This window comes from Carcharodon carcharias, chromosome 14 (assembly GCF_017639515.1).
Source record: "Carcharodon carcharias isolate sCarCar2 chromosome 14, sCarCar2.pri, whole genome shotgun sequence".
Lineage (NCBI taxonomy): Eukaryota > Metazoa > Chordata > Chondrichthyes > Lamniformes > Lamnidae > Carcharodon > Carcharodon carcharias.
The window spans coordinates 139,095,051-139,239,229 of NC_054480.1; the positions used below are offsets into that span (position 1 = coordinate 139,095,051).

Sequence of the window (144,179 nt, forward strand, 5' to 3'; positions counted from 1 at the left end):
CTGCCATCACCTCGTCACTTCATCACGCCAGGCGACATATTTAAAGTTCAGCCGCACGCACACATCTCAGTGCTTCTAGGCCCCGATTGCTGCAGGGAAGATGTCCAGGAAAGGTAAAAAGACTGTAGCCCCCAGGTTTAACGACGCATCACTGGAATTCCTTTTGGTTGCCGTGGAGACCCGCTGCAATGTCCTCTTTCCCCACCCTGGCTGTAGGATGGGCAGCGGCGTGACCAACCAGGCTTGGGAGGTGGTGGCAGTGGTGGTCGGCGCCAACACCCTTCAAAAGGGGACAGCCACCCAGTGCCGCAAGAGGATGAATGATCTATTCCGTTCCACCAGGGTGAGTCACTCTTTTCATCACTCTCAACTCACACTCGCAAACCCATCACACGTTCACGGGGATCTCGCTCACTGCCAGTTCAAGGGGCATGATCATTCATTCTCTCACACACACCTTCATTGTCCTCATCCTGTTCATGGGACCACTCACCACCCACATGTAAGATCATAAGACCGTAAGATGTAGGAACAGAAGCAGGCCCATCGAGTCTGCTCTGCTATTCAGCGAGATCGTGGCTGATAATCTTCAGCTCCACTTTCCTGCCTTTTCTCCGTAACCCTTGATTCCCTTACTGATTAAAAATCTGTCTATCTCAGCCTTGAATATGCTTAATGACCCAGCCTCCACAGCCCTCTGTGGTAAAGAATTCCACAGATTCACTACCCTCTGAGAGAAGAAATCCTCCTCCTATCTGTCTTAAATGGGCAACCCCTTACTCTGAGATTATGGCCTCTGGTCCTGGACTCTTCCACAAGGGGAAACAACCTCTCAGCATCTACCCTGTCAAGCCCCCTAAGGATCGTACATATTTCAATAAGGTCGCCCCTCATTCTTCTAAACTCTAATGAGTACAGGCCCAATCAATTCAACCTCCTCATAAGAAAATCCCTCCATACCTGGGATCAACCTAGTGAACCTTCTCTGGACTGCCTCCAATGCCAGTATATCTTTCCCTAGATAAGGGGACCAAAACTGTTCACAGTATTCTAGGTGTGGTCTAACTAGTGCCTTGTATACTTTGCATAGTTTTATCAAGAATTCCCTATTTTTATACTCCATTCCCTTTGCAGTAAAGGCCAACATTCCATTTTCCTTCCCCATTATCTGCTAGCTTTTTGGGATTCATGCACGAGGACCCCCAAATCCCTCTGTGCCTTAGCTTTCTGCAGTCTTTCTCCATTTAAATAATATACAATTCCTTTATTCTTCCCACCAAAGTGCATAACCTCACATTTTCCCACATTATATTCCATCTGCCAAGTTTTTGCCCACTCACTTAACCTGCCTATATTCCTCACAGAACCTTAACGGTACAGAAGGAGGCCATTCGGCAAATCATGTCTGCACCGGCTCTCCAAATGAGCATTATGACCTAGTGCTATTGCCTTGCCTTTTCCTCGTATCCTTGCACATTGTTTCTATTCAAATAGTCATCTAACATCCTCTTGAATGGCTCTATTGAACCTGCCTCCACCACATTTCCAGGCAGTGCATTTCAGACCTGAACCACTCGTGTGAAAAAGTTTTTTCTCACATCACGCTTGCTTCATTTGCAAACCACTTTAAATCTGTGGGCCTCTCGTTCTCGATCCTTTTACAAGTGGGAACAGCTTCTCCCTATCTTCTCTGTCCAGTCCCCTCATGATTTTGAACATCTCTATCAAACCTCCTCTCAGCCTTCTTCTCTCCAAGGAGAACAGTCCCAACCTCTCCAATCTATCCTCATAGCTGAAATTTCTCATCCCTCTGTAGACTTTTTGTGTCATCCTCACAGCTTGACTTCCCACCTATTTTTGTGTCATCCACAAACTTGCCGATAGTACATTCACTTCCCTCATCCAAGTCATTAATTTATATTATAAATAATTGTGGCCCCAGCACTGGTCCCTGTGGCACTCCACTAGTTACAAGTTGCCATCCTGAAAATGCCCCCCTTATCCCAACTCCCTGTCTTCTATTAGTTAGTCAATCCTCTAACTATGCTAATATACTACCCCCAAAACATGGGCTCTTATGCGTTCTTAAGCCTTATGTGCAGTATTTTATCGAACGCCTTTTGGAAATCCAAATATATTACATCTACTGGTTCCCCTTTATCTATCTTGCCTGTTACCTCCTCAAATAATTCTAATAAATTTGTCAGGCATGATTTTGACTTCATGAAGCCATGCTGACTCTGCTTGATTATATTATGCATTTCCAAATGCTCTATTACATCCTTTATAATAGATTCTAACATTTTCCCAATGATGGGTGTTAAGCTAACTGGCCTATAGTTACCTGTTTTTTGTCTCCCTCCTTTTTTGAATAAGGGTATTACATTGGCAGTTTTCCAATCCTCTGGGACTTTTCCAGGATCTAAGGATTCTTGGAAGATTACTACCAGTGCATCCACTATCTCTGTACCTACTTCCTTTAATATCCTACGATGCAACCCATCAGGTCCAGGGGATTTATTGGCCTTTAACCCCATTAGTTTCCCCAGTACTTTTTCTCTAGTGATAGTTATTGCACTTATTTCGTCTCGCCCTTTTGTCCCTTGATTATTTATTATTTTTGGAATGCTATTAGTGCCTTCTACCATGAAGACTGATACAAAATATTTATTCAACTCCTCTGCCATTTCCTCATTTCCCATTATTATTTCCCCAGCCTCATTCTGTAAGGGGCCAATGTTCACTTTGGCCTCTCCCATTTTATAAATTTAAAGAAGCTCTTACTGCCCATTTTTATATTACTTCCTAGTTTACCCTCAAAGTTTATTTTCTCCCTCTTTATTTTTTTTTGGTCATCTTTTATTGGTTTTTAAAACTTTCCCAATTCTCTGGCTTACCACAAATCTTTGCCATGTTGTTTGTTTTTTCTTTCAATTTGATATTACCCTTAACTTCCTTGGCTAACCATGGTTGGTTTATTCTCTTCCTAGAATCCTTCTTCCTCACCAGGATATATCTTTGCTGTGAGTCATGAGCTATTTCCTTAAGTGTTTGCATCGTTCATCAACCACCATTTCTTGTAAACTCCTTTCCCAGTCCACCCCAGCCAACTCTGCCCTCATTCCTTTGGAATTACCCTTATTTAAGTTTGACACTGCTGATTCCAATCCAAGTTTCCCATTCTCAACTGAATGTGAAATTTTACCATGTTATGGTCGTTGCTTCCTAGGGGATCTCTACTCTGAGATTATTTATTAAACCTGCCTCATTACACATTACCAGATCCAAAATAACCTGATCCCTGGTTGGATCCACAACACATTGTTCCGGGAAACTATCCCGAACACACTCTATGAATTCTTGCTCGTGGCTACCTCTGCCAATTTGATTTTCTCAATCTACACGAAGGTTAAAGTCACCCATGATTAATGTGCTGCCTTTTTTACATGCCCTCATTATTTTCTGATTTATTCTCTGTCCTACAGTATAGCCACTGTTAAGGAGCCTATAGACTAATCCCACCAGTGTCTTCTTCCCCTTGTTAATTCCTTACTCCACCCATATGGATTCCACATCTTCTGATCCAAAATCCTTTCTTGCTATGGTACTTATTCCATCTTGTACAAACACAGCTACCCCACCACCCTTTCCTTCTTGCCTGTCCTTTCGAAAAGTCACATACCCCTGAAAATTTAGTTCCCGGCTTTGATCTCCTTGTAACCACGTCTCCGTAATGACTATAAGATCATGCTTATTAACCTCTATTTGTGCCAATAATTCACTTATTTTGTTCCAAATACTACATGCATTTAAGAGCCATTCATTTTGCCTTTTTACCATTTTTCCCCCTTTGACCTTATTTGCTGCTTTTTTTTATATTTGGACACTCTGTCCCTTCCTGTCACACTCTGAGTATCTACCTAAATAACTGCCCTGCAATGCTGCCATATCCTTCTGCTTTGTAAGCCTATGTATCCCTTCTCCAGAACCTTTCCCTCCTCTATTTAGTTCAAAGCTCTTTCTGCAGCTGTAGTTATTTGATTTGCCAGGACACTGGTCCCAGCACAATTCAAGAGAAGCCTGCGCCACTGGAACAATTCCTTTCTACCCCAGTACTGGAGCCAGTGCCCCCTAAACTGAAGCCCATTCCTCCCACACCAATCTTTGAGCCACGCATTTAACTCCTAGACTTTTCCTTGACACACATGTCAGGCGTACTTATCGTCTGGCCTGGCAGGCATCCTGCTTACACTCTCTCCATTTCCATTCATGCAGGACAAGCTGGCACACAACAACAGGGAGAAGTCGCAGACTGCTGGAGGAATGCCTGAAATCAAGGTCCTCACGGACTTTGAAAACGGAGCCATCCAGCTGGCTGGTGAAAATCTGGGCCGTTCCTGTGCTGATGGTGAGGTTGGCGCTGCTCTACCAAGTGAGGGTCCAGCTGTGTAACATCCATCAGACAACTATGCTGTGAGTGATGTGTCCTCTTTCACAGGCCACTGCCATACACTAATTATCTTCCCTTTCTTTCGCAGGCACATCTGGAAAACAGCTGACGGAGTGCACTGGGGCTCCAGTCAAGCCCTGAAGAAACCTCTGAAGAGTAATCTGAATGCATCCTCCTTGAAGTCCTGTCACAGAGCTCACCCACACCCTTCGCCAGCGCAGAGACACACACCTCGGTGGGACCTATCTTTAGAATAGCCTCAGGGTCACAATCTGGTGAGCATATTTGTCTCATCCACAGCAGGCGGAGGCAGAGACTTCCCTGGTTTTCTGGTCCTCAGGGCTGCTGGAGGCCAGAAATTTGCTGAGTCTGAGTCAGATGAGGAGCCTCTGGACTTGGTCATGTCGCAGTTGCTGGAGCTGCAAAGGTAAGCTCGGGAACATCAGGAAGGGATGTCCGCTGCACTCCTCAGATTGCAAGGCACGATGGAGGAGTCCGTCCACCTTCAGTCTGAGGTGACAGCACCGACATTGCAACACACTGAGGTCAACACTGGCAGGATGGCAGTTGCCATGGAGACCTTGGTCCAGGACTTCGCTTCTGCACTGCTCAACTCCATTCCTGATGCCATAGCTGACCTCTTACAGTGTACACGTGAGAGGGGCATGGGGCAGCTTGATCTCACTCCAGCTACTCCTTCTCTGGGAGGGTGGTGGAGGTGGGTTGCCTCACATCCTTTAAAAAGTACCTGAATGAGCCCTTGGCACGTCATAACATTCAAAGCTATGGGCCAAGTGCTGGTAAATGGGATTAGGTAGGTAGGTCAGGTGTTTCTCACGTGTCGGTGCAGACTCGATGGACTGAAGGGCCTCTTCTGCACTGTGTGATTCTGTGATTCTGATTCTCCTCCAGGAGTCAGCCTGAGGCCCTTGGGCACCCACAGGGAAGTGGATCTGCAGGTGCGCACTCCGGGCCCATCCATCCAGGTGACTCCGAGAGTATCCGGCCCATCCGACTGCCCTCTTCCTGTGGCCCCCAGCTCCACAGGCTGAGGAGGGGGCCACTGCCACACAGCAGGACGCCAAAAGCAGGCTAGGGCCCTCCAGGTCTCGGCCCTCCAGATGATGCCTGCCAAAGTCATCACCGGCAGGGCATTGCAGTCAGCAGGCTGCCTCCACCTCCACTGTGGATGTCCGGGGAACATGAAGACGTAGCGGCAGGGTTAGAAAAGTTAAGGGGAATTAGTTGCTCAGCCTGGGCCGGGTGTTAATCACTTGTATATACCGTTCACTATGGTCAATAAGCTCTCAAAAATGTCTCCCTGCCTAAAACTCCTTGTTCTGATGAGCAGTGTTTGTGTCACTTGCATGTGAAACCTTTCTGCACAAGATCAAAGCAGGTGTCTCAGTCCAGGGCCTCTGCCCTGTGCTTTGTGCAGCCGTCAGGCCTAAGTAATGGTTCGTTCTCACACTCCCTGGAAACATTACTGATGCCTGCACCTCAATGGTGCTGGTCATTGCTGCCAGAATGTAGTGGGCAGGCGTCACAGAGTTCTCTCATTCTCTCTGTCTGCTTCCAGCACCTTTAAGGAGGGGCTGACCCCCATCTCTTCAGCATCTGTGACCACTGACCCTGTGCCCCAGCTCCTGAAGGGCTCAGCTGCTGAAAGCGACCAAAGGATCCGATGCTTCTAAAGTTTCATGGCTGAGTCTCTATGGTATGACCCTGAGCACAGAGCGCAAGTGAGCTGTCCTCGGTCAGACAGGAGTCAGATGTTCTCAAACACTATTTGAAGATCTATGGAGTGTCCTCACTGCATATTGTCAGCATCCTCCTGCAATCGAGCGACCATTAGGGCCTCCACTGTATCTCCATGACAGGAGCATTCTCACTGAGGGTATGCACATTGCCATAAGCCAGACTGGAGCCAAACGTTCACAGATGCAATATGAGGATCTATGGGGTTGCCTCACTGCATGTCGTCATCATCCTCCACAAATCTGGCAGCTATGAGGGTCTCCGGAGCATGCCTGCCTCTTCTGGGCCCATGCAAGGGCCTCATCACTCTCACCGCTGCCTTCAAGGACCTCCTCACCCCCTTCCCCATCAGCATCCTACTCATTCGAGGAGACCTCCAGCTCCTCCATCTCCTCCTCAGCCAGCTCGTCTTCCAGTTGCAGTGCCAGATTGTAAAGTGTGCAGCAGATGTGGACCCTCTGTGGACTGTATTGCAGGGCTCCACCAGACCGGTCCAGGCACCGGAACCTCATTTTCAGCATCACGATGCTCTGCTCCACCAAGGTGCGAGTTGCAGCATGAGCCTCATTTTACCTTCGCCCTGCTGCAGTCTGAGGCCACCACACGGGTGTGTCATCAGTCACGTTCTATGCGGGTAGCCCTTGTCCCCAAGGACACATCCCTGCAGCTTCTGTGGACCCTGGAAGACTTCAGGGACCTGTGACCGACTGAGAATATAGGAGTCGTGCGCACTCCCTGGAAACCATGTCCAGACTCGCAGGATGTTTGTGGCAGTCGCACACCAGCTGCACATTCACCGAATGGCATCCCTTGCAGTTGACTTGTTGACCGTGTGTTGTGAGGGAGATCTGAGCAGCACGTGAGTGTAGTCAATGGCACCCTGCATCTGTGGGAAATCTGAGATCTAGGCAAATCGAATCCCTCTTGCATCCTGAAAAAACTCAGCTGATCTGACAGCATCTGCGGAGAGGAACACAGTTAACGTTTCGAGTCCGAATGACTCTTCAACAGAACTAAGGAAAAATAGAAGGGAGGTGAAATATAAGCTGGTTTGGGGAGGGTGGGGGGGTTGGTGGTGGTGGGACAAGTAGAGCTGGATAGAGGGCCAGTGATATGTGGAGATAGCCAAAAGGTGTCATAGACAAAAGGACAAAGAGGTGTTGGCGGTGGTGATATTAGCTAAGAAATGTACTAATGGGACATCTTTGTTCTAGATTGCCAGCATCTGCAGTATTTTGCTTTTACCCTCTTGCATCCTGGCTGTCCTGGTCCCAGGCAAAATGCACAAAGTTGTGTTGCCCTCACAAAGGTGGCAAACAAGACCTCATAGATGCATTTGTGGGGGGAGGCTTGTGCTATCCCACAGAGGTCACCTGTGGAGCCCTGAAAGGAGCCACTGGAGTAAACATTGAGTGCTGTGGTCAATTTCTCGGCCACTGGCAGTGGATGCCCTCCATGTCCCCGTGGTGCCAACTCCTGCAGTAGCTGGCAGATGTGACCGACCAGTTCCCTGGACATCCACAGCCTTCAGTGACACTGGTTCTCAGTCATCTGCAGAAATGAAAAGCGGCGTCTATAGACCCTGGGTCTAGCTAGGTGCTGACCAGCAATGGCTCACTGCGGCTCTTTGGCGGCATTTGGAAGAGCCCCAGCTGCCCCTTCTTCCAGAGGGTGCTGCTCCTCCCTCTGCCCCAGTCCCTCTCTTCTCAGTCATGTTCGTTTCTGTAAGCCATGAGGCATACAATTAGTTCACCAGGCTGCATGATCCTGACATACTCCTCCTGCAGGATGAAAGAGAAAAACGTGTAGGTTAGCATGGGTGTACTAAGAACCTGTCTTGGTTAAGTCTGAAGGCCCCTTAATGCATCCCAGAGAGTGCTGACCACAAAGATTAGTGTTCTGCATTGCTGCCCGAAACCCTATCCACCTCAGCCTCACTCCACCTGATCGACTGGTGGCAGCTTTGCCCACTGGACTGCAGGCTGTGCTCTCAGCTCAGGCACAGGCATTCTCCTAACCCACGGTGCAAGGCTGCACTGTTAGCCCGAAGCATGGGGGAGACTTGTCCAAACTGGTATGATGACATTGCTAGGAGCTGTAAGCACCTCCGCCAGTGACTGCTCCACAGTCAGCTTTAGCAAGGAGTTTGTACAATGTGCCCAGTCATCCAAAAGTTCCACAGTCCACTAAAGCTCTCATTAGTTTGCAGTCTGTGTCCAAGGGGTGAAAAGCTCTGGAGCACTTGGTGGCACTTTGATGCCTCTGCGTTGCTTGAGTGGGCGGACAAACGCCAATCGTATCAATGTGGCTGCGCCTGAACTCTCTCAGCTGCAGAGGAATGGTCACTTTATACAAGGTTTCCTAACGCATGGCTGCTTCCCCCGCCCATCCTCCCACCTTGCACGTGCTTGTGCGCTACCTCCAACCACAGGGTAGCCCTTGCCCTCCCCCACCCAGTGCTCCTCAGCCTTGAAGTCCAGCAGGCGATCTGGGCGAGCACGCTACAACGTTACTGTGCACTCACTCCCGAGTTCCCCTCAAAGTGCAGCCCGCCAAGTGCACACCTTTTATATGTTGTTGCAAAACACGACGGCGTGTAATCACGCTGACATGGGCGGATGATCCAGTAAGGGTGATGATTCCGGCGGGCTGGGCTTATAATGAAACGCTGACGTATCACAATGAGGTTCCCGATGTCCGTTGGCGGTAAGTGAGGCCCTGCCATCGGTGGGCAGAGCGGACAATCACAAACTGGTTTCAGGTTGGTGTGAAACCAGCTTTTGGCCTTCTCGCCATATTGTCCACTCTGAAATGCCCGATTCCAGAGGACACAGAGGCTTCCATCTGTAATCTTTTATGATTCAGATGATCAAAAATATAGTTTGCTTTGCTTTTAACTATTCTGGGCTCAAAATTATTCAACTGAAAAGAACCAGTTGTGATTTTCTATAAAATGTCAGACTGTTGAATTGTAAATTTGCATCTTCAAAAATATGGGGGATCAGGAATTTTTAAAGCACTTGGCAAAAATTATCTGTATTTCGGTCTCCTTCACCAGTTTCCAACCTTTTTTTAATCCTATCTAGCTTTCTGCTCATGACATCTTAATCAGGCCATATCATCCTCATAAAAGAAGAGTCTAAATAGGACAGAGAAGCAAAGGGACCTGGGGGTACACAAATCTCTGAAAGAAGTGACATAAGTTAATAAGGCTTTAGAAAAAGCAAGGAAGCGCTGGGATTCATTTCTAGAGAAATACAATTGAAAATCAGAACAGTTATGTTCAGCGTGTATGGAATCTTGGTTAGACCACAACTGTAACACTGTCCTGGTCTCCATGTTATAAAAACAATATGAGGATTCTGAAGAAGGTATACAAAATGATTTACAAGGATAGCAACTAACTAAGAAGTTATGGCTATCAGAAAACATTGCCCCAGCCAGAAGTCCATTGGCTTGCAGCGGGACCAGGAGATCACAGCGGCGGACGGGTCTGGAAAATCCCACCACTCTTCTCTATCAAAGAGAAAGCTCTAATTGGTCTTTAAGATTATGATATAGGGAAGACCTTTCCACTAGCTGGGGAGACAGGGTCTGGGAGCTATCAAAACATTAGGATATTCAGGAGAAATCTCTTTACCCAGAGACTATCTAGAATGTGGGACTTTCTACCAGAATGAGAACTTGAGGCAACTCAATGTCTTTAAGGAGAAGCTGGATAAACACATGAGGAAGAAAGAAATGGAAAGGTATATTGATGGAATTAGGTGAAAAAGGTTGGGAGGAGGCTCGTGTGGGGCATAAACACTGGCATGGATCTATTGGGCCAAATGGCTCATTTATGTGTTGCAAATAACATGCAAGGATAGGGAGATGTGATGCTACAGCCAACAGATAATTCCATATAGCTTAAAGATACGATCAAGCACCACTCCTCAGCTAAACAGAGTATCTAATTTCTAGCCTATGAATTTCTTTCTTGCTCAAAGATAGTCCTGACAAGATTGGCAAAACTCTGCTCCATTCCCACTCCCCAGAGAGTGGAGTTGGCAATCAAGATTGTGATTTAAACACAGGTTTCACAGTCAGGAATCCAATATTTCAGCCTTGTAAATATTGGGCCACCCAGCCTCTTTTGTAAATTATAGAACATGTGTACTTTACTCGTTGATTGTTGACGTTATTTTTAGAACTAGTCTCACCTTTTTAAGCCTGTTAGCAACATGTAAAGCCATTTGCTTCAGCCACCACAAAGAACTCTGCCTTTCCAGACAAATACCTCACTATGTTGGGCATAGCCAATGGTAATGGATGGAAACTATTTCAGATCTCCTCAAAATCAAAAACTTTACACAATCAATCTGATATATAGTATGTTAGCTGCCCTGATTTTCATCGCTGTTGCAAAACCATCTGACTGAAACAGTCTCATGCAATGTAGAGGAAGCACTACTAATACTTTCCATGACACATACAGATAGCATTATCCAACATGTGCACTAGCTTAGAAATCCCCATTGCCGAGCTTAGTAATTGATGCATTCTAATGATATTCCTCTGTCCTCTTTTCTAATGAAGGCATGAAGCAGCTTAGAATAAACAGGTTAATATCACCAACAGTCATTTCTGGTCTATTTCTTACAAATAATTGGTTATTCAATTCATGCCCTGAAAATCTTTCAAAGTTATTTTTTTTATAAAAAAGCTGTGTGAATATAATCTGAAATGCAAATATAAACAAATATACTGCATTAAACCAGTCTACTTAATGAATTGTGTTCAATCATTAAAACAAAATGCTTAACAAATTTATCATTTCGCCCTTAACATTTTAAGTAATACAAGAAAAAATGTATCTTTAACTTAGACTTATTTAAAACAAATCATAAGATGTATTTTTGTCTATGTATAGCATACATTCATAATGAACTCTTGGTAGCTATTTCAGCACAGAGCTAAAGGGGTTATAAGTGTTTGTGAGTTCAGTCACCAGAAAACTATATCTTTCAGCAATAATAAGCTAATCTAATCTATTTAAAGTAAGCAATATTTACCAATCTCTTTAAAACATCAAGCTATTGATCTTGCGTGATGATATAGCTTTAAAGGCCAGTGCCTAATTTCCAGAATGTATGTTTCCACCTACCCTCCATTTCTACTAAGTTTAGGATTAAATCCAATGATATTGGATTGCCTTAAAATCATCAGTAAATGAGGGTTTCATTCCCTTTCAATGAGAAACTATCCTCACCTCACTATGAAAATGGCCATGATAAGGCAGAGTTAGCATTTTCATACATCCCAAGGTGCACCAGGACTTTCACAAGAGGATAGTCCCCAGTCAGCCTATTAACGTTTACCTCTGGCCGTCAAGTATTAATGATCTGGTGTCTTCACCTTCACCATTTTTATCCTTGTCCTTTGGCTTCTCTTTAATCAAGACAGGACAACTGAGAATTTTGCCTAAGTGTTAGCCAGAGAGCCCAGTTTGGAAGCATTATCTGCCAAAATATGAGAAAGTAATTCACAAATAAATAACTTTGGGCTGTTCATTAGCTGAGGATTTTTGTGTAATTCACTTAAAAGATTTTTCCTTAAAACATTTTCTGAGTGGCATATAATGGACTAGTATAGTATTATGTATTAGGGTATTATATCATCAAAACCAACCTTTTATGTATGTGTTTTTAACAATTATATCACACAAAATAAAAGCATTCAGCGAACTTTAAAAAATTTAACTGATAATATTTTGCCATCTTCAGCTACAGTTCATCTTCTTTTTGCATTTCAGATCTATACTCTCGTTGTCCCTGAGCTCTTGTACATTCTCAGCTTCCTTCACTCCATTATTGTTGGCCATGCTTTCAAGTGCTAAAACACTAAATCCTGGAATTCTCTCCATAAACTTCTCAGTACCTCTATCTTTCTCTCCTCCTTTAGGTTGCTACTTAAAACCTACCACTTTGACCAAGATTTTAATCATCTGTCTTAGTATCTGCTATGTGTTTCAGTGTTATGTTTGTCTGATAATGCACCCGTGCTTTGAATGTCTCACTATGTTAAAGGTGCTATATAAATGTACTTGGTGTTGATCTCTCTGGGGTAGGGTTTCCACAGGAGATCCCCAATCTCCCACTTTTAGCTCTGAAGAAGAGTCATACGGGCTCGAAACTTTAACTCTGTCTTTCTGTCCACAGATGCTGTTAGACCTGCTGAGTTTTTCCAGCATTTTCTGTTTTTTGTTTAAGTGTAAATTGTTGTTTTCCCCTTATGCTGGTATTCTTGCGAAATGTCCTCATGAGTGCAAGACCAAAAACTTCAACACGTCTCTACTTTCGGCCATACTCAAGGCTGTCTTCACTCAGGCCAAAGAAAGAGATGGAAAAGAAGTAACAGGCAAACAAGGAGGAAAAGGAAATCCAACATACAAGCATAAATCGCCAGGTAACAGACGGAACAGCCCATCACCGGACACCAATTCGATGACATCTTAACATCTGAGGTGGAGGTGGTGCTACATGGTGTGCTGGGAAAGAGGGAAGTCCTGTTTGCTCTGTCATCAATGTATAAGCATAAACATTAACAAACACAAACAGCCCCGTAGGTCAGCATTGCAGCACAACTGGAAGGAGAGGGATGCAAGCTTGAGGTTGAAGCTGATTATTTCCTTCTGCCAACTGCAGGTCACAATTCTGCATCTGATTACTCTAACCCTGCGTAGACATTTCCCACGTTGGTACTTTGGCCAATACTTTTCCAATCACTAAAACAGATTATCTGGTCATTATCTTGTTGCTGTATGTTGGACCTTGTTATGTGCAATTTAGCTGCCATGTTTTCCACATTATAACAGTGCTTACATTTCAGTAGTGCTTCACCATGTTTTGGGATGTCCTGAGGTCACTAAAGCTGCTATATAAGTTATTTTCTTTAATTTGAACTTTGAATGTTATGATCACTATTTCTTGATTTATCCCATTTTTCAACTGGGGTGGGGGAGGGGGGAATGGTGATCTCCATTTTGGACTTTGACCTTCATCTAAACTTCTCAATTAATTTTTTAAAAATCCCAACAACATTTAGCAGTTACTAGGTTTAAAGTGGAACCGGATCCAGTCTCTGACTGTCATCATCCCCAGTTGAGCATTGGGAATGCATGTTCATACCCCATAGAGTTAATTCCTTCTAAATCTGTAAGATGTACAAAAATTATTTTTCCACTAGTAAAGGAAATGTTGGCACAAGCTCAAGGATGATACTTCAACAAATTATCTAGATCAAAGAGACACTGTAGCATTTATGTAGTAATGACGCACAAAAGCTTGTTCTCCAGCTGATAAGCAATCGTATCCAACTCATACACCCACCTGTGTTGTCTGGATTAACCTGGTGCCAGTCAAAACGTCCATCTCTTAATCAGTCAAGATACCAATGCTAATTCTCTGTCCTGAAGCATTTTCAGCTCTCTTAATGCTTTTAATTTTCAAGAAGAAGAAAAAATTGTTGGGACAGGGGTCGGCAACCTTAAAAACAAGAAGAGCCATTTTTAAAATTTAGTCAAAAAGGCAGTACCTAAGGAGTTGTAATGCTGAGAGACATTTCAACAACATTTTAAAGGATTTTATAAACAAGTTGTTAATTGAATGATACTTTTCACAAGTACAATTGTAATTCAAGTTTAAAAAAATGAAACAAGCCATTTAAGTATCATCAAAATGGGTTTGGTCAGTCAAGGTTGGGAGCAGCACATGGATCCTGAATGAACTGTGTGTGGCCCTGGGGATTCAGGTTATTGACATCTGGGCTTGCCACCTGTTCAATGGTGTTCAGAGATTACAAACAGAATGGTCCAAAATTGATAGTCAACCATTGTACTGACTAACAGCCTAATATGAAGTAAGCTTTCTGGGGGAAGGCAATGGCATACTGGTATTATTACTAGACTAGTAATCCAAAGGCCAAAAATAGTACTCTGGGGACCTGTGTTCAAATACTGCTATAGCAGATGCTGCAATTTGAGTTCAATTAAAAGTCTAATGATTACCATGAATCAATTGTTGCAAAAACCCATCTGGCTCACTAATGCCCTTTAGGGGAGGAAATCTGCTGGTCTAAGGAGTCTTCCCAGAAAACTCATTTTATTGTGTAATTGTAGCTCTGATCTTCAATGTGTCTTGCTTCATGACAGTTTAGGCTGAAGAATCTGTGCTGGATGCCAAAGATCAATGCCAGGCCCCTTTGTGATCAAACACACGTTCCAGGAACCCAAAATCAGCTTATAAATGAATGTCAATACACAAATTAGCCGCATTGCGTAACTCCCTATATTGCATCAGGGACCGCACTTCATAACACTACTCTCCTCCGTCTGGATGAACTTTTCTCATACTGAACAATTTTTCCTTCAACTCCTCTCACTTCCTCCAAATAAAAGGTGTGGCTATCGGTACCCGCATGGGCCCCAGCTATGCCTGTCTCTTTATGGGGTATGTGGAACATTCCTTGTTCCGGCCCCCTTCCACAACTCTTTCTCCGGTACATCAATGATTACTTTGGTGCTGCTTCATGCTCTCGTCGGGCCTTGGAAAAATTTATTAATTTTGCTTCCAGTCTCCACCCCTCCATCATTTTCACGTGGTCCATCCCTGACACTTCCCTTCCTTTCTTTGACCTCTCTGTCTCAATCTCTGGTGAGAGACTGTCCACCAATATCCATTACAAGCCTACCGACTCCCACAGCTACCTTGACTACAGCTCCTCACACCCCGCTTCCTGTAAGGACTCCATCCCATTCTCTCAGTTCCTTCACCTCCGTCGCATCTGTTCCGATGATGCTACCTTCAAAAACAGTTCCTCTGACATGTCCTCCTTCTTCCTTAACCAAGGTTTTCCACCCACGGTCGTTGACAGGGCCCTCAACCGTGTCCGGCCCATCTCCCACTCATCCGCCCTCACGCCTTCTCCTCCCTCCCAGAAACATGGTAGGGTCCCCCTTGTCCTCACTTATCACCCCACCAGCCTCCGCATTCAAAGGATCATCCTCCGCCATTTCCGCCAACTCCAGCATGATGCCACCACCAAACACATCTTCCCTTCACCCCCCCCCTATCGGCATTCTGTAGGGATCGCTCCCTCTGGGACACCCTGGTCCACTCCTCCATCATCCCCTACTCCTCAACCCCCTCCTATGTCACCACCCCATGCCCACGCAAAAGATGCAACACCTGCCCCTTCACTTCCTATCTCCTCACCGTCCAAGGGCCCAAACACTCATTTCAAGTGAAGCAGCATTTCACTTGCATTTCCTCCAACTTAGTCTACTGCATTCGTTGCTCTCAATGCGGTCTCCTCTACATTGGAGAGACCAAACGTAAACTGGGCGACCACTTTGCAGAACACCTGCGGTCTGTCAGCAAGAATGACCCAAACCTCCCTGTCGCTTGCCATTTTAACACTCCACCCTGCTCTCTTGCCCACATGTCTGTCCTTAGCTTGCTGCATTGTTCCAGTGAAGCCCAATGCAAACTGAAGGAACAACACCTCATCTTCCGACTAGGCACTTTACAGCCTTCCGGACTGAATATTGAATTCAACAACTTTAGGTCTTGAGCTCCCTCCTCCATCCCCACCCCCTTTCTGTTTCCCCCTTCCTTTTGTTTTTTTCCAATAAATTATATAGATTTTTCTTTTCCCACCTATTTCTATTATTTTTAAATATTTTTAAATCTTTTATGCTCTCCCCACCCCCAGTAGAGCTATACCTTGAGTGCATTCTTAATTAGCACATTCGTTTAGATAATATCACCAACTTTAACACCTATGCGTTCTTTTGTTCTATTGTTGTTGACATCTTTTGATGATCTGCTTCTATCACTGCTTGTTTGTCCCTACAACCACACCAACCCCCTCCACTTCTCTCTCTCTCTCTCTCTCCGCAACCCCCCCACACACCTTAAACCAGCTTATATTTCAACTCTTTCTTGGACTCGAACTCAAGTTCTGTCGAAGGGTCATGAGGACTCGAAACGTCAACTCTTTTCTTCTCCGCCGATGCTGCCAGACCTGCTGAATTTTTCCAGGTAATTCTGTTTTTGTTTCACCGCACTTCATAAGTTCCTCATTGCTTGTAAAGTGCTTTGGGATATCATGAGGTGCTGTGTAAATGCCAGCCCTTTCATTTACATTAAGTTGTGACCACAAAATGTCATGTAAAATGTGGTTATGTGATATCAATATTACTTTGCCATCTCGATTCTCTGACTGATAGCAGTCTGAAGCTGTTGGGCTTGCAGGATGTACAATCCACTACCAGCCCTTCTGGACTAAACTTAGAAAAATGATGCAAATAAAAGAAACAAGCAAAAACTGATGTAAAGCTAACTCTAACCTTGCAGCTAGAGCATCAGTTTGGCTCATTGGGGCCACTTTCTCCTCAAAGTCAGCAGGGGCAGGTTGCTGGAGTCAAGACCCACACAAAAGCTTCAGTGTGAAATGAAGGCTGGTACCAACAAAGTGCTACATTGTCAGAAGTGCCGTCTTTCAAATGAAGTGTTGAACCAAGGCCATCTCTGCCAATTCAGATGGATGTAAATGATACTGTGGAACTGAAGAAGAGTAGGGGGTTTTGTCTTGGCCAGCTATTCATCCTTTAACCAAACCAGATTAATTGACCGATTATCTTCCTGCTCCTTGCAGGATCTTCCTGTGTGCAGATTGACTGCTGCAATTTCCTGTGTAACAACAACACATCAAAAAATAATTTATTGACTGTGGAATGGCATGAGGCATCCTGAGGGTGTGAAAGGTGCTTTTTAAATGCAAACCCTTTTTCTGTCCTTTATTGTCTCTCAGATTGCTCTAAATGGACAGAGACAGAAGAGTCATACAAATGAATAACTTTAATGAGCAAAGAAGAATCATTGTATGAAGTTGTCACATAAAACATTCCATATATTGGGAAATGACAGTATTTGTCACAGTGACCACTTTCAATAAAAAAAAATTAAAAAAAAATGTATCAATGCAGTGGGTGTCTGTTGGATGTGATGTATACATTATTGTACCACTGGTAACCTTAACCAACATCACTAACTTCATTGCTCATTAATCCTGTGCTCCAGTTCCCTTACATTCCAAAAAGACAAATGACAGCTGGAGTCCACATGTCCTGTCTAAGTTAACAAAGAAGACCTCGTTCCATTTTTACAACTTCAAGACTGTAATCAAACAAAATACACCTGTTCATGGGACTGGAATTCAAATCAGCCATAATTTTGGTCAAAGTAGATTTCTTCACAGCACAACAGAAGTTTATTCATGTTTGTAGACTTATAGGTCTTGGGTGGTACTGCAAAATGATCATTACCGGATGGGCTGCCTGTTATACACCTCACTTGACATGCAATGTTGAAAAGGTCACCTTGGACCAAAATTATGGTTAATTTGCAAAGCACAATAGAAAGGATTTACAGTAACATAAGAGTAGAAATCAGCCCATGACGCATCCAATTGCTGGACACTAAATAAATTTTAGCTGCTATAATCCCATGCCTGGTACCCTGGAAGGGCACTGGCTTCCAAAGTTGTAGCTAATGGTTGAGACACAACCTGAAACAGATCCAACAGTGGGCACTGGAGAGAATTGACTGAAGCATTCTGGGAGAAGTCACTGCAGCCACCGCGACTCAGGAAGGAATCGAGAAGAAGGACTCTTGCACTCAACAGGAGGAAGAGCATCCAACAGAGAGCACTGGAGCAGTCTAGCTTACCTTGGGGATTCATGGTCTTGTCTTCAGGAAGCAGACTAGAGGGAGGAGCACCGGAGCAGTGACCTCGGGGCACAGAGTAACTGAAGCCAAAACTGAAAAAGTGACATCACAGGAAAGCTGTGATCTGATTGGTTGGTAGGAAATCTGCATCAAATTTGAAACAAAAAACACTGCAAAGCTAATTAATAAATTAATTATCTAAGTTTAGATGGCTGGGCAGGTGATGTGCTGTAGCTGTATGATGTGGGAGCTGGCAGATCCCATTGCGAGCCGCAGTGACTACATCTGCAGCAAGTGTTGGTTGCTGGAGGAACACCGGATCAGAACTGGTGAGCTGGAGTCCGAGATCCAGATTCTGCGGCACATTCGGGAGGTGGAGAGTTACCTGGACGCTTTGTTTCAGGAGGCGGTCACACCCAGTAGATTAAGTACCTCAAGTTCGGTCAGTGGTCAGGGTCAGCAGGGTGTGACTGCAAGTGAGGCAGGTAGAGGGATCCTGTGTTCAGCAACAGAGGAGCCTCAGCTCTTGACCTTGTCCAACAAGTACGAGGTACTTGCTCCCTGTGTGGATGAGGAACAGGGCTGTAGGGAGGATGAGCCAGCTGACCATGGCATGATGGCACAGGAGGCCATTCAAGAGGGGGGAGCAAAAAGACAAGTGGTAGTTGTAGGGGATTCTATAATTAGGGGAGTTGATAGCATCCTTTGTAAGCAGAATCAAGAGTCCTGCATGGTATGTTGCCTCCCCGGTGCCAGGGTGAGGGACATCTCTGACCGGCTTGAAAGGATATTGGAGAGGGAGGGGGAGGATTCAGTTGTTGTGGTCCATGTCGGGACAAATAATATAGCTAAGACTAGGAGAGAGGATCTGTTTGGGGATTATCAGGAACTAGGAACTAAATTAAAGAACAGATCCTCAAGGGTTATATTCTCCGGATTACTACCCAAGCCACGTGCAAATTGGCATAGAGACGCGAGAATAAGGGAAGTAAACACGTGGCTAAAGGAATGGTGCGGGAAAGAGGGGTTCCATTTCGTGGGGCACTGGCATCAGCATTGGAACAGGAGGGATCTGTACCGTTGGGACAGTCTCCACCTGAACCGATCTGGGATCAATGTTCTAGCAAAAAGGGTAAATAGGGTGGTCAACAGGACTTTAAACTAGAAAGTGGGGGAGAAGGGAAGGGTAAAACTCCAAGAAGCATGACTAATGGGAAACAAAGCAGCAGGTTAGGGTATGGGGGTGGGGGGGGGGTGGATTCAACTTCATGGAAAATTATGAAAAAACTGAAAAGAAAGGAGAGCCCAGGAGAGGCTATTAAAGTCTCCAGAACACAAAATAGGACAGAGTGTTTGGAAAGGGCTAGGAATCTAACTTCAAGCACATCAGATAAAGGGATGACAGTGAGAAGGGTGATGGGAAATACAGGACTGAAGGTGTTGTATCTGAATGCACAGGGTATATGAAATAAGGTAAATGAGCTTGTGGTGCCGTTTGAAATTGGTAGGTATGATGTGGTGGGCATCACGGAGACATGGCTGCAAGGGGATCAGGACTGGGAGTTAAATTCCAAGGATATACATCCTATCGAAAAGATAGGCAGGTTGGCAGAGGGGGTGGGGTTGCTTTGTTAGTAAGAAATGAAATTAAATCGATAGCAAGAAATGACGTAGGGTCAGATAATGTAGAATCTGTGTGGGTAGAGTTGAGGAACCGCAAAAGTAAAAAAAACATAATGGGAGTTATGTACAGGCCTCCGAACAGTAGTCAGGATGTGGGGCACAAGATACACCGGGAGATAGAAAAGGTGTGTAAGAAAGACAAGGTTACAGTGTTCATGGAGGATTTCAATATGCAGGTAGACTGGGAAAATCAGGTTGGTAGTGGATCCCAAGAAAAGGAATTTGTGGAATGTCTACGAGATGGCTTTTTGGAGCAGCTTGTGGTGGAGCCCACTAGGGAACAGGCAATTCTAGATTTAGTGATGTGTAATGAGGCAGATTTGATAAGGGAGCTTAAGGTGAAGGAACCCTTAGGAGGAAGTGACCATAATATGATAGAATTTACCCTCCAATTTGAGAGGAAAAAGCTGGAATCAGATGTTAGGATATTACAGTTGAATAAAGGCAACTACAGAGGCATGGGAGAGGAGCTGGCCAGAATTGACTGGGAGATGAGCCTAGCAGGAAAGACAGTGGAACAGCAATGGCAGGAGTTTCTGGGAGTAATTTGGGAGACACAGCAAAAATTCATCCCTAGGAAGAAGAAGCATACTAAAGGGAGGACAAGGCTACCATGGCTGACAAGGGAAGTCAGGGACAGCATAAAAACTAAAGAGAAAGCATACAATGCGGCGAAGAGCAGTGGGAAACCAGGGGATTGGGAGGCCTACGAAGACCAACAGAGGACAACTAAAAAAGAAATAAGGAGGGAGAAGATTAACTATGAGGGTAAACTAGCCAGTAATATAAAAGAAGATTGCAAGAGTTTTTTTTTAGATATATAAAGGGTAAGAGAGAGGCAAAAGTGGACATTGGGCCTCTGGAAAATGATGCTGGAGAAGTAATAGTGGGGAACAAAGAAATGGCGGAGGAACTGAATAAGTACTTTGCGTCAGTCTTCACAGTGGAAGACACGAGTAACATCCCCAAAGTTCAAGAGAGTTGGGGGCCGGAGGTGAGTATGATGGCCATTACCAAGGAGAAGGTGCTAGGAAAACTGAAAGGTCTGAAGATGGATAAATCACCTGGACCAGATGGATTACACCCCAGAGTTCTGAAGGAGATAGCTAAAGAGATAGTGGAGATGTTAGTGGTGATCTTTCAGGAATCACTGGAGTCAGGGAGGGTCCCAGATGACTGGAAAATAGCTAATGTAACCCCCCTGTTTAAGAAGGGAGTGAGGCAAAAGACGGGAAATAACAGGCCAATTAGCCTGACCTCGGTCATTGGTAAGATTTTAGAGTCCATTATTAAGGATGAGATTTCAGAATACTTGGAAGTGCATAGTAAAATAGGGCAAAGTCAGCATGGTTTCATCAAGGGGAGATAATGCCTGACAAATCTGTTAGAATTCTTTGAGGAGGTAATGAGTAGGTTAGACAAAGGAGAACCAATGGATGTTATCTACTTGGACTTCCAGAAGGCCTTTGACAAGGTGCCGCACAGGAGACTGCTCAGTAAGATAAGAGCCCATGGTGTTAGAGGCAAGGTACTAGCATGGATAGAAGGTTGGCTGTCTGACAGGAGGCAGAGAGTGGGGATAAGGGGGTCCTTCTCAGGATGGCGGCCGGTGACTAGTGGAGTTACGCAGGGGTCAGTGTTGAGACCACAACTTTTCACTTTATACATTAATGATCTAGATGAAGGAACTGAGGGCACCCTGGCTAAGTTTGCAGATGATACAAAGATAGATGGAGGGACAGGTAGTGTTGAGGAGGCGGGGAGGCTGCAGAAGGATTTGGACAGGTTAGGAGAATGGGCAAAGAAGTGGCAGATGGAATACAACATGGGGAAGTGTGATGTCATGCACTTTGTTAGGAAGAATAGAGGCGTGGACTATTTTCTAAATGGGGAGAGAATTCAGAAATCTGGAGTGCAAAGGGACTTGGGAGTCCTAGTCCAGGATTCTCTTAGGGTTAACTTGCAGGTTGAGTCGGTAGTTAGGAAGGCAAATGCAATGTTGGCATTTATTTCGAGAGGACTAGAATATAAAAGCAGGGATGTCCTGCTGAAGCTTTATAAGGCTCTGGTCAGGCCACATTTAGAATATTGTGAGCAATTTTGGGCCCCGAATCTCAGGAAGGATGTTCTGGCCCTGGAGACGTTCCAGAGGAGGTTCACGAGAACGATCCCAGGAATGAAAGGCTTAACATATGTGGAACGTTTGAGGACTCTGGGTCTATACTTGATGGAGTTTAGAAGGATGAGGGGGGATCTGATTGACACCTACAGAATACTGAAAGGCCTGGATAGAGTGGACGTGGGGAAGATGTTTTCATTAGTAGGAGAGACTAGGACCCGAGGGTACAGCCTCAGAGTAAAGGGAAGACCTTTTAGAACAGAGATGAGGAGAAACTTCTTTAGCCAGAGAGTGGTGAATCTATGGAATTCATTGCCACAGAAGGCTGTGGAGGCCAGGTCATTGAGTTTATTTAAGACTGAGATAGATAGGTTCTTGATTGGTAAGGGGATCAAAGGTTACGGGGAGAAGGCGGGAGAATGGGGTTGAGAAACTTATCAGCCATGATTGAATGGCGGAGCAGACTCGATGGGCCGAATGGCTTAATTTCTGCTCCTATGTCTTATGGCCTTATGGTCTAAGGTATTAAGTACTTTGAATATGCTGATCAGGAGTCTAGCACCTGTTTCAGGACCCCAGTCCTATATTTGGCAGAAACTGTACAGAGCTTGGGCCCTGCAAGTTCTGCTTAGCTTTTCTTGGTCTACTACAACCTAACATGTATTCCTCTTTGTTCCACAATCACACCGTGGGCCACTGCTTGGCTGAGCTCATGGGTCCTACTATCCCAACTCCATCTACCCATCTGTCTCCCCTGTCCCAGGAAGGCCTACCTACAGGCTTTCTTGGCAACCAAACCTACCTGTGGGAGACATTTAAAGAAACAATTCAAAATGCTCAACAAAAATATATACCCTTGAAAAACAATAACTCAGCAAAAAAGATCCATCCGTGGCTTACTCAGGAAGTTAAGGTAGTATTAGATTAAAAGAAAAGACTTATTATGTTCCAAAGAATGGTGGCAAACCTGGGGATTGAGAGTGTTTTAGAAACCAACAAAGGGCCAACAAAAAGTTGATAAAAAAATTTTTTTAAAAGAAAATGGGAGTAAACTTGTAATATAAAAACAGATTGTAAGAGCTTTTTCAAGTATATGAAAAGGAAGAGAGTAGCTAAAGTAAACATTAGCCTCCTAGATGCAGAGACAGGAGAAATTATTGGAGGATGAAAAAATGGTAGGGATATTGAACAAATATTTTGTGTCTGTCCTCACAGTAGAAGACACAAGTTGCATACCAGAAATGGAGGGTAAACTGGGGGCTAGAAAGAGTGAGGAAGTATCAGCAGAGAAAGAGCATTAGAGAAACTTAAGGGACTAAAATCTGAAAAGTTCCCAGGACTTGATGGCTTACATCTTAGGATTCTAAAATAGATAGCTGCTGATAATGAATCCCCTGGCTGTGATTTTCCAAAATTCCTTAGATTCTGGATTTGTCCCAGTAGATTGAAAGTTAGCAAATGTAACACTGCTACAATATTCAAAAGAGGAGGAAGAGGGAAAATGGAATTACAGGCCAGTTAGCCTGACATCAGTCATCAGATAGGTACTGAAATCTATTAAGAAAGTATTAAAAATATACTTAGAAAATCATAGACTAAGTCAACACAGTTTTATGAATGAAGATCGTGTTTGACAAATTTATTTGAGTTTTTCAATTATATAACTAATAGGGTAGATAAAGGGGAACCAATAGATGTAGTATACCTGGATTTCCAAAAGGCTTTTGATAAGGTGCCACACAAAAGGTTAATAGGCAAGATAAACACTCATGGTGTTGAGGATAATATATTAGCATGGATAGAGAATATACGGGCCAGAAGCAAAGAGTAGCCATAAATGGAGCATTTTCAAGTTGACAGGCTGTGACTAGTGGAGTGCCTCAAGGATCACCCTGGGGCCTTATCTATATAATGACTTAGATGAAGAGATCAAGTGCAATGTATGTAAGTTGGCTAATGACACAAAGCTATGTGGAAATGTAAGCTGTGAGGAAGACACAGAGAGGCTGCAAAGAGATGTAGACAGGTTACATGGGTGGGGAACAAGGTGGCTGATGGAGTATAATGTGTGGAAATATGATGTCATTCACTTTGGTTGTAAGAATAGAAAAGTAGAATATTTTTTAAAAGGTTTGAAACTTGTAAATGTTAATTAGAGAGAATTGGTTGTGCTCGTACAAAAAACACAAAAAGTTAGCATGCAGGTAGAGCAAGCTATTAGGAAGACAAATGGCATATTGGCCTTTATTGCAAGGGGATTGGAATACAATAAAGAAGTCTTGCTACAATTGTACAGGTGACATCACAACTGGAATACTGTGTGTAATTTTGGTCTCCATATTTAGAAAAGGATATGTTTTCATTGGAGACAATAACCCAGAGGGTTGTGAATGCTCCATTGTTGAATATATTTATGGCTGAGATAGACAGCTTTTTGGTCTCTAAGGGAATCAAGGAATAGGGAAAGGGGCAGGAAAGTAGAATTGAAGCCCAGGATCAGCCATGATCATATTGAATGGCAGAACAGACCCGATGGGGCCATATGGTCTAATCCTGCTTCTATTTCTTGTGTCTTTGTTTCAATTTTGAGTTGGTGTCAAATGGCAAATGCTTCAAGCGGTAAATGCAACTTTATGGAAGAGAGACCTGATTTGGAACAAGTGTCTAGGTGACATTTGTGAATGTGCATACCAGATTTGCCACCTATCTCATACCAATATCTGAATGGAACCAATTTCTGAACTGTAGCTATATATTCAGAAATATCTACTAGTGAAATCTCAAAGAGTGTATAATCTTTCATATAAAGCAGTTCTAATTAATTGCTTCTAACTTTTTTTTAATCGCCAGCCCAGTACTGAAAGGACTGCCTTTTGCTGGCATACAGTTTTGTTGACAACCATAACCCATCCAAGTGGCCGATCTCCATGTGTGAAATTAGATGATGAATGTTGGCAATCTACTTAACAATAGAGACTTCTTTATGGGTCAAACTAACTTGATATCCACATATGAAACAGGGCTCACTGGATAGGAACCAAAAACTGCAACTGCGGCTCATCTTCCCCTTCCCAGCCCAAGTATTTGAGGCTAATTGTAGCACCCAGCTCTTTGCCTGGTCAAGATCAGTTAACTCAGCCATGCCAAACCTGAGACCTTCTGATATAAAGGGCCCATGACAGAGATTATCTTATTAAATTACAATACATTAATTATTTACTGCATTTGCCACTTAGTTTCTAAACTAAAAATGTACTCTCGGTGTCTGGGTTGCAAATTTATAATAATTCTTTGTGCCACATGTTAGTCAGATCTACAAAGTTTTGCTGATTGGCTTTCAGTGGGCCCTAGATAATGAAATATAGAGCCTTCGTTTCCCCATTCATTGATCCCTCTACCCACCCTGAGAAAAATGCAGCCAATTTCATCACTTCCTACCAGATCTCCTTTAGTGGGAGTTGCAAGCCCCACGCTGAACCACCCAACCAATCATGGCTGCATTAACCTAAGTTGGAAACATAATTGAATAACCATCCTGATGTGTAATGTTTTTACTCCAGTGAGAATTGGAAGTTGAAAGGTGTGGGCATTAGGAGGGGAATGGGGTGATGGATGAGATACTGCAATTCATGAAATATAATTTATTTGAGACAAGTACTGACAATAACTGGACAAATATTACAGTAGCAAAATATGTTTAATTAATCAGATTGTCATAACATTCTTTGTGTTAATTTGCAGCTTTGGGAGTTCTATTTGAACAAATTGAAGGACTGTTTATTTTATTAGATCATTACCCTTGAATATAAATATTGTATAATGTTGTCTTTGAAAGAAATGCTAATGTGTGTTATAAAGACCAGTCTACAGTGAATAGGGTGCACTATAAAGTCTCTGTCCTCATGACAGTGGCAAAAATATATTGTAAGGGATATTAGAGTGAAGATTTCCTATGGATATGAACTTAAAGAGTGCAGTGGATAAATGGTTTTTGGAAACTATTTTCTTCCTTCTGTTGGCTTCTATGTGTAGCTCTTCAACTGCATTATTTAGTGAAATGAATAACTTGCTTAATGCTATCACTTCCAGTACCTCCGTTGTATGAACAACCAGAATCAATTTATAAAAGCAAAAGTCAGTTTGGAGCAGCCCAAATTGTATGTTTTGTATGTTTTCCTCACATGAGAAAGATCAGAGGTGATTTTAATTGAACACTGGCCCCAGAGGCCAACTTATTACAATCCTTCAGAGTGGAGACCCCAATTCAGCAGCACTGAGCTCAACACAACTTTAACAAGTGATTGTTCATCCCGCATCTGTAAATATTTTGCTATGCAAATCACCAATGGTAAATTTGAATCTGAAAGGAATGAACAACACAGAGCAAGAATCATGCAGATATCTGGATGCAACATTGCATGCAAGGGAGAATGGGATAGAACTGAAAAAGAAAAATGAAAGGTTGCCACATAACAGGCCTATGTCCTGTAAACACCCCACCACACTTCAGATACAATGAATTATCTTGAAATCCAGTGACAGTTCTATCAGAAATATCATTTTGTACATGACAAGACACAACGTGATGAATGAACAGTTAAACTGGTGCTAATTGAGCAATAGTGTTAAGCAGGACAGCATGAAAACTCACTCTTCTTTAATTAACAACATGGGATCTTTAACATCTACTTAAATGGAAGCAGATACGTCAGTTTAACATCATATCCAGACATTGGTATATACAACCATGTAGCACTCCTTCATCAGTGCACAGACAGGTAACCTAAAGGTGAACGTAATATAAGGGTCTTGCACATACAGGGTTAATGTGGAACTGAGTACAATGCCACCCACACTGTGATGTAAGAAGGCACATGATCCAGGGGTCATTGTGGTGTTGGACAGGGATGTGTAAAGACCTAAACATGGAGGGAGTTCCTAGCCTATGCTCTATCATTATACATGTGTAAATAGTTCTAGTAGTTAATAAAGACTTACAGTTAACCTACTGAAGACTACGAAGGCTTCTTTAAGAAACACCATTCTGTAACTAATACCCACCCAACATGGTGGCAGTTGGGGATCAAAAACCCTCAACCTCGCAAAAATGCTGAAACAAGTTGAAATGCTGGAAGACTAAGGCCGGAATTTTCCAGCTCCATTGGTATCGTGCGTCATGGCAGGCAAGGAGAGGGACAAAATGCCGAGAAGGCCAAAAATCACGCTATTGTGAAACCAGTTTACGATTGTCTGCTCCACCCGTCAATAGCAGGCCACGTTTCCCGCCACCACACATCAGAAACTTAGGGCAGAATTTTACTCCTGCCGTGTGGGCGCGTGCCTGACACACCCATGCGTGAAATAAAGTGCATTGGTGTCGGACGAGTGTCCCGGCGCCAGCGTGCACTCTCACGATATTTCGCTAGGTGGGCGTGTGATGAAGAAGGAGGCGCGCCCACCATTAATTAACTGGCCAGTTAAGGCCCTTGAGAGACAAATTGTCTCCGTTTATATAGCCCGTGCAATTTTCAGGCCATTGTATGGGCAAAACGGGCAGGCAGACAGGCCACAATTTCCAAAACCCCATCCACGGGCAGGATAAAGGGGTCAGTGGGCTTCACAAAGTGAATAGTAAGTAGTTTTGGATATCACTTGCTGCTGCTTGCTTCTGTGAACAAGGACAGCTTCGTTTCGCTTCAGAGCTGCATTCAGATATTTTAGAGGCTTCAGTTCAGGGCTCAGTGTTGGCTTCCAGGCCCCCAGACGATTCACACCACTTGGGGCCTTCCAGGTATCAGACAGCCTTCCCTTAACCTGGCAATGGGGATTGTGGTCTCTGCTGGAGGCACCTCCTCTGAGGTAGAAGAGAGGGGCAAAAGAGGGAGGAGGCCAGGTGCCCCTATTCAGCCCCCAGAGGAGCGACCTGTGGGAGAAGAGTCACAGGCACAACAGGAAGGCAAAGGTGGAAGGGGCTGCAGGAGATGCCACTATCCCACTGCCAGGGTTTACAGGCAGCGATGCAGCTACCTCAATATGTCTGAGGTGCAATGTCGAAGGAGGCTCTGCCTCTCAAGGGAGACAGTGACCTCCATCTGTCAGATGATCGGCCCTGAGATCAGCTCTGGCTGTCTGGGTCGACACCCCATGCCAGTGGCTCTGGAGGTCACAATGGCCCTAAGCCCCTATGCCTCCAGCAGTTACCAGGGGTTAGTGGGGAATCTGTGTGGAGTCTCACAATTAGCTGTTCATAGTTGTGTCAGGCTGGTGACAGACGCTCTGTTCAGGCGTGCATTGACTTTCATTCATTAGCATATGGACAAGGCCAGACAGGCAGAGCGAGCCAGAGGCTTTGCAGCGATTGTTGGGATCCCCCGTGTCCAGGGTGCTATAGACTGCACACATGTGGCCATCAAGGCGCCAGCAGGTGAACCCGGTGCCTTCATCAACAGGAAGGGCTTTCACTCCATGAACGTGCAGATAGTGTGTGACCACAGGATGCTGATTCTACAAGTCTGTACAAGGTACCCATGCAGCTCCCATGATGCTCACATCCTCAGACACTCCCAGGTGCCGGGGCTCTTCAGTGCTCCAGCCCGACTGGATGGGTGGCTGCTGGGTAACAAGGGCTATCCCCTCAGAAGGTGACGCCTCTCCACCATCGAAGAACAGAAGTCAAGCATCAGCACAACAGGAGCCATGCGTCCACAAAGGCGGTAGTAGAGAGAACCATCAGTCTTCTCAAGATGCGCTTCTGATGCCTGGACTGTTCAGGGGGTGCACTCCAGTAACCCCCAGATCGTGTGTCACTGATATTGGTTGCATGCTGCACTCTCCACAATCTGGTGCAGGAAAGTGGGGGACGCAGTGGAGGAAGAAGATGTTGACACAGCTGCTCAGGCAGCAGACGATGAGTCCAGTAGTGAGTCTGAGGACGAGCACGGTCAGGAGAACGCTGAGGGTATGGACGCTGACCTGGGTAAACTCCAGGGAGGCAGGGACACCTGGGATGCTTTGATACAATGGTCCTTCAGCTAACCTACCAAATAAGAACCACCACCACATGCCAGGGCTGCAGGCTCCATACTCGACACCTGACAGGACCAGGTCCTTGGTCAACAACATACACTATTTGCCGCCACAATACAGTTTAAGGGGACACACGAGCATCGTAACATCATGGCTTACTCTACACCTACAGAGCAAATGAAGCATCCAGAGGCCAGTTGCAAAAAAAAAATCTAATTTACCTCTGAGTGTCAAACACAGCAGAAATTAACATTCACTGGTGTTTCACATCACATCGTTAAAAATAAACAGAAAAATGGGGGAAACAAATATCACCCGCGATCAGGCCATGTTGTGCTTAAGGTGCTTTAAGTTTTCGCTTGCGAGTGCTCCATTTAGGTGCTCTCTCCTCGTTGGAGACAGCCTGCTGACTCTGCTGCCTTGTTGGCCTTGATGACCTTGGCGGACATCCCCTGGCAAGTGGAGCCTGTGCTGGGTCCTCCTGGGAGGGAGCGGCCAGTGCCATGGCTGGCATCTCCCCAGTCGCAGCAGCCTCATCAGATCAATGGCAAAGGGGCGGAGGAGCTGATGCCGTCATCCAGAGCACCTTGAGAGGAGACCACAGAGATGACAGGCAGCTCGTGCACCAACGTCAGGTCATTCTGGACCTCCCTGCTCACCACTGATGGATGGGCACTGAGCTGGGATACTTGGTGCCCAGTCCATCTCACACATTGACACTGACCATCTGAGGTCATTGCCGGTGTAAGGACTTGCAGGTCCGAGCACATCCCCAGGAACCCCTGATTCTGTCTCCATGAGAGTCGCAACTCTCTCCAGGGAGGAGGCAGTGCGCTCGGCCATGAGGGTCAACGCAGTGCTCACGCTCCGCATGGATTCCTCCACAATGGAGACCATGCCACACATTCCCTCATGTATCTCCACCAGATCCTCCCGCACACCCTGCTGGATTTCCAGCATCTGCTGCCTCAGGGACGACTCCAGACGGCCATCATCACCCATCAACTGAGCATTGTCCTGGTCTGCAGCAGTCCTCCGACTGCCGGCACCCTGGGCACTCTCTGCCTCCGCCTGCACCTCAATTGAGTATGAAATGCCCTCACCAATGTGCGCCGAGATACTAGACACCGATCTTATGCCCACTGAGGTACTGGTATCTGTGCAGGTGCCTGCTTGACAGAGGGTGTGACGCTGGTGCGTGCTGAGCATGCTGGTCCTCAGGTGTCAGGGGTGGGCCTTCAGGCTCCTCACAATGAGGGGCTGCTGGTGAGCCTAAAAGGGAGAAGAAGGGAATGTCATTAGTCTAAGTCATTACATTGTCAGTGTGTATGTCTGGAACCCTGATGAGACAGAGACCTGCATCATGGTACCTTCATTTTTCCATTATCAATGGACATTCCAGGTTCGATGCTCACATCAATATACAGATTACACTGCAGTGGTTGTACGAAGCCACATTCTCACCTAAGTGCACTGCACTCTTACCTACCTCTGGTACCCCAACCTCACCGTGGCTGCTAGACTGAGGTGCATGGCACCCCTTCAGCTCCAGGGCCTCTTGCTCATATATACTGAGGATGAGGAGGTGTGGGGGACCCCACCAATCCACCACCTCTCAATATCGTTATGGGATGTTTTCTCCTGGAAGGATAGAGGAGCATTGAACTGTCCACCCTCTACCTGCAGCACCACTGCTGCCTGGCCAATCCCACCTGAGGAACAGCTTGCAGGGCTCAGCCGATTCGTGACCCTGGAGCCGCCAGGCACAGAGTCCAAGCAGCCAGGGCTCACCCACTTGGCCATATCCTGCCCCATTGACATTTGCCACTCACTGTGTAAGACCTCTGAGGTCCACGGAGGGATTGGGCAGCTCTTACCTGTTCTACAAAGTGACCCATGCCAACACAGTACTCACCCTTCCCGATCGCATGAGATCATTGAAGCGCTTCCGGCACTGGACCATGTGTGCCTCGTCATGGCTGCTGACCCTGGTCGCCAGCTTTTCCCAGGCTTTTTTGGTGAAGTAGTGGGGGGTGGGGGGGTGGGGCCTCATCCTCCCATCCCTGGGGACAAGTGTTTCTCTCCTGGCTGCCACCTCCTTCAGGAGGCCACCAAGTCTCTCGTCCGACTGCTCCGCTGACCAACCCTCAAGCCTGCCGTGCCCATCTGTTATGGCATCCATGCAAACGGCTTACATGTCCTTTGATGGCAGCCTTCCAGAAGCTGCCGAAGCTGCACTTGAATCGACTGCCAGGTCACCATTGAAATGCTGCGTCTTTAGCATCTTTAGCACTCATTAAAAGTCCTGCTCGTTGGAATCATCCCCCCTCCCCACGACCCATGCTGGGTCGTCCAAGCACATCAACGTGATTGTATGATGACGTGTTTCATGACTGTACACAAGCGACGTGCACCTGGCAAGCTGTACTTCATTCGGGACTTTGAGGTTTGTTTGCCTACCTTGCCTCAGGCAGCACTCGCAGTCATCAGCGCCAGGCTTCACAAGCAGCATCACATCACTTTTAGGGGGACTAAAAGGCAGGTCTCTACCTGCCAGACCAGAAGCAGGGCAGGGGTGGCTTTTCAATGGCTGCAGGGCTAGGGCTTGCTTGGGGAAGGGGAGAAGTGGCCTCAGGCAAGGGAAGAGGCTGCAGGGCAAGGCCTGTACTGGGGAAGGGGTTTAATCCCAGGGTGTGTATGGGGGCACCTGTTGACTTGTGCAAGTGACCACAAGATGGTGAGGGCTGAGGAGGCAGTCTCCAGAGGAGATGAGGCCAGATGGAGGTGTGATGGCGTGTGTAAGAGAGTAAGTGGTGATGTACCTTGAGTGAGATGCCAGTGAATTTGTAATGGCTTGTGAGTGTGTGAATTTAGAGTGATGAGATGGTTTCCTTAACCTGGTGGCACAGATGAGATCATTCATCCGTTTTCTGCACTGGATGGTCAGCCTCTTGTGTGTAGCATTGGCACTGACTGCCGCTGCCACCACCTCCCAGGCCGGAATGGTGAGACCGATGGGCCTCCTGCAGCCAGAGCAGGGGTAGAGGACATCATGGCCGCCCTCCATGGAGCCCAGAAGGCATCCCAGGGATGTTGCCCTGAATCGGGGGACTGCAATCTTCTTGCCTTCTGGAGCCTTGTCTTCACCGGAGCAGGTCTTGGGCTGCAAGCATTGAGAAGTGTGCAGTTTAAATCTGGTACCCTGCGTGTGGAAGCAGGGAGGTAACGGCATGGTGGGTAAATCAGAGCCTGCCCGCCAACAAGACTGTGTGTTTCCTGTGGCTGCATAATCACTGAGGCGGGAATGGGACGATATGGCACAAAACTTACCATTGCAGCCGGCGTGTAAAATGACATTTTTCCCACTCACTACTGCACTTAGTGCAAATCTGGGATGATTCCGCCCTAAGAAAGAAATGAAAGATATGACTGGAGAGAAACTTCCAACAGAAGCTAAAGGCACAGGGAAAATTCCCCAGGAAATACCCCAGAGAAGAAGCTTGGAAGCTGAAGGCAGAGATTTTTACTGCAGAGATTTTTACTGCAGCAGAAGACTCATTTGAATCTCCTTTCGAAGTCCAACGCCAGAGAGTGCAGAGTCCGCTGAGCCGGTGAGGGTGAGATAATTCTTTTAAGGTTCCGGGCTGCAGTTAGTCCTAAGAACCCTTTCCCTGATCTGGTGTCAGAGTTGAAGGAAAGCCCATGACTAAAGCCCGATTCCCCAGCACGTGGCTTCCGAATTCGTAAGGTGAGAAAGGAGAATTAATAACTTAAATCTCTCGGGAACGTCGCAACTGTCCAGTTCGGAAAACAGCGAGCATAACTTTAAATTCGAACGCCTCGTTACTCGTCATAGCAAACTGCGGAACGAAAGCTGTTGGCACACAGACGGTCCAGGCAGCCATTGCTGAGAGTCTTCTTCAAGAAGTGCGCCAGCACTATTTTGTGGGGTCCGCCAAAACCGACAAGGGCAGGAAATCCCTTTGTCTTGGAGTCAATGGCAATGCCATCTTGAAAAGTCTATAAGCCCTTAAAGCTGCACATACAATTAAAACATCTTTAACATGGATCGAAATCAACATTTTCTACTCAATTTGGACCAACCCAAGGCCCAGGACCGTCACAAAATTGTGGTCTTTGGAGGAAAGGATTTTTAAGATACAACATCGCTTCTGGCTTAAATAAAAAGTCAGAAGAAGAGCAGGTGAACAAGCTACTTTACTCTATAGGCCCGATTGCAGACAACATCATTGTAAGACATGGAATTAATGAATCATCCACCAAATTCGAGGATGTTTTAAAATCTTCTGACATTTATTTTAACTTGCAAAGCCATAAAATACTCGAGACAGCTAAGCTCAATAAGAGAGTCCAACTGCCAGGAGAACCCATCAAGTCCTTCATATATGGCCCCTACAGGATGGCAGAGGCATGAGAATATAGAGAGTTAAAGCCTGAACTCATCAGAGACAGAATTGTGGTGGGTGTAATAGACGATGCACTCTTTGACTTCCTACAAGCTAAAGAAGGCCTAACCCTGGTCAAAGCGATCCAAATAGTGAGACTGTCTGAACTCTAAGAGTTCAGGGAAGAGAATAGAACATGGGGCAGAAGCCAACCTTTAGTACAACTTATCAGGCCATAAAGACATGAGGACAATCCAAATCAGCGAAAGCAATTCCATTTTACGGGGTGGGGGGGAGTCTGACTTCCAGTCCTGGGCATGTTCCTGGAACCACTGAGGTATGGTGGTAAGCAGATCTTTGAGCTGTGTCATCCATAATTACCCTTTCTCTCTCCTGAGCAGGGATGCCTGCATAGACCTGGATCTCCTTCAGATGGCAGAGGATGTCAAGACCACCACTGTCGTTAGCCAACCAGGTCTGCACGGTCTCGATTACTCAAACACTAAAGAGTTTTCAAACTCGGACTTCACCTCTGAACCTTCTTCTCCCTTTGTGGAGCAGCCTTGTCCATTCTTGTATCAGTTGCCAGAAAACCCCGATTGGTCAGGCCAGCCTGCCGCCCATAAGATAACCATGACACCTCCGGTGGAAGTGGTACAAGAGAGTAATCAGCAGTCTGCAGAGCCCCTACCTCCAACTAGGACAATGGTACAGCTGGTGAACACAGCAACCACTGTGCACCCATTGCAGCTTCCAGCCCGCATACCATGGCCACAAGTCTTCCACCATTGACAACAAAACACAGAGGTGAGCATTGCCATCAAACCTTCTTCTCATCAAGGAATGGTCTCCCTCAGCCACAGAGGGCATTGAGATGGCCTACACATAGAAAGAAGAAAAGAAAGAAGCAACACGGAGATGAACGTGATGCTTGTCCATCCCACAAGAAACAACTTAGAGTAGCAGCAACCATTGATCAATGCAACAGCCGAACCGACCAAGTGTGGTTCAACACAAAGGAATGGAAGAAAAGAATGAAAGCATACCCAAAGACCAGTCCAACCTCTAAGCCAACAGGAAGAGGCAGACCCAACAGAGCCTACCACTCCTTCAACAGAATGGAAGGACCATAAGGCCTCTAAATACCTGAACCTGTAAATTCAAGAACTTGAACAGGGGAGGACGGGATAGTTGGAATGTTGCAGTAGAGCTAATACAGTAATATCAATAATGTAGTAATAACAATAATGTGGTAACAACAGTGTAGATGCATGAGACTGATAACAAGATAAGACATGAAGTAAACTAGTGTAACTCCACATTCATTGGATAAAGACTTGGGGGAGGTATTGTATAAGGGTCTGGCACATACAGGGTTCATGTGGGACTGAGTACTGTACCACCCACACAGTGATGTAAGAAGACATTTTTTTCTTTGGAAAAATATGCTTTATACATAAAACATCTGAAAGAACATCACAAAATATTTCAAAATTGCCAGAACAAAAAGTGCAATCAGATTCAACTTTTCCACATAGATCATGAGGCGCTTCAATACAATCTATGAACATCGTAAACATTTCAATATGGTCATTACAGACAGTCAAGCAATGCAATGGTATTCAAGTTATCTAGATCATGTTGCTCTCTGAGGTGCTTCAATACAATTGTGACACATGTAGTATTCGCTGCATACATTCCTTCTGAGTCATAGAGCCCGAGGGGCCTATACAGTTCCCAGCCCCTCGGTGCACCATGGCAGAACAGTCTTAGACAGTGACCCTTCCCCATTGCTCCTTTGTGGCGGTTGCCCCAAGCTTTAGTGCGTCCCTCAGCATGTATTCCTGGACCTTGGAATGTGCCAGTCTGCAACATTTGGTCGGGGACAACTCTTTGCGCTGGAAGGCCAACAAGTTTCGGGCAGACCAAAGAGATTCTTTCACCGAGTTGATGATCCTCCAACTGCAGTTGATGTTTGTGTGTGTCCCTGGGAACAGCCCGTAGAGCACAGAGTCCTGTGTCACGGAACTGCTTGGGATGAACCTTGACAGAAACCACTACATCTCTCTCCAGACCTTCTTTGCAAAGGCACAATCTACAAGAAGGTGAATAACGGTCTCGACCCCACCACAGCCACCTCGAGGGCAATGTGCAGAGGGGGTGAGACTCCTGGCATGTAGGAAGGATCTGACGGGAAGAACCTTTCTCACCACCAGCCAAGCTACATCTTGGTGCTTGTTGGAAAGTTCTGGCGATGAGGCATTCTGCCAAATGACTTTGACAGTCTGCTCGGGGAACCATCCCACAGGATCCACCCTCTCCTTTTCCCGCAGGGCCTCTAAGACGTTACGTGCTGATCACTGCCTGATGGACTTGTGGTCAAAGGTGTTTCTCTGCATAAACGTTTCCACAAGGGACAGGTGGTACGGCACGGTCCAACTACTTGGAGTGTTCCGCGGCAACGTGACCAGACCCATCCTTCGCAACACCGGGGACAGGTAGAACCTCAGCACATAGTGACACTTGATGTTTGTGTACCGAGGGTCTATGCACAGCTTGATGCAGCCACACACAAAGGTGGCCATCAGTATGAGGGCAATGTTGGGCATGTTTTTCCCCCCTTATCTAGAGGCTTGTACCTCGCGTCCCTGTGGATACGATCCATTTGTGACCTCCAGATAAAGTGGAAGATGGCTCGGGTGATCGCCATCGTGCAGGAGTCTGGAATGGGCCAGACCTGCGCCACGTACAGCAACACGAGAGTGCCTCACAACTGATGACCAGGATCTTACCCGCAATGGAGAGGGAGCGTCGCTCCTACATGCCCAGTGTTTTTTGAAAGATATGCTTTATTCATAAAATATCTGGAAGAACATTACAAACTATTTCTAAATCGCCATCACAAAAAGTACAGTCAGATTCAACTTTTATATCTGGATCACAAGGTGCATCAATACAATCAATGAATATTACAATCCTTTCAATATGGTCATTACAATCAGACAATGGTATTGGAGTTATCAACATACGTCATGATGCACTCTGAGGTGCTTCAATACAATTATAATACAATTAGTATTCAATGTATACATTCAATGTGAGCTGTACAGCCCGACGGGCTCTCAACAGTTCCCAGTCCCTCTGTGCACTGTGACAGAAAGGTCTTAGACAGCGACCCTTCCCCATTGTGCCTATGTGGCGGCTGCCCCAAGCTTTAGTGCGTGCGTCCCTCAGCACATAGTCCTGGACTTTGGAATGTGCCAGTCTGCAACACTCGGTTGGAGACAACTCTTTGCGCTGGAAGACTAACAAGTTTCGGGCAGACCAAAGAGCGTCTTTCACCGAGTTGATGATCCTCCAGCTGCAGTTGATGTTTGTCTCGGTGTGTGTCCCTGGGAACAGCCCATAGAGCACAGAGTCCTGTGTCACAGAACTGCTCGGGATGAACCTAGACAGCTACCACTGCATCTCTCTCCAGACCTTCTTTGCAAAGACACAATCTACAAGGAGGTGAACAATGGTCTCTTCCCCACCACAGCCACCTCGAGGGCAATGTGCAGAGGGGGTGAGACTCCTGGCGTGTAGGAAGGATCTTACAGGGAGGGCCTTTCTCACCACCAGCCAAGCTACATCTTGGTGCTTGTTGGAAAGTTCTGGTGATGAGGCATTCTGCCAAATGACTTTGTCAGGCTGCTCGGGGAACCATCCCACAGGATCCACCCTCTCCTTTTCCCTCAGGGCCTTTAAGACGTTACTTGCCGACCACTGCCTGATGGACTTGTGGTCGAAGGTGTTTCTCTGAATAAATTTTCCCACGAGGGACAGGTGGTACGGCACGGTCCAACTACTTGGAGCGTTCCGCGGCAGCGTGGCCAGACCCATCCTTCGCAACACCGGGGACAGGTAGAACCTCAGCACATAGTGACACTTGGTGTTTACGTACTGAGGGTCTACGCACCGCTTGATGCAGCCGCACACAAAGGTGGCCATCAGTATGAGGGCGATGTTGGGCACGTTTTTTCCCCTTTTATCTAGAGGCTTGTACCTCGCGTCCCTGCGGACATAATCCATTTTTGACCTCCAGATAAAGTGGAAGATGGCTCGGATGATCGCCACCACACAGGAGTGTGGAATGGGCCAGACCTGCGCCACGTACAGCAACAGCGAGAGTGCCTCACACCTGATGACTAGGTTCTTACCCGCAATGGAGAGGGAGCATCGCTCCCACATGCCCAGTTTTCTTTGCACCATAGACACTTACTCCTTCCAGTTTCTAACGCGTGCCCTGGTCCCTCCGAACCATAACCCCACCACCTTCAGGCCATCAGCCCTGAGAGTGAAGGGGACAAAGGATCGGTCAGCCCAGTTCCCAAAGAACATGGCCTCGGTCTTCCCACGATTTACCTTGGCTCCCGAGGCCAGTTCGAACTGGTCGCAGATGTGGATCAGTCTGTGCACCGACAGCGGATCCGAGCAGAAGACGGCGACATTGTCCATGTACAGGGAGACTTAGATCTGAGTGCCTCCACTGCCTGGGATCGTCAATCCTCTTATGCCCGGATCCTTCCTGATGGACTCAGCAAAGGGTTCTATGCAACACATGAAAAGAACAGGCGAGAGAGGGCAGCCCTGCCTGACTCCAGATTTAATAGGAAAGCTATCTGATTCCCACCCATTGATCGAGACTGCACTACTGATGTTAGTGTAGAGCAGTTGGATCCAATTGCGAATTCCCTCCCCAAACCCCATTTTGGAGAACACATCCACCATGTAGGTGTGCGATATTCTGTCAAAGGCCTTCTCCTGATCCAGGCTGATGAGGCAGGTGTCCACAACCCTGTCCTGTACATAGGCAATCGTATCCCTGAGCAGCGCGAGGCTGTCAGAGATCTTCCTGCCCGGCACAGTGCAGGTCTGGTCAGGGTGGATCACCAATTCCAGAGCGGATTTGACCCGATTGGCGATGACCTTGGACAGAATCTTATAGTCCACATTCAACAGTGAAATGGGTCGCCAATTTCTAATTTCCTCCCTTTCCCCCTTGTGCTTGTAGATGAGGGTGATAATGCCTTTCCTCATGGATTCTGACATACTGCCGGCCAGGAGCATACTCTCATACACTTCTAGCAGGTCCGGGCTGATCCAGTCCTACAGAGCCGAATACAACTCCGCCGGCAAGCCATCGCTTCCGGGAGTTTTACTCTTCTCGAAGGACTCAAGGGCCTCAGTCAGTTTGTCAGGAGTTAGCGCTTTGTCCAGAATCTCCTGTGTACTGTGGTCTAAGACCTCCATGATAGAGGACAGGAAGGACTGGGAGGCCGTGCTGTCTGTGGGCTTCACATCATACAATCCAGCATAAAAGGATTTGCTGATCCTCAAAATGTCAGACTGCAATGACTTTACTGAGCTGTCTTCTTCCTTCAGGCTGCTGATCACAGAGCTCTCTCTGTGTACCTTTTGGAAGAAGAAACGTGAGCACGTCTCATCCTGCTCCACTGAGCGGACTCTGGAATGGAAGATGATCTTGGAGGCCTCCGAGGCAAAGAGCGAGGCTTGCTGGCTCTTCACTTCTTGGAGTTCCTCTTTGACATTGACCCCCATCGACCGCAGCCAGAGCAGGTTCTGCATGTTTTTCTGGAGTCGGGACATTTCCCTCTGTTCCTTTCTAGCTTTCTGGGTGCCTTTGAGGATGAAAAACCTCTTGATGTTTCCCTTGATCGCTTCCCACCGGTGTGTCAGTGACTCAAAGTGGGGTTTCATGGTTCTCCAACCTTTGTAATCCCTCTTGAGCTCCTCAATGTTCTCTGGGGTCAGCAGTTTCACGTTTAGCTTCCATGCCCCCCTGCCAACCCTCTGGTCCTTCTCTAAGTGACAGTCAGCCAGTAGGAGGCAGTGGTCAGAGAAGAACACCGGCATGACGTCAGTGGATCTGACTGTGAATGCATGGGACACAAACAGGAAATCTATCCTGGAACAGACGGACCCGTCACGCCATCACCAAGTGTATCTACGCTGCGCTCCGTCTGCAGGGTTGCTGAAGACGTCGTGCAGCTTGGCATCCTTAACTGTTTCCATCAGGGATCTGGACGTAGCATCCAATCTGCTGTCGGCCCTGCCGGATTGTCCAGACGCATCGATGATGCAGTTGAAGTCACCGCCCAGAATGACCGGCCTGGAGGTTGCCAGAAGCAGTGGGAGCTGTTGAAAAACCTCCAGCCGCTCAGCCCCTTGTGACGGGGCGTAGACGTTAATTACCCGGAGTGGAGCATTTTTGTACATTACGTCTGCTACGAGGAGGCGCCCGCCCACCACCTCCTTAACCTGGGAGACGGTGAAGCTGCCTCCCCACAGCAGAATCCCCAGGCCGGAGGAACGAGAGTCGTTTCCTCCGACCAGATCAATGGCCCATGGGACCACCATGGTGACCATTGCCTGTAGGAGCTGAGGTGCGGTATCGCACAATCCTGCAGAAACAACAGGTCAGCTTTGACCTTGGCAAGGTAGTCCAAGGTCGCAACACATCACGTAGTAGATTTAATGCTACGCATATTTATGGATACAATCTTTACACCCATTTTAAAGCAGTTAGTCGATTATCAAACCTGTTGTCTCTGAGAGTTCCTTCATGCCCGTGGTGTGCTCAAATTGCTTCACTTTGGATGGGCTGAGGAAAGCTTCCTGAACCTCCCCACTGGCGATGTTCTGCTCGGGTGGCATCTGGGGGGTCTGTGCAGGGAGTGGGGTTTGAAATGTCCTCTGTTGGAGAAGCTTCTCCAATCCTCTCCCCCTTTGGGGCGTTGCTGCTCCCGGCTTCCTGGAGCTGGGGTGCGCTGAGTGCCTCACTGCTCCCAGATTGGTGGGGTTGCGGTGCACTGGCCTCTTCGGGTTTTGGGCAAAGTTGGGGTGCGCAGGTCTCCTCATTGTCTCCAATGTTCTGGAGCTCGGGTGTCTCATCCTCCAACTCCCTAGCGTTTTGCCGCTTCTTCTGTTGGCGCCGCCCTGGCCCTTCTTCGTCCGAAGAGCTGCTGCTCTTGTTTTCCGTGTCGGATAGGAGACGCCTCTTGACTCTTGTCTGGGAAGTGGCTTGGTTTCTTTTTAGCCCCTTCTTCCTTTCGGCTCTCTTCACCAGCTGCCACTCCCCCTGCTGCTTTCCCACTGCTGCCTCCTCCTCCTCCGTTGATTCGCTCTCCTGAGGAGTGGGAGGTTCAGGGGGCTGTGCTGTTGGTTGGCCGTCTGTTGCCCCAATCTTTTCCTCCACCTTGTCTCTCTCTGTGTCCTCCTTTGTCCCGTTGTTCTCCCTGGAGACCTTGGTAGTTGGAGTGACACGAGGCATTTCTTCTGCTTCCCCCTCGTTGGCTTTAGCTGCCTGTGCATAAGTACGGCAACGTTTGGGGCAGGTCTTGTAGAGGTGACTTGCCTCACTACACAGGTTGCAGCACTTAGCCTGTTTACAGTCTTTTGTCTGGTGCCCTTCCTGTTTGCAGTTCTTGCAGAGGATAGCACTGCAATTGGCCGCCACATGACCAGACTTGCCGCATGAGCGACAAAGTTTGGGTTGCCCAGCGTAGACAAGGTAGCCACGGCTTCCCCCGATAGCGAATCTGGAAGGGGGGTGGAAAACGGCTCCCTTACCATCGGTCTTGAGCGTTACCTTAACCTAACGTTTACATGTCCAGATCCCCAAATTATCTTTAACTTCAGTGCAGCTCCCAACCTTATCGAAGTACCTGGTAAGGAAGGTGAGCACCTCAGCGACAGGGACGTAGGGGTTGTACAGATGCACCATCTCAACCCGTTCACGATGCAACGGTAGAACAAAGAGCGGCTCCACCGTCAGGATCTTCATTTCTGGTAGGTCTTTCTTTTCCTCAAACACCTTCAAGAGTTTGACACAAGCTGCCACTTGCTTGAAGGTCACATCAAAAAATCCAGCGCTGGGGAAATCCTGTAGGCAGTAGATCTCCGCAGCCTCGAAATCAAACAGCTTGAATAGGATCCTCTTGGTGAAGAAGGTCCTATCCATTCCTGTTCCTTGCTCGCTGCCCTTCACCATGACTCGGATGGTGTTAGGTACCCCATGGTAAGGAGTTCGACTGGTTATAGCCATTGCTCTTTCCCTGGCAGAAACGCGATGAAGGTCTCTCCCCTGCCAGGTAAGTATTAACTTGACAAGTATTAACAAGCTTAACTGTGTCTTTTTTTTTGCAAAAATATACTTTATTCATAAATCTTCAAAAACATTTCGAACCATTTCAAATCACCATTACAAAAATACAAACAGGTTCAACTTTTACAACATGAAACACAAGGTGTATCAGAAAAAACAATGAATATTTCAATCATTGGCAGACATACATTTTAATCTGCACAGTACACATTAACAAGCTTAACTGTGTCCCTCAGCACACAGGGGTCAGCATAGTGTTGAGATGAGATGTATAAAGGCCTAAACATGGAGATAAAACCTGGCCTGTACCCTTTATTGTACATGTGTAAATATTTCTGGTAGTTAATAAAGATTTACAGTTAACCTACTGAATCTACGAAGACTTCTTTAAGAGACACTGTTTATAACCTACACCTTCCCAACAATGAAGTGCAATCTATTCTTAATGAAAAGTTGTTTATTCAAATGATCTGATAATTTAAGGTTTTTAGCACTAAGTTTACCCTTTCATGTGTTACTTGTGTTGCTTAATTCAATAATTGTTTTTCGTGTAAAACACTACCTTGATTCTTTAGATGTATTTTAATCTTGGATGATATGTTTCTGTGGGAATTAATAATAAACTCTAACCATATAAATATTGGACAACCAACATTTGACACGATTTGAGTCTAATTTTGCCTTCCTTAACCCATTGGGAAAGCCACCAGAGTAATCGTCTGTTAATGAGCTGAAATAATTTACTTTAAAAACAATAATATTGTTCCTAAATGCAATAAATTATTTCCAGGAAGCTAAGACACAATAAACATTTCAAAGTTGTAATTCTGTGCAAAGGATATGAAGGAATGTTGCTTAGCCAGATGGATGCATAGGTGTAAATATCAACTTTCATTGTGCAAACATGCCAATGCGCAGCTAAGACCAACAGATGCGATTCTGAACTAGACTTATTCAAATCTTAGACATTTTGATGTAAAGCGCTTGATGGATTATGTTTTCACCTGTAGAATCAGACCTTGAATTTAGTTCAGACTGAGAAGCTGAAAGTCTCCTTCCACTCTGTTGACGGCAAGGATGAGATTACTTTGGTTACCTCAACTTAATCTTTTGAAGTCCCAGGGCTCGTGCACAGAACTGATCCTGATGCAGCACTATTAATTCGGCAGCTTCCCTCAGGGGCTCAAGATAGACAGATGAGACAGCGAGAGGAACTCATGCTTTGTAGGGTACACATCTGTTTTCTGAGCTTGGAGCTGAGTTACAATGCTTTGGTGTCTTAGATAGGGGTTTAGTCTGTAGCTTACGTATGCATATACATTACGTGCATTTCATAAATCCAAATACATCTCTTTAGGCCCAAGAATTAGACCAGAACCTCCTCTTCCTTGATCTTACATAGAATTTACACCACCTAAACAGGCCATTCAACCCACTGGTTTATGCCAGGAGTCTCCACTCACTGTACATCATCTAACTGTGACAGCGTTCTGTTACAGTTGGGAGTTCAGAATTAAGGATAAAGGATCATGGAGAAAATATAATGGAACTCTCTGAACGCACAGACAAAACAGTTTCGCATGATATATTTTGCTTTAGTCATAACAGAAACCTTCCAGGAATTCTGCTTCAACCTACATGGGGGTGCCAGGGATGGCTTCACTAAAGGAAGATGCCTCGACTTTCAACTCCTAGGTGATTTTCTCAAATGAGCTCAGCACCTTCACTAAAAACTAATACATTAGTGTCAAGTTCCTCTTAAGTCAGAATATTGTTTAGCGTTTGGGTTCAGGTGGAATTTAACCTAGACATCATTTTCTGGAATGAGATGGTAGGTTGGTGAGCATTATTTCTGCAGGAATTCTGCAACATTTCATTAGAAAGTCAGCAGTGCAAACATCATCTTAGAACTGAAATATCAGTCTTGACTGCAGATCTTTGACTTGGGGCTTGAATCTTCCAATTCAGAGGTGGAATTGCAACCATTGAGCCATGTAATCTGCTAGAACTCCTTACTACCTCCTTTGGCATCCACACTATAAGAACATAAGGACATAAGAACTAGGAGCAGGGGTAGGCAATTCAGCCCCTCGAGCCTGCCCCGCCATTCATTACGAACATGGCTGATCTCATTTCGGCCTCAGCTCCAATTTCCCGCCCTCTCCCCATAACCTTTCAACCCGTTACTAATTAAAAATCTGTCTATCTCCTTCTTAAATTTATTCAGCGTCCCAGCATCCACTGCACTCTGAGGTTGTGAATTCCACAGATTCACGACCCTTTGAGAAAAGTAATTCTTCCTCTTCTCTGATTTAAATCTACCACCCCTTAGCCTAAAACTATGGCCTCTCATTCTGGAATGCCCCATAAGGGGAAACATTTGCTCCACGCCTACTTTGTATATCCCCTTTAGCATCTTATATACCTCAATTAGATCACTTCTCATCCTTCTAAACTCTAGCGAGTGTAGGCCTAAACTGTTCAATCTCTCCTCATAAGACAAGCCCCACAACTCTGGAATCAATCTAGTGAATCTCCTCTGAACTGCCTCTAATGCAACTACATCATTCCTCAAGTAAAGGGACCAAAACTGTGCACAGTACTCCAGGTGCGGTCTCACCAATGTCCTGTACAGTTGCAACAACACTTCCCTATTTTTATATTCTATTCCTTTAGCCAAAATTCCATTTGCCTTCCTTATTACCTGCTGTACCTGCACACTAGCTTTCAGCGATTCATGCACGAGGACACTCAGATCCCTCTGCACTGAAGCATTCTGAAGTTTCTCTCCATTTAAATAATAAGTTGCCTTTTTATTCTTCTGACCAAAATGGATAACTTCACACTTATGCACATTAAACTCCATCTGCCAAATTTTAGCCCATTCACCTAACCTGTCCATATCCATTTGTAAATTTCTTATTTCTCATTGCAACTAACTTTCCCACCTATTTTGGTATCATCTGCAAATTTAGCTATAGTATCTTCTATTCCTGAATCTAAGTCATTAATATAGATTGTAAATAGTTGGGGCCCGAGGACCGAACCATGTGGCACCCCACTAGTTACAGCTTGCCATCCAGAAAAAGACCCATTTATCCCAACTCTCTGCTTTCTGTTGGTTAGCCTCCATCCAAGTTAATATATTATCCCTAACTCCGTGTGATCTTATCTTGTGTACTATATATATGCCAGCTCAAAACAAGCTTACGATTGTGCTAGGAACTGGTCCTAGTGGAAGTGGAACCCACTATTATTTCAAAGGTTATTTCACAGGTAGGAATGCAACCATTGAGCCAAAGACTGACACTGAAATGCTTAGGATCTAGAAGAGAAAATAACAGGTTAATGTTTCATGTGCAGAACCGTCAACAGAACTGAAATTGGAAGAGGAAGCCTTGGAATCCTTGGAAGGACTGAACAGTTGGATGCAGCTTTATCCAACCTGTTCATTAGCATTGCTTATAAACAGTGCAGCAAGATATTGAAACCATATGATTAAAGCGATTTTGTGTGAACCTGCTTATTAATATTTTGACATGTTATGGGCTTGTTTTATTGGAGAGACAATATTTCAGGTCATGAACTGATCTGGCAAGTGCATATTGAATGATTGTCATGTTTTTGAGTTGAAGATTGTAAGACTGTTGGTGAGAACAGGTATGTTTTTAAATACAGAGGGCAGATTCATAACAGATTTGCACAAAGTGCGGTAGCGGGCGGGAGAAATTAATTTAATCCACCAGCTGTAATGGCAGGTCTTTGTGCCCCGCATCATCCCATTCCTGCTTCATTAATTATGCAGCCACAGGAAACACGTCATCTCGCTGATGGGTGGCCTCTGATTTGCCCGCCATGCCGCTACCATGCCACTATCTCACGCAGGGCACTATATTTAAACTGCAGCCACATGCACACTTCTCAATGCTTGCAGCCCAGGACTGCTCTGGTGAAGACATGGCTAAAAGACAAGAAGACTGCAGCCCCTTGATTCAGTGATGTGTCCCTGGGATACCTTCTGGGTGCCATGGAGGCCGACCGCAATGTCCCCTACCCCCACTCTGGCTGCAGGGGGCCCATTAGTCTCACTATTCCGGCCAGGGTAAGGCAGCCATCTTATCACACTCAATTCACACACCCACAAGCCCATCACACATTCACTGGCATCTCACTGACTGCCAGCTCAAGGGACATCACCGTTCGCTCTCTCTCACACACACACACACCCTCACATCACCATCTGGCTTTATCTACTATGGAGACTGCCTCCTCAGATCTCACCATCTTGAGGTCACTTGCACAGATCAACATGTGCACACACACACACACACACACACACACACATCCACACACACACACACCCCCTCACATCACCATCTGGCTTTATCTACTATGGAGACTGCCTCCTCAGATCTCACCATCTTGAGGTCACTTGCACAGATCAACATGTACACAAACACACACACACACACACACACACACACACACACACACACACACACACACACACACACACACACACACACACACACACACACACACAGGGATACCCCCCTTCCCCAGTACAGCCCTCGCCCTGCAGCCTCTTCCCTTGCCTGAGGCCACTTCTCCCCCTTCTCAAAGGGAGCCCTAGCCCTGAAGCTATTGACCACCACTGCCTTAGGGCTATTCTGGCAGGTAGAGGCCTGCCCGTGAGCACCCCTTAAGAGTGATGTGGTGCTGCCTGTGAAGCCTGGCACTGATGACCACAAGTGCTGCCCAAAGCAATGTAGGTAAACAAACCTCGAAGCCCTGAGTGAAGTGCACGTTTCTTATGTACAGTTTCGAAACACATTGGCATGCAATCACGCCAGTGTGCCCGTATGATCCAGCATGGCGTGATGATTCCGGAAAGCAGGCAGGGCTTATAATGAGATGCTAAAGTATTGAAATTAGATTTCTAACATGCGGCAGTGGGAAACGTGACCCACCGTTGATGGTTGGAGCGGACAATCCCAAACTGGCTTCATGATGTGTAAAACCAATTTTTGGCCTTGCCACCGTATTGTCTCCACTCCCCCCCCCCCCGCCCCCCACCACCCCAGCCTGCCACAACGCCCAACACCAACAGGGCTGGAAAATTCCAGCCAAAATCTTTTGCTCAGTTAGCAAAGTGATCTTTTAGTGCCAGCTGGTGGAAATAGGTGGCATTGCTTGCTTTCCCATGGCTCATGTTGATTCTGGAACAACTACGATTGCCTCCATGAAAATAAAATGTTGGAATTCTAAATTGATGGCAGCACAACGGTAGAGTCTCTGCCCCCATGATCACCCACTCCCCAGCCCAGCTCATTTCTTTGCAACAGTTTCAATACCATTAATATCTCCTTAAAGCCTTGGATTGGATTTCCCCCTTTTGAGGTGGGAATCTGGAGTCAGGCCATTTCCTAATGTTATGACCCCGCCTCCTGAGTGGCAGTGCCCACCCTTTGTATTTTCACCCTGCACAGTCAAGGGCAGGCCAGAGTCACAGCTGCCATCTCCCTAGGCAGGAACCACAAATGCAGATGGGCAGATGGGAGGCAGGCAAGTTAGAAGGCCCGTCTCCATTTGCTGGGATATCAGCCCAGTTTTGTAGGTGGGTGAGGCCTCCTAATCCTCAACACCATAATCCTCACCCACCCCTCACCCCATAACACCACCCCCCCACCGTTCCCCACCATATACTGTCAATATCCCTATGTCCCTCATCCTCCCTGCCCAGCCCTCCACCTTCCATACTCCCTCAACCCTCATATCTTCCCATCACCCCTGATGCCACTCACCCACCCCTATATCCTCTCACCCTCCCATGTTCATTCACCCAATATCCACTGAGTACAGAAATCTTGAGCCTTATAATAACAAGGGAAGTATTTGAGATACTCATAAAACTGTCAAAATAAACAAACCCACAATCCCCTTGATAACTACATCAACAACTCCTGCTGAGCTGAATCTATTAGTGGGGTTTGGAACTTAGCCAAACACTCAGAATGAGATTCAATTGCTTGGCTGTATAAACAAAACCTCCAGAGCTGAACATATTAAAATTCCTGAATTCATAGAAAGAACTCAGCCATCAGTTCAAGCTTTAAAGAAGGGAACAGATGTCTGAACTGTCAATCAAAGAGTCAGCCATTTGTTCCAGCTTTAAAGTATAGGAGCAGATGCCTGTGCTATCATTCAATGAAAATATCAATGTAGTAGAGCACTTTATCCATTAGATTATGTGCCCTTATGCATTTGAAGACTTTTCTGCCTTCAAAAAGCTGGTCAATTTAATGTTTTTTTTTAAAAGAACAAAGCTCTGTCATTTAGCATTGCATTAAAACATATTTAACTTATCATACATTATATTATGACATGTTAAGTTGTCAACACCTTTTGAACTTATCTGTCAATAGATTTCAGACTCCAGATTAGGGTTCCCCCACGGTTTATAACACTTCTGAGCTGGCATGAACCTTGTTGCCTTCTGAAGCCTGCATGAGCACATATAAATTGTGATGAGCCTAAAATGCCCACTCTTTCGAGCTCAGGAGTGCTGCATGCAGGTTGGTAACACACATTTTCCCTGCCACTAAAAATTGCCAGAATGGGGACAGGATTTCTGCACGTAGGTCCCAACCCCTCTTTCTCTGCCCACCCAGCGCAGGTTTGTCCTGCTGCAGGATAGGAAAATCTGTTCCCTTGAGCTACCCCACTTTCCCTACTCTGAATCTTTTCAAACAAGTCTTTTTGGTGTTACAAAAGCATAATAATTTTCATTATATTATTCTGGTTTATTGTCAAGTAGTGTTATGGGTGTGAGTGTGTATGATTCTGTCTGTGTGATTTAATTACTTTTGGAGCCAGGTAGACTGCAAGCTTGAAATTGCCAAAAGAAGCTAGGAGTAGAAATGTACTTGAAATGCTAATGAATAAACATGAAGCTGTCTTAGCATGTAAAGTGTGAAGGTAATTTGCATTTTTAGATAAGTGATGGGATTGTTTGGATTTCAAAGGGATGTTAGCCTGTTTAAAACTAGTCAGATAAGCAAGGCTAAGGAGCGTATTTATTTTTCCCCAAAGATTAGTGACAATATTGTCAGCATAAGAGTTTTCATATTATGAGAAAGGTACAGTTCCAAAGATATATGGAACAATGGAATTTACATATTAAAGAGAAACATATATAAAGGAGAATGAAAGGCTATTTTGAAGGCCACGTAAGTTCTAACAGGAATGTGTTAGAATGATGAAGCCTCCAGCCATTTGTGCATAAGTTATTGTGTCCAGTAACTGAAGTTGGAGAAAACCCATTTGGAATTCCACTGTCAAGTGGGTACTGTGTTAACTTGCTGGCCTGTTTGTTTTAACTCTAAAATCTATTTTGGGTTGCTACCTTAAAGGGTGTGTGTAACTGGGAGTCAGTTTAATTAGGAATTTTAGGAGTCGTTATAGTATTAAGTAATTGTAGTCTTATGTATGTTCTTGAAATCTTTTCGTAATAAATATTTTAATTTAATTTTTAAAATCTCTAAAGGTCTTGGGCTCATTACTTCTGAATTCAGTGCACACATCTTGTAATAAATACAAATTGCAAAACCATTGCGATAGCATGGCCAAATTTCCCTGGTGGATTAATTTGGTCGGCCTGCCACACATCATCTGCCACATCATAACATTGTACATATAGGGAATAAACAGCATTAACAACATGCATTGAGATAGTGTCACTGAAATTCCTGTGGTAGCCACTTGAGGTTGGATTTGGAGTACAGCAGAACTTATGCTTTTCCACTTGATGCTTTGCAGGTTCCATTCCAAATTCCACATTGAAAACTATTTATATATTTTGGGTAGGTTCCTGTACCTTCTTTGCTGTTACAGTGAAGGTGGAGTGGAGAATGAGGGTGAGGGTGGAGGAGCAAAGAATACATTGCTGGAGCATCTAGGCATGTTGTTAATGAACTAATTGACCAAGCTGAAGGCCAGTAGAAATATTTCAAAAGATCTCAATTTCAAAGATGCTACATTTACAATGACACAATTCCTCTGTGTTTGGTTGCTAATGGAATACCAACCTTTGAAATAATTCCACTTTGAAATAATAACTTCCACCAGGATCGGGTCTTAGCATAACCATATGCTTCTTTTGTGCCAGGGCAGGCATACATAATGTGGAGACTAAAGGAGATGGAACTATAAGGATTGCTGACAGATTACGAGGTCACAAGCCCTGTCTTTTCCTCTGATATCCGCATGAGAGTGCAGGTACAAGAAGGGCCTGTACCAATTCTGACAGAATTTTACAACACGGGAATCCAATATAACAAGTCCTAAACCAAATTCCTCCTCCACTCAACCAGATTGCAGCGCTGTTACGCCTAGAAGAGTGAAATTTCAGAGCTTGTATCTTTAATGCGATAAAACATCACATGGAGCTTCACACAGGAGACCCCAGAAACTTAGCAGTAGAAGAGTTACGGGAAATGGCAACTCACGGTTGAGGAAGAATTTTAGGTTGGGAAGAGAAGTGAAACAATGAATAGTAACAATGTCAACTGTATAAATTAAAGTATATATAGGTGAGGGGCATTGATTGGATGAATACTTGAACATATAAAGAGACACTACCCCTGGAAATATTTTAGTTTAATTGGCTTTTTCCTTTCATGTTTTTGTTTTAGTTACAGTGCCCCAGCAGGGCTGTCACCCCATCTCATTTATTGACTTTTGTTTAATTTATTGATTTTTACTAAAAAAGAGTATAAAGAGACACTTCCTGACACCAGAATACAGGAGTAGAGTTAGGGCTATACGCTTGTAATGTTTCACTGAGTAAATCTAAAACTGTGCAAAGATTAGCTTCTGGTCAACTTCATCAGCTGAATATCAGGGATTTAACAGCAAGGTTGCTAAAGAATCTTCCTCTAAAAGAAATGTCATGGAAAAAGGAAATGTATTAGAAGCTACAATCTAATGATTATTGGTTTGGAGGAAATAGGGTGAAATCAGAGTGATTTGTAAATCATTTTGAATTCAGTGCAACAGGCAACATAAGGCAGCAAAGACAAGCTGATACAGCAATGGAAATCTGTCCAACACAACTTGGGTTGGAGGATTTTTGGATATGTTAGTGTTAGGCTCAAGCTGGGAAGACCAGGGAGGCAGCTTTGGAAGAGTTAATGAAAGTATGGATATTATGGATACGTTACCACCAGTGATGGGAAGGGCAAAGCTTGAGCAAGGGAGTAATATTACAGAAGTGGAATTTTGTGGCCTTAATGGAATGCATGTGGAGCTTGGAGTTCAACTCAGGATTGAACAGGACACAGAAGGAACATGCATGCATTGGGGAGTGTAGAGAATAGAAACCACCTCAAGTTTAAAGAGGTTCAGACGTGAAAAAGGCTAAAGCAGTTTAAATTTTATGGTCTAGGAAAAAATGTCAGGGCTCACCTCTTTGATATAACATTAGTACACCACCAATTATTCAAGCATTGTGGACATATATATTTCCCAAGGCAAAACATACTTCATGTGATACTGCTGAACAGCTAACATGGTCCTCACGGCCTAACAGATGTATGAAGTGCCTTTGGCATGATCATCACAGGCAAGTGACCTTAAAGATGTGACCTGAAGTGATTTTAAGGCCTGAATTTTTTCCTTGTTGGGTGTGCGCCATCAGCAGTCCCAGGAGTGGTTGGGGGCACGCTGGCTGGCCGGCCAATTAATGGCCAGCCAGAGTGAAACACGTGCTGGAAAGCTCAGTGCTGCTGGGGTAGGGGTGGGAAGAGAGGGCGACGACATCATCGCGGGTGCAGGTGAGCGCTTCGAGAGCGCTCCCTGAAGGCAGACAGCTGCCTCAGGGAGCTGCAGACCTGCAGATAAACTAAAGCACAAGACAGCTGCAAAAAAAAAGTTAATGCGCCACAACCAAGCGTGCCTCGAAAATGCTGTCCCCAGATATTTTTTTAATTTTATTTCCTAACATAAATTTCATACCACCCTTGGATGAGCTTTCATCAAAAATGTAAAGCCCACCTGGCCGACTCGCCCGTCCACCAATCGGAAGGTTGGACGGGCCACAAAAAAATCAGACAATTGTGCCATTAATGGGCTTAATTACCCATGGGTGCACTTCCAAACTGCAGCGTATGCCCACCAAGCAAAATATTGTGCGATGACATCAGGACACTTGCCCAACATCATCCCGTGATTTTATGCCCGTTCAGATCAGGTGCACACCCGCCTGTGAGACGTAAACCTCTGCCCTAATTGTCTGCCTACAAAAGCCAAAAATATTTTCCTAAAACATTTCAATAAACAGTGCCTCATTGTGTTTTTTTCAAATTTTCAAGTTTTCTGCACTTTGAGAACATCACAAAGTGCTTCATAGCCAATGAGTTGCTTTTGAAGTGTAGTTATTGATCTTAGATAGGCAAATATGGCAGTCCATTTGTATATGGCAATGACTTGAAACATGGTGTATCTCTTTTGGTCATGTTCATTGATAACGCATGTTGGCTCAGATACTTGGAGAATGCCCCAACTTTTTGAATAATGCAGCAAGCTCTTTTACCTCCACTTGAACACTCATTAGGGCCTCAAACTACCTCCCACAAGGTACGACTTCGTACGACTCTCCTGAGTACTGCAATAAATGTAATTTTAGATTTTATGCTCAATTCTGTGGAACAGGACTTAAATCCATGAGCACTGACTCATAGGATGGAGTGTGACCACTAAGCCAAGTTGACTGCAATAACTCTTGCATGGTTTTAGTTTCTAATCAAGAACGGCTTCAATGTTTTTGTATTTTGTAACCTTAGATATGTGTGCATTTACAAGAGTGCGTAGCCCTAGCCACAGTCCCAGTAAACATTCTGCAGCACGGAAGTCCACGGCCTCAACACGTTGCTTTATAACCGGAGTTTTTGAATGCACAGCAAATGGTCCAGAGTCGCATCTCTACACCAGACTCCACTGTTGTGTATTAAATAAGTGTGGCAATAGGCAAGTTGCAAGTACTAAATACTAAAAATATGGGTTTGACTTTGATTGAGGTCAGAATCTGAGACTCTATTTACTGATTGAAATGGATTTAAGGAGAAATAGTTTCTCTACTAATACAGTTAAGAATCATAAAACAAAAATGGATAAACACTTACAATGTAAATAACACAAACATTTATTTTGTATATTCAAAAACAGGCAGGAAAAGGTTTCCCCATTGCTAACATATCCCTTTTAATCAGACAGTCTTCAGTAACTTGCAAAAGTACATGACTTTCTTTTCCTGCTTTTGATCCAGAAGATATAGCTGGTAATCCGTGCATAAATATTCGGCTCAATCTGACCTTTGCCAAAGGAAAAAAATAATCCTTCAACCTCATTCTTTTTGAAAAACAGTGGATCAGCAGAATCCCCCCCTGGAAAATATACAAGAATGATATTTTTAAAAAAATTAAATGTAATTACAGTAAAGAAAAATACTTCATTGACAACAATGTAGCCAAAAATAAAACTGCCTCAGGACAGGATTAATTAACAGTTAAATTTATTCTAAATTTTTGGAACGAAACTTTAACAAAGCAAAAACTGCAGATGTTAGAAATCAAACATCTGGAGAAAACATACAAGTTAATAATTCAGTTGCAGACTCTGTCAAGACTGGAAAATATTAGAAGAACACCATTTAAAAACTAACAAAGTGAGAAGAGAAAGCCACAAAAAGAATGATAGCTTTATGTACTATATTATAACAGACAGCAGGAGACCTGAAGAAAGAAATGAAAGACATTTACAAGATATAGAACATGTAAACAACCAAGGCAGTGGAGAGTGGGGAAGGTGCAGTGAAGTGGGTGGCAGGAGAAACAGAAAATTGCCCTGGAAGGGGCTCCACTTTTATGATACTATGGTGGCAGGACAATCTACATCTTTTTCGCTTCTCCAAGGCTTCCAGGCAACTGGAGCTCGCTCTATTCATCAACATTCACTTTCCATGACAAGAATAATATAAAAGTTTATAGGTGGGTGACAATGACACCATGGATTCAGTCTAAGGTCCTTACAAAGGGCACTGCCAGTGGCAACGCAAAATGCAATGAATGGCTTCAGTCTTCGTTTTTTTTTTTGTTTAAATAAAAACCAACAAAATGGTAGGTCTGGGTCAAACAGGAGGTCTGCAACGCAGTGCAGCTTTGAGCTGCATTAGAGTGCTTCAGTTGGAGTTTGGTGAGAGACTTTTAAGGGTGAATTTCTATCTAAAGTGATCTTTCTTTAATTTAGCAACTGACTAAAATTTGCTCTTTGGTGTTGGGAGAAGGCAAGGTTTAGTCCAGCTTTAAAAATAAGGGTTTGCAGGTTCTGCTTGCAGCTGCAGCTAGTAAACTTGCTTAAACAGGTTTTTAGAAGACAGTTTCAGACAGCATAAAAGCAAGCCATCTACAGTGCTGTTGCCTTGGGTTGCATTAGAGTGCTTCAGTTGGAGTTTGGTGAGACAGCGAGTTCGCTGAAGAGAGGTGATCCTTTCATTTTCTACCTTTCCTCAGTAAGAAGAACAGCAGCCTTTGTAAGTACGACCTGGTAAATATTTCTTCTGTCCTTAATATTCTCTAAACTAGAGGTAGTAAAAGTAAAGGGAGTAATTTAAGACTAAGTCATGGCAGGGCAGCTCAACCAAGTGGAATGCTCCTCCTGTGCGATGTGCTAAGTCAGGGACACTTCCAGTGTCCTGGGCGACCATGTGTCTAGGAAGTGTCGCCAGCTGCAGCTACTTGAAATCAGTATTTCGGAGCTGGGGCTGCACCTAGAATCACTGTGAAGCATCCACAAGGATGAGATCTTTGTGGGATAGCAAGTACAGTGAGGTGGTCACACCACAGATAAAGTGTGCACAGGCAGAAAGGGAATGGGTGACCGCCAGGCAGACTGAAAGCACTAGGCAGGTAGTGCAGGAGTCCCCTGGGTCCATCGCCCTCTCCACCAAATTTTCCGCTTTGGATACTGCTGGGCAAGATGGTTTCTCAGGGGAATGCAGCAAGAGCCAAGTCCATGGCACCATGAGTGGCTCAGCTGCTGGGGGGCTGGGAGAGAAGGAGAAGAGAGTGGGAAAGCAATAGTGAAAGGGGGTTCTATCGTAAGGGGAACAGGTAGACATTTCTATGGCTGCAGACGTGACACTAGGGTGGTATGTTGCCTCCTTGGTGCCAGGGTCAAGAATGTCACTGAGTGGCTGCAGGACATTCTGAAGGGGGAGGATGAACAGCCAGAAGTTGTGGTCCATATCCATACCAACGACATAGGTAAAAAGAGGGATGAGGTCCTGAAAGCAGAACATAGGGGGCTAGGAAATTGAACAGCAGGACCTCAAAAGATAGTAATCTCAGGATTACTCACAGTGCCATGTGCTAGTGAGATCAGGAATAGGAGAATAGACCCGATAAATGCGTGGCTGGGAAGATGGTGTAGGAGCGACAAATTTAGATTCCTGAGGCATTGGAACTGATTCTGAGGGAGATGGGGCCTGTACAAGCAGGATGGGTTGCACCCCAGCAAGACTGGGACCAATATCCTCTCAGGGATATTCGCTAGTACTGTGGGGGAGGATTTAAACTAGATTGGCAGGGGGAACCTGTGCGGGGAGACACAAGAGAGGGAAACAATGATAGGAATGAAAGACAGAAAAGTAGAAAGCAAAAGTTGGAGGCAGAGGAAACAAGTGCTAGCAGCAAATAGTGTCATAGTACAAAAAATGTGAAAAAATGTTAAAAAGACAAATCTGTATCTGAATGTACGGACCACTCACAATAAGGTAGACAAATTAACAGCACAAATAAATGTAAACTGGGACGATATGATTGCGATAATGGAGATATGGCTACAGGGTGGTCAAGGTGAGAACTGAATATCCAAGGTACTTGATATTTAGGAAGGACAGGCAAAAAAGAAAAGTGTCGTGGCGTTGTTAGTTAAGGATGAAATCTGTGAGATAGGGAGGGGGAGGATATTTGCTCAGAAAATCTAGATGTAGCATCAGTCTGGGTAGAGCTAAGAAGCAACAAAGAGTGGAAAACATTAGTGGGAGGTGTCTATAGGCCTTCAAACAGTAGTGATAAGGTAGAGGATGGCATTAAATAGGAAATTAGAGATGCATGTAACAATGGTGCTACAGTAATCATGGGTGACTTTAATCTACATATAGACTGGGCAAACCAAATTAGCAATAATACCATGGTGAATGAATTCCTGGAGTGTATACGATGGTTTTTTAGACACTATGTTGAGGAACTGACTAGGGAACAGGCTATCCTAGATTTGGTACTGTGCAATGACGGTTTAATTAATAATTTTGTTGTGTGGGGTCCTTTAGGGAACAATGACCATAACATGATAGAATCCTTCATTAAGATGGAAAGTGAAGTAGTCCAATCTGAAACTAGGGTCCTAAATCTTAAAAGAATCTATGAATTTAAAACAAGGAAATGGCAGCAGAGCAATTAAACTACTACTTTAGTTCTGTCCTCACAGAGAAAGACACAAATAACTTCCCAGAAATACTATGGAACCAAACGAGGAGGAGGAATTATGAAAATTAGTATTACTAAAACAATAGTGCTAGAGAAATTAATGGGACTGAAAGCCGATAAATCTCCATAGCCCGATGATCCACATCCCAGGGTACTAAAAGAGGTGGCCATGGAAATAGTGGATAAGTTGGCAAATTCTGTAGATTCTGGAACAGTCCTGGCAGATTGGAGGCAGCAAATGTGACCCCACTATTTGAAAAAGGAGGGGTGGAGAAAACAGCAATTGCAGACTGGTTAGCCTAACCTCAGTAGTAGGGAAAATGCTGGAGTCTATTATAAAGGATGTGATAACACTTAGAAAATATCAATGGGATTAGACAAAGTCAACATGGATTTATGAAAGGGAAATCATGTTTGACAAACCTACTTGAATTCTTTGAGGATGTAACTAGCAGAATAGATAAAGAGAACCAGTGGATCTGGTGCATTTGGGTTTTCAGAAAGCTTTATTGATGAAGTCCTACATAAGAGGTTAGTGTGTAAAACTAAAGCACATGGGATTGGGGATAATATATTGACATGGATTGAGAATTGGTTGGCCAGACAGGTAACAAGGCAGGAATAAGTGGGTCTTTTTCAGAGTGGCAGGGGGTAACTAATGGGGTAATGCAGCGATTAGTGCTTGGGCCCCAGCTATTCACAATATGTATCAATGATTTGGATGAAGGAACCAAACGTAATGTTTCCAAGCTTGCTGATGACACGAAACTTGGTGGGAATGTGAGCAATGAGGAGGGTGTTAAGAGGCTTCAAGGCAATTTAGACATTGAGTGAGTGGGCAAATACCTGGCAGATGCAGTACAACCTGGATAAGTGTGAAGTTATCCACTTTGGTAGGAAAAACAGAATGGCAGAGTATTATTTAAATGGTGATAACATTGGGAAATGTTGATGTACAAAGGGACCTGCGTGTCCTTGTACACCAATCACTGAAAGCAAACATTCAGGTGCAGCAAGCAGTTAAGAAGGCAAATGGTATAATGGCCTTCATTGCAAGAGACTGGAGTACAGGAGTAAGGATGTCTTACTGCAGCTGTACAGAGTCTTGGTGAGGACACACCTGTGCAGTTTTAGTCGTCTTACCTAAGAAAGGATATACTTGCCACAGAGGGAGTGCAGCAAAGGTTCACCAGGCCGATTCCTGGGATGGCAGGATTGTCACATGGAGAGGGGTTACGTCGACTAGGCCTGTATTCACAGGGGTTTAGAACAATATGAGGAGATCTCATTGAAACATAAAAATTTTGATAGGGATGGACAGGCTGAATGCAGGGATGATATTTCCTCTGGCTGGGGGGGTGGTCTAAAACAAGGGGTCACAGTTTCAGGGTAAGGGGTAGGTCATTTAGTACTGGGATGAGGAGAAACTTCTTCACTCTGAGGGTGGTGAACCTATGGAATTATCTACCACAGAGGCTGAGGAGGCCACATCACTGAATATATTTAAGGAGGAAACAGATAGATTTCTGGACTCTAAAGGCATCAAGGGGTATGGGGAGTTGAGATAGAGGATCAGCCATGATCATATTGAATGGCAGAGCAGGCTCGAAGGACCGAATGACCTACACACCTGCTCCTATTTTCTATGTTTCTAAGAACTACTGATTTGAAAAATGAACACAAATCATATCTGTAATGCAGGTGAAAATAGAGAACAAAGTGAAAATAAAAATGTGCAAATATGCTTACCATACAGAACTCATTTGTCCCCATTAAAATCATCAGCACATATCATTGTATCCTTCACCAGAAGATCAAACAAATGCAAGCTATTGAACTTTGCACTGTTGATTATAGTTAGATTCATTTTTTTCAGTTCTTCAGGGTATTTTCCTTATCATCCAGTTTCATTGCATAAAATTCCATCACAAATATTTAATTAAAAAACGGTTGTTGGTTTTCAAAAGATTGTCAGGGGCTCTTTCTTATTAACCTGCAATTAGTCACAATACATAAGAAATATTAAAACAGTAAGCTTGCACCTTTCATATCCTCAGGATATCACCACTTGGTGTGGTCACTGTGGTAATGTAGTCAAACATGACAGCTAAAATGAGATTAATGATCTGTTTTAGTGATGTTGGTTCAGGGACAAATATTGTCTATTAGTCCAGAATTCCCCTTTTCTTCTCTAAATAGCAACATACGATCTTTTCCTTTAGGTACATTAAAACGAAGGAGAATTTAACTAAGCAGTTGATGAAAATTGGTTTATTTTAAAATACATTTAAACTACTCCTGATAATTCCAAACTATCCAATGCTTCAAAACAAGCAATCTAAATAACAAAGTGGCAATTTAGTGCTGGAGATCAAAATTATCCAATAATTCGAATTAAACTACAATAAATCAAGAACAGACTTTATGTTGGTAAATTGAGAAATGCTAGGTTTTCTAATTCTTACACTACCTTGGGAAGCAGGTTGTTTTTTTTGTGACGCTGTTATTTTCCAGGTACGAGGGTAACCCTGAATTATTTTGCTTGTTCATCTTTCTTTCGAAATGACCACAGCCAACACAACATCAAATGGCTATTCTGATCTGGTAGAAAACCAAAAAGAAATATTATCCATGATGAACTGCAAGCAGATCTTCAGTAATATCCATAATTTAACCTTAATCTTTGAAAGCAGAATGCATGTTTTAGATCCTTTAGTTCTAATGTATTTTTACTGCACGGGAAGAAGAAACCAAAATAATTCCTCTTAGCTTATGTCACTTCCAAATTAATTGAACAATTCTCCATTTTTACCTCTTCTCCAAGTGTGATCATTGGGTGTGATCTTATTGGGATCTGGAGTCATCCTATGTCACACTGATGCTTATTTTTCACATCAGCACAAGCAGTGTGTACTGAACTGTACAGAATATTGCAGCTGAGTCATGCCTATTTCTGGTACGCATATATATGCCTCCTGGCAGAACTGATCCCTCCCCCTATACTACCCCTCACCAGCCCAGGCATACCAAGGTCAACAGTAGCACTTTACAGCTACCACAATTTCAAGGATTTAGTGTTGAGATCAAAGCTCTTCCACTTTCATTTTTTCCCTCTTCACTTGTTTATGACTACCTCTTGGTTCTTGGAATTTTTCTCAATTGCTGCTGGTGTGAAGCTACAAGCAAAAAAAAAAACAACTACAGGGGGCTCAACGTTTAGAAGCTAAATGCAATTTTCGTAGAAGTCATGTGATCAAGCATGACAGTACATCAGATAATCAAACCTTTGGGAATGCCTCCAGTTGATAACCCTATTTACAGGTTCACTTGCTTTCTCAACTTTCAATTATAATCTAACCCTGATTATTCATCATTTGTACTAAAACAAATCAGCCAAATCACCTGAATTTTGAAAGTTGGAAATAAGTGTTCATGAAAAAAAAGCATTATCAGACATTTAGAATAGCTTCAAATAGGAGACTTCCTGTTCAAGGAAGCAAATGGAAAACAAGATCAGAAATACAAATGTACAAGCGGAACAGAGAGGAGTAAATTACAAACTAAAATAACACGGTGGGGTGGAGAATGGAGAAAAGGTGGCAGAGGAAGTAAGTTGAGGGGGTGCGGGGGCAGAGAAAGAAAGGATAGAAAACACCACTCCAGACCAGATTACGAAGCAGTAGTCTTCACCCACCAGCAGCAAGGTGAGTATCCGCCTTCACTGCAGGACAAGCACATGCAAGGTCCAGATGCAATTAGTAGTACATACAAGCTTAGCTCCAGCTCACCCAAACAGCCTAAAAAGCACAGCGAGTCCAATGTAAAAATACATGCATGGACAATGAAGACAGGATTAGACAATTTTAACCCTCCCACTGACCAAACAGCCTGCTGACATTCATTGCCTAGAAAATGGCTGCTTGGGTCTGGTGACAGAAGGTGGCCAACACCTGCAGAAATGAAGTCTCTGCCTGTCAGAGGTACAACAGATGAGGAGAAAAAAAATTGAAAGAACATAAAACAATTCCAGGCAGCAGTTTAAATCCCAATTCACGTTGTAATAATAATATTGCTATTTTTTTTAAGCTCTCCCATCCATCCAAAAATGAAAACTTCTTTACCTTCCTACAAGAGGCTTTGGTAGAGTAAATTGGGAGAAACAATTCAGGATGGCAAAAAAAATCTACGGGGAAAATGAGAATTTTTTGAAATGTAAGTTATGATCTGGAATGCAAAGTCTGGAAAGATGGAGAAGCAGATTCAATCTAACTTTCAAAAAGGAACTGTATAAATACTTGGAAAAGGGAATTTTTTTTAGGGGTGTGGGCAAAGACCAGCAATAATTGATTCAGAGCACAGGCAAACATGATGGGCTGAATGGCCTCTTTCTGTACTGCAAGATTCTGTTCTACATTACCTAGGACTACAGAATAAAATGGTGAATATCTTCAAACCGAAACCATCCACTGCAATTAAAAGTTATATTCAGATGAATTAGCCCAATTTCTCATTCTTCCAGGATATTAACTTTCATTTCCTCCAATTTCAGAACCTGGCTATTTCTTTAGTGCCCAAAGTACTAATTAAACATGAAGCACTTTGAAATGCTGTACAAGTTTAAGTCACTGTTTAAATAAGATTTGCTTTTTGGGTTTCAACCGTGCTTTCTAACAATAACTGAGTCAGTTGAGGATTTATTCAACTGAAGTAATTTCATGCATTACCTTGGCTTTAACTGTATACTAGAATTCAGTACAGTGTAAAATAAGAAAGCTAAAATGCTGGGAATAAAATTTAACACTTGTGGTACTTTATCATGTTACCAAGAAAGGTCATAAACAAGGAAGTCAAAAGCTGGAAAGGTAAGTTCTCCCATCAAATTTATTCCTAGGATTTCAAATCATCCTTCTAATGGATGTATCTGATCCGTTACCTTACCGAGTTTGATCATTTCTAATGCTTTTATGATTCAAATAAAGATGATTTCCAAGAATGATTTTAAATTTACATGGTACTAAATTCAGAAATATTTTGCACTTACATAGCGCTTTACCTTAAGTATTTTACATACAATGGATTAATTGTTTTGAAATGTAGTCACAACTGTATGAGTGCACAAAGGTCCCATTAACATTAAAACAAATGAGATCATATTTTTATTGCCGGGATACAAGGGGGAATGATACACAGGAGACAAATTCCCTGATCTTCATATAATGGTATCTTTTACATCACCTGAAAAGAGCTTTGATTTAATAATATTTGAAATAGGGAACATTTGACATAACATCATCCCTTGTTATCTTGGATATCTGGCTAGTAAATGCGTGAGTCAATATTGGGGTATGATCAGGCAACATTTTGACTGGAGGTGGGAGTGCTACTAAAATGAGTCAAACTGATGTTAATAATTGCTCTGGGATTATTTTTGTTGCTTTTCTTTACACCCTTTCCAATACATGCATCTTCCTTTCAAAGCATGGTAACCAGAATCAGGAAAGTGTTCCAACCTGATGTATTAAACCTTTTTCAATTTTAGACACTGATAAACCAGTTATATATTTCCATAAATTTCTGCTTGAACTAATTTCTTTAATTAGTTTTGCCTTTTAGGTTCTGCCTATGGACATACACATTTTGCAACTGCCATCAAGAGATGCAAGTTTACCCAGAGAGAGTGGACTAACCATCTTAGAAGTGCACTATTGTAAATGAGTATATCGTCTTTTTAATCAATTGTTAAACAATTGAGACAGCCTGACAAGTTTCTAAAATCCACAGTATTATCTCATGTGCGCAATGCAGCAAGGCTGGAATTACACACAGGGATGAGGGTGGCTGAAGACAAAATGCTCTGAAAAAATTGAGAAACAAGGAATCACGTATACATTATAGTGCAAAGTGGCAAAGTCACTGCAGCATGATGGGTTGGAAAAGTGTAGCACTTATGGCCTGAAGTGAAATGCAAATATTTCTAGGCCACTTCAAATGGGTGGAATTATTAGGCTTCATGTGGGTAAAAACATTATTTTCCCTTTGTTTACCTTTTATTACTGTCAAGAACATGAACCAATGCATTTGTATAAAATCACCAAAGTGACGTCAGCATTTCAACGTTTCAGCTTTTCATTCAGTTAGTATATACAAAACTGGAGTCAATGGGAATCAGAGGGAAAACTCTCCGCTGGTTGGAGTCATACCCAACACAAAGGAAGGTGGTTGTGGTTGTTGGAACAGTCATCTCAGTTCCAGGACATCACTGCAGGAGCCCCTCAGGGTAGTGCCCTCTGCCCAACCATCTTTAGCTGCTTCATCAAAATCCTTCCTTCCATCATATGGTCAGAAGTGGGATGTTCACTGATGATTGCACAATGTTCAGCACCATTCGTGACTCCTCAGATACTGAAACACGTCCAAACGCAGCAAGACTTGGACTATATCCAGGCTTGGGCTGACAAGTGGCAAATAACATTCACGTCACAGTGCCAGGAAATGACCATCTCCAACCAGAGAGTCTTACCATTGTCCCTTGACATTCAATGGCATTACCATTGCTGAATCCCCCACTATCAACATCCTTGGAGTCACCATTGACCAGAAACTGAACTGGACTAGTCATATAAATACTGTGGCTACAAACAAGGGCAGGCCAGAGACTAGGAATCCTGCGGCGAGTAATTTATCCCCAAAGCCCGTCCACCATTTACAAGGCACAAGTCAGGAGTGTGATGGAATACTCTCCACTTGCCTGGATGAGTGCAGCTCCAACAACATTCAAGAAGCTTGCCACCATCCAGGACAAAGCAGCCTGCTAGATTGGCACCCTGTCCACAAACATTCACTCCCACACCACCGATGAACAGTAGCAGCAGTGTGTACCATCTACAAGATGCACTGCAGAAACTCACCAAGGCTCCTTAGACAGCACCTTCTAATCCCACGGCCACTACCATCTAGAAGAGCAGGGGTAGCACTTACATAGGCACCACCACTTGGAAGTTTTCCTCCAAGCCACTCATCATCCTGACTTGGAAATATATCGCTGTTCCTTCACTGTTCCTGGGTCAAAATCCAGGAACTCCCTCCCTAACAGCACTGTGGTGTACCTGCACCACAGTAAGTGTAGCAGCTCAAGAAGGCTGCTCACCACCACCTTCTCAAGGGCAATTAGGGATGGGCAATAAATGCTGGCCTAGCCAGCAATGCCCACATCCCATAAATGAATTTTTAAAAAACTAACAACATAACATAACCTTTGTTGGATTATGCACATCATGGGCAAGGAAGCTTCACTAAGGGGACACAATGTCACCATCCTTAAGCTAAGGCTACCATCTGAAAAGTCTGTTCATCACCTAATAAAATAAAGTGATTCAGGCCCAGTCAAGGAGTTTAGGATACCATTCTTCTTTAGTTACTTGGTATTCTCTCTCAAATTTGGATTCTAAATACAATTCCCAATTTACAATAATAAACTAGGATCAGATTCATCTCAAATTCCAACAATTTGATGCAATGAAACAGAAATCAGTCAGACATAAGCAGTTTATGTAAACTAGTAACAGACCCAAATGAATTTCTGCATGGTTAATCATTTCTCTTCGCCTCCCCACTCAACACCACAACAGGGACATTTACTTAAAAGGTAGCAGTCAAGATCCCAAAAAACTTAGCAACCTATCCAGTAGTCTCAAGTCAGGAAGTTCCCAGGTTCAATTGCTTATCTCTGAACTGGCTGATCTTGACTGATTCAGTGGAAATATGCTGCAGTCAAGAATCAACAAATTCAAGTGTCAGCTTGATGTAATGCCATGGGAATGAACGTCGCCAAATCCAATATTCCCATATCATCCCTCACTTTATAATTTTGAACACAACGAGGCTGATTCTGCCCAACTCCCAGCTTGCACTCTGGGTTTCTGGTCCCCTCCTCGCTCTTTTTTCGTTTTCTGCTTCTTCTCCTCAGCCTCCCGATGGATGTCAAATGCATTGGATTCATCATCCAGCAGTTGGTTGAAGTGCAGTCAAATGTCCCTTGCATGGCAGCAGCAGGACTGGCCAGAATAGGTGCTCCTTTACCTCCAATCACAGATTCTGTCTCTGGAGGAGCAGCAAGAGTGGGAAAGAACCTGTGACTGGAGGAGTTGGAGCAGCGAGTGAGGGAGACAAAATCTGTGATTGGAGGAGCAGCTCCTCACAAATTGTCTCTCCCACACTTGCTGTTCCTCCAATCACAACTCTGCATTATTTTCTCACTCTGCCACTTGCACTTTCAATTGTTCAGCACTGTCTGGACTAAAGGTTCGAGATATATTTAAAATGGCAGAATTCCAAAATGTCGGGAATCCACCAACAGTGGAAATCTTTCATCCCTGTATATTGCGTGGAGTGCAAACTCAAACCAGTGACACACACACATGACAGCTGATCCTATTAATTGATCACCAGATCGCAAATTTAATACCTTGTAAGTGAAATAATCAATATTGCATGCACATCGATTTCCAATTGTATTCCACAGTGAGTAAAATACATTGTATGATGGGGAAAGCATGTAATGTCCAAGCACATTCAATGCATCTCATTTCTCACCACTCTCATACAGACATCTCTAGTTCTCTTCATCTGTACGCTATCCCTTGAGGACATCATCTACTGCTACAGCATCAGCTTCCATGTGTTTGCTGAGAACATCCAGTTCCTCCATAACTTCCCCCTCCACGGCTTCCCTTGACCACTCAAGTGCACAGACTGACCAATCAAGTCATGGATGAGTCAAAATTTCCTCTGAATAAACAATCAGGAAGATCAAAGCCACGGCTTTAACCTCAGGATTATACTCAGCTCCATTGGCATCAACTGCCAATGACTTCCTGTGCCACTCAAGTACCACCAAACTGCACCCCAGGTCTTTATCCATCAAGAAAAGTCACTGCTATGACTGCAACACTGCTCAGCTTGTCACTACCTCATTCTCACATAAAACCTTACCCAATGTGCTTTTGCCACCTCCTGGATCAATTTCTCCTATGTCCTTTTTGCTGGCATTCTATATTCCAGCCTCCACAAATTCCAACTCAGCTGCCTGTAAACCATGCTGCACTATGACTCAATGATCTCTATCATCACTGACCAACACTGACTTTATGTCCTTAAATGCATAAAAATCACCACCCTCAAAAAATATTTTCATGGTTTTGCCCCATCTCTACAATCTTCCAACTCCACGTATCCTTCACTTCCACCTCTAGCCTACCATACATGCCACCGCCTTCTAGAACTCCTTTGCTAAAATCTGCTTCACCACCTTTATAAACTTTTGCAAAACTCATCTTCTCCATCAACTTTTCAACCAACTCGATCAGTTTTTTTTGTTCCGAAATTGTTCCTTTAACTTTTGCATTTATTTCCCCTCACCTCTTCTAACTTCTCAAAGCACCTGGGGATATATGCTACAATTAAAGCTTGTTTGTTGATGCAAACTATTATGGACTTAAAACATATACTGTAAGAATTCTACATATGAGATCGTCACTTAAGTAACTGAAGTTGTATCAGTATATATTGACGAAAAAGTTAGTTTACTGAAGCGTCAGGAACAAGATAGGCAGCAGCCTTAAAGCATTGTATGCAAATATCACAACTCAGGATACAAAGTAATGATCTGTTACATTATTGTTTGATAAAGGTGGTGTTCACTATAGTGTTGAATGAAACTGATCAAAGTAGAAAGTAATCATCACATACCAGAAGAGGAGAGGAAGATCTAATGCACACAAATGAAAAGCTTTAGAATTCCAATGCCTGAACTGAGGCTGTAATAGAAGGGAAGCTGTTATAGGAGTATCAAAAACCTAGCTGACCCAAAGTCCAATGTAATGATAATAGAAAACGCATAGTCCAGCACCCAAGAAGGGCAGCAATGTTACTCTATGGATCAGGGGTACCGAGGAAATTAAAATCTCTTGGGAGATGGATGGTTACACAATTTTGCTATTCAGGCTGGATATTTTTAAAGCTAACACTACAGGGTTAATGTCATAAGAGTACATGGCTGTGCCAAGAAACCATGTCCACAGCCAGCACATGTGCAAAAAACAACTGTAATTTTCCATCCACAGATTTCAATAGACAAAATTGCAGGCAGCACACCCACAATTTTCCAATATATGCTGACAGTTGGCTTGCAGCTAAAAGTCTGGCATAGATGACGACTACAGATTGCCAGATCAGAATGAAACGAGAGCACACACAAATGAAGATCAAGATGGGTATGGGCTAAGAGAAAAGTTACTTTATTGGGGGCTTCAATTAATCAAACAAAAAACTGGGACTACACACATGGCTCTGAATCAGGAGTGGGTACAGCATGGAGTCAGTTACTAAACATATTTTATGACCCACTGAAGCCAGAAAGCAACGAGAGGCAATGCATATCCTGGCTTAGTGATAATTGACCCAGATAACATGCAGGAAGAAGGTAACAACCACAAGAAGCTCAAATTCAGTATGAACTGGACTTCAGAAATTGAGAACTCAGAAGCACATAGATTGAAGAAATGAGAGAACTTAAATAAACTGTTGGCTGGAAGCATTGCTTAACAATACATCAATAAAGGGGAAGTGGTACACCTCTTCAATGCATAATGCTAGAATGCGAGATGAACTCATTCCAGCATTAGCAGGTACAGATTTGAATACATACAAAAATGTATTAAGAGAGTGGGCAGAAGGGCAAACAAAAGCATAAATGTAGGTGGAAAGCATAATAGTAAAGAACCTCTTCAACATCGTAATAGTAAGAACACAGCTGGAGAAGAGACAAGGATCTCAAAATGAGGCTGATGGGGCATTATATAGTTAATACACAATGAATATATTCTCCAAGTTTTCATTAGGGAAGAAATAATGTCATGCTAAATAACATTAATCTAAGCAGAATTAATTTGTATAAAAAATTTTAAATTCCAGCTGGGTTTCAAAACAAATATAGAGAAGCATAGTAATTGTGTGACAGTATAAGACAGACAAGGGATATGATTCAATGACACATACGAGGGAATTGTTCAACATTGGAGATTATGCTAGGTTAAAACTAGTTGATGTGATACCAGTGTTCAAAAGAGATAAAAGCAGACACAGGCAACGACAGGATCATTCGTCATATCAATATAAAGTAAAATAATGGGATGAACTATAAACTTGATTATCGGCATGTAGTATAGTAAATAATCAAAGAACCTGACCAACTGCTGAATTTGTTTGGAGAAAGTAACATTCAAATGGTCTATGGAAAGCCCCATGATGTGGTGTATTTGATCTCCAAAATGCATTTGACAAAACTCTGTATGAAAGACTAATATTTAAGCTTAAAGTTCAAAAATTGGCAATAAAAGGATAGAAGGCAACAGGTCCATGTAAGAAGAGTTGTGCAATGTCTAATCAGAGATAACAATGCCATTTAAGCTCTTCAGGCAACTGGAAGATCCATGAGGGCTGAATTGTGAGGGAAATAGGGTTGGAGTTGTATGCTGCAGCCTAGAAAGAAGGCAACTGACAAGCATATAGAGTCACATAAAAGTCAGGAACTGATAGAAAATTGATCCTGAACACTACCTAAAAGAGATTAAGACATGGGAGCATGGGTTCAAACTACTGAGATAAATTTAGGACCAAAGACAACCAGTTTAATGGCACATAAAATGACAAACTTTTAGAAAGGTTAAGAGCCATAAACCTTAGAACATTTAAGAAACAGTTGATGGAGTTGGGAGGGTTTTATGATTTTTCTGGAAAGATGAGCTAGTGGGAGTGTAGGCTTTTCTCACTTTAGCTATCTTGTGCTCTCAAATGTCTTCCATTATTTGTCACCAACTAGCCATGAGGCTATGTAAACAAATTCTACAAATGAGTGAACAAATATTGCAATATTACCCTTACTTAATGGTCTTTTAATGCATAAAATACAATTTAAATAAAATGAATGGATAGATGCAGCATGAAACACATGAACAGTTGGCTCACCTTGGAGTCCACTTCAGTTCACTATATATAGGGCATTTAGAATTAATGACTTCATCTTTTTCCATGGTCTATTTACTGTTTTCCATTTCTGTTCTTTTGCTTGTGTGGCATGCAGCCTACTTCAGTTCCATGTGATTAGGCATAATGAATATCAGTATTGATTTTACTGGTTGATAGAGGATTATACTACATTCCTCTGTGATCATCTAACAGCAACATAATCTCTCTTGAGATTTGAAATCCAGTCAATGACTATCTTGGATTTCCAATCTGCTTTCCAATCAGATGGCCAGTTTTTTCAACAAATCCTCTGTCAGGTTGTTAAAAGCTTTAACCTTTTGTTGTTTTGCTATAAATATATACACATTTTAAATAACTGCTTGCTGCAGTGTGTTACTTTATTAAAAATAACACATGCTGACACCATTCTAATAATGGTGGCACTAGGCACAATCCATTTCTCAGCAAGGTTTACTAATCCTAAAGGCATGACTAATCCAAAGATCATGTAACAGCTAGAAGTCTTACCATATAGTGGCTGCACAGAGTAGTATTGAGTCATACAGATGCTTAAATACTTGGGTTGTGTAAAATTAATGCTTGCATAGAGTATTAATGAAAATGTGCAATTTACCCCAATGTTTTCCGAATTGGGGGAAACAAAAACAAATATGGATTCTTGCTTTTCTCCAGCCAAATGTGTGAACAGTAACTCCATTTTTTAAAAATCCCATGAGGCTCGATGTTTGACCCATTTCCTTGCTGAGCATGTTTTATTGAATCATATGTGAAGCAGATGGCGGAAGAAGTTCTCATTAATATGAGCACAGTGAATACTTTTAGAATGTAACAAATTATTTCCTCCTCTCCATCAACAGTTAATTGTTCAAACTGGCTAAACTAAGTAGCTCACCCATGTAGTTTGTTGATTTATATGATCACATCAGACTGCTTAGCACAACCTGTAATGCACAATCCAAGATGGAAAATTGGGTACACTAAATTTCTCATCAAATAAAACTTTGTTCCAATCATCCACACTCCTGATCTGCTATTAAATTTTACAAAGAAACAAAAATCTAGTGGCTATTGTCAGGAAGATATCATTTTCATGTTATTAGAATTTATTGTAGAGTAATCGTGGGGTCTGTCTATAGGATCTGTGTGCGGGACTTAATGGAGTTAAAGGCAGCTGGTCTGAAGGCTTTGATCTATCATTAGATAAGCTAGGTTTGAAATGTTAAGTAGGTAAATGTGGTGGAAGTTGCAGGATGAGAGGTGTGAAAGGAAAATTATCATTTTTAAATAAACTAGAGAAGCTTGAATTCAAGAGAGGGTGAAATGTTTCACCTAGCCGGAAGTTAAGAAACAGTGTTATTTTTCCCAAATATTACTGGCAAAATTGATACTAAGATAGATTTTTATTATTGGAGAGGTAAAGTCCAAAGACATTGTGAAAAAATGGGAATCTGCATTCAAAGGGGAAAATATGTAAAAAGGCTGTATGCAAGGACAGGCATTCAAAGATCTAACATAAGTGTGAAAAGCCTCCAGCGTTTAAGTCTCAAGCTGCTGTCTACAAGGAACTGAAGCAGAGAAAAACTCACTTTGAATTTGACTGTTCAGGGTATTGAGTACTACTTTGCCTAGGTCTTTTAAAATCTGTCTTACTGTTGCCTTAACGAAGGTGTAACTGGGAGTAAGATTAACTAGGGGAGCTAGGAGTTATTATAGTAGTAATTTGTAAACCTATGTACGTGCTTACAATCATTTTTTTTTATTAATAAAGGTTTAATTTAGTTTTGTAAGAAACCTATAAAACTTGGTCTTATTACTACTGAATTCAAGGCATGCATCTTGAAATAAATACAAACTATGAAAACAGTTGCAGTTGTTTCAAATTTCCCTTTGGGATTTGAACAGTTCAGCATTTACCATCCACTGTGCCATAACAACATTGGGGGTTCTTTGTGGGATATATATGATATTCCTTGATTAGTTTGGAGTTGGTGATTCTTAAGGTTATGAATGCGAGAAACACTTTGAATTCAGGAGTTGGTGAGAAGTTTTTTTTTGAAGTGGAGAGACTGTAAAATGGCTTTGACAGTTGCTAAGACTTGTCTGGGAGTTTGACTGGTACAAAAGGTAAATAAAGTGAAGTTAATGAAATTGACAGACCAGTTACAATTGGGATTACCTGCAGGGGTACAGAAATCAGACATAATTGAAGGTATAGCACAGCATTTAAAATTGGAAGGAATACCCAAGAGATCAAATTCTCCAAGGGGTGGGTCATGGGAATGGGCTCAAATTCAGTTGCAAATGAAAAAATTGGAAGTAGAGGCAGCAGAAAAATAAAAAGAAAGAGCACTTCAAAAGGGAACAGAAAGAAAGGCAGGAGCGAGAAAGAAAACAGGAAAGGGAATCAGAAATGGCAAGGTTAGAAGAGGAAAGAGAAGAAAGGATGAGAGAATTCCAACTTAAAATGCTGGTAGTTAAAATAGAAGTGTCAGTAGGTCAGGGAGGACTTATTTCCAGATCAGAACCCAGTGGAGAGATGTTTAAATTTGTACAAGCTCTTCCAAAGTTTCAGTAAAGAGGTGTTGAAGCATCTTTTATTTCATTTGAGAAGATAGCTAAACAGATGAAACAGCCACAGTAAAACTGGACATTGTTGTTATAATTCAGATTGGTAGGTAGAGGACAGAGGTTTATGCTCCACTGGCAGAATGTTGGTGAACTATTATGTGGTAAAAAAGACTATTTTGAATACATACGAGTTGAGTTGGTTCCTGAGGCATACAGTCAGAAATTTAGGAATGAGAGAAAACAACCTAGACAAACTTATATTGATAAAAGCAAAATACCATAGATGCTGGAAATCTGAAACAAAAACAAAAATTGCTGGAAAAACTCAGGTCTGACAGCATCTGTGGAGAGAAAGACAGAGTCAACGTTTCAAGTCCGTAGGGCTCTTCTTCAGAACTAAATAGTAAAAACGTGGTGAAATATATACTGTTTAAGGGGGGTGGGACAGGTGAAGCTGGATAGAAGGCCAGTGATAGGTGGAGGCAAAGGAGAGATTGCAAAAGATATCATAAACAAAAAGGTCAAAAGGGGTGTTGATAGTGTGTTATATCAAATTTGAGAAAGTAAAACAAAGTAATCCTGGCCGGTGAATGAATCTTTTTAAATCAGAGAAACATAGAAAGTGGAAAGGTGAAAGGAAGGTGAATAGTCAGGGAAGAGGAGTAGGTGGAAATTCCCAGGAAGTTTTTTCTCAGAATAAAAAGGAAGGTGCTGAGGGTAGAGGTGACATCTGAAAACAGTTTCATTGTAATTAAGTTGGACACAGGAAGTCAGTGCATTGGAAATTACAGGGAAATTCTGTTGGAATTATAGGGGTCCAAAAAAGTACTGGAAATAAAAGTACTGTGGCTTCTGAGGTTTAGGTACAGGAAAAACCAGTGGTTTATGTAGAGGTAAAACAACGAGAATCAGTGATAGGTAAAGAAGTGGGAATGTTAAAAAATTTTGTATGTGAAGGAAATTCTTCTGATGTCCACAGGGTGGAGTAGGTAAAGATGTTAAAATTTTAAGAGACACAGAGGCTAGTCAATCCTTAATGTTGTGGGATAATGATACTTGTTGTTCAGAGGAAGTATTGCAGGAACAGGAGTTCATGGAGATGCTAAACCTATTCCATTCTGAAGGCAAATTTAAAGAGTAAGTGGAAAACGGGTGAGGTGATTGTTGGACTGGTGGAAAAATTGCCCATTGCAGGGGTTCAATTTATTCTGGGTAATGATATAGCTGGGTCCCAGATGTGGGTGTTGCCAATGATATAGCTGGGTCCCAGATGTGGGTGTTGCCTATGGTAGCTGAGCAGCCTGCATAAATGTTTTCAACAGAAGAGTTGCAGACAGCACATGCTGAATTGTGTCCAGATTGTGAGATATCAAGGTCACAGGCTCATAGGTTGAAAGAATAGGAAATTAAAAGATAGAGGGATTTGGAAATCCAATTAGCTGACTGTGTTTAATAAGATTGTTCAGGAAGAAAGACTGGAAGACAATGTAGCTGAGGTGTTTAACTCAAGGCAGTTTTGGAGTTACAGAAAAAGGATACACAAATAAAACAATTACATCAGGCAGCTTACTTAGGAAGAGAGCCAAAATGTATTCCAGAATGTTATTATATTAAATCAAATGTTTTAATGAGAAAATGGGAGGCTGAATCATGTTTCAGCAAATGAAAACTAGAGGGAGGTGCATCAGATTGTAATACCACTTGGATATAGAAATGAGATTCTGGGGCTAGCTCATCAAATTCCAATGGGGGAATATTTAGGAATTAGAAAGACACAGATGAAAATAGAAAAACATTTTTATTGGCCTGGATTGCATAGGGATGTAGGCAAATTCTGCATAACATGTCACACATGTCAGATGATGGAGAAACCATAAGCAGTGATTAAGCTGGCACTTTAATTCCCATTCCAGCATTTGAAGAACCTTTTACTAGGGTTATGATTAATTGTGTAGGACCCCTCCCAAAGACTAAAAGTGGAAATTAGTACTTACAGACAATAATGGATGTGTCTACCAGGTTTCCTGAAGCAATACCTTTGAGAAATATTACAATAAAGAAAACTGTGGAAGAGTTGACAAATTATTTTTTTTTTACAAGATATGGTTTACCTAAAGAAATACAATCAGATCAGGGTTCAAATTTCATGTCACAGCCATGAACAATTTAAGTCAACAGCTCATCATCCTGAGTCATTAGGGGCTTTGCAAAGATGGCATCAAATTTTAAAAACTATGATGAGCGTGTATAATCAGGATTATCCAGAAGATTGGGTTGGGGAATCCCATTCTTGTTATTTGGATTAGGGATGCTCCTAATGCATCGACTGGTTTTAGTCCTTTTGAACTAGTTTATGGTCATGAGTAAGGGGACCACTGAAATTTATTCACGAGAAACTGGCAGGCCAAAATTCAGAAACTAGTCTCCCGGATTATGTTTCAAACTTCAGAGAGCGAATGAACAGAGCATGCGAGTTAGTTAAGGAACGTTTAAAGATATCACAGCAAGTAATGAAAGTGAAGGCAGACAGGAAAGCTACAGCTCAGTTTTCTTGCTGGGGAGAAAATGCTAGCTCTGTTACCAGTACAGATGACTCATTAAAGGCAAGGCTTAGTGGGCCTTACAGGATTGAAAAGAAATTGAGAGAAGGAAATTATTTAATAAATATTATAGAAAAAAAAGCAAGACATGTCATGTAAATATGCTTAAAAAGTACTTTGACAGGGAAGAGGGGCCAAAAGGAGGTATTAGTCATGGTACATAATGAGGAAGATAGAGATGAAGGATTCTGAAATTGATTTTCCTCTAATTAAATTGGATAATGATGGGGTACTTGAAAACTTAAACAAAATATTGAGTTACCTTCCAGACAAGTGTCAAAGCGATTTGGGGAAGCTATTGAGGTCACACAAAGATATTTGTGGGAATAAGCTAAGGACAAATTTAGCTATACATGATATATGTGTAGAAGTTTCACTTTCGATAAGGTAACATCCTTGTACATTAAATCGACAAAGTTATCACAAATACAGAAAGAAATTGAATTCATGCTTTAAAATGATATTGAGTCTAGTTGCAGTAACTGGAGTTCGCCTATTGTGCTGGTACCAAAACCGGTAGAGCACGAAGACTGTGTGTGGATTATTGAAGGTGAATGCAGTAACAAAAGCGGATTCATATCCGATACCACGGTTAGAAGATTGTTTTGAGAAAGTGGAATAATCAAAATTTATCACAAAGATTGACTTGCTAAGAGGATATTGGCAAGTACCGTTATTGGAGGGAGCAAAGGAGATATCGGCTTTTGTGATGCCAGATGGACTATGTCAGTTTAAAGTTCTGAAAAATGCATCTGCAACATTCCAAAGACAAAGTAATTGCAGGTCTGGGCAATTGTGCTGCGTATATTGACAACTTGATAGTTTTCAGTCAGATTTGGGAGGAGCATTAACAATATCAAAGAACTATTTACTCAATTACAGGAAGGTAATTTGGCTGTGAGCTTGGCTAAAAGTAAATTTGCAATAGTGCAAGTTATCTATCTAGGTCATACCATTGGACATGGTAAGGTGACTCCAAGATTTGTGCAAGTCAAGGCTATTGTAGATTTCCTCATGCCTACAACAAAACAAAGTTTTGAGATTTCTGGGCATGCGTGGGTTTTATCGGAAATTTGTACCAAATTTTAGTAGTGTGGTTGCTCCATTGATTGAACTATTGAAAAAAGAACAAGAAGTCTCAAAGGACACAGGAATGCGAGAAGGCACATGACGGTTTGAAGCTAGGTTTAGCTAGGCTTGAAATGTTAAGTAGGTAAACATGGTGGAAGTTGCAGGGTGTGAGGTGTAAAAGGAAAATTTGCATTTTAAAATAAACTAGAGTAGCTTGAATTCAAAAGAAGGGGTGAAATGTTTCACCTAACCAGGAGAAGAAATTGTTTATTTTTCCCCAAAGATTACTGGTAAAATTGGTACTATGAAAGATTTTTATTATTAGAGATAAAGTCCAAAGACAGTGAAAAAATTGGAATCTGCATTCAAAGGGGAAAATATGTATAAAGGAGAAAAGGCTGTGTGTAAGGGCAGGCAAAGATCTAACACAGGTGTGAAAAGCTTCCAGCATCTAAACCTCAAGCCGCTGTCTACAAGGAACTAAAGCTGAGAAAAACTCACTTTGAATTTGACTATTCAGGGTATTGAGTGTTACTTTGCCTGGGTCTTTTAAAATCTATGTCTTACTATTGCCTTAACAGAGGGGTAACTGGAGTTAGACTAACTAGGGGAGCTAGGAGTTATCATAGTAATTATTTGTAAACGTGCTTAGAATCATTTTTTTTATTAGTAAAGGTTTAATTTAGTTTTGTAAGAAACCTATAAGACTCAATGGTCTTATTACTACTGAATTCAAGGCATGCATCTTGAAATAAATACAAATCGTAAAAATAGTTGCAGCAGCTGTTTCAAGTTTCCCCCTGGGGTTTGAACACTTAGCATTTACCATCCGCTGTACCATAACAGCTTGGTGACCAAATTGAAATGAAGTGTAGATAGACCAATGAATTGGAAATCCTTGGTGTTAGTTCTTTAAACACAGCAATAAACACTAACATAAATTAGGAGATTTTCCATTCTCCTGTTTGGCTACATACCCCAACATTCTACTGCCTTTACAAAAATGCTTTGCCACATTATCTGGATTTTGGAAGTGACATTCACTGTTTCTCTCAAGTCCCAATCTCACTTCTACCAAATCTTTTCATCGATAACCTGTATTTTCTTTCACTCTCAGCTAACTTTTATATTGATGATTCCCCTCTACATCATGAAATTAGTTCTCATCAAGCACCCTCGCAGCACATAGGAAAATAACAGCAATTTGGCATTTGGCTCCTTGCCATTTGATTACATCGATGATTATTTGTACCTCAACTCCACTTACCTGCCTTGATTCCATCAGTTATAACCTTTACAGATAAAAATCTATCAATCTTAGCTTTGAAATTTTTGATTGATCTCAAGTTTTTTTGTGGGAGTGCAGGTAGAATAATAATTTTAGATTTCAAATAGCCTGTCTGTGAAGAAGTACTTCTTGACATCACTCCTGAATGGCATAAGTCTAATGTTTAAGAACATGCTCCCTTACTTTGGACTCATCAGAGAAAATAGTCTCTCAATGACATAATCAAGTCCTTTAATCATCTTAAAACACCTCAAAAAATGGGGTACTCCTTAATTTTCTACTGTCAAGAGAACACAAGCCTCCTAAAGCAAATTACTACAGATGCTGAAAATCTGAAATAAAAACAGAAAATGCTGGAAATACTCAGTAGACAACATCTGTGGAGAGAAACAGAGTTAATGTTTTTGTACTACGGTCGAAGGTCTTAAATGAATACAAGTCTAGTCTATGCAACATACTCTTGTAACTTAATCCTTTTAGCCTCAGAAGCTTTCCAGCAAACCTGCACTGCACCCTGTGGTACAATAAACAGAAGAGAACACAGTACTCTAGATGTGGTCTAACTGGTGCTTTACATAACTGTCGCATAACTTCCAGCCCTTTGAAATAAAGGCCAACATTTCAATAGCCTTTTGTACCTGTCCAGTAGATTTCAATGATCTCTGCACACAAATCCCCAAAACCTCTTGCTTCGCCAGTTCCTAGTTTTTGATTGTTTAGAAGGTACTCTGATATTTTAGGTTTGCCTTCTAGCTTCCCACACAATTCTAGCTGCCAATTTACACTCACTGTGTTCCTTTGCAACTTAATTCCTTTATATACCACCTACTGTGCCACCTAACTTAGTGCCATCAGCAAACTTTGATATATGTGTTTGTCATTGATAAAATATAATCTCCACTATATAAACAAACTCCTTAATAATTCCCTACCAATGTGCCTTTATTTTTGCTGGAAGTGGAATTTTGTGAAATGTCATCTTAAAAATCAAAATCTATATAATTAATATCCTTAGACATTCCCTAGCCTTGCACCTTACTGAACCAACTAGGTTATACATTATTTTCTCTTTACAAATCCATGCTGAGTTTATGATCAGTTCATAATTTATCCAGTCAGTCGGCAATTCATGTAACATATATGTCCGTAAAAGACCTACAACTTTCTTGTTTCTCTCTTCCACTCTTAAATAATGGAGTGACATTAATAATATTCCAGTCCAGACTGTCAATTCTTGACTCACCCGAGATTCTTGGAAAATCATGACTAAAGCATCTACAATTTCCTCACCTCCTCCTTTTAATACCTTGAGGGGGAAGAAATCACAAGGTACTGGAAATTTGTCAATCTTCAGCCTCATAATTTTTGCCATTATAGTTTTCTTCTGCATTAAATTTCTCCATTTATTTTTTAAGATTTCCTCATAACTTAGGCACTTTCTTAGTCTTCCTCTATTATTAAGACCAATACACAGTAATTATTCAGCAAGTCCACAATTTCCTTTTCAATTACAGTATTACATCTCTCTTTAAAAACTAAATCACTGATTTCCATATCATTTAATGGAAAATAAATCTCGTTTTACAATCCTTCAGACAGTTCCTTCAGCTTGCTCAAGTTTAACCAATAGCTATTATCTCAGTTTCAGGATGGCTGATAAAAGCTATCTACCATGATTTCACCAACTCCTCCACTTGCTACTAATGCTATGGCCAAGATGTCTATTTTCCTCATTTAAGAAAATAATTTTCCTCTCAATATTTCTTCAATGTCCAAGTGTAAGCATAGAGTGTTCTTTTTCTTCACAATTGATAAGTGATCCTTCTTTTAACTTTGGCCTCAACTCCTTTCGCTACAATGTTCAAGCCAATTCAAAATTTGAATATGCATAGGGCACTAACTCATGCTGACTAACACACTCTTGCACTCCTATGCAGGATATAAAAAATTGACAGGTGATCTGTCTCTCATCTCAAGCTTCACAGCTCTGCGTGACAATCTACTGTATCTCTACTTGTGATTTTTTTTGGAGTTAACTCCAAGCTGACAACATCTAGGACCAAGGGACACAATCTCAGAATAAGAGGTAGGCCATTTAGGACTGAGGTGTAAAGGAATTTCTTCACTCAATCTTTGGAATTCTGTACTGCAGAGGGCTGTAGTAGCTCAGTCATTGAGTATATTCAAGACAGAGATATGAAGGGATATGGGAATAATGCAGGAAAATGACATTGAGATAGATGATCAACTATAATCTAGCTCAATGGTGGGCAACCTATGCTGGTGACTGGATCACATGAGAGGCCCTCCTTCATCTCAATGGGCCGCAAGATTGAAATTGGGCATGTGCACTAACCATGGCCCCATGAATAACATTAAATACATGTCGAATATTTCATATCATGTTATAGAAAATGTTTCCATGGCTTCCTTCAGATTTAGAAGCTGTCGAACATGTTGGGCAAAACCTTCTGGAAATTTTGCTGTGTGAAGAATGGCATGTTTCATAATGGTCTCCTAACATTGTATTTTTTTGGAACTAATATCACCTCATTGCAAATTAAACAAAATGGTCTCCCTTTCTGTTCAGTAACAAAATAATCCAGCTCCCAACCCTCTTTTACCATTCTGAGCTAGTAACCTATTTTCCTCTTTTTGGCTACTACTTCTTCCTCTGTGCTTTTTGATTTTGCATGATTGTCCTTTATCACGCCACTTCAACACAAAGCAATCCATTGTATAATTAGGGGCAAATAAAATTAATGGCAAAAGTACGCCAAAAAAAGCGCAACTTCTCACATCCACCTGCTTCGTAACCAAGACAGTCTCCCAGGATAGAGTAATTTTGCATACCTAAAACTTGCGGGGCGTGCTGATTGAACCATAGCAATGCCTTGATTGGACATCGACTGGACACGGCTCTCACAGTCAAAGTTGTGTGCAATCTACACGCACCTCACTTCACATGCCCTTACTTTGTGCATAATGCCGGTAGGAAGCAAACTATGTGGATGGAAACCAGTGGAATCTGGCAACCCTGCGTGTGAGCAACAGTCCACACAATGTCTCTCGGGCTGCATTCAGGACCCTGATGTGCTACATGTGGCCAACAGGCTGCCCACCACGAATCCAGTTGAATGCCAGACCAGATTCAACTCCTGCTCCTATTTCCTTTGTTCCAGAGTCTGAAATGGAGTTGATCCAGTGCAGTATCTGTCAGAAACCAGTCATGAATGTTTGCAGAACTCCAAAGAACTATTAATTAACTGGCCAGCTTGGTCCATGTTTATTATTTTGTTTAGAATGTTCAGAATCCTAGAATGAAGCTAGCCTTCAAGCAAATAAATTCACATGTTGAGTCCTTTATCCGAGTTGAAACAAAACATTACAAGTGAACAGAGCATATAAATAGCAGTCACTGAGATGAATCCATAAGCCAATACAAATTTGCCCTGAAGCGTTCCTTTGCTCCCACAACACAATATATTTATATATGCAAGCATACAATTACCATTCCAATAAGTTAAAAAATGTACCACTTTCATTACTTTTTTTAAAATTAAAGTACTGCAGTCAGGTTTGCTTAAGTCATCCGATGCCGTATACTATATCTAGTCGGACTGAACAATTAAAAGAATGTGACATGAACTGTAGTAAACGTGGATTTCAAAGTTAAGTTAAATGGGTTGCATGATTAAGAAGTAAATACCAAGTCTTAGTACTGTCAATTATAACCAAACAGCTTTGTTAAAAGCACTTTATTGAACCAAAGATATATGAACAAAAAATATTGGAAATTCTCAGGTCAAGCAGTATCTGTGGAGAGAAAGAGTTACAAGTTCCAGATCGATGATCTTTCATCAGAGCCGCTGGACCTATTCCAGCATCTGGAGTATTTTGCTTTTGTCTTATAAAAGAAAAGGACAGCTTTGTAATTCAACAATTTCCAGAAATTCCTTAGGCTCCAAAAATCACGTCTTGCAGTACTTAGCGTTTTTAGGCTATCCTCAGCCAGCAACCTTCCTCCCCCCAGCCCCCAACCAAACACACAAGATACTGCAAGTTTATCAAGCAAGATGCTAGACAATACAAATTAGAAAGGCTCGAAGATGTGCAAATGTTTTGCTAACACTGGCCTTAATACATCTGGGTTAAGATAAATAGCATGATACACTTTTGATTACTGAACAGTGTTTCATGCTGGAAGTGCATGCCTGTAAACAATGGAAGAAGAAAAACATCAGGCTTAGTTGCAATAATCCTCTTGCAAATAATCAGCTGCCGTTCACCAAAAGAACATAAGAAATAGGAGCAGCAGAAGGCGTTACATCCCCGAGCCAGCTCTGCCATTCAATAAGATCATGGCCAGTCTGATCTTGGCCTCAATTCCACGTTCCTGCATGTCCCATACACCTCGATTTGCCTATAATTCAAAATTCTGTCTACCTCGACCTTGAATATACTCTGACTCTGCCTCCACAACCTTCTGGGGTAAAGAATTTTAAAAATACAAGATCAGCATTGTACAACTTGAATGATGAATTGGGAAATGCGCTGAAGGGCAACCATCATCTGAGAGACTAAATAATGGGTCAAAGTTTGAGGGACACAAAAAGAGGCAGGAAAATGGGGGACGGGGAAACCTTAAGTCAAGTCTATCTCTCATTTTTTAAGCAAGTCAACATCATGGAACAAGACTACACCATTCAAGACACTAGAAGCTACAATAGATTATGGTTTCCAAATATGACCATAATGCATTGCAAATCCAACACCACTGGCTCAGCACAATCTACTGGAGAACATTAAGAAATGTTAGGCTGTTTATCTCAGTTATTTTAACATATCCCTAAAGTTGAACACACATGTAGTTACCGTGGTAAAAAAGACTAATTCTGGTACTAATATACCGAATACCAGTATTTAGTACAAACCAGTTTCTGGTGCATTAAAAAGGAATGTCTCTGGAACAGTTTTGAATTTCAAAGCAACTACATTTTTATTTGCCTGGCTCAGTGGCGCAAGACAATTCATCTTTTATCTAAGAAGTCTAAAGGTGGCAGCTGTAGGCACAGCAAGTAATTATATTACCATAGCAAGTGGCTCATTTAACTAAGTGATCACCTGTACTAGTTTTAGCCTTAGATTAAGTTAAATACAGTAGATGGGCAATTTAGGAGCCAAAAATATTTACAGGACGTCTATTCATCCACAAGCTCTTAAAAGTTAAATTGTAACCGCATAATCAACAGCCTACCACAAATGTGAAGTCAAACATACCACATATGCTTTCCTCTGCCTTCAGTGTCAATGGGCAATCAACATCATTATTCACTAATGAAGTCATCACTCTGTTTCATTCTGCAATATGAAAACAGACCATTAGTTATGTTTGGATATTTGAAGCACCTCAGCAAAATATAAACTTTTCAGGCTTAAAAATGTGATTACACTAACATGGTGAGTTTTACAATTTTCAGAAAACAGTCACTAACAGGCAAATCCTAGTTAAGGGGACAAATTGTGCCGCTAACCGCACAAGATCTAATTTTCTTTTCTCGAGGGGGGAAAAGAGTGCTCACTTTGTTATACATCAATGGAGTAGAATACAGCAAGCAACTTAATGAATAAGTCAAGGAATGAAGCTTTATAGTAAGGTTTGGTGTGGTGTTCAATCTTAATAGTTGGATTCTGCTAGAGAACTAACCCAATAAAATAAATGAAATTTCACAAGCATAATATTTCAGAAGCGTTTTGAATGAACAGTCAACGCAAACTGCCTATGAGAGTAAAAGGAGTTACCTCAAATCTAGGACTATATCCACATATGCACTTAGCCATGTGCTGTTTTCATCTCAGGTTTCATTGAAGAAGGCACAGCACTTCGTTCTCCATGGGCATTTCTTTCCAAATGTTAGCAAAGATCCTTAGAAGTTGTGAAGCGTTATAAAATCTTTAATGGACTTGAACACTTTTTTGAAGACATTTGCACCAAATTTAGTTGTGCCCAATTATTTTGTTTTTAAAAAAATTATAGCAACAAAGACAGATTATTTTTGAACTGCTGGTAACCTTCATCCTGATGTTTCTGATGATTGAACTCCAAAAAACTATTGCAGATCATCCAGCTGCTAGTACTAAATTTATCACTTCACCTATACAGCAGCAAGTTTTGGAACAGAATTTTTCCATTTTGCTATCAATTATCCCATGTGTTGTCCAAGTCATTATAAAGCTACCCGTTTGAGAAATGGGGAGAAAGGATTTTTTTTATAACAAAGTTTCAAACAGAAACTGATAGCCTTTTGATATCTGACATTAAAAATGATTCTTTTCAAGCCAATTTGGTAAGACAGAAAACTTCCACTTCAAAATTTGCCTTTCTGCACATATGAAGTGATACAAATTAGCACTACAAACTTAAGTTTATATGCATTGAAAATGGCTGATCTAAAATAAAAGCCAAGGAGGGCAGGTTCAAAGTAAAACCTAAGGAGTCATTTCGAATAACCACCATCGCTGGCGATGACCTCAGACATGTCAGCTAAGTGGGAAAACAATGTTACTAGAATTCCTACAACTGTTGCAAAGGGACAGTTGAGATTTCAGTTTAGATCAATTGGTTAATACCCTTTGACAGTACTTTATAAAGTATACTACAAAATCATGACAATAGATTGTACTTGGAAAAACTTTTGCCATAGGTTGCTGATTACTAAGTTGGCAATTTGGTCACATCACTAAGCTGTCAAGGTAAGCGGGGCATCAACTGCAGTGGCAATACATCTACAACTGAATAGCGATACAAGGCTTAACTACTAGGTAGAATCAGTTCCTAATATCTCCCAATTCGTTTTTTAAAAATTAGCTTCTTCCACCTAATTTTACCTTTACAGATTGCGGAATTAATACCTACCTATATCCTTTCTACTACATCCCATCCCACAAGAATCCAACTACAGGAAAATCAGGGTTATGAGTCAAGTATTTAGTTTAATGAGGCTTCGTGAAGCCTGTTTCAGTACAAAAAGGTCAACTCTAAACCACTTGAACATACAACACAAAGAAAGCCATTTCCAAATATTTCTCATCCAATACATGTCAGCTTATAAAGATACATTGCTCAGGACTTCATTTGTAAATTTTGAATTTGGAACATGATTAACTAGTTATTTACAATGTACAGAGCTCTTGGAACCACTGAAAGATGCACAAATGTCCAATTACGAGTTAAAAATGAAGCCTTTTATCTTCAGCAGTATCAAGGCGGTTTGTGAGGCAGAGAATATCTTCTGTTCCCGTGTTGCTTCCCTACCTCGCTACACTAAAGGAACGTTTCAGTTGACAATTTTTACAAGAATAAGTGGCTATGAAAGCCTTTATTTTAAAATAAAGACCACAGCTTGTTCAGCTTCTATAAAACATCAGTTTGCTTAGCATAAAAATAGATTGAGAACACACTTAACCCCTTTTACGTTTGTTTTACTAGAATTCCAGTCAACCCCACAACTTCAATTCAGAAAAAGCTAGACTTTATGGGAAGCATTTGAGCAATGTTAAGACAAAAAAGCAGATCTAAAGTAAAAGAAAACCTCAAAACATTACTAAAAAAATATTGAGGGCTCTGCCAACTGCCTGAGAATGCTTATTATTTGATTGTTTAATTCCAAAATTACTGAGCCAACACTTAGTGTGCATCCTCATGTCAGAAGCTGTCAGGCTGTGATTAACAAGGCCAAACTGAATTACTACAAGTCAGTGAGAATACAAGTACACAATACGATTCCACGAAGCTCCGAAAATCTTTATAAATACAGCCATAGGAAGGACGATCTTGAGTCAGGAAGATTTATTTATTCGTTGTGTGTAGCTGAGAACAAGAAGCAGGTACAATGTAAAAAGACTGCAACAGTAATCATAGCTTCCACTTCCTATTGCTAGATCAGTGGTATGGACTGACTTGGATCATGGTTTAGAGCTATTGGGGTTGGCAGAACATTACCTGATGCATCACGTAACATTGAAAATTATTGCATTGACATTGATGGGAGTGTAAATGCAATCTCAATGAATATATTATGGGAAGACACCAGGGAACTGGGCTTGAGGTTTTTGATACAAAGTCCAGGGCTGAACTTTTAATACTTTAGAAATTTAGAATACACTGCTGCTTTCTTGGTTTTGGTTCAAGGTGGGAATACATATAAATGGATTTATTTAGGAAAGGCAAATCTGTTCAGCTATGTAAATAGTGGGCGAAAAGTCTGGCATGCAGAATAAAAGCTAAAAGTATACTAGTCCAAGTTTTCAATGCAAAAGAATGCATTAAACGATGGCACTATACAATTAACTTCAAGTTTTGTAATCCATTTCTCAATATTGCACTATCCCAGTTAACTTATAGAACCTAGTAGCAGGGATCAAGCACTGTGGTGCAGCACAGACCAAGAACCTGTTCTTTCCGCCTGGACCCAACAGAACTGCAAGGCCAGAACCTACCATGAGTAGAACTTTCCGCCCCCAGAGGTGCACTGTTGACTGGTACTACAGGAAGAATAAATATTACATTGTACTGAGCTTTCAGTATTCAGGTTATGGTTACTCAAATCCACATGGATAATGTTGACATGCAGATACACTGCTTATTAGCAATGCATTTAATATAATTTTTCAGAAATCCATTACCAAGATAACTATATCTTGTCAGAAGATCAGAGTTGTAACCCCAACCCCCAACCATTTTTCACTTAATTTCCATTTTTAATCACACCTACCTTAACTGTCATAACTGTCCCTGTAGGAACCACCGCCGCCATAGCTCCCTTGACTCCTAGGAACAAACAAAATCCCTGTAGTGTTTTGCAGATCATTTCAGGGCAAACAGCCAATTATAACATGTACCCAAACATAAATTGAACATAAAACCAAACTAAATAACAAAGAAACATCTTTACCTATCTCTGTTGTAGTAGTCTCTTGATCCTGAGTAACCACTTCTTGAATCATAGCGTGCAATATACCCTCTATCTCCTCCACCTGTGTAAGAATCCAAATAATGATGTGAATACAATCAAATGGACAAAAGTACATTATTATTCAAGTAACCACGTGAAAAGGTTAGAAAATTCCAGTAGTGGTTCCACATCTGGGGGAGGCAGTGTCATAGTGGTATTGTCACTAAGGCTAGTATTCCAGAGACCCAGGATAATGCTCTGGGGAACCTGGTTAGAATCCCACCACAGCAGATGGGTGAAATTTGAATTCAAAAAAAATATAGAATTAAAAGTCTGATGATGACCACAAAACCACTGCCAATTGCCATAAAAACCCATCTGGTTCACTAATGTTCTTTAGGGAAGGAAATCTGCTGTCCTTATCTGGTCTGGCCTACATGTAACGTCAGATAGACAGCAACGTGGTTGACTCTTAAATATCCTCTGAATAAATGTAATTAGGGATGGGTACTAAATGCTGGCCTAGCTAGTGACACCCACATTCCACGAACGAAAAAAAGTGCTTCTAGTACTGCTATGCAACAACATATTGCATAGCAAAGGGACCATTGGCACTCTACAGAATTAATCCTTTTAACTTTCATTGTCCGTAGACGAAATTCTTTTAAACCAAATCTGTAACATTATATACCTCGGGAAAACCCACGAGCTCTACGTCCAGACCCTCCACGGAAAAATCCACGACTGCTTGCATTTCCACCCCTGTAGCCTCGGGATCGGTCTCCAGAGGATTTTCCGGCTTGATCCACCCTAATCTGACGTCCATCAATAGACTAGAATCAGAGGAAAGTTAAAACATAAATCATTTGTCAAATAGTTTAATTTCTAAATAAGATAACCTGCATTTATACTATGCTTTTCACGATCACTAGACATGATATGCTTTACACAGAAACACAAGCAGGCCAATCAGTTCCTATAGCCTGCTACACCGATAAATAAACTCATGACTGATCTTACACTTTTAATAAAAATGCAATTATTATAATGGAGGGAAACATGGTAGCTGGCGTGAAAATATTCCACCAACAACAACCTGCATTTATACAATACTGTAACAAAAGTCCAAAGCCACTTCACAGGAATTCAATAAGGTAAAAATTGACACCAATCCAAAGGAAGAGATACAACAGGTGAGTAGAGCATGATCAAAGAGGAAGACAGGACTCTTGGCCAAAAGAGCATTGGTAAACCAGAGTTTGGAATTAAAAACAGCAGGTAACAGAAGTCTGGAAATGGTTTTAGTCGGTGGCCTGAGGAAGGGGTAGTGAAAGGTGTTATTATGGAGATGGAAGTAGAAAGTCTTGATGTTGGATATGGGGTTGAAAGCTCAGTATCAAATAGGATGCTGAGGTTGCACACATACTGGTTCAGCCTGAGACAGCTGCCAGGAAGACTGATGAAATGGCCAAGGAGTGGAGCTTTTTCTTAGTAATGTTGATGGCTAGCTATTAGTTAGGACACCAGAGCTCCCCTATTCTTCTTCCAATTGTGCCATGCAATTTTTACATCCACCAGAAGAGAGATAGGGCCATATTTAACATCTTTTCGGAGGTTGGCACCTTTGACATTACTCTCCCAGTACTGTATTTAAGAGTCATCCTGAATCATGTAGTCAAGTCTCTGGAATGGTGGGTGACGGATGGCATGAACCCATTACTTTCTCACGTTGAGGCAGCAGGTACCACTTATGACACCTAAACTATAAAGCTTTTAGAACTGATGGGTATTTAAAATGTACCTTTCCATTCATAGCTAACATAGCATCCTTTGCATCATCAGGATTTTCAAAGGTGACGAAACCAAACCCCCTCGACCTCTGCGTCTCTCGGTCCTTAATTACAATAACTAAAGCAGATAAGGGAAAAATTGTTCAAGTTATGAAATGCCACCTCACAACTGAAAGAGTCTGTAAATAATTTTTTGGCTACTATATAATTCACAGCATAGAAATGGGCCACTTGGCCTAAAAGGTCTACGCTGGCCGTATTTATGCTTCATACAAGCCTCCTCCTACTCAATTTATTGCAACCTGCCTCAATTACTGCTGTCCTCCTCCAATTATCTGCCTAAGCACCTTTATAAGGTATGAAAAAAAAATTTCAACCGACTTAAAACTGTGAAATTATAGGAATCGATAAGCTGCATCTTTTGTGGAGTGGCAATCACTGCCAGATTGCCACTTTGCTCCTATTTACTTACCTTAGACTGGAGTTCTGCATTTCTTGTCTGGACTTCCAACCCGGGCCTGCTGAGAAACGTGCAGCATAGCAGCTCCTGAAGATTTTCAGTGTGGTGTAAGAATTTTGGGAAAGCAAAGCCACGTCCCCTTTTATTAATACTAGCTGCTGCATTCTGTTAAGTTTAGATGCCTCAGCCTAAGTGTGTAAGGTATGTGGGTGAAGGGGTAGTTAGATGGGTAGTTGGTGTATGGATCAGGAGATAGTCGGAAGGATAGTCATGGGGTCAACAGCATATAGTTAAACAGGAGTTAGAACATGTTTTAAACCTTATAACTATTCTGCTAAGTGAGTTGGAACAATCCAAAGTCTAACTTAACTTGATGTTTCGGAGGATTCCAGATGCAGGGTAACTGCCCAACACAGAAGTTGAAACTTCCTGGGCAATTCCCGTGCAGTCCTCGCATGGGGACTTTGGAGGGGTCCCCCAGCGCATCTTCTGGGGTGCCGCCATCCAGAGGCCTGAAAATCTGGGCTGATGCTGTAGGGATGGTGTGCATTGAACAGTAAAAACAAATCAAGTGCTTAATTATAAGCTGAAAAAAGGAGAATGTAAAGAAAATACGCATTTCAAAATAACCTTCCAGAGACTCATTCATAAGCAAGCAGCTGTGGTCCTGAAATCGTGCACTGCATCAGCGTGGCTAACATGGGCGGATTATATTTAGATGCCACAACAGATACCAACCTTCAGAGATCTGTCCATATTTGGAGAAGACGGATTCCAGGGACTGCTCGTTAGTGTCGAAGTTAAGACCACCGACAAAAAGCTTTCCTTCGTCAGACATTTTTGCTTTACCTATTCGGGGGGTGGGAGGGGGGGGGGGGGAAGAGGAAGAAAAAGAGAATTTCGTTTGCTGGTGGGGGGGGGGAAGGGACGGAAAGGAAAGGGTTTTTCTCTCCCCCCCCCCCCCCCACCCCACCTTATAGGAGACGACTTGCCACCAACCAGAGGGTATCAAGATGGAAAAGCAACACCCACCACCCCCCCCCCACCCACCCCCGGTCTGATAAGAGGGGACGGCTTTGCTGCATGGAACCCCCCCACCCACCCACCCACCCACCACCTCCTCAGCCCAGCCGTAAACTGAGCCCCTCGGGCGGCTGGGCCATCCAGCCAGCCAGCCAGCTCTCCCTCCCTCTCTCTCTCTCTCTCCTCGCAAGCAGATGGAGTGCCGCAGTGCGGCAGGATCCGGGTCCCAAGGCAGTGGCCATCTCGGTTGCCCCCCCCCCCCCCACCCCCCCACCCCCCACAAAACAACAACAACAACCCCGGCCCCGGCTTCTGTGGCGCTGCCGCCGCCATTTTACAGGCCACCCGCCTCTCGACCCTCATCTCCCCCCAACCCCACCAACCAATAATAAAAAAAATCCCCTCCACAAAACCACTTCCAACCGCTCGGTCCCCTCCAGTCCCGCCCACCTACAACATATCGAAGTCCAAACGCAACAAAAGAAAAAGACACGTTCAGAATGAATTATTATTATTATTAATTATTATTATTTTTTTTTTTTTTTGCAAAATTTTCTGCAGCCGACCGAATAAAACCCATTGCCAGGGTTTTCCCCCAGTTGGGTTATTTAAGTTATCCGAGGCCCGCCCGTTTATTTTTATAATTATTACTTAGCCCCACCTACCCCCCCCCCCCCCCCTCCCCCTCCCCTCACTGTCAGTCGGCTGACCACACCGACTGGAAAGCAGATCAGAGTCGTCTCTCCTCCCCCCCAACAACAACAAATCTCTGGTCAACGGGGAGCAGGACCCGCTCACAAACCACCCCCCCCCACCCCCCACCACCCCGCGCCATAAGGGGTCGCAAAAGCTTGGTGGCGGCATTTGCGTCGCATTCCTCACTCACTTCACACAAAATTGCTCCAATAACAACAGCACCAGCACCGCCAAACTCCAGGGTGAAAATGGGAGCAAGACGAACACCGGCTGCTATTTATAGCTACAGACCCCCCCCCACCCCTCCCCCAACCCAACCCCCCTCTCCATGCCCCGGATCCAGAGGCTCTGCGCATCCTCCAACAGCTCCAGACCGCCCCATTGGTGAATGAGGACCTCAACTCAGCACAGCCACTGCCAGCAGCAGCTCCTCTCAGGTCACAGGTACCACAAACTGAAGTCTACATGGCCCGGTCGTTATTTAACACTCATTTACTTGTTTTTGCAAGGTCAGGAAAGGGTCGAGGTCTCTCTTATCAACAGCATTGCACACTTGGGGTTGTTACAATAAAAAACACAAAGCCCCAAGTGTGCAATGCTGTTGATAAAAACAAAGCCCCCCCCCCCCCCCCCGCCACCACACACACACACAGCATTTCACAGGAAGGTTAGCAAACAAAATCTGCTAGTCACACCAGGAGACAGGTGGCCAAGGAGCTTCGTCCAACAGGTAGGCTTTATAGAACGTCTTTATATTTCTTTTCTTTAAAAAAAAAAGAGGGACCGAAGCGACAAATTTTAGAGAGAAAATTCTGCAATTTTGGGCCTAGGCAGCTGAAGACAAAGCCACAGGTTCTGGAAACACTCAGGTCAGGCAGTATCGAGAGGGAGAGAGAGAGAGAGAGAAAGAAAAAAAAAGTGTTTAACGGAATCAGAATTCCTATACTCACCGTTCGCTCAACATCAGAACAATTCTCCAGTTTGGTCGCAAATTGTTTCGGGGTGGCACAGGTACACAAACTATACACAAATACAAGAGCAGCTTGTCAGATGCATTTTAGATTGGTGATTTGGTCAAACACCATTTTATTACATTATGTTCAGTGATCCGGCAAGCCATGTCAAGGGTACTGTACCAGCGCCTGATCCAATATATTTTATGCTGTGATACCACGAAACATCTTTTTTAAAGTTACTATGATAATTATTAAGAACAGCTCCACCACCGATATTCACTATTGCAGGACAGCATATATCCTACTTTTAAAATCAACAATGCCAGCAAGAAGAATGTTAAAATACACGATTCTTTAAAATCAAGTCTAATGTGAAATTCAGGAATTTTACAACATTTCAATGTGAAGCATAGGCAGCTCTTTGCCTGGCAGTACTTCATCTTCAATTAAAATAGTACACTTACTTCCTTGTAGATGAGGGCAGAGGACCAATTTATAGCAACACTTTAGTTTACTCTATTTAATATAGTCCTGCAATCTCCTACATTTGCAGCAGTGCTTTGTGTGAAGCATCTTTCATAATAGGTATTAGTTGTAATTTCACTTTTTCCACTTCAAGTTTAGTTCTCCATCAAACAGGATTTGCTGAGAATTGTCATAGGTATACATAAGTTCCAAAGACCCCCGCGCACCCTCAATTGCTCTTTTAAAGTGTTCATGTTCAGGTGCCAAAATCAGTACTTACGGAAGTTCAGATTTAACTGAGACCAAATCAAACAGCTCTCTGATTATCAAAGCAGACTCTGTAACGAATCAAATATATCATACCTAAATTGAGTCGGTGGGGCCAAACTCAGTTAAAGGACCTATCATTGACCTGATATGTTAAGTCTGTTTCTTTCACCACTGATGCTGCCACACCGGCTGAGTATTTCCAGCATTTGCAGTACTTTGTTTTTGTAGAAACTGCATATCAGTTACAACTGCAGTCATTAATCTATTGGAAATTATTCATATACGCACATGGTTTTGGAATTTGTAATGGAAACTTCACATGTAAACCAGTCAGGTTTTAATTTTGCATATTACCAATGGAGGCACAACACCACTTTAACTTGCAGGAGGGAATAAATTGCCTGTGTGACAATAACTGACTTATTGGCTATCCCTTGCTAGTGAGGGTGATTATTTTCCACAAGTCCAATTCAGGATCTGTAGACTTTATAGCACATAGGGCTATTGTCATATGGAATGTTAAGTCATGTATTCAGTTCAGGTCATGGCATGTTCCTTTTGCTTTTCATTTTCATTTTGTTGTCATCGGATCTCAAAGTGCTGGAATCCTTCTCAAGCTCTGCCGTCATCTGAATTGGTCCAAAGCGATGATCTCCCAGGAGTTGACGTCAATGTTGCATTTTTTCCATGTTGGTTTCAACACATCCTGTTCTCACACTTAATATAAGATCTTCCACAGGCAGTGTTGATGATATGACACAATGCTTTGAAATGTCTCCTATACATGGTCCTTACTGTATGGGGCTGAAACATGAACATTGAGCCTAGTTTCAGTTTTGATGTTATCTTCACACGCTTCCTCAGGTGGTCAAAGGCTGCACAGCAGATTTCAGGCAAAGCTGGATTTCTTCATCAATATCAACTTGTGAAAGATAACTTGCAAGGTATTGGAAGTGCTTCACATTTTCCAGGCACTCATTGTGCATCCTAATCAATAGGGCTGGGAGTGTGTATTTGGAGCTTGCTGATGGACAACTTTGGTCTTCTGAATGTTGTGTGCAAGTCTTCTCAAATGCTCCTGTAAATAAGTCAATGATTCTCTGAAGATCCATTTCCGATACTGCACTTCCTGCAGCATCAGCGTATTGGAGTTCAACGACAGAGGTCAGAGTGGTCTTAGTTTTTGATTGGAGTCAGAGGTAAATAGTTTACCATCCATTCGATAAATAAGCTGCACTCCAGCAGGGAACTTGTCTCTAGTCAAGATGGAGAACGTCAGCAAGGAAGGTCAAAAAGAATTGGAGCGATGACACAGCCTTGTTTGACTCATGTCTTAACCTTAAGAGTTGGTAATAGATCCATTAAGGTTCTTCATTCATCACGAAGCAGGTGAAAGATGGTAACGAGTTTTGGAGGACATCCTTATTTCAGCAGAATCTTCCAAAGTGCCTCATGATTTAAAGTTGAAGGCCTCTGTCAAATCAAAGAACACTGTGTAGAAAGAGGTTGATATTGTTCAGAACAATTTTCTTGTGATTTTTCAGCTCGCCAACTGCATCAGCCGTGCCTCTTGATGGCCTAAACCCATATTGAGATTCAGGGAGTGGCTCTTCAAGTGCAATAAGACAATTCAGAAGGTTTCTTGTAATGGTCTTTCCTGCAATGGAAAACAGGGAGATGCCTCTAATTTCCATAGTTGGATTTGTCCCCTTTCTTGAAGATTGTCACAATCACAACGTCCTTCAGATCATTCAGGATTCTTGTCATTCCTGATCAATAGGATAAGGGCATGTAGCTATAATGTATTTTCATCTCCTTGGTGCTTAAATATTTCAGTGGGGATTCCATCACCTTCTGTTTTATTCTTCATTTGAATTATGGCTTTCATAACCTCCATAGGCATTGGCAGAGCTGGTCGAAATTATTGTAGCTATTAGCAAAAGCTCTCAATGCTCCATTGTTAATAATAATAATAGATTCTAGGATTTTCCCTTCTAGCACTATCAGGCTAACTGGCTTTAGTTCTTTGTTTTCTCCCTCCTTTTTTGAATAGGGGTGTCACATCACATTTGCTACCTTCCAAATCTGTGGGGACTGTTTTAGAATAGAGAATTCTGGAAAATCAAAATACTCCTTTTAAAACTTTAAAATAACCCTTCAATTTGTTTATCTCAATGCTCAAATTCACACATATCTTGGAGATGATGGCAGTGGTAATGTCACTGGACTAGTAATCCAGAGGGCCAGGCTAATACCTTAAGGATATGGGTTTGAATCCCACTATGGGATTAAATTTAATGAATAAATCTGGCATATAAAGCTAGTCTCAGTGATGGCGACCATGTGACTATAATTGATTACTGTCAAAGCCCATCTGGTTCACTAATGCCCTTTAGGGAAGGAAATCTGCCATCCTTACCTGGTCTGGCCTACATGCGACTCCAGACCCACAGCATCGAGATTGATTCTTAAAAGCCCTCTGAAATGGCCTAATAAGCCAGTTAGTTCAAGGGCAATTAGGGATGTGTAACAAATGCTAGCGATGCTCAAATCCCATGAAAGAAGCACCAATGCATCTCTGTACTTTCCCTCTGTTGTTAAAGACAAAAATAGTGTACCAATGTTTTCAGTGTGCGCTTTACATCCTCAACCACTGCTTACTGGTTGTGTTAAAATCCATAACATGGGTAAAGTAGCTGCATATCAGTACCACGGAGACACCATCAACATCCTACAGGGAAGGGAGTCGTAACCTTTGGTTAGCACAACTATCAGAATAACTATTCCAGGAAAGCAAGCCAAACGAATAACCAGCAGCTTCTGCATCTTTGCTAACTTCAAGCAGCATCCAACCACTGTTGAGAGCAAAGGGTCTATCACATCTCTGCTGAAAATGTAGCTATTAGCAAAAGCTCTCAATACTCCATTGTTAATAATAATAGATTCTAGGATTTTCCCTTCTAGCACTATCAGGCTAACTGGCTTTAGTTCCTTGTTTTCTCCCTCCTTAGGACTCAAGTGCTTATATAAAAATTGTAGATGCTTATGTGCTGTGTCTGAGTTCCAAACTTTGGTGAAAGACTTTCTAGTTTCACATTGAAAAGTGGCAGATGCGTGTTATGTAAACATACACATGAAGCTCAACCACCTAATTGTTACTTCCTTCAGCTTCTTTGCATTCAAACATCTTGCCCTCTTTCACATCTTTCTAGATCCTCTGTTCAGTTTGCCTTCAGTTGCTATATCTCTCAACCTTCACCTCTATTTAGTTATCCTTTCCCACTTCTAAAAGTGAGAGAAAGCAAAACATTATGCTTAAATCTCTACCTTGTTCCGTCTTTAATTCTGTACTTTTGGCTAAGCTTTTGCTCACCTGTCTTAATACCTCAACTTGGTTATCAAATTTCATCTGACCATGTGAAGTGTCTTGGAAAGTTGGACCATGTTAAAGATGCTATATAAATTCCACTAGTTGCAATTTCATTTCACATAGCTCCCTTCACTGCCAATCCTTCTGGACTTTATTATTCTGCAGATGTGCAAACTGCGAAAAGTTGCTGCACATTTCAGTGAACAACAAATCAATGCTGATAGTTTTACCATATTTGGGCCATTATGAAGACACGACCCAAGACTCCTTTCACATTGCCTGAATTAAGTCAAATATCATTGTTTTAATTGGCAGTTTTGGATTTTAAGTGTTTCAGTTCCTACACCTCATGAGTGGTTCCAATCAGCAGCTTTGATCAATTTGCAGTTTTTTTGGGCATCTAGTGAAATATGTTGGGAAAAGGTCTTCCCCATAGGTAATTTGTTCTGAATGTGCCAAGACACCTCAGATTAGAGACAAAAACTAATTGAGCTAACAATTTATAGTTGATCCAGTTTACCCCAGAGATAAACCATTGTGCAAACATGTTGACTTTTCCTAACAAACCCAGATTTGAACCTTTTGAGCAAGTGGACATATCAGGGTGGTGGTGGCAAAGGTAATTTTCAACAGCACCTTTCAGAAATCTGAGCATTGCTAGGACAAAAATAAGTAGATAGCACCAAATTAACTTTTAGTTATGGTCAAACATAATACTTATGATCCATCCAATTAGCCCCAGAGCATTTTTGCCATTTTATTATATCATGGCTGATCTGTACCTCAATTCCCTACAACATGAAAGAGATCAATTAAGAGCATCAAGGAATATGGATAATGGATATTAAATGAATGAGGTACAGATCAGATGGAGGCACAGGTGTAAGGGAATAAATACCCAACTCCTGTTTTTATACCCCATGAGTTATGCATTTCCACTATCCTTGAGAGAAAAAGTGGAGCCTTCTGCACAACAGGTGACATATTTAAAAAGGACAATAAGTTCAATCACTGGGATAATAAAAATACCAGCACAGACAATGGGACAAATTATCTCCTTCTGTGCTCCAATTCTATATAAATACTTGGAAGGCAGGTTTGAGTGCACTTAGGTAACCTTCTAAACTGTAACTGGTCATCATGACAAAGGCAGTCTCACAAACAGAAGCATATCTCAAATTCCTGCGTATGGCACAGAAATAAATAAGGTCAATACAGATCAGTCTGAACAATTATGCTCTCAGCCATCTCTAAAAGAGACTTTAGATAACAGCCTGAGAAGTCAGGTTTATTTTCAATTTAGATAATTACACAGCATGAAATTAACATTGAATATCATATGCAACTCAAAATGACATTGTCATTTTTCTAATAGCTTTTGATTGTCAGTCAGTCACACAAATAGGTAGTGTAAAGAGATCATAGGGCAGCTGATCAATTACATATTTAGCTATGTTGAACTTCGCTCAGTTGAAGACAATTTCCTGATCATTCAGAAGTTAAGACTCGCCGTTTATAGACAATTAAGGCATCTACTAGACATCAGGTGGTTCATTTACTTTTGCCACATGGCCATATTAGAAACTAAGTAAAATGTATTTCCTTACTATCACAACTAATTCAATTATCTCTTTGGAGCAAACCTTGTGTCTGGCCCTTGCATAGAATTATTTACAGGTCTAAAATAAAGTCTTCAGTCAGTAAAGGATTAGCTTCTGTTTAAGAATCTTTACAATGGAGATTAAAATTTACATAACTTTTCTAATCCAGTTCAAAACCCCCACACAACCTTGTGTAAAATGTTTCCAGGAAGTTACATTTCTTGATAATTCAGCATAAAGCGTTCAATTCCAACTACACTTTTACCCTACTTTACTCAGTTACATCTGAATACTAGCAAACATTAAGAGTTTGAGATTGTTGTATGTTATAGTGATACAGCAGGAGCAAAGAGAATGGAAAAGCCAAAACCAAGGATGATGCTTTAAAAAAATACTTGCAGTTCAGAGATAACACAAAAGCAGAGGAGCGTGACCTAATATGGTGATGACACTAATTTATTATTGAATCGCAAAATGACTTTTCTGCCTTTATAAAGAGCAGCACTATCCTATTTGTGGGTAACAAGTGAGCAACGTCACTTTCAGGAAACCAAATGGCAAAGTACCTTTTAACTGCAAATACTCTATTTCAAAAGCAGAACAGGCTCCATTCATCTTATCTACAAAGTGCTCATATGTAACCAATTCATTTTAGAAATGTTTCATTATGCATATGCACATGCATAGTGTTAATTATCAGTTAAAACATTGTTCAACTGACCAAAGTTGCCACCTGCCAATGATGTGATTTTTATGATGGCTGAGTTACTGCAACTAGCAATTCCCACTCAGTCAGTAACTCATTACTTAGCGCTAAAATAGTTTGGAAATGAAATGCTGCAAGGACAATCTTTAGTGTAATGAATGTCAATTCAGATAATGTAGCTTTTAAGTGTCCTGTCAGCATCTGCCATCCATCCAAAGCAGTCTTACTCTAGACAGCAAATAGGATTTTTTTTTGTAGCACAGTAGATATTTCAATTGTAAAGCACAAAAATGGGTCTTGACCAGTTAACTGTTAAGTAAAAACACTAACCACATTCAACAGAACTACAACATTTAATTGACAGTTTTGAAGTACATTCTATAATTTTTTTTTTTACAGTACAAGTCCTCATTTACAGTACATTTTAATTGTTTCTTAAAGTAACCAGTGATGCAGAGTCAGGATTGGTTTGGTAGTGCTCAGCTAGAGATGGAACATTTTTGGACAGAATTTGGTGCATAAGAGATTGAAGGAAAAGTTCATCATTTAACAGTGTGCACACACACACAACTCTTCAGATCAGCATATTGTGCAACAACTGGCATAGTTTTTTTTTTCTTAGACTTTGGTGGGGACTTGGAGCACTCAATATGTTAATTATAATGCTTTCAAGAATGCCATCTCCACAATTTTAATGTCTAATGAAATAGGAGGAGAAAACTGTAGGCTGGACACAAACAATTTAATCCAACAAAAGTATTGGCCAGTTACCTGAAAACATTAACTGCAACTATGCTAAAAATGTTTTTCTTTTTTTCTTCCTTTTCTTTCAAACAGAAGAATCAGCCTGAAATGAGTGAACACAGCATTAACAAAGATTGAACAATCAAATGTGCATCAGACCCAGATCCAAGAATTTGCTGACATACTTTCAAAAAACTCATGACACAAATCTTACAGTATCAAATATTGAAAATCCATATTTACAACTGGTATTTACAATGGTGAACTAAGATCTTGCTTAAATCCAATTATATTTTGTTATTAGATACAATATTCTACAAACAATAGATTGAAGAAACCATTCAAGGATCGACTCATTGACCCCAATACACTGCTGGAACACATGAAGAGGGCTAAAAGAAGTGGGAAAAAGAAGAAACACCCAGTAAAAAGCAAACTTATAGAAGCATTCAAAATCTTGGATTAGGCTAAAACAACATCGTTAATCACTACTTAACAGTAACTAATGTTGTGTGATGAGCAAAATGTCACTTTTCCCCCCAAAGGTGAAATTCTCTTCTCCCTCCCCAATCCTGATTAATTTATACCAACATAATGAACAAAACTCCAAGATAAGGTTGGTCAAGAGGCATTGGCGTTAATTAATTTTTGATCTCCACCTAGTAGGGGATTCCTAAATCTGACAATATCATGTAAATAGTCACTTGACTGAATGGAAAAGACAAAATTGAAAGAGGCAAAAGCTTAATCGCAATTAATATCCTAGTTTTACAATTGAAAAAGAACAAATGGAGATCTCAAAATTGTGTCCTTTTCTCTAAATTTCTACTGTCAAATGCAGATGTGTGCAAAAAATTAACTTTCTAGTAACAAACTCACTTGCTGTATGAATTTTATTTTAAACTAATGAAAGTACAGGGTACTTACATTACATTTCATGAGATTTCACCTCTTCCTCTCCAAACTTTTAAACACAACAATCTTCTTACTTCAGCTTTGCTCATTCTACAACAGAAAGTCAATAAGTTAACCTTTTCTAACATGTTATTTCAAATATTAATCCATTAACTAATTCTCTAACCAGCACAATTTCTAATTCTACTCCAGCACAAAAGTTTAAGCGGGTCATCAGAAAGCTAATTAAAGACTTTCTATAGTCCTTGCTTTCAAAATGTCTGTTTAGCAAATCCAAAAATTCAAGCATAGTATTTGCACAATTGAGAAATTCAAGCATGTTCACAAGTACAACCCAGTATGAATTAAACATTAAATGGGTTAGTTTTCCAATTTAAAAAGTTGTGGGGAGAATCAAAGTCTGCATTTTAGAAAAAACTGAAGTGTCCACTCATCACAATCTACAGGTATATTTCCAAATTATGAGGAGACTCTGCAATATTCCAAACCCTAACAGATCCTCCACTCCAATTTCCTGTAGAGATTAGCTACCCAAAAGGGAATAGTGGTAGAATTGCAGAAAACAATACTATTCAATGATAAACATGCAACTAAATTAAATACAAAGAAATCAAAAACAGAATTCGAACCATTGCTTGTGGTATGCTGGGCCCCAGACTGAAATCTGGGGACCTTGCGAACCCCAGTTTAGAAATGTCTGCTGTGTAATATTGGGAATAACTTGTGAACTGGGATATTTGTAAAAATCACTCAAGGCACAAATTCCTCTCCCTTCTACTTAACAGCACAGTTGACCTTAACATTCATATTGCTGAATTTGCCAAGTTAAGGTCCATGGTATGAAGTGGACAGTTTCACATCAAGAGTTCTTCATTGGTCTTTTCATCCAATGGCAACAAGCCAACTTGATTTGGGTGTATTTTCCAAACAAGGGAACAGTAGTTCGCTTGAACTGATTATATAGAGATGTACACATTAAGGAGGCCAAGGAGGAAATCCACTCAAGTTTATTCCAAGTACATCACCAGAACATTTAAAACGGATCAGCTTAACGAAATGGGAAAGTGGACATTGTACGAGAGCAAAATAAGTTACCTCAAGGCTATGATTATGTCCACTGATGCATTAGCCATAACCAGCTGAAGTTTCCTTGCAGGAGGAACACGTCATTCTTCAATGCCACTACCTTCAGCAAAGCTAGCAAAAATCTTGATATTGTGAAGTATATGACATCTTTTTGACAGGTAATATGGGCTGTTATCTTAATTCATGTAATTGTTGCACAAGTTTTGAATATTAAAAAGGACAAACCTAAGCAGGAAGTGCTTTCAGATAAGATGGTCTGAGAAAAGTTTCACTTAAATGCCTGGTGAAACAGGATTCTTGGGCAGGGAGAAAGAGAAGGGAAGAATCTACATTCCACACGAGAATTGCTTAATTTAAAAAAAATTACCTTTGGGGCTAGGGTTGTAACTTAGAATGAGATCAATGATTTTATCTGAACGCTGAATTCTAGGATGAAGTGTCATTTGGACTCCTTTCAGGACTGATTTATATTTCCTTGAACAGTTATGTGAATTTAGTCTGGCATGTTTCAATCTCAGCAAGCTAGCTTTCCCTACTGAAAGAAACATGGCGGTTTTAATCTATGACTACTAATTTTAGTTACCCAGAAAAATTAATAGTATTATTCATACAACTCAGAATGAAGGTTTAAAAAATACATTTAGGCGAGCCATTCAAAAGAAAGAGATATGGATTACCACATTTGTATTGAGCTAGTGGACCAAACCCTAAATTACACCGCACTAACTACAAAACAAAGTTACTTATTCATGCCTTTTCAAAAATAGTCTAGATGATGCAAATTTATCTTTAATCGAAAAAAGAGAGAATCTGGTTTGCTTGGTCATAATAAGAAGGGAGGGGACCTGAAGGAAGGAGGAAACCACTGAAAATGAACAAGATCAATATAATTCATCTCCCCTGCGTAACTGGGTCCAAAGTCCATCACTCACCCCACCCCCAATTCAAGTTTGGTTCAAAATGTCATCAACATTTAAAAAAAAAAGTTAGACTTAAATTGCAGAACACATTATAAAACAGAATGTCTGTCATCTCACTTGCACTTTTAAACACACAAGAATGATGCACTACATATTTCCCTTCAAATAGGTGAGTTTTTTTTTAAAGTGCTGTTTCTAAAAGCACTGTTATTAATAGTTATAAAAGTTAGCCAGGAAACAAAGCAGTCTTGTTTTTCTGGCAACCTCCATTACACATTAAAAAAAATTGAGCTAAGAAATTATGTAGCATGTAGTTATTTAAATTATAGGTAAAGATAGAAAATGGAGTTCTTAGTCATGAATTCAGTATTTAGAATTACAGAGGTAAATAAAGGATACAATAATTAGAATGTCACATGTTTTAAAATGAAGAATTCAATATCCAATTTCAGTTGCTACATTTTATCCAAATTGGATGAACTTCAGTTAACAGGGTTCACTGTGACACTTAAGGTCGATTAAAGGCAACAAGAGATCTTTGGGCAAGGTTCTTTAATCAGTTTCCAAAAAGCCAAGTTTATACAAAAAAAAGTGTTTCATCCTTGCACATGAAATACAGCATGAACAAATGGCCAACTTTACCAGTATATAATTTTCCAAAAACAAGCCTCCTATATTAGATTGAAAATGAATGCATTTTTTTTTTTTGCAAATTGTATCTTAACAGGATCAATGCAAAATACTCAAGATCCAGCAGTTTGAACATTCCACTGCAAGTTAATTTTTAATGACAGGCAGAACGACTGAATGCTGATTTACCATCAGGAAAGTAATCTGCGTAAAATTGTATTTCAACAAATAAGCTCGAAAAAGTCAATACTCTGCAACATGCACAGCTTTTGTGATCTAGCTCAAACTGGTCTTTTTATGGCCAGCAGAGGGGAGAGAGAAAAAAAGAGAAATATCAAAATTCTACAAAAACTGTGGGGTTGGGAGAGGAACAGATGAGGATTTCAACAAGATAAAAATAAGACCAGGTCTGTTCTTTACAGGTGTAGGCCTGAAAGTGAAAACTTAAAATAAATAGGCTCAATAGGTCTTTTTTGACCTAAAAGTAAATGCACATTCAAGTCAGAAGCTATCAGACTGTCAATAATTTTGATAATGTTAAAACAGACAACAAGTTCAGAAGATAACTGCTTTCTGTAGTTCCAAAACTCAAGAGCCAAAAGGAGGATGATCTTGATTCAAGGAGATTGATTATTCATTTGTAGCTGGAGGAGGAGAAGCAGGCACAATGTAAAGAATTTGTAATACATTTTTAATTCAGCCTCTCCATATTCTATCAGATTGTAAAAATAGCAACTGATTGGTACACACTTTCCTTCTTTAACACCATTAACTTTAAGTACAAACTGCATGAGGTGCTAGTACCAGTAAGGCTCAAACTTAAGTACATTCAAAACAAGCAACTGGCAGGCAGCGCAAAATTCCAATTTGGGGATCTATTTCAACTGACAAGCTCTTATGTTTGTCAGATTCTTGGATGAATATTTCATTCCAAGTCTCTTTCTTGGGGTTATAGATATAAGTCAAAAGGGGAGGAAGGAGGTAAGAGAAGAAAGAAGGCTAGCATATGAAGCACCCACCTCTTAATACTTCATACAAAATGCCATTGAAAGATATTATGGCAACATCCACAGCCAAGACAATTTCCTTTCGTTATAGTAATGTTGTAGACAGAAATTGAGGTACCAAGAGAAATATCAAAGCTAAAGGATCTCTCATGATGTTGCCCATTGAAAATCAGGACAAAACAAATGCCCTTCGAACGCATTAGTGATGCTGTAGGTACAAATGCGGATAACCTGGAGCTTCCGAAGCTCCTTCTAAGTGCAGAAGTATATAGCTGCAGCACTGTAAATGCCCAAAGAATGTGCAACATGCATTGCCAATTAGATAGACAGTTCACTGATAGGGCTGGTAGACCCACTCCTAAAGCTCTGTGAACAAAACTCAGCAGCCAAAGCCCCAGGGAGCATAATGCAGAAGAGGTTATTTCATGTCAGTCACCTCCCTCTCCTTCAATATACTGCTGATTAAATAGTGCAAAGGGAGTTCAAACACCAATAGCAGAAGCCATGGTCTCAAAAATAATGCACTAGAAAATAGTGCTTTAAATTTATCATCAAGACAGGCAAGACATTCATAATTTCTTCAGTCCTGGAGGAGAGTTGAAAACCAAAATTTCATTTGAATTTTAAGCTGATTTGATACATTTGCTTTACAAATGTGCAGAAAAAGGACTCTAGAAAACAATAATTGAGGGTAATCAGCACTTTTTTTGTAATCAGGAGCGCTCCATTTAACCAGTTGTTAGAATTGAACTTAACTGATCAGAGACAGAAAACAAGCGATAACGGAAAATTCAGATCCGTAAAATCCAGATTATCCAATCTAGATTTTAGATTTCACGTTTTGAATCTAAAAGAAGTATGTTGAGTTAGGCGATTACATAATTATAGTCCTATTATAAACACTATTAAAAACGCTTTAATAATTGAAGGGTTACAATTCATCATAGAATTTTATAAAACATCAGGTTCTTTCATATTAGTTTGTAAAGGAAATTGCTATAGTAAAATCCTAAATTACAATAACATCTAAAATGCAGCTTCTCATCAGAATTCCCATCTCTTCCTCCTGCTTAGTTTTGTTTTCAGCTAATTCACTGTAGCCTTTTAGAAACTTTGTCCTTGCTCTCTCTCCTGGCTTCTACTTCCAGGTCAAAGGAAGGATTACATTTCAAAAACTTAGATATATGCGCACGTTGAGGTTGAAAACAGCTTTTCAGCTACTTGAATCTCCAAGTCAAAAGTCGACATTTGTGGCAGTAAAATTTCCAAAGAGTAAAATATGCCCAACAGCGGTGCTACACATTAGTAATCTTACAGGTTTAACTCCTTCCAAAAATCCCATACCAAACACTCCTGGCTGGCACATATTCATTTCAATACTGAATTTTGGCAGCCCATACTATTGTTCACTGGTATAAAAGCTTACATTAAGCTTGATGTATTTAAAAATAACTTCACGTCAAGGCATTATTATTGCAGTTAAAACCCAACATTGAAAAAAGGTGAAAAAGGAACTTACAACTCCACATATCCCATTTACCCCAAATGGGAGATTAAGAAAGCATGAATTTCATAAAGCTGTATGTAATTTTTCACATTAAATTGAAGCTCATGTGCTAGTCGGCACTAATTTTTCAGTTGGATGGGAAATCTGTGTCCCAATAAGATGAGGTTCTAAGATTTTGTGGAACAACTGAGAACATTTTAAATACAAGATTAAATGGTAATCCACATAGCCACAACTACACTGTTCTAAACTTATGATTTTCAGTGTTCCAGTGCAAGTTGCAGTGGAAGCTTAACAAGAGGTTTATACACGTACTTACCATAACTATCATAGTCATCCCGGTACGACCTTCCAACTGAACTGTTATAGCCATAACTGCTAGAATTTTGACTCCTATAATTGAAAAAATGTAGTTACCACAATGCAATACAAAATAAGACTTACTGATATGCAAGAATGCAATTATTTACCTATTATAGTCATTTCTGTAATTGCTTCGTCCACTTCTGTCACCATCTATTGAAAGATTGAACAAGTTAGCCTTTAAGTACTGTTGCAGGTGGCTGGGGGGGGTGGGGGGGAATGCTTAACCTCTACCGTACATTTTATTTGCCTATCGTATACAATTGAAAACAAACACATGGTGTCAAATTTTCTTACAAATGGGGTGGAACCATGTGTTAAACTCTGCCATGCTGAATGTCACTGATCTCCCAGACATCTTGTACAGAATCGCATCCAATACTAGCATCAAAAGTTTATTGTTCGCCATTAGCAAAGCAGTGTTTATCACCTGCCTCTAGTTGCCACAAGGGCACAGAAATTACATGTAGGCCAGTTTAGATAATGTTACCTAAAAGACTCAGATAGGGTTTCAGAATAATCTCAATCTACTTGCACCAATTTTTTTTTGCTGCAAGCCCACAAAATACCAAATTTATCAATTTCATCTTCACAAACTGATTGCTGGGATTTGAACTCATCTTCTGGTTTACTAGCCCAGTACCATAAACAATAAGTTACCATCCCCGATTACATTCACAAATCAGCAAGCTACTTTCCATCATTAATCACCTCTGTAAAATCCACGGCTGCTTCTCCCACCACGGGATCCATAACCTCGTGATTGCCCACTTTGGTAATTCCGTGATCGCCCCCCAGAGCCTTTTCCTGCCTGGTCTACTCGAATCTGCCGACCGTCGACTGACTGAAAGCGTCAAAAGAAATGAAACAGATGAATTGCCATACTGGAGCAGTATTGATAGTATAAACTGAGTACAATCACAATACATCAATTTGTTTTCCTCCAAGTTTAGAATTCAAAATGAACCCTTGTTCCATTCAAGTAATCTTTAGGTGTAAGTGAGGAAAAAATGAAATCTGGAAACGGGCTAACCAAGTAGGAGATAATTAGTCCACTAACCTAATTACAGGGAGAATGCGGGAGAATGGGGTTGAGAAACTTATCAGCCATGATTGAATGGCGCAGCAGACTCAATGGGCCAAATGGCCTAATTTCTGCTATGTCTTACGGTCTTAATTCACTGGTTGAGTATCTGAGTAAAGTCATAAAGTTACTTCAAAGAAATTAGAACCAATATAATTAGATAAGTTGAGACAGTATACAATGGTGTAAATGATGTTTGTTCAATGGAAAATGAGGTTTTATGGTATAAAACACTTTCATTATTTTGAGTATATTCCAGATAGACAGTTTAAAATATCTGACGTAATGCCTACCATTTAACCTTTAAAAGACACTCATCTAGAAATATATACCTTTCCATTCATGGCCAAGGCATCTCTTGCATCATCAGGGTTTTCAAAAGTAACAAAACCGAATCCTCTGGATTTGTGTGTGTCTTTGTCTTTGATCACAAGGACTGAAATTGGGTAAGGAGAAAAGAAAACAGCATCAGATGAAGTGCTCAAGTTAAAAATATATTTAAATTTTCAAATTAAGCATCTTGCATATAATATTTATTGATCGGTTATTATTGTGGAGTTGTATTTTTAAAAAAAAATACACAACTTAAAAGGAATGCGGCCTAGACAAGATTGGTTGACTTGAGGACTGATCATACCAGGAACCATTTTCTGTAACAAGGAAGCCTGCTAGCCTTCAATCGGAGCACAAGATTTGTCAGTAGTTAACCAGATTTGATTCACTACCCTGACCATTTGCTCAAGCCAAACCACATCTAAAAATCTTCGTACCATGCCTGAGCCACAGCTATGCTTCCCACATCCTATAATTCGATTTCTAATGTCACCCACCACGCTACCTTTGTAATTTCTTCCTTGTCCTCTCTTTCAACATGCCATCCACCACAAATTTCAAGTTGCTGAAAATGCAACTGCCCATATGCTGTCCCACACTAAAACCTACTTACCCATTAACCAACCTCATAAACCGAATTTTGGCAGTCTGTGCCACAACGCATTAAATTTGAAACATACCTCACAATCTTCCAGGGGCTCATCCCAACCTACTTCCCTCATACTCTTCAGTGCCTCATTTGAACAGTTCAAATGTTCATATCCTTCACATCCCTTCATCCCAATACTTAGAGAAACCTCAACCATCTTGAATCATCTCTTCCTTGCCTAAACCCTTTTGCCTGCACTTCAAAAAAAAAGGCTTTGTGAAGGTTATCTTTTCAAACATGATTTCAGTCACCTCTCCTAATGTTCATTATGGCTCAGCAATTGCAGATATCATTTATTCATTCTCTCTTTTCTTCTCAACACCCCCCACCGACAAAGCACCCTAGATTGACATCACAGTATAAACAATGTAGAAATAAACACAGTATAAATAACAAATCATTATTTTTCAGTCCTGATTGAAGAATGCAGGCTAGGAGTATTCTAGACATTTCTTGGGCTTCGAACATCTGCAAATAGCACACAAGGGGAATTTTTTTTCTTTTAAAGTAGGCATTAAAACACACCTAACTTGTTCTCCTTGGCCTGACCTAGTACACTTGTTTAAAGAAACATGTTAAAGGTAGGAAGGGGAGTATCTTCAATTGGGTGTGAACCTAAACTTGTGTGCTAAGAGTGGGGCTCGGACTCAAACCTTTTTATTCAGGAAAGAATATCAACAGAGAATCTGGTGAGAATTATAGCCGTTGGGTATTAATCCAAAATAACCAGCTTCGGTACGTGAGTTCTCCAACTTGAGGGTGTTAAGTTTTTCCACAAAAACTGAAGTAGTCACCATCTCATTTAAAAATGCTGGTAGTATATTGCTGCCTCAATATGTTCAATCTTTTCAGTCCTTCTGCATTCCAAGCAAATACCAGCCAATTCTGACAGTCTCCTTTCCTGGTTGTCATCTCGTTCAGCACATTATTTTAGCTAATACACCAAATGCTATCAACCAGTGACAAAAGGATATTTGGCACAGGCCTGCAATTCTTTTTCTTAGTAAAGGAATGGCCACATTAAAATTGTTTCAAATGAACATACTGTACATATTAGCACCTTACCATCACGAACCTCTCCGTACTTAGAAAACAGTTGCTCCAGTGATTGCTCATCTGTATCAAAGTTGAGTCCACCAACAAAAAGCTTTCCTTCATCAGACATGGTGTTTTCTGGGAGATACACAGACCACTTAAGAAAATAATACATTTACAATCTCAACGAAAAATACTGCAATGATTGAATTGTATTTTGCGAGGGAGAACCTATGCAAAATTAAAAAAACTACTTCCTGATCCTGCCTACTTAATTGGAGCATGTTCTTTTTAAAGAAAGGAAACAGCAGAAAAGCCACATCACGCTTACATTTAAGTTTTGCAGATAAATTCTGGATAAGGATTAAAATTATAGCTACAAAAACAAAAATTGCTGGAAAAATTCTCTCCACAGATGCTGTCAGACCCACTGAGTTTTTCCAGCAGCTGCAGTATTTTTCTTCTATAAAATTATAAATACATGCTTCCTACTCTTGCAAATAGTGATTTATTTGGGAGGCCTAATTCAATTTTTAAACACATGCCATTTAATAATGCATTTGGTATGGCTACAGAAAAGGCAACTTTTGTACTTAGCTACACTGTACAACGGCATTTAAGAGATGAGAATTTTCCTAAAGAATGAGGAAATGAAGACAGTTCATATATGCCTCAGTGGGCAATATTAAAACAACCTGACCTGCAAGCCAGTTCTCATTTTCACACCCCAAATATTTAAATGACATAAAAGATTTAAAATAAATTAAAATGAAGATGTTTTTAGGAGGAGGCAGTTTAATTAAAATATTTAGATTTAATATTAAGTTTACAGATTTCATGAGTTTTCGATGTTTTAAATGTAGTTTGGGCAGGATCGAAGATCAGATGGAATAACCCTCATTTTTCTTAAAAACGAACGTCTGGAAAGTTTCTGAAAATATTAAAGGGAAACATTGCTATACTTAAACAATTTTCCTCCGTTAAAATTAAAACAATGGTCTGTCAGAAGAGCAGGGAGAATTAATATTGCACGCTTTGATATTGTACTTATGAAAGTGTTTAGATTCAAAGTTATGTATGTACTTCCCTCAGACTAAGGATGTGAACAGTTAATAAAAGGAGCAGAGACATTGTGTAGCTCTTATATATAATCTAAACATGGATTAGTTAAGCGAGTTTAAATGCCACCGAGCCAAAACTTCAAATGACAAAAGATGTTTCACTGTTCTGAGAGAGGGCACGGGATGCATTATTGTGCAAGAGGAAGGGGAGAAAAAAGGCAGAATGAACCAGTTTTAATTCCAACTACGACACAAAAGATGGAGGCGGCTGCCCTGCCCCCCCCCCTGCCCCTGGATCCTCAAAGAGTTGGAGGCACCCCCTCTCTCCATCCCTCCACTCTTACGCCTTTCCCCCTCCACTCTTAACCCTTTCCACCCAGAGTCCTCAAGGAGCTGGTGGCAGCCCCTCTTCACCCTCCCTCTCCCGAGCCCTCAAGAGGCTGGCAGCAGCCCCTGTCCACCCTCCCTCTCCTGAGCCCTCAAGAGGCTGGCGGCAGCCCTTCTCCACCCCCTTCCCCGAGTCCTCAAGAAGGTGGTGGCAGCCCCTGCCTGCCCTCCTGAGCCCTCAAGAGGCTGGTGACAGCCCCTCCTCCACCCTCCCTCTCCCTCAAGGAGCTGGTGGCAGCCACTTCTCCACCCTCCCTCTCCTGAGTCCTCAAGAGGCTGGCAGCAGCCCCTCTCCACCCTTCCCTAACCCCTTCCCTGAGTCCTCAAGAAGCTGGTGGCAGCCCCTGAGCCCTCAAGAGGCTGGCAGCAGCCCTTCCCCACCCCCTTCCCCGAGTCCTCAAGGAGCTGGTGGCAGCCCCTCCTCCACCCTCCCTCTCCCGAGCCCTCAAGGAGCTGGTGGCAGCCCCTCCTCCACCCTCCCTCTCCCGAGCCCTCAAGGAGCTGGGGGCAGCCCCTCCTCCACCCTCCCTCTCCCGAGCCCTCAAGGAGCTGGGGGCAGCCCCTCCTCCACCCTCCCCCTCCCGAGCCCTCAAGGAGCTGGGGGCAGCCCCTCCTCCACCCTCCCTCTCCCGAGCCCTCAAGGAGCTGGGGGCAGCCCCTCCTCCACCCTCCCCCTCCCGAGCCCTCAAGGAGCTGGGGGCAGCCCCTCCTCCACCCTCCCTCTCCCGAGCCCTCAAGGAGCTGGTGGCAGCCCCTCCTCCACCCTCCCTCTCCCGAGCCCTCAAGGAGCTGGTGGCAGCCCCTCCTCCACCCTCCCTCTCCCGAGCCCTCAAGGAGCTGGTGGCAGCCCCTCCTCCACCCTCCCTCTCCCGAGCCCTCAAGGAGCTGGGGGCAGCCCCTCCTCCACCCTCCCTCTCCCGAGCCCTCAAGGAGCTGGGGGCAGCCCCTCCTCCACCCTCCCTCTCCCGAGCCCTCAAGGAGCTGGGGGCAGCCCCTCCTCCACCCTCCCTCTCCCGAGCCCTCAAGGAGCTGGGGGCAGCCCCTCCTCCACCCTCCCTCTCCCGAGCCCTCAAGGAGCTGGGGGCAGCCCCTCCTCCACCCTCCCTCTCCCCAGCCCTCAAGGAGCTGGGGGCAGCCCCTCCTCCACCCTCCCTCTCCCGAGCCCTCAAGGAGCTGGGGGCAGCCCCTCCTCCACCCTCCCTCTCCCGAGCCCTCAAGGAGCTGGTGGCAGCCCCTCCTCCACCCTCCCTCTCCCGAGCCCTCAAGGAGCTGGGGGCAGCCCCTCCTCCACCCTCCCTCTCCCGAGCCCTCAAGGAGCTGGGGGCAGCCCCTCCTCCACCCTCCCTCTCCCGAGCCCTCAAGGAGCTGGGGGCAGCCCCTCCTCCACCCTCCCTCTCCCGAGCCCTCAAGGAGCTGGGGGCAGCCCCTCCTCCACCCTCCCTCTCCCGAGCCCTCAAGGAGCTGGGGGCAGCCCCTCCTCCACCCTCCCTCTCCCGAGCCCTCAAGGAGCTGGGGGCAGCCCCTCCTCCACCCTCCCTCTCCCGAGCCCTCAAGGAGCTGGTGGCAGCCCCTCCTCCACCCTCCCTCTCCCGAGCCCTCAAGGAGCTGGTGGCAGCCCCTCCTCCACCCTCCCTCTCCCGAGCCCTCAAGGAGCTGGTGGCAGCCCCTCCTCCACCCTCCCTCTCCCGAGCCCTCAAGGAGCTGGTGGCAGCCCCTCCTCCACCCTCCCTCTCCCGAGCCCTCAAGGAGCTGGTGGCAGCCCCTCCTCCACCCTCCCTCTCCCGAGCCCTCAAGGAGCTGGGGGCAGCCCCTCCTCCACCCTCCCTCTCCCGAGCCCTCAAGGAGCTGGGGGCAGCCCCTCCTCCACCCTCCCTCTCCCGAGCCCTCAAGGAGCTGGGGGCAGCCCCTCCTCCACCCTCCCTCTCCCGAGCCCTCAAGGAGCTGGTGGCAGCCCCTCCTCCACCCTCCCTCTCCCGAGCCCTCAAGGAGCTGGGGGCAGCCCCTCCTCCACCCTCCCTCTCCCGAGCCCTCAAGGAGCTGGTGGCAGCCCCTCCTCCACCCTCCCTCTCCCGAGCCCTCAAGGAGCTGGTGGCAGCCCCTCCTCCACCCTCCCTCTCCCGAGCCCTCAAGGAGCTGGTGGCAGCCCCTCCTCCACCCTCCCTCTCCCGAGCCCTCAAGGAGCTGGGGGCAGCCCCTCCTCCACCCTCCCTCTCCCGAGCCCTCAAGGAGCTGGGGGCAGCCCCTCCTCCACCCTCCCTCTCCCGAGCCCTCAAGGAGCTGGGGGCAGCCCCTCCTCCACCCTCCCTCTCCCGAGCCCTCAAGGAGCTGGGGGCAGCCCCTCCTCCACCCTCCCTCTCCCCAGCCCTCAAGGAGCTGGGGGCAGCCCCTCCTCCACCCTCCCTCTCCCGAGCCCTCAAGGAGCTGGGGGCAGCCCCTCCTCCACCCTCCCCCTCCCGAGCCCTCAAGGAGCTGGGGGCAGCCCCTCCTCCACCCTCCCTCTCCCGAGCCCTCAAGGAGCTGGTGGCAGCCCCTCCTCCACCCTCCCTCTCCCGAGCCCTCAAGGAGCTGGTGGCAGCCCCTCCTCCACCCTCCCTCTCCCGAGCCCTCAAGGAGCTGGTGGCAGCCCCTCCTCCACCCTCCCTCTCCCGAGCCCTCAAGGAGCTGGGGGCAGCCCCTCCTCCACCCTCCCTCTCCCGAGCCCTCAAGGAGCTGGGGGCAGCCCCTCCTCCACCCTCCCTCTCCCGAGCCCTCAAGGAGCTGGGGGCAGCCCCTCCTCCACCCTCCCTCTCCCGAGCCCTCAAGGAGCTGGTGGCAGCCCCTCCTCCACCCTCCCTCTCCCGAGCCCTCAAGGAGCTGGTGGCAGCCCCTCCTCCACCCTCCCTCTCCCGAGCCCTCAAGGAGCTGGTGGCAGCCCCTCCTCCACCCTCCCTCTCCCGAGCCCTCAAGGAGCTGGGGGCAGCCCCTCCTCCACCCTCCCTCTCCCGAGCCCTCAAGGAGCTGGTGGCAGCCCCTCCTCCACCCTCCCTCTCCCGAGCCCTCAAGGAGCTGGGGGCAGCCCCTCCTCCACCCTCCCTCTCCCGAGCCCTCAAGGAGCTGGGGGCAGCCCCTCCTCCACCCTCCCTCTCCCGAGCCCTCAAGGAGCTGGGGGCAGCCCCTCCTCCACCCTCCCTCTCCCGAGCCCTCAAGGAGCTGGGGGCAGCCCCTCCTCCACCCTCCCTCTCCCGAGCCCTCAAGGAGCTGGGGGCAGCCCCTCCTCCACCCTCCCTCTCCCGAGCCCTCAAGGAGCTGGTGGCAGCCCCTCCTCCACCCTCCCTCTCCCGAGCCCTCAAGGAGCTGGGGGCAGCCCCTCCTCCACCCTCCCTCTCCCGAGCCCTCAAGGAGCTGGGGGCAGCCCCTCCTCCACCCTCCCTCTCCCGAGCCCTCAAGGAGCTGGGGGCAGCCCCTTCTCCACCCCTTCCCCACACCCCCCCCCCCCACACCCCCTTTCCCCGAGCCCTCAAGGAGCTGGGGGCAGCCCCCTCTCCACCCTTCCCCACCCCCTTTCCCCGAGCCCTCAAGGAGCTGCTGCCACCCGCCCCCGCAGCCGCCGCCGCCATTTTACCACCTCGCCGCCATTTCAGAAGAAAAAAAAAAACATCACCGGACACTGGCGACTTTTAACGTTCAACGACGACTTTAAACATTCACCCTCGCTCGCCTCCTGATCGTTTTCCTACAACGCACCTCAGGGCGCAGGAACCGTTAACAAACGAGCGCCTCTCAGCGCCAAAAAAAAAATTACTTCACAAAGCGAGGCTGGGCGGGGTTGTCGTCCTGGCTTCGCTAAATATAAGCATTTAAGTTACTTTTTTAAAATAAAAATAAACCTCCCTTCCTTAATTTCCATCGCAATATCTTAACCGGCAGCCTCACTCACCGTATTTATGCACAAACGACACACAATACGTTTATTCCCCTCACCACCCTGTTTCCTCTCTCCTTTCCACGACGAACAAACAGGACGGAAGACGGAGCGAAAAAAAAAAATCCGCCCGCCCTATTTCCTTGATACTACGCAGGCGCGGCGCCTTGATTTTCCCCCCCCCCCCCCCCCCCCCCCACCCTTGTGATGCAGACCCCTCCGGCAGTGCGCAGGCGCAGCGAACAGATTTTTTCCCCCCCCCCCCCGGCCTCCCCCCAACAAAAAAAAACCGTCACCTGGGTGTCCCCGACTCCGATTGAGGCGGCAGCGCGCAGGCGCAAGGCGGAGGCTCCCGCCCAGGTTTGTCTCCGGCGGGCATGTGCCGCAGGTAAGGCTGCCGAGTGGGAGAGAAGGGAAGCAGGCGGCCCCGAGGAAGAGTCAACTGTGGACGCGCGAAGCATTAACTCCGTCTCTTTCACAGATGAGATTTGTGGTGTTGCTGAAAGAAAGGACACGGACAAAAAAAAAAAATCTCGACGAACCAAGTGGAAACATAGGAAATAGGAGCAGGAGTAGGCCATTCGGCCCTTCGAGCCTACCCTCCCCCCCCCCCCACCCCCGCCATTCATTATGATCATGGCTGATCATCCAACTCAATAGCCTGCTCCCGCTTTCTCCCCATTTCCTTTGATCCCTTTTTGCTTTTAACTGACTAAATATTCATCGACCTCAACCTCTGCTTCTCTCTCTCTCTCTCTCTCTCTCTCTCCCCCTCTCCGCAGGGGTGCTGCCTAACCTGAATTCCAGCAATTGCTGCTGCTGCTGCTCTTACTTCAGATTTCCAGCGACCAAAATATTTTCAGCAGGTCTGGCAGCATCGGCGGAGGAGAAAAGAGTTGACGTTTCGAGTCCTCATGTTACAGTTCTGTCGAAGGGCCATGAGGACTCGAAACGTCAACTCTTTTCTCCTCCGCCGACGCTGCCAGACCTGCTGAGTTTTTCCAGGTAATTCCGTTTTTGTTTTGGATTTCCAGCATCCGCAGTTTTTTTTTGTTTTTATGACCAAAGTAGTTTGCTTTTTCACTGACTGGTTAAAAAGGTGGCCGTTCGGCCTGTCCTGCCTGTGCTGGCGCTTTGCAAGGACCTTCCCCCTCCCCCCCCCCCTCCCCCCCCCCCATAGTCCTGCATATTTTTTTTCTTTTCAGATAATTATCTAGTTCCCTTTCGAAAGCCTGGATTGAATCTGCCTCCACCACACCCTCTCAAGCAGTGTGTTCCAGATCCTAAATGTTCATAAGATCTAGGAGCAGGAGTAGGCCATTCAGCCCCTCGACCCTGCCCCCGCCGCATATAAAAGCTTTTCCTTGTGTGGCCATTGTTTCTTCCGCCAATTACCTTCAATCAGTGTTGTCTGTTTCTCGACTCTTCCGTCCATGGGAACAGTTTCTCCCTGCATACTCAAGTCAAGACCCCTCATGATGTTGAACACCTATCAAACCTCCGATTATCGAAGGAAAGTAGCCCCAGCTTCTCCAGTCTATTCACGCAACTAAAGTTCCTCATCCCTGGAACCATTACAAATTTTTTCAATGCATTGGCATGTCTCCTGATTAAGTTGCTGTGAACTGGCATACAAACCTATGTGAGGCTAAACAAGTAACTGACTTAACAGGGAAGAATGCTGCCACCTGGTGAAAGCTGACACCCAGATCCCCATATCACATTCATTGCTGTGAAACAATTGCAAATAATGTATACTGTTCTTGATCTTAACAAATAAAAAGCGTTGTTAGCCGTGTAATTTAATTCCCAGGACGTTGGGAGCATTGTTGTATTATTAATATTGGTAGAAACTGAACTCTATTCTGGAGGGGAAAAGATGGCTCATGGCTTTTCATATATGCTAATAAATCTCTCCTATTATCACCTCCACCTCCATACACATGGTAATTTTAAGAACAAAATAGAAGAAAGATTTGCATTTTTATTTAATCCCTTTCAAGGCCCCAGGATATCCCAAAGCCCTTTACAGCTAATGAAGTACTTTTGAAGCAAATGCAGGAAATGTGGCAGCTAATTTGGACACAGCAAGCTACCACAAACAGCAGTGTGACCATGACCAGATCATTTGTTTTAGTTATATTGGTTGAGGGGTCAATATTGGCCAGGTCACCTGGAGGAACACCTCTGCTCTTCTTCAAAATAGTGTTGTCAGATCAATTACATCCACCAAAAGGCAGACAGGGGAGTGAAATTTATTGTACGTGATGCAGGTTCAGCCCACTGGTCGAGAATGACAGATCTCCCACAGAATTTAGTCCTCAGTCGGTCAAAAATCTTGCCCCTGGGAGCTGTCGGCCGATCAGAAGCCAGCAACTCAACATCACAGACAGCGCCTTTGGGAGCAGTGGCTGTTGCCGATAATTCAGTGAGGCCTTCATCAGAGATCATTGATGGATCACCGGAGACAGTTGTGGGCGGGTTGGGGTCGCGGTAAGGGGAGGTCAAATGAAAGGGCAGGAGGTGGCTCCGCCAGGCACTCCCCTTCCCGATGCCGGGTCCCTCGGGCACTAGATGCTTTTGAAAGAGGGGCCCCTGCTGGCAAACCCAACAGACTGGCCTTCAGAAGGTCACAGGAAACTGGCACGAGTTCGGGAGAATCTCTGCGCCACCATTAAATCTGGTGGGCTCAGGGATAATGGCCTTTAAGTGGCTTGCTAATTAGCCTAATTAGTTAGCAGGTGGGTTCCTTGCATTGGCCCATTCCCGCTGCTGAATAAATGGGGGTCAGTTTTCCCTACGGCGGGAATAGGACACGTGATCTCCGGTACGATTGTGAGGGCTCACCTGCCACTTAGTCCACTCTGGCGGACTCCGTTAAATCCGGTCTGGGCCTCAGTTTAATATCTCATCTGAAAGGTGGCCCCTCTAATAGTGCCTCACAACTGCCCTTGAGTGTCAGCCTAGGATTTGAGCTCAGGCCTATGCAGTTGGATGTACTTTTGACGAAAGGTCACTGAACTGAAACACTACCTCTGTTTCTCTCTCCACAGATGCTGTCAGACCTGCTGACCTTTTCCAAAAGACAGGACAGATATAATGGGCAACATGATTCGCCATTGCTCCTTCTAAACTACTGCTAAAACAACATAATACATTACGTCTTACTTATTGCTTAAATAACAACAAAATCGGCACTTTGCAAATAAAGATATTTTGGAAGGGCAGAAGAGACCACGCTCGAGGCAGGATTTTTTTGGGTGGTGGAGCCCAGGACCGACAATGTCAGCAGACGGCAGGGAATGCACCCCACCGAATCCGCAACCCCGCAGCCATTTAACACTCGGTGGATGGCTCTAGGTGGGACTTCCGCCCCCTCACTCATGAGGAAGCCCACCTCCACCTAATTGTCTGGCAATGCCCAGATTCTAAGTACCAGGACGTGTTGGGGTTATCGTGATGAGGATAAGAGGGGAGGCTCCAGGGTTGGTGGGTAGGGGGGAGGAGCGGGGTGGTCAAGGGGATTTAATTGGAAAGGCCAGACGGAGGAGGGAGCACCTGGCGGGGTGGGGGCAGAATTTGGGACGGGGGGGGGGGGGTTCCCGATTATGAAAAAGAAGGGCCCCTAAGGGAGATGTTCTCTCTTTCCTGCCTAAGCAGGCTAACCTGCCAGGCCTTACCCTGCCCCCACCCACCCACCAGCCATGATCTCCTCCTGCCACTTAAGGGTCTCAACTGGGGTGAGGGCAGGTAGCCCAGCCTAGGCCTCACCTGCACCTCGCTGCCGCCCCATCCCCCCTACCCACTGGTCAAATTTCAGACAGGTCAGGGGCCAGTAGGTAGAAAGTGGAAAGGCTATGTGGGAAACTTTTCAGGTTCCCCCCCCCCCCCCCGCCCCACCTTCACGGCAGTAGTAATAGAGTAGTCAGGACTGAAAGGGTTAATGTGGGACTGAAGAAACAGTGCCACCCACATGATGATGTAAAGGGAGTCACATGACTAGTAGTAGTCTGAATGGCTTGGACTGAAGAAGCCTACTTACTGTCTTGTATATCTGTGCATAGTTATGCTCTACAATAAATAGTTACTCTATGCCTCTGAACCTCTTCCTTAGACAGCAGCACCTCCTACCTGAAAACTCATTAGTGGAGCTCTGTAAAATTCTGCCACGGGTTTTTTTGAGGAGGGTGTAATGGCTGAATTTTTTCAAAGGTTGGGGGAGAGTAACTCGCCTCTTGTGTCAAAATCCTGTAAGGGAAACTGGGCATTCGTCACTTTAAAGGGAATTGGGTCATGGGTGCAGCAGGTAGGTAGGAAAAAAATGAACTCAAAGAGAACATGAGGAAAGATGGAGAGAAAATGTCAGTTCAGGACTGGCCTGGGGGAAGCGGTTTGACTTTCTGAAAACAGTTGTGATGAGGTGTGTGGAATCAGCAGGGACAATTAGATGGATGATCTTAATCTCAGTGACAAAGAAGCCCATGAGCTTCTCACATTTATTTTTAGGTATGATGGTGGAGGTGGAAGGGAAGAAGTGATGTTTGGTCATAGAGAAAATTAGTCAGGGGAGTTAGCTTTGCTCTGCAGTGGACCCCTTTGGCAAAGGAGGTTTGGTATTGCTTGACATTGTCTAGGCCTGATGATGGATGACTGAGCCAATTGTGCACCAGATTTGTTCGAGTTTGTGCCTCTTCATGAACTTGAGAATGCAACGACACTTGTCATAACTGGGGATGGGAGAGTGTGAAGGCTCACCCTTAAGAGCAAGACCATCAAAGGTGGAGGTGAGATAGATATTGAGAAAGTCGATGGCTGCAGAAGTATCACAGAAAATGGTGGGCTGATAGGAGTTTAAAGGTGCAGTATGTGTCTAGGGGAAAGTTCTTTCCAGAGCCAATGCAGAAAGAAAAGTTGGGGAGAGTTTAATGGGGCCACCAGGAGAGGAAACTTTGGTGGACGGGCTGATTTAACCAGGTGGGAGCTGAAATCTTGACTTCTCAGCAACAGGTTGAGTTTAAGGGATTAGTTAAGCAGCATTTCAACAGCTGGTTGGGACTCACGGTGTCCAGTGGCAGGGACATCTTTTCCCTATATTTGCATTTCACAACTACTCATTAAGTTACAACTTCTCCATATTAAGTCAGACCTTCAAGGTTAAGTCAGCAGTGAATGGGAAACTGGTGCCACCTGATTTACATCTGGTTAAAGGTGTCGTGCATCAGGCGAGGTGTTCCATTCAGATCATAGGTGAGTGGTTGCCTTTGCTGAACACCGAGGGAAGGGGTGGTTCAGAGGAATGTTCACAGACTTGGACTATTGGTAGTGGCAAGGATAAGCAGGGTTGGGGGAGGGTAATGTGGGAGGGGGGGGCAGGGGGTTATTGGACTGAAGTGGGGTTGGGAATGATGAGGGTTCCCAGGGGCAGGATTTCCCAGTCGGTGTGCGATGGGGAAGGACCTGCACACCGATGCAGGATGACGTTGAGCAGAACTCCCAACGTCACCCCGTGTCGTTTGCAATTTTCAGGTCGGCGGAGGCACAGCCGAATCAGCTGTGCATCCGCCAACCTGTCAACGGCCTATTGAGGCCATTTAAAAAGTAATTGCAGTAGTTAAAGGACCTGGCAATCCAACCTTAAAGTTGGTGGGCAGGCAAGGAGCCCTAGCGGGCTTCAGAGAAAGTGTGAAACCTCATCCGCGGGCGGGATGAGGTTTCATGTAGGTTTTTAAAAATTTAATAAAAGTTTAACTAATAGCGATGGACATGTCCCAACTCATGTGACGCATGAGGGGATACGTCAGGGAAATTTTAATCCTCTGTTTTAAACATTTTTGAATTTGGCGCCGATCTCCATGAGGCTGCACTTAGCCTCAGGGAGATGAGTGTGCTTCTTCGTGCACAGGCGCGAAAGAGTGCACTCACGGCTTAGGGAATCCCTCCAACCTCCCCCCCCCCTCCAGCATAGGGAGCACATAGCACTTCCTGGTAGACGTCAAGCTGGGCAGGCCTTAATTGGCCCACGCACGTAAAATGGCGGCGCGTCCCCGATCGGGGGTGCCGATCACAGGTGTGCCTGCCCCTGAACTTCCTCCCCCAATGGAGGGGAAAATTCTGCCCCAGGAAGTGATTGAACTGCAGGAGTAGGGTGTGAGTGATGGGTGGGGGGGGGGGGGTGGTGCTCTGGTGGGGGGGCTAGGCCAACACTTATTGCCCATCCCTAATTGGCCTTCTCTAGCCAGTGATGCCCACATGCCATGAATGAATAATAAAGAAAATGAATTGAGGGGATAGAAGATTTAAAGTGCAAAGAGGGATGAAGGCTTCCAGAGGGGATGATATCTTTCCAACTCTGCAAATTTTGTCCTCCAGCTGACCTGTTCCCTGCCAAAGGTTGAACGGCCAAAATTAGGAAATGAGAGAGCCTCGATCACTTGCCGGCCCCCGCCGGATCATCGTTCGTGCCCCATGTGGCCACTGCCCGCCTTTTGAAATTAATAGTGAATCCCGTTCGCACAAGCGGAAAGTACGTATGCTTCCACCACTGGGACCCCGCCTCGTGGGTTAAATTCCACCCACTGTGTCTGTATGTGGGCGAGGAAGGGTCTAATGTCTATAAAAAAAAGTTTGATTTATTTTGTTTCCTAATTTTGGCTGCTCAACTTTTTTTTATATCTAGCTACAGGCTCGATGTCCAAAATCCAGCAACTTCTGGACTGAGTTTGTGCCAGATCTCATTTTTTCCCTGATTTTGGATCATCCGTCGGTAGAACAGGCAGCTTTGTGTCCAGGAAATAGGGAGGGCCAGAGGGGAGGCGGATGTTAAAGAGCTGCAGTGGACTCAGCTCCGAGTTTGTGAACTAGAACACAACACAGCCTGACAGAAGAAAGACACTGGACTTCAGTGCTTGTGTGATAAGCAGTTACGTATTTGAACTTATTATACAAATGCTGTTAAATTTTAGGGCCCATGCAATATCCTGTATTTTCGTTCCAATTACACAAAATTATAATGGCCATGGGAGTCATTGAAACCATTCTTATTTTGGAGGCTGATGCTTGGAAGTATGTATGTAATGGGATAACGAATGAATGGGAAGAATGAATGAACGAACAAATGGATGAATCACTGTTCTGGGAACAGCGCCCAGGTTTCCTGGTGGGGGGGAAATGTCTGGTTTTTGGACAATTCCAGTTTTCGGACAGCGGATTTCAGGTAATGTACTTGTCTAGCTTGTTTCTTGTACTTGTCTACTTGTATCTAGCATGGTCTGTCACATCTAAGATGTCACGCTTCAAAGTGTCAAAAGTAGAAAAAGAGCGACAGAGGAATTTACATCATGCTGAGTTCCCCAATGGAAATTTGGAATCATCTGCAACCTGCAAACATCCCTTTCCAACGGCAATCTCCCCCCCAAGCATTTGCAGCAATGGGATTTTGTGTATGCCATTACAAAACATATCCACCTGACTTGCCATGAGCCATGCGAGGTCTGCTTATACACGCAATAAATTATTTGCAACCATGTATTGACTGAGCCAAATGAATGAAGTTTGGAGCATTAAATATTAGCCATTAGTAGAGGTGCAAGATGAGTCAATATGAATTTGGAAATTTCCAGAGAAAAAAATGAGAGCATAGGACATCTTAAAATGGCCAAGTAACAATGCAGCTTTTGAAAGAGAAGCCAAGGATTCTAGTCTCTCAGCACAGTTACCGATGTCAGACAATTCCAATGAGATAGGTTACAAATGAATAGGAGTGTGTTTATTTTTTTTCAGTACCTTAAGCAGAAATGGGTTAGATGAAAGTAAGCGAGACTTGGCAGGTTAATGGGATATTTAACTTCTTTAACTATGACTGGATGAAGATGAATGTTTGGCACACTTCTATATCTGTACATTTTTGTCATTCAGTACAAGAAGTCCTTTGATTAATTTGCATCACGGAATAAGACATATTGAAAACAAAGGGCCCTTGAAAAGAATATCAAGTGCAAAGTTTGGCAATGTGGCAGGCCAAACTGGAAAGGTCTCAGTCAGAAAGTTCCTACCTTTGACTGCATCTCATCTACCAGTCAAAAGATCCAAGACATCAACTAAGCTTCTTCAAAGTAGATTATATCTTGCACTGAAGAAGGTCACATCCTTTTCAACTACAGGTACTGTCTTAAAACCCTACTTTCATGATCAAGTCGGAATGCACCGGTAGATGAGAAAGATCTAGTACCAAAAAGACAATGAAACCTCCCTCCATTTCATGTCCCAATATGTAAAAATATCCTCTCATCAACTTATCAGAGATAAATCAAATTCTAATTGAGTGATTCTTGACCAGGATACAAACATTGGCAGAAGACAGTAAAATCTTTATTCGGTATTAAGTGCAACTGCAATATTATTGTGAGAAGAATTGAGATATATGTCATAATCTGTATAAATCAGACAAATATTTTAGATCTATACTTTCTGAAAAGTTGTTAAATCAAGTTCATATACCAAAAGTTCAATTTAACATGGCAACCCAGCTAGCCAAATCAATATGAGTATTAAATGCTTTATCAAAAGCATAATTTGAATTTTGCTTAAAAGATAGGCACGTAGATGAAACTTTTTGTCTTGCACTCATCAGAACAAAAGCCAAGTTTCAAGCCTTGTGCCTTTTTTGAATTACGTGGGAGACTGGAAAGCCTATAGGTCCCCATTGCTTTTGCCATGGCAACGCCTCAGCCAATCAGTCGACTTGCCAGCCAATCAGCATCCTTTTCTCCTGTAGCATAAATTGTGATTATATGAAATTTGGAATTCTTGCATTTGTCCAAATGAAAAGCTTTGAAAACATTTCTTTTCAGCAATATTCAGATCTGTACTACCAACTGACTGCGCGTGTATACAAAAGCATAATTCCAAGAAAAACATTTGTTACAATCCCTGGAGAGACCAATAACGTTTAAAAATAGACATGGGCTTGTAAATTCCGGATTCTGGAGCATTGTAACTGGGGGGCACTCCAAAGATGCTCTGGGAAAACCCACCACTCCCCAGAAGTCCCCAGGTAAGGATTGTACAGCAATTGCCCAGGAAGTTCAAACTTCCATTGGGTAATTGCCCTGCAATGTGAGCCATCCAAAAGTATATAAATTGCAAACTTTGGATGATATTGACTGTCTCACCAGAATAGTTACCCAGGAAAAGTTAGAAGAATTAAAACCACTTCTAAATCCTGGGTAACTATAGTACTGAACACCCTGCACCCCCCCCCCCACCCCACTAATACCCACCATGAGACTCGTCCCCAAGCTCCTCATCCCACCACTGAATGCCGCTCATGACCCCCCACGGGACTCCCACCACCGAACTGACCACCCCAACCCCCCCAACAAGACTGCCTTTCTCCAACAACTACCCCCAATCCCAGGGGATTCCCCCCGCCTCCTTAAGCCCTGAAGGGACCACTTGACGCCCCATGGCACTCCCCTGAGCCCCCAAATCCCACTCATTGACCATCTGTGCCCCACACCCCATTGACAACGCGACCCCTCCCACCGACCACCCAACCCCCCCCCCCCCAACTGACCACCTGACTGCCATCCTCTCAGTGACCACCCGATCCCCACCCCCCCCCACTGACCATTGGACCCCCACCCCTCCACTGACCGCCAACATTCATCCCCTGACTGACCACCTGACCCCTACCCCCATGACCACCCAACCCCGCGGCCCCCACCCCTCCTGACTGACTGACCCACCCACCAAACTACTCCCCCCCAACTAACCGATCCTCCTCGACTAACCAAACCCTGCATCAGCATCCTCCCACACCCCAATCCTACCCATTTAGCTTGCAAACCTACCTTCTCAATGGCTTCTCAAAGTGCCTTGGCCTTTAAACTTACCTGCTCCACGGCAGCGATTGCTGTGATAAAGGGGGCGTGGCTTCCTTCCCTCTGGCTCTCCAGCCCTCAGCACAAGGTCTTGGGCATCCACTGCACTAGACAGTTCTTGCCCTGCCTGAGTCGGAAGGTCAGGCAAGAAAGGAACAGTTGGATTTTAAGATAAGAAACTAGGAGCAGAGTGGCATTCCGACTCTGATTACCACTCCATGGAATTCAGAACAATGAATTTCCCAGTGACCAACACAAAGAATTGTATGACAAGACTTTTACTGTAACAAAAACTAAAATCAACATCGACTAAACATTACTTAGTAGGAATCCCATGCACTAAACTACAGAAAAGCTATTCCCCATTAAATTCTAACATAACCAACAACCCCACACCATGTTTATACATTACACTGAAATCTCAGCAGAAATGTAGTTTTGTATATAAAGTCCCAAGCTCCTCTGGCTTTAACAGGACCTCTTCTCCCTTCCCCAGCAAGGTGAATCTTCAGTGTACTTTTAAACAATGTCCCTTCACTCAATCTTCTGAGTATAATTGAATGGACTTCCAGTAGCAAGGCTCCCTCTGGCGATTCCTTGGTCTTTAATCCTCCACAAGTCTTGGTTCTTTGAACTGAAAATCCATTCTCAACAGCATTCTGCTTGGTGGTCAACCCAAAAACTGGCATAGCAGTACCTGTTGTGGATTTTCTTCCTCAAACCTCTCTTTGAGTTTGTGCACAACAGGTCCAGCTGCTTCATCCTTTGTGTCCCGTTGTTAAAACTTGCACCAAACTTTCAATAAATTTCAGTTTGAGTTTGTGTCTCCATATCAAGCAGGTTACGTGGGTTTGTCTCCAGGCAGATTTCATAGAGGTCACATCCCCCTCTCCCAACCACTCCGTTTTACCTTGAGTTAAAGGAGACAGCTTAAAGCTTAACTGTCTTAACAAGTCCAGTGTTCTTAACACAGTAGAAAGCAGTATAATGGTAACCCACTAGGAGGAATGAAAGCCAAACTCCCCAGGACTATTTCTAATGCTGTTTATAAAAATGTTCATAAACATATAGTGAACCAATGGCATCACCTCAATTACAACAATCATAACAACGTCCATTAATAAAGTACCTTTCATATAACAAATAACCCAAGTGATTTATAGGGGGTTAAATTCCAGTCAGCCATCCAATTAGACCATACACCTCAACTCAGTTTCCCTGCCTTTGATCCATGTTCCTTGATACCGTTGATCTCAGTCTTGAAAATTGGAGCATATTTGAGATTTACCTCACCCTTTCTGTTAAAAAGTAGTTCGTGACTTCTATCCTGCATCACTTAGCTCTTATTTTAAGATGGTGACTCTTTCTTCTGCATTGAGCCCTGTTCATTCACCATCCTGGTGCACACTGACCTACATTGACTCCCAATCTGGCAACATTTAAAATTCTCATCCTTATGCTAAAATGCTTCCATAGCCTCACCCTACCCTGTCTCGCTGTTGCCTTCTCTTCCTCTGAGAAATCTTCCAGCTATGTTAAAGAGGGGCTGGATTTTATGCCCCTCTCTCCACACCCCCCCCACCCCCCCCCAACCGCCCCACCACTGCACCACCCACCCTGCCAGCATGTTTGAAGGTGGGGGGGTTTGTAAAATGTAGCGTGTGGCCTTCCCGCCACCTTCCCTCCTACCCCCAAACTGTCTCCCATTTTATGGTGGGTGGTGGAAGCATTGGGCAGCCCATCTGTCCTTTGTCCTATTGAGGCCCTTAAGTGGCAATTTAATGGCCACTTAAGTTCCTCATCCCATTCTGCTGTTATTTTACCCACAGCAAGGGGAGGCCTATGTCAAGTGGGTAGCCCGATAGCTTTAGCTAAGCAGGCTGGTGTTGTGCAAGGGTGGGGACCTCTTTTGGGCATCTCCTGTGTCCATTGGAGGCACCCCCATACTCACCCCCTCCCCTTTTTAACCCTCCCCACTGGGCTTTCAAACCCAAACCACACCCCCTCACAGGGGTCTTCCAGCCAGGCCCAGCCGATCTGGACTTACCTTCAATCCGGCCTCTGTAACCTCCTCTTCTTCGGGAATTGCCTGTAGTCCCATCAGTGGCCACCACTGGAACCTGACACTGTTTGGACTTCAGAGCTGCCAGCCAATCGGATTGGCGGGACTTCCTGCCCAGATGGGGGTGGAAATCTTGGCCTGAACCAATTAATAGCCCGCCAAGTATGAAATGGCTGTGGTGCAGTGGCTTTTTTGTAGGCGGGTGTGTTTTAGTTGGGGAATGGAATAAGGAACGCAGAGCCCTGTGGTGTTAGCACTCTTTCCACCATAATTTATTTCCTGAACCACAGAGAAACAGCCACCACTAAATCGTTGTGAATCTTTTAATTTTCCACATCAGTGAATAGTTTATGATTCAGGCACCAAAATTCCTTCACTGGGGAGGGATAAAAGGATTTATGTAAGATTACATAGGATATACACTGCAGAAAGAGGGCATTCAGCTCAACCAGTCCATGGATGTATTTACATTCCACTGGAGCCTCCTCCCATCTTTTCTAAATTTATCATTGTAACCCTCTAATCCCCCCTCTCTCAAATGAATGCTCAGATTCGCCTTAAATGCATCCAAATTGTCTGCTTCAACCACTCCGTGTGGTAGAGTCTCACCACCCTTTGGGCAAAGAAGTTTCTTCTTAATTCCCTATTGGACTTTTTTGGTGACTTATCTTATGTTGATGACCATTAGTTATGTCCTTCCCCAGAAGTGGAAACATTCTCCCTGTTTCCACTCCATCAAAACCTGTCATAATTTTAAAGACCTCTGTTAGATCACCCCTCAGCCTTCTTTTTCCAAGTGAACAGGGATCCATGTTGGGAGCAGAAATTGGAATGGAATCTGCTTCCACCAGGATTCTGTCCTAAACAAAGTTCCAAAGACGTCTTGGAGTTTTCATTCCATGTTGGAAAAAACCATTGCCCTTATAACTTTGATTCTTGTTAATTTTACCTCTCTCCAGAGTTAAAAAGTAGGTAGTGTGGCACAGTTGGTAGATTCCTTGCCTCTGACACTAGAAGCTCTAGGTTCAAATTCCACTCCAGCACTTGATGACCGCAGAATGTGTGCTTATAATGTGGCCCAGATGGTTTAATTGTGAACTTGTAAATCCTTCCATATGCCTACAGCAGATGGTAAGAGAAGGAGGGACTCCTGATCAGCCATGCTTGATGTGAAGTAGTGCCCCATAGTCTTCGGGCTAGTCACCTATTCCAGGAAACATGAGCTATGAAAACAGGCATACGCGTGTGTGCTTTGTCTGCCTCATGTGTTTCCAGATGTGGGAAGGCTAGACATATCACCACTCTGGTATTGAGGTTTTTTTTAAATAAAAAAGCTTCAAATTAAAGTGAGCAATATCTTTTTTTTTTTGCCCCTCACTTCTTTTAGTTATTTCATCCCAGCCTTCAGCCAGTCATCATTTTTACACTGCGACAACCACAAAGAATGTCACAAAAATCACAGAATTGTTGCAGCGCAGAAGAAGGCCATTTGACCCACCTTGCCTGCACCGGCGCTCTGAATGAGCAGCTCGCCTAGTTCCATTCCCTCGCCTTCACCCCATAACCTTGCATGTTCTTCCTTTTGAGATAACAGTTTAATTCCCTATTGAATGCTTCCTCCACCATATTTCCATTGGAAAATAGCTAATGTAACTCCTTTATTCAAAAAGGGAGGGAGACAGAAAGCAGGAAACAATAGGCCAGTTAGCTTAACATCTGTCATGGGGAAAATGTTAGGAGCTATTATTAAAGATGTTATTACAGGGCAATTAAATAAATCCAAGATAATCAGGCAGAGCCAACATGGTTTTGTGAAAGAGGAATCGTGTTCAACCAATTTACTGGAGTTCTTTTAGGAAATAACAGGTGCTGTAGATACAGGGGAACCAGTGGACGTACTGTACTTAGATTTTCAGAAGGCATTTGATAAGGTGCCTCATCCAAGGTTATTACGGAAAGTAAAAGCTCACAGTGTAGAGGGTTACATATTGGCATGGATAGAAGATTAGTTAGCTAATAGGAAACAGAGAGTGGGCATAAATGGCTCATTTTCTGGTTGGCAAGATGTGACGAGTGGAGTCCCACTGGGGCCTCAACTCTTTACAATTTATATAATTGCTTTGGATGAAGACACCGACGGTATGGTTGCTTAATTTGCTTACGACACAAAGATAGGTAGGAAAGTAAGTTGTGAAGAGGATATAAGGGGGCTACAAAAGGTAATAGATAGTTTAGGTAAGTGGGCAATGATCTGGCAAATAGAATATAATGTGGGAAAATGTGAGGTTGTCCATTTTGGCAGGACAAATAAAAAAAGAGGCATATTATCTAAACAGTGAGAGATTGCAGAGCTCTGGGATGCAGCAGGATCTGGGTGTCCTACTGCACAAATTGTAAAAGGTTAGTATGCAGGTGCAGCAAGTAATTAGCAAAGCGAATAGAATGTTATTGTTTATTGCAAGGGGAATTGAATACAAATGTTGGGAGGTTATGCTTCAGTTATACAGACCACATCTGGTGTACAGTATTGGTCTCCTTATTTAAGGAATGATGTAAATGCATTAGAAGCAGTTCAGAGAATGTTTACCAGATTAGTACCTGGAATGGTTGGGTTGTCTTATGACGAAAGGCTATACAGGCTAGGTCTGTAGGAGAGTAAGAGGCAGCTTGATTGAAACATATGAGATCCTGAGGGGATTGGACAGCGTGGATGTGGAGAGGATGTTTCTTCGTGGGAGAATCTAGAGTTCGGGGTCACTGTTTCAAAATATGGGGTCGCCCATTTAGGGCAGATATTAGGAAATTTTCTTTCTCTCCGAGGGTTGTGAGGCTTTGGAATTCTATTTCTCATAAGGGGGCTGAGGCAGATTCCTTCAATATCTTTAAGGCAGAGGTAGAGAGATTCTGGATAAGCAAGGGCGGGGGGTGGATAAAAGGTTCTCAGAGGAGGCAGGAATGTGGGCCTGAGGTTAAAATTAGATCAGCTATGATCTTATTGAATGGTGGAGCAGGCTTGGGGGGAACCGAGTGACCTACTCCTGTTCCTAATTCGTATGTTCATATGTTTGTATGTACGCTATCAGGCAGTGCATTCCAAACCCTAACCACTCGCTGTGTAAAAAAAGTTTCTCCTCATATCACTTTTGCTTCTCGCACTAATGGCTTTTGTTTTGTGTCCTCTCATTCGCAATCCTTTTATAAGCGGGAACAGTTTCCCCCTATATACCTTATCCAGACCCACCATGATTTTGAATACCTCTATCAAACCTCCTCTCAGACTTCTTTTCTCTAAGGAAATGTACAGCACAGAAACGGGCCATTCAGCCCATCTTGTCCATGCCCAATTTGTCCAAGGCTTATACCGCACATGAGCTTCTCCTTGCCCTACCTCATCCAGCCCAATCAAATTTTTTTCCTTTACTCTTTCATGGGATGTGGACATCACTGGCAAGGCCTGCATTTAATGCTCATCCCTAATTACCTTGAATGTGTGGCTTGCCAGACCATTTCAGAAGGCAGGTAAGAGTCACTCAAATTGCTGTTGGTCTGGAGTCACATCTGGTCCAGACCAGGTAAGGATGACAGACTTCCTTCCCTAAAGGACACTGGTAAACCGGATGGGTTTTTACAACAATCATAGTTGTCGTGGTCACCATTACCAAGCATAGCGTTCTGTTCCAAATTTAGTAAATTAAATTAAATTCCACCAGCTGGGGTGGTGGGATTTGAACCCATATCACCAGAGCATTAGCCTGGGCCTCTGGATTACTACAGGCACCGGACCCCTTAACCAGTGTCCCAAATCCAGAAGGACCCAAAAACTGGCTTCATTCGAAGCTGGCTCCCTGGGTAGCAATTTGAATAAAACCCTTCTATTCTTTATTTTTCACACTCCATTTTATGTATTTTTTTAGTACAAACTAGGCTTAGGACCCAAAACTCGTAAAATCCCCAAATCTGGCACGCGTCCGGTCCTGAATTTCCTGGATACGGAGTCCTGTACTGATAGTCCAGTGACATTACCACTATGCCACTGTCATCCTAAATCCTTCTATTTCTTTCTCCCTCATGTGTCTATCTGGCTTCCCACTGAATGTACGAATGCTTGTGGTGACGAGTTCCACATTCTAACCACTTTCCGGGTAAAGAAATTTCTCCTGAATTCCCTATTAGTTTATACATGACCATCTTATACTTAAGGCCCATAGTTTTGGTCTCCCCTATGAGTAGAAACACTGTATGTACATCGACCCTTACAAAACCTTACATAATCTTAAACCTCTGTTAAGTCACTCCTCGATCTTTGCTTCTCTAAAGAAAAGAGTCCCAGCCTATTCAATCTTTTGCCTTCATTCATTGAACAGACTCGCTGTAGCAATAGCCTTCTCTCACTAACTGGAACTTCTCTTTATTCCCTCTATTACTATCCTGAGGTAATGCTGCCTAGTTTTCTCTGGGTTGAATGTGTCGCATAATAAACTGGCAATGCCAGGTTAGTTTTTTGTGTTTTGCCATTCAATTGGACAAGCACACATTAAAAAGAGTGCACTTAATGGTAAATAACAGGTGAAAAAATGCAAATGGAAAGGAACAGGACAAATTTAAGGCTGAAATTGTTATTATAACATTGCACATTGGAGCTAAAAAAAATTAGTAAATTTGTATTAAAGGAATGATTTTCTACACTGTCCTCTGGTGGCCAAAATGTGAACAACTACCACAATTGTAATAAGAACACAAAATGCTCAGGGGTGGTGGGGGGGCGGGGGTGTTGGTGGGTGGTGGGATTGCAGCCGTGAATTACTTATGGGCGTATTGAACTTCTTAAAGAAGACATGTGTGTTTTTGGTGGACAGTCTGTCTATCACATTCACCTCCACGTATGTGGTGGACGTCAAATGCTTTGGCCACCAGGTTAATTGCTACTTGAATGTTACTTGACCTCAAAAAAATTATGAAGTCTCTTAAATAAAGAACATGTTGCATGCAGAATATGGTGTGCCCAATCTCAAAACACCATCACTGTTTTCTTTTCATGTTTCAGTTGCTGTAAAGTTTACACAATAAATTTAGTTCATAAAAAAAATGTGTGCTTTTAAAGAAATACAAGCAAGGACACTGAGCAAAAGATGGCTCATAATGTAAAGTGACAGCTTTGTGAAAAAATTCCTATGTAGTTTATATTGACAGACCTGCCCTGAGAGAACATGGAGTGTCGCACCTTAAAGGTGCCATGGCCTTCTTCAAGCAGAGTCATTTGAAAGGGAGATAGGAAAGATACAGATGATTTAACTTTCATCTCCTGTTGTTGCAGAGAGAAAAGACTGATAACCACATCTCAGCACTCATCTAAAACCCATCTCCTGTTGATTCATATCTCAGAATGCGTAAAATGGCCGGAGATCAAAGAAAACAAAAGCTGGACGCACGACATGGTTCTCTGGAACACACAGAGAAAAATGGGTTTAAGAGCCAACTGCTCAGCAGTGCAGAGTGTTGCTGGTGTGCCGTGTGTGCGACAGCAAGTAGAAGACCAACCGGTCACCCCTGGGTTGCAGGCGAAGTCTCTCTCTCTCTGTTGCTAGAGGCGAGGCTTTAGTGGAAGCCACTATCAAAATGGAAATAAGAAAACTTATTCAGCTATCATGTGGAACCTGGTGCCGCCAAACCTACTGCTAAACTGCCAAAGTCAGCGTTTACCAGAATCACCCAACTTAACGGCTGCAGAATTTCACCATCTACGTCTCACAGACAAACCGAGGACTGATTCGTATTTCTTTTGTAGCTTTTATTTGGACTCTTAACTTCTCATTTCTGATCTGTGTGTATGTGTGTTGCATTTTTATTATTTTTCACAACTAATAAACTTACTCTTCCTTTGGCTCAAGAAAGCCTGGTTAAATTGGCTCCTTCAAAAAAAAATACCTTTGGACTGGGAAAAGGTATCTACAGGAGAAGGGAATCCCTTTTAAATTAACCTTGTTGCGAGGGGGTTGAATAAAGAAGGGGAACCAGCTCATTCCTCCTCACCCAGGAGCATAACAAAATTGGGCTCCCATTTGAGAAGTTAACAATTTGGGGGACCTTGCCTGGAGTCATAACCACCATCACAGTGTTCACCTGCACCCTCAACCTGCGCAGATACATTCACCTCGGTGGGTGCACGTTCTACATTAGGCTCGGGGTCACAATCTGATGAGCACATCACTGACATGGGTCCACAGCTGGGGGGGGAAGGGACAGCCGAGGTCTCTGACTCAGAGGACTGCTGGAGCCAAGGCCCCTGCTGACCCCCAAGCAGGCGACAAGCCTCTGGACTCAGTCCTAAGAGGCACGTTGAAGATACAGTGATAGGCAGGGGAACATCTGGCAGAGATGCCAGAGGCCATGCGCTGACGGGGCCGAAAGCTGGGGGAGTCCATTCATGTTCTGTCTGCCCTTGTGGCTCCAGCGTGCAAACGCTTGGCGGCCTCCATGGAAAGGGTGGTGGCCACCTTGGAGTCCCATGTCCAGCAGAACTCCCGGTTCCTGATGGATATGCATTCGGAGCTGCACTCCACCTCCCTCCAAGTGCCCCTTCTCCTCATTGAGTCAGCGAAGTGCTATTGGGCACCACAGGGAGGAGGAGCACCAGCCAGGCAGCCAGGGGGCTTCAGCCTAGGTCACTCCAAAGGTACCCTGCCACTCCACCTCCCCTCTGTCGGTGACCCCTTCGCCTCCAGTAGACTGTTGGGATGCAGATTTCCTTTCATATTTAATTCATCTCTTCATAAGAAACTCCTTTTTATCCATTGGAACCACCTAGGCCTTGTGTTTATGTCTTTTGGTTTTCCTAGAATCTCTTGAACTTCAGGTAATTTTTCCCTCAGAATTTTAGGATACTAACTTGTATGAGTTAATGTAACTCGTGTGTATCAGTCCCATTCAGCTTGGAAGCTGGTGATGCTAGTCTGCAAAGGGGGTGGTACAAAGGTCAGTTAATTTACGAATGCTTTCTTGCACACAAACAAACAAACATTTAGAAGTATGTATTTATATTCCTGCATCCTTAACTTAATGACTTAAAACTCATATTCTAAATGAAACTTCAAATAGCAGTGGGGGAAATAAAGGGATCTTGAAGGCTCCACCTTCTGGGACAATCAAACTGACGACAGCTCACATTTCCCCTGCCTGTCTCTGTGCTTATTAACTCCCCTAGAGGTACGCCCCTTTTCTCTCTCTCTCTCTCTCTGTCTCCAGCACAAGCAGCTCTTGTAACTTAGATCAATTCATTTTTTTAAATTACAGAAAATTCAGTAGCGGACCTTTCGGGTCCCAATCATCCTTCCACATTTTCAGGAAAATCTTGTCATCCCTCACGGGACATTATACGCCCCCAATTTGTTTCTCCCTCCCCCCCCCCAAGGCTTCCTTGACTGCCCTCTCAAACTCCCTGTGCAGGTCTGTCATCTGCTCCCGATCTGGGATGTCCTCAGGTTTCGCTCAGTCTCCACTCCTAGACTGCAGGGGTAATTCTCCCGAAATATCCCCTGGGCATTTAGCCTTCACTAGTATGTGAGTATCAAGGGGGTGCATTGCATGGAAACTTGCATTTCCCACAGTTTGGTCCAAAAATCTGGGTTGCTATGCTGAATTTTAAGTGTCAGCAGTTCTTTAAACAAAACCTGTTCCTTCCCCGGGCTGAATGGTACGTGTTTAACTTTCTCCGTAACCCTCTCAGTCTCTTCATCCTCCTCCTATTCCTCAGCCCCCTTTCTCCCTTCGGGTTTCAATTCGCCTTTCCTGACTTTACTTTTCCTAACGGTTATTGCCAGAGGGGCCATGGGATTCAACGGGCACAGTGGGACGGTTGGTTCATACGAGGGCGGAACTGCCTCAGCTCCTTCATAGGTTTCTCCCTCGGAGTTTTCCCCCTCTTGATCAGTGTCACTGCAGGCTGCTGCTGCCACCACTCTTCTGATCTGTCCTCGATCTGACTTTGTCTCTCTCTCTCTAATCGACTGGAATTTATTATTAACCCTTCTGCACAACTGTAGGTACAGTGTGATAATAACCATCATCCCTTTCTTTTCCTTATCTTTTTTTTTGCTCTAACCACCACCTTTTTTGTTCTCCGTGGTTCCCTGTGGATTCCACCCCTCTTTCTGCATTTTAGTGATTAATTTTGACTCTTGTTCTGTTATTAACCTCGTAAAGGAGTCCACGGTTCCCCAGTCTAATTCCATAGCACTACTCTGTTTCCCTGACGGCATTCGGTTCCTATTCTTTCATCTATCTCTCTGCGATACGTTCGCACAGTCCTAACAACTTAGTTATCTGAGGCATGTATGTGCAGTTTCACAGGGGTCTGGCCTCCCTGCGCGGCTTCGGCTAAGGTTATATTTCAAACCCTTAACCACGCCAGCACGGCTCCGCCTTCTCTCAACTGGGTAATGGTCTGCGCAGCTTTGGCCCCTCTAGACCACCTGCACGGCTCCACCTGGTGCCTCCTATCTCCTGTCCTGAGTCCTCCTCTTGATTCTTTGATACTTGACTGGACCGTTCTCGGGTAGGCTTGCTGCACTAACTACGGGAGGTAAATAAATATACTCACCCAGTTTGCAGAGCTGTCCCAAGGATCCGGTCCAAGTACCCTGCTCGCAGCACCAAATGGTTGTGGTATCTTTGATGAACGGACCACAGGAGACTCAGGTACAGGTTACGATCGTTTATTCGAGCAATTGCAAGGAGGGCACCATCTCAATGCAATTAGAGACTGTACTCTGCCAAACTACAAGTGTTCATCATATTTATACATTATTGGTCATGTACATGAACAGTTCCCAGATTTCGATCTTGTCAACATATAGGTTTACATTAAGCAGACAAGTCTCTGGTACAAAGGTACATGCATCATCTGGCCCCACCTGCACCCAGGCAGAGACCTGCCTTCCTATCGAAGCTGGGACCATCTGTTCTTCCCCTATCTGTGGAAGAGCACACTTAACCTATGTTATTGCCATTCTCTATCATACTTACATTCTTCTTCGTCTAATATGGCCTTGCTAATGCTCACAAGCCCTAAGAATGTGCAAGGTTCAGCATTCTCTCTGTCTCAGCCTGAACTTTAAATGTTAACTACTTAGTAATTGTGGTTTTGCATGCTGGGATATTTTAAGTCAAATCCCTTGACCATTACTGTATCCCTTTATCTCCCCCAAACACCCGCCAAAGTCATCACGGTCAACAGGGCATAGCAGTCAGTAGGCTGCCTCCACCCCAGCTGTGGATGTCAGGGCTGCACCTAGACATAGTAATGGGAAAAGAAAGGTAAAGACGTTTGAAGGTACTCAGCTGGCACAGGTGTACAACCATTGTATATACTTTAGGTAAATATATCTTCACTTGCACTGTTTGGAAGTTTCCTGGATTTCATCTTGCTGCTAGTTGCTTCAGTGGTCATGGGCATTTAAGGGTGCGGAATTTGGAACCCCATCAGCGTCCGATAATGAACCTGTATAGACTCACTTCTCTCACATTACTCAATAATTCCACGTGTGAATAATTAAGCACTGGCCATCCAGATGTGAGCGTGCTGTCTGGCCACTCCTCTTGCAAGCCATTATTTGTGGATCACCAAGCTAATCATTGACTCTTGACGTTTACAGCACAGAAGGAGGCCATTCAGCCAATCGTGCCCATGTTGGTCAGCAAAGATCTGACTATACTAATCCCATTTTCCAGCACTTGGCCCATAACCCTGGAGGCTATTGCAATGCAAATGAATATCTAAAGACTTCTTAAATGTTACGAGAGTTTCTGACTCAACCACCCTATCAGGCAGTGAGTTCCAGACTCCCACCACCCTCTGGGTGAAAAAAAATTTCTCCTCAACTCCCCTCTTAGCTTTCTACCTCTTACCTTAAATCTATGCTCCCTGATTATTGACCCGCCCCCCCCACCACTAATGGAAGGAGTGCCTTCCTATGCACCCTATCTATGTCACTCATAATCTTATACACCTCTATTAGGTCTCCTCTCAACCTTCCCTGCTCCAAGGAAAACAACACCAGCCTATCCAATCTTTCCTCATAGCTCAGACCCTTCAGCCCAGGCAGCATCCTGGTAAATCTCCTCTGCACCCTCTCCAGTGCATTCACATCCTTCCTATAGTGTGGTGACCAAAACTACATGCAGTATTCCAGTTGTGGCCTAACCAGCGTTTTATACAGTTCCAACATAACCTCCCTATTCTTATATTCTATGCCTCGGCTAATAAAGGCAAGTATCCCATCAACCAGCCCTGTTACCTTCAGGGATCTATGGATATGCACACTAAGGTCCCTCTGATCTTCAGTACTTTCCAGGGTCCTACCATTCACAGTGTAATCCCTTGCCTTATTAGCCCTCCCCAAGTGCATTACCCGTCACACTTTTCTGGGCTGAATTCCATTTGCCACTGCTCTGCCCACCTGACCAGTCCATTGATATCTTCCTGCAGTTTACAGCTATCCATCTCACTATTTACCACCCTACCAATTTTCGTGTCATCGCTGAACTTCTTGATCATACCCCCTACATTTAAGTCCACATCAACTATGTACACCACTAACAACAAGGGCCCCAGCACCGAGCTGTGCATAACCCCATCAGAAACAGACTTCCAGTCACAGAAAAATCCCTCTACCATCACCCACTGTTCTGACCTCTGAAACTATGTTCAGCGAGATCATTGCACCTCTTGTTGTTGTTGTCCTGATGTGAGATGTGGCGGATGCCACGAATGCTGAGGCAGAGTTAAATCTGCTGTGTGAGTGGCAAGGAACACTGTAGATGCGGTTTCAGGGCTGAGAGCGTGACATTCTACACTGTCTTCCCTACATGTCTGCAGAAAGCTGTGGTGGGCACATCCAATCATCAATGGCCTTACTTGGTGATTTGTCATTTTGAGCTATGCAGGTGGCAGCAGCAAATAAGGAGGCAAGTTAGTCTTGACTGCAAGAGGGATTTGAGGGTATGAAGGGGTATGTGCGCAGTTGACTGAATCCTTTTGTCAGACCTCACATGGAGATTTGTTTGGCCTGCTCATCTCCTTATCAAGGGTCGCATAAAGGGCTTGCAACCAAAGTGCATTGGACTTCATTGAAGGACCAGAGTCTTAGTCCATGAGGTGAGAGAGAGTAGAATTGGTTGTGCGCTGGACCATGCCGAGGACTGTGAGCCTTTCCAAGCAAAGCATCAGCAGCTCTTATAGGCTCTGCAGGGTCCAGGCAGGAAGGATGTTTACCTTGGCTGGCATGTCCACAATGACAGATCACAGTCTTGCACTAATAAGGCCATCTAGGACTGAGGCTTGTAGGAGTCTCGGCAATTGGAGGGTCCGGAGTGGTTGCAACTCAACAACCCACAGTGCGGGCGAGGCACTCTCAGTGAGTGGACTCCAAAGTAGCCTTGAAACTTTTTGGTATGATAAAGATGTCAAGGGATATGTGTTTACTATAAGTGAGTGGGGATCGGGAAGGTGGTGGTGAGCTGCCTTCTTGACCCGCTGCAGTCCATGTAGTTTAGGTACACCCACAGGGCTATTAGGGAGAGAGTTCCAGGGTGTTGACCCAGCAACAATGATGTTGCTGCACCAAGTCAGGATGGTGAGCTGCTTGGAGGGGAATTTGCAGGTGGTGGTGTTCCCATGCATCTGCTGCCCTTGTCCTTCTAGATGGTAGTGGTTGTGGGTTTGGAAGGTGCTGTCTAAGGAGCCTTGGTGTGTTTCTGCAGTGCATCTTGTAGATGGTACACACAGTGCTGCCACTGTTCATCAGTGGTGGAGGGAGTGAATGTTTGCGGATGGGGTGCCAATCAAGCGGGCTGCTTTATCCTGGATGGTGTCAAGCTTCTTGAGTGTTGGAGCTGCACTCATCCAGGCAAATGGAGAATATTCCATCACACTCCTGACTTGTGCCTTGTAGATGGTGGGTAGGCTTTGGGGAGTCAGGAGATGAGTTACTCACCACAGGATTCCTAACCTCTGATCTGCTTTTGCAACCACAGCATTTATATGGCTAGTCCAGTTCAGGGGTTCAGTTTCTGGTCCATGGTAACTCCGAGGATGTTGATAATGGGGGATTCAGCAATGGAAATGCAATTTAATATCAAGGGGCAATCATTAGATTCTCTCTTGTTGGAGATGGCCATTGCCTGTCACTTGTGTGGCACAAATGTTACTTGCTGCTTGTCAGCCCAAGCCTGGATATTGTCCAGGTCTTGCTGCATTTGGCTATGGACTGTTTCAGTATCTGAGGAGTCGCGAATGGTGCTGAACATTGTGCAATCATCAGCGAACATCCCCACTTCTGACCTTATGATGGAAGGGAGGTCATTGGTGAAGCAGCTGAAGATGGTTGGGCCTAGGATACTATCCTGAGGACCTCCTGTAGTGATGCCCTGGGACTGAGATGATTGACCGCCAACAACCATGGCTATCTTTCTCTGTGCTAGGTAAGACTCCAACCGGTGGAGAGTTTCCCCCCATTCCTATTGATACCAGTTTTGCTAGGGCTCCTTGATGCCATATTCAGTCAAATGCTGCCTTTATGTCAAGAGCAGTCACTCTCACCTCACCTCTGGAGTTCAGCTCTTTTGTCCATGTTTGAACCAAGGCTGTAGCATTGCTGATGACCACCACCATCACTTTACTGATGATCAAGGGTAGACTGATGGTGCCGTAATTGGCCGGGTTGGATTTGTCCTGCTTTTTCTGTACAGGACATATTTGGGCAATTTTCCACATTGCTGGGTAGATGCCAGTGTTGTAGCTATACTGGAACAGCTTGGCGAGGAGCACAGCAACCTCTGGAGCACAAGTCTTCAGTATTATTGCTTGAATATTGTCAGCACCCATAGCCTTTGCAGTACCCAGTGTCTTCAGCCATTTATTGGTATTAAATGAAGTGAATTGAATTGGCTGCAGACTGGCATCTGTGATGCTGGGGACCTCTGGAGGAGGCTGATTAGATCAATCGCTCGACAATTCTGGCTGAAGATTGTTGCGAATGTTTCAGCTTATCTTTTGCACTGATGTACTGGGTTCCCTCATCATTGAGGATGGGGATATTTGTAGAGCCTCCTCCTCCAGTGAGTTGTTTAATTGTCCACCACCATTCACAATAGGATGTGGCAGGACTGCAGAGCTTAGATCTGATCCGTTGATTGTAGAGTCACTTAGCTCTGTCTATCACTTGCTGCTTATGCTGTTTGGCATGCAAGTAGTCCTATATTGTAGCTTCACCAGGTTGACACCTCATTTTTAGATATGTCTGGTGCTGCTCCTGGCGTGGCCTCTTGCACTGTGCATTGAAACAGGGTTGATCCCATGGCTTGGTAGAGTGTGGGACATGCCCGGCCATGAGGTTACAGATTGTGGTTGAGTACTATTCTGCTGCTGTTGATAACCCACAGAGCCTCAAGGTTGCCCAGTCTTGAGTTGCTTCTGTCTAGACATGGCATCCCCACCCCACTCCTTCCAGGTGAAGGACCTCCGGGAGGAACAGAGAGTGCAGATTACAAGCAGAGTGAGCTGATACAGGTTTGGTGAGTGTGGAGTTCAGTGAGGGGAGAGGAGTTGCTTTTTTTCTATTCCTTTCTTTCTTTGATGCAGTGGAAGGAGCTGGTTGGCTAGTAACTGGTAAGCCAATTAGCATTTAGCATTTAAAAAGGACAGTAACTTATAGAATAATAGGAATTATTCTAAGTTAATTAAGAAAGTATTGAAATTCAATTAACTAAATAACAAGTAAAAATGGCAGGACAGGTGTTGTGTTACAGCTGTGGAACGTGGATTGTCCTGGATGCCAATACAATCCAGAACCAACATTTCTGCAGAAAGTGTAAGCAGCTAAAGGAATTCTGGATCAGGATTATTGACCTGGAACCTGAACTGCAGACACTGCACAACATCAGGGAGGGGGAGAAATACCTAGACATTTTGTACCAGAAGTTGGTCACACTTCTTAGAATAGGGCTGTCTGTTTTGGTCAGCGGTGAGGGACAGGAGGGTGTGACCGTGAATGAGACAGGTAAAGGGATTGAACAGGCAGTAGTGGAGGAGCTTCAGGCTTTCAATTGTCAAACAGGTTCGAGCTGCTTGGAACCTGTGTGGATGAAAGTGAGTTCTGCAGCGTGGATGAGCAGACTGGCCATGGCACCACGGTACAGGAAGCCATTCAAGTGGTGGGAGCAAAAAGGAATGTAGTGTTGGTAGGGAACAGTTTAGTCAGGGGAATAGACACTGTTTTCTGCAGCCGACAGCAAGAGTCCAGAAGACTGTTTTGTTTGCCTGGTGCGCGGGTTTGGGATATCTGCTGAGGACTGGAGTGGAACTTACATGGGAAGGGGTGGATACAGCTATTGTGGTCCATATAGGCACCAATGAGGTAAATAGAGCCAAGAAAGAGATTTTGTATAGAGAGTAAGAGAAGCTAGGCATTACATTAGAAAGTGGAATCTCAAAGATACTAATCTATGGAATATTAACTGAGCCACATACAAATTGGCTTAGGGTAAATAAGATTAGAGAGATGAACGGTGTGGGAGAAGTGGATTCCAGTTTATGGGTCACCGGCACCAGTACTGGGGAAATTGGAAGCTGTACTGGTGGAACGGTCTATACCTGAATGTGCTGGAACCAGTGTTCTAGCAAGCCACATAACTAGGGAAGTAGAGAGGGTTTTAAACTAAATATTGGGAGCAAGGGATCAAATTTGGGAAGATGCGGTAAATCAAAGAGTAGAGACAAAGCCAGAGAGAAAGGTATTAATATGGGAAATGATAAATAGACCATGACAGTAAGAGTAAATCAGCAGATAAAGCTAGAGGTTACAAAAATAATAAAAGGTCAAAACTAAAGGCTCTGTGTCTGAATGTATGTAGCATTCAAAACAAATGAATGTTCAAAACAGATGAACAGTATGATCTGATAGCCATTACAGAGACATGGCTGCAGAATGACATAGATTTGGACGTGGATATTGAAGAGTACATTACATTTAGGTAGGGCAGGAAGCTAGGAAAAGGCAGAGGGGTGACTCTGCTAATTAAAGATGGTATTAGCACAATAGAGAGGGAGTACCTAAGTTCAGGAAACCAGGATCTAGAAGCGGTTTGGGTAGGAATGAGAAATTATAAAGGCAAGAACTCACTTGTCGGTGTGGTGTACAGACCTTCTAACAGCACCCACATAGTAGGACGGGATATAAAGGAAGAAATAATAGGAGCTTGTCAGAAAGGTATGGTGATAATCATGGGGGACTTTAATCTACACATAGGCAAAGGTAGCCTAGATGAGGAATTAATAGAATGTTTTCAGGATAGTTTCTTAGAACAGCGCATTCTGGTTCCAACCAGAAAGCAGGCTATGCTAGACCTGGTATTATGCAACAAGATAGGATTAATTAAAGACCACATAGTGAAGGTGCCCCTAGGTAGCAGTGATCATAATATGATTGAATTTTACATTCAGTTTGAGGGAGAGAAAAGTGGGTATGTGAATAGTATTTTAAACTTAAATAAGGGCAACAATGAGGCATGAAAGCAGAGCTAGCTGAAGTGAACTGGCAAATGAGGTTAAGGAATAGGTCATTAGAGATGCAATGGTAAACATTTAAAGGGCTATTTCAGAATATACAGAATATTCCAAAGAGAAAGAAAACTTCCAAGGGGTAAACCCACTATCTGTGGTTAACTAAAAAAAATTCAAGGTAGTATCAAACTTAAAGAAAAAAACATTGCAAAAGGATAGGTGGCAGGTCAGGAGATTAGGCAGAATACAAAAATTAGCAAAGAATAACCAAAGATTAAAAAGGAGGGGAAAGTTAGGGTACAAGAGAAAGCTAGCTAGAAATATAAATATAGTTAGTAAGAGTTTCTATAGATATTTTAAAAAGAAAAGCATTAACAAAGTGAGCATTGGTTCAAAAGAAAGTGAGGCTGGGATCTTCTGGCCTTGTATTTTGCATCGGTCTTCACTATAGAGGATACAAGAAACATCCAGAAATAGCTGTAAGTCAGGGAATCGAAGGAAGGGATAAACTCAAGAAAATGACAAACACCAGGGAAGTGGTATTGAGAAAATTGTTGAAGCTGTGGGTTGATAAGTCCCCGGGTCCAGATGGAATTCATCCTAGGGCCTTAAAAGGAGTGGCTAGTGGGATAGTTAATGCGCTAGTTATAATTTTCCAAAATTCCCTGGATTTGGGGAAGGTTCCATGAGATTGGAAAATAGCTAATGTAATTCCTTTATTCAATAAAGAAGGAAGACAGAAAGCAGGAAACTACCAGCCAGTTAGCTTAACATCTGTTATAGTGAGAATGTGGGAAGCTATTATTAAAGATGTTATAGCAGGCCATTTAAATAAATTCAGGGTAATCAGGCAGAGTCAATATGGTTTTGTAAGAGGGAAATCATGTTCAACCAATCTATCGGTGTTCTTTGAAGAAGTAACATGTGCTGTGGTTAAAGGGGAACTGGTGGATGTGCTGTACTTAGATTTCCAGAAGACATTTGATAAGGTGCCACATCAAAGGTTATTGTAGAAAATAAAAGCTCATGGTGTAGGGGGTAACATATTGACATGGATAGAAGATTGGCTAACTAACAGGAAACAGAGAGTAAGTATAAATGGGTCTTTTTTCTGGTTGGCAAGATGTAACAAGTAGTGTGCCACAGGGATTGGTGTTGGGACTTCAACCTTTTATAATTTATATAAATGACTTGGATGAAAGGGTCGAAGATATGGTTGCTAAATTTGCTGATAACACAAAGATAGGTAGGAAAGTAAGTTGTGAAGAGGACATAAGGAAGCTACAAAGGCATATAGATAGGTTAAGTGATTGCGAAAAGATCTGGCAAATGGACTATAATGTGGGAAAACGTAAAATTGTCAATTTTGGAAGAAAGAATTTTTAAAAAGCATAGAGAAATTGCAGAGCTCTGAGGTGCAGAGGGACCTGGGTTCCTGAATTGCAAAAGGTTAGTTTGCATGAACAGCAAATAATTAGGAAAGCTAATAGAATGCCATACTTTATTGCAAGAGGAATTGAATACAAAAGTAGGGAGGTTATGCTTCAGTTATACAGGGCATTGGTGAGATCACATCTGGAGTACAGTGTACAGTATTGGTCTCCTTATTTAAGGAAGGATGTAAATGCATTGGAAGCAGTTCAAAGTAGGTTTACTTGATTACTACCTGGAATGGGTGAGTTGTCTTAGAAGGAAAGGTTGGACAGACTAGGCTTGCATCTGCTGGAGTTTAGAAGAGTAAGAGGTGACTTGACTGAAACATATAAAATCCTGAGGGGTCTTAACAGGGTGGACATGGAATGGATGTTTTCTCTTGTGGGAGAATCTAGAACTTGGGGTCATGGTTTAAAAATAAGGGGCTGCCCATTTAAGAAAAATGTTTTCTGTCAGAAAGTTGTGTATCTTTGGAATTCTCTTTCTCAAAAGGTGGTGGAAGCAGAGTCTTTCAATATTTTTAAGGCAGAGGTAGATAGATTCTTGGTAAACAAGGGGGTGAAAGGTTATCAGGGGTAGGTGGGAATGTGGAGTTGAGGTTACAGTCAGATCAGCCATGACCTTACTGAATGGCGGAGCAGGCTCGAGGGGCCGAGTGGCCTACTCCTGTTCTTAATTCTTATGTTTGTATGAGTGTTCTTTTCATTCATACATAACTGTGCATGGAGATATTGCTCTTTGATCAGAGTGATGACAGCCATGTACAAGAACCCTCCCTCAGACACCATTCAACTTGTCTCCATTACCATTTAGAGACTCTAGAGAGACAATTGCCTTGGCAGCACGGAAAGACTTAGCATGTGAGCCCTTGTCAGCCAAGACCATTCACCCAGGGGGATGGAGGTTTGGAGTCAAGAGTTTGCTGTCTTCCGTCAGTTGTACCCCTTGGAGGCATCCACCCCTCCCACTCCCTTCATCCCTGCTTCTGACTGCAGCAGCTGTCTAGTCACACAGTCTGAAGGGCAGCTCCTTGTTGGTATCTCGATGTTATGAGACCTATGAGTCAGGGAGCAAACCTGCTGCTGTGGGCTTTACCATAGAGAGGAGAACACAACTGTGTATAGTTCTCATCCAATTGCCTCATGAACATTAGGACATTCCCTGTTGTCGGTCAATTGTGCTCACCTTGAACTCCACCCACCTGAAAAGACCCTCCTCCCAGAGATTGCCGTTTCAGAGCGATAGTATTGTATAGCAGAGAATACAACAATGGTGCACGTCACGTTCCAGACTCACTCTACCACTTTCTACACACCCCCTGTCAGCCACCAACTTCCCCCCATCACCCTTGACCCACTCAGCATAACCATTCCTCTTCCCTCTGCCACCCTTGAACCTCCACCATTATCCTTGCACCTGTAACCATCAACTTGCCGCCAAGCTTGCCGCTGCTTTTGAGACCTGAAGATTCCACCCAACATTCCAGGTCGATGACCTTTCATCAAATTTCCAGCAGTCACAGCATTTTGCTTTTGTACCACAATTGTATATTGCCTTCTCAGTTTTCCTTTTACAATGAGTACTCCAATATGCATTTAAGAAGTAGATAACGTGAACCATGGGAATTACCCTAATTGTAAATTGAAATTATTTTCAGCACATATCCTTTGAATTCCCTTCAGTAAACAAGATCCGATGACGCAAGTCATTTTTGCAGACTGAGATTAGTCTAAAGCAAGAGTAAAACAATTTATATTCTTACATATAGCTTCACTGAGGAAATTTCTATTGCTGTTCTTGTTACAAGATTTGGCCCAGTATGTTGTGCACAATTCCTTTCGATTTAGGGAACCCTAAAAACTGAAAATCTGTCCTATTTTGATACTTTTAAGGTGATTTTACGCTATTTTACCGCAATAAGATTAAACAATGATGAATTCAGTATCCAATATCAGCAATATAGGCCCAATTTTCCAATTGGATGTGTACCTGGCTGGAAATAGGTAAGACATAAATCTTTCCCCCTCAACTTCACAACCATTGACCCTACCAACTCTTATTTAGTAAAATTTGACACTGAACCACATAAGGAGATATTAGGACAGATGACCAAAAGCTTGGTCAAAGAGGTAAGTTTAGGAGGAAAGAGAAGTAGAGAAGTGGAGGGGATGAGGGAGGGAATTTCAGAGTTCCTCTGAAGGCAAGGTCACCAATGGTGGAATAATTAAAATTAGGGATGTACAGAAGACTGGAATTGGAGGAGTGCGGATGTCTTGGAGAGTCATAGGCTGAGATTACTGAGATAGAGAGGGTCCAGCCCATGGAGAATTTGAAAATAAGGATGAGACTTTTAAAACCGAAGTGTAGCTTAATCGGGAGCCAACGTAATTCACTGAGCTGTGTTGAGTTGGATGAATGGGACTTGGTCCGAGTTAGAATATGGGCAGCGGGGTTTTGGATGATCTCTAATTTATAGAGTGTGGAAGTTGAATAATGACCAAGAGAACATTGAAATAGTTAAGTCTCGAGGTAAAGCCATGGATAAGGGTTTCAGCAGCAGATGAACTGAGGGAGGATGTGGAATCGGATGATGTTACATAGGAAGAAATCAGCAACCCTATTGATCACACAGATATGAGTTTGGAAGCTCATCTTTGGGTAAAATATCTCACTAAAATAGTTCAGCACAGCTCCAGGTATTGGAGCTCTGATTTGGGACTAGGTGCACTGAGGCAGAATTTAAAGGCTGACAGCAGCTTAGAGGGTCAGGCATCACCCAAATCGATAATGTCAAGCAAATAATTTCCCAAGAAAGCTGCGTGCGATCAGCTACAGAAAAGAGAGACCTTGCTTCCCAGATGCAGCCTCGCAGTATAGAATCAGGTAGACAGGCAGAGGAAAGAGGTCCTGTTGGAAAAGTGCAATACAGGACCCCCAGGAGAACTGCTCAGGAAGGAGGGAATCAGGAGAGTGCCAACTGCAACAGTTCATTCAAGATCAGAAAAGTTTGTCACATCTGATAAGATGAGCTGTACTTTCTAAGAATGCATCATATTAAATAGCTCTGCCACTTACCTCTCCTTTACTCTGTATCAAAATGGGTGACTCACACTAAATCTGTGCATGATCCACTCTGCTTTATATACTCTCAGCTTTCACTTGCAAGTGTGCCTTCACTCACATCCTTACTTGCTTCCCCCTCCTCCCATAAAAAGTCTTGAATGTCCTATAATTGTTTCATGCAAGCCCCTATCATTACAGCTATTATGGGCTGCCTGTTGCCATTTGGGTTTTACTGCAGGCCATGGTAGTAAAGAGCAATGAACACTTATTTTTTCCTTTCTTTTTCAAGGACATGACAGCCCATAACAGCCTAGAGGAATCTGCAATGGCATGGTCGTTCCCCTCAACCTTTGTAAGGAGGAATGACTCTTTACCCTGGATAGGAAAACTACTGAGGATGTCAAAGATGAAGAGCTAAGGGCACATGCAGCAGCTATGGCTTGTGATGATATTTCCCTTCTCTTCAATCCCTTCCTACCTGGCATTACTCTTCAGTGAACCATATCACTTGTTCACTGAAAGAGACATGGGAATAGCAGTCATTAGGAAACCATTCTAATCATTCTTCACTTCTCTTTTAGCTGTCCTTCTGGAAGAAGAGAGATACATCCCTGCATCATCTGCAGTACCTCAAAACCCTGTCCCCAATAAGCATCAGCTCAGGGGCATCTACCTTGGGGAAGTTAATGAGTGAGCCAGAGGGAACACATGTAGTATGAATGTCCAGGAGCCTAGTGTCACATGAGGAAGAACACATTGCTTGTCAGAGGGCCAG

The 144,179-nt window shown here is 43.4% G+C and overlaps 2 protein-coding genes across 10 annotated transcripts; both read right to left on the reverse strand.

Annotated features, from left to right (window-relative positions):
• Window positions 1-52,564: 52,564 nt before the first annotated feature.
• Window positions 52,565-96,621, reverse strand: LOC121286954 (cold-inducible RNA-binding protein-like). 7 transcript variants are annotated; one of them, XR_005945128.1, is made up of 12 exons: window positions 96,558-96,621; window positions 89,369-89,438; window positions 87,438-87,548; window positions 86,251-86,357; window positions 85,141-85,282; window positions 84,450-84,531; window positions 84,270-84,322; window positions 81,298-81,421; window positions 80,776-80,856; window positions 58,394-58,524; window positions 57,673-57,916; window positions 52,565-52,821 (listed from the first exon to the last, which is right to left on the reverse strand). XR_005945128.1 is itself a non-coding variant. In XM_041204297.1 (8 exons), exons 3-7 carry the CDS (start codon window positions 87,535-87,537, stop codon window positions 84,271-84,273), a joined length of 483 nt encoding a protein of 160 aa, XP_041060231.1. In that variant the 5' UTR covers window positions 87,538-87,548; window positions 89,369-89,438; window positions 96,558-96,621; the 3' UTR covers window positions 82,469-83,365; window position 84,270. The 7 variants fall into 7 exon arrangements, 2 of the variants coding, with proteins under 2 accessions (XP_041060231.1, XP_041060230.1); XR_005945125.1 differs by having other exon boundaries at window positions 84,270-84,325; XR_005945127.1 differs by lacking the exon at window positions 81,298-81,421.
• On the reverse strand, window positions 94,703-111,559 carry LOC121286955 (cold-inducible RNA-binding protein B-like). Of its 3 annotated transcripts, XR_005945129.1 has the most exons (8): window positions 111,424-111,559; window positions 106,090-106,197; window positions 104,375-104,478; window positions 103,670-103,802; window positions 103,066-103,111; window positions 102,915-102,988; window positions 97,458-97,535; window positions 94,703-96,633 (listed from the first exon to the last, which is right to left on the reverse strand). XR_005945129.1 is itself a non-coding variant. In XM_041204298.1 (7 exons), the coding sequence occupies exons 2-7, from the start codon at window positions 106,187-106,189 to the stop codon at window positions 100,712-100,714; spliced, it is 471 nt and encodes a 156-aa protein (XP_041060232.1). In that variant the 5' UTR covers window positions 106,190-106,197; window positions 111,424-111,559; the 3' UTR covers window positions 99,989-100,711. The 3 variants fall into 3 exon arrangements, 2 of the variants coding, with proteins under 2 accessions (XP_041060232.1, XP_041060233.1); XM_041204298.1 differs by lacking the exons at window positions 94,703-96,633; window positions 97,458-97,535 and adding an exon at window positions 99,989-100,725; XM_041204299.1 differs by lacking the exons at window positions 94,703-96,633; window positions 97,458-97,535 and adding an exon at window positions 99,989-100,725 and having other exon boundaries at window positions 106,090-106,216; window positions 111,424-111,522.
• Between the last annotated feature and the right edge of the window lie 32,620 nt (window positions 111,560-144,179).

Excerpts from the sequence above, each read along its gene's own strand:
- LOC121286954 (XM_041204296.1), bottom strand. The coding sequence starts at position 87,537 with ATGTCTGACGAAGGAAAGCTTTTTGTCGGTGGTCTTAACTTCGACACT. Across the intron at positions 85,283-86,250 it reads TGTTAGCTATGAATGGAAAG|TCTATTGATGGACGTCAGAT; the intron begins GTACATTTTAAA and ends CTCTGATTCTAG. Across the intron at positions 84,532-85,140 it reads AGCTCGTGGGTTTTCCCGAG|GTGGAGGAGATAGAGGGTAT; the intron begins GTATATAATGTT and ends ATTCTTACACAG.
- LOC121286955 (XM_041204298.1), bottom strand. The coding sequence starts at position 106,189 with ATGTCTGATGAAGGAAAGCTTTTTGTTGGTGGACTCAACTTTGATACA. Across the intron at positions 103,112-103,669 it reads CAGCCGTGGATTTTACAGAG|ATGGTGACAGAAGTGGACGA; the intron begins GTGATTAATGAT and ends ATCTTTCAATAG. Across the intron at positions 102,989-103,065 it reads TACAGAAATGACTATAATAG|GAGTCAAAATTCTAGCAGTT; the intron begins GTAAATAATTGC and ends TTTCAATTATAG.